The 144,179-nt window shown below is 42.2% G+C and overlaps 5 protein-coding genes across 9 annotated transcripts in view; 3 read left to right on the forward strand and 2 right to left on the reverse strand.

The window, feature by feature from the left end:
* Positions 1–10,857: 10,857 nt before the first annotated feature.
* cwc27 (CWC27 spliceosome associated cyclophilin) lies at positions 10,858–35,635 on the reverse strand. 2 transcript variants are annotated; one of them, XM_030085276.1, is made up of 14 exons: positions 35,429–35,635; positions 35,087–35,183; positions 34,574–34,686; positions 34,268–34,411; positions 34,024–34,122; positions 33,820–33,923; positions 33,431–33,500; positions 33,222–33,301; positions 33,114–33,150; positions 32,852–33,021; positions 22,834–22,937; positions 14,852–14,958; positions 14,596–14,702; positions 10,858–11,363 (listed from the first exon to the last, which is right to left on the reverse strand). In XM_030085276.1, exons 1-14 carry the CDS (start codon positions 35,468–35,470, stop codon positions 11,201–11,203), a joined length of 1,437 nt encoding a protein of 478 aa, XP_029941136.1. In that variant the 5' UTR covers positions 35,471–35,635; the 3' UTR covers positions 10,858–11,200. The 2 variants fall into 2 exon arrangements, with proteins under 2 accessions (XP_029941136.1, XP_029941135.1); XM_030085275.1 differs by having other exon boundaries at positions 14,852–14,961.
* Positions 35,636–36,054: 419 nt separating this feature from the next.
* Positions 36,055–42,078, forward strand: ppwd1 (peptidylprolyl isomerase domain and WD repeat containing 1). The gene is made up of 11 exons (XM_030084539.1): positions 36,055–36,227; positions 36,345–36,447; positions 37,824–37,927; positions 38,044–38,164; positions 38,241–38,688; positions 38,774–38,964; positions 39,135–39,324; positions 39,407–39,588; positions 39,662–39,743; positions 39,831–40,013; positions 40,790–42,078. The coding sequence occupies exons 1-11, from the start codon at positions 36,095–36,097 to the stop codon at positions 40,931–40,933; spliced, it is 1,881 nt and encodes a 626-aa protein (XP_029940399.1). The 5' UTR covers positions 36,055–36,094; the 3' UTR covers positions 40,934–42,078.
* On the reverse strand, positions 41,527–48,803 carry trim23 (tripartite motif containing 23). Of its 2 annotated transcripts, XM_030084540.1 has the most exons (11): positions 48,686–48,803; positions 46,722–46,884; positions 45,991–46,112; positions 45,624–45,902; positions 45,313–45,495; positions 45,002–45,217; positions 44,616–44,750; positions 44,379–44,508; positions 44,168–44,278; positions 43,688–43,812; positions 41,527–43,594 (listed from the first exon to the last, which is right to left on the reverse strand). In XM_030084540.1, exons 1-11 carry the CDS (start codon positions 48,782–48,784, stop codon positions 43,415–43,417), a joined length of 1,743 nt encoding a protein of 580 aa, XP_029940400.1. In that variant the 5' UTR covers positions 48,785–48,803; the 3' UTR covers positions 41,527–43,414. The 2 variants fall into 2 exon arrangements, with proteins under 2 accessions (XP_029940400.1, XP_029940401.1); XM_030084541.1 differs by lacking the exons at positions 45,991–46,112; positions 46,722–46,884; positions 48,686–48,803 and having other exon boundaries at positions 45,624–45,707; positions 45,779–45,886.
* A 365-nt stretch (positions 48,804–49,168) lies between these two features.
* On the forward strand, positions 49,169–54,724 carry mzt2b (mitotic spindle organizing protein 2B). 2 transcript variants are annotated; one of them, XM_030085525.1, is made up of 5 exons: positions 49,169–49,251; positions 49,385–49,573; positions 50,257–50,414; positions 52,757–52,894; positions 54,122–54,724. In XM_030085525.1, the coding sequence occupies exons 2-5, from the start codon at positions 49,389–49,391 to the stop codon at positions 54,268–54,270; spliced, it is 630 nt and encodes a 209-aa protein (XP_029941385.1). In that variant the 5' UTR covers positions 49,169–49,251; positions 49,385–49,388; the 3' UTR covers positions 54,271–54,724. The 2 variants fall into 2 exon arrangements, with proteins under 2 accessions (XP_029941385.1, XP_029941386.1); XM_030085526.1 differs by lacking the exon at positions 52,757–52,894.
* An 80,272-nt stretch (positions 54,725–134,996) lies between these two features.
* Positions 134,997–144,179, forward strand: part of lhx5 (LIM homeobox 5) — a 17,892-nt gene continuing 8,709 nt past the window's right edge. Inside the window, exons 1-6 of one of the 2 annotated variants that reach the window (XM_030085397.1) lie at positions 134,997–135,068; positions 135,208–135,274; positions 135,411–135,872; positions 137,942–138,165; positions 139,041–139,318; positions 142,192–142,357. In XM_030085397.1, coding sequence (XP_029941257.1) covers positions 135,700–135,872; positions 137,942–138,165; positions 139,041–139,318; positions 142,192–142,357 — 841 coding nt within the window. In that variant the 5' untranslated portion in view covers positions 134,997–135,068; positions 135,208–135,274; positions 135,411–135,699. Of the gene's footprint in view, positions 135,069–135,207; positions 135,275–135,387; positions 135,873–137,941; positions 138,166–139,040; positions 139,319–142,191; positions 142,358–144,179 lie in introns of those variants that run through there. The other variant, XM_030085398.1, reaches the window with a different exon arrangement.

A 144,179-nucleotide genomic window follows, 5' to 3' on the forward strand; every position in this document is an offset into this window, starting at 1 on the left:
CTTTCCCTTCCCAAAGCCGAAGACACAGCTGGAGCGGTTTCTAACATGGATCAAATGTTGTGGAAGGCCCCACTCCCAGCTAAATGTCACCAAAATAAACAAGCATTCATATGTCTGCTCTAAGGTAAGTCAAGGCTAGGCTAAGCTAATGCTAGGCTAGTGATCGCTAGGTTAGTTGCTAGTTAGCTAGCTAGCTCATATATTCAATCAAAACCGGAAGTCAAAGTTATGGTTCGGATTAGCAAATGTTGGATATTACTAGTAAATCATTGCCAGAACTTTAGCTGACCGTAGTGTTGTGTTAGCTCGCTTGCTAGCGAGTTCACGTTAGCTCTCTTAACTTTATATTTCGTCGGTTTACATCGACGTTGAACGTAGTGTCCAAATGGACAATTGCAACTTTTTTTAAAATCTTTCATGTAGCATTTTGTACACGGACAGCCTACTGCCGAGCATCCCCACCCTGTGCTTGCTGTACAAGGGCCAAACCAGAGGAGGGAGCTGCACGGAGGCTGTCGAAGGCCATATAAGAAACGGTAAGTCCCATGCCAGTGTTTGATTGGAAGTCCTGTTAGTACATGTAGCCTAATGTTACTGTAAATAACAACATGATCAAGTCGCTTATTAAATAAAGGTTGATGATGATTAACAATTATAACACAATAGAGAAGAAATACTGTAAATTCATGTTCAAAAAAAATGTACACAAGCGCAGATAAAGTGTGAAGGATGCTTCCAGTTATACCTCCAGCACCGATGAAGCAGAAGAGACAGCATCTTGCTGACAGTGGTGAGTGACAAGCCTTTTCACAAATCAAGACTGGCATAACAAGAGTGGAACAGCCTGCCCAATCTCATCACCTCTGTGTTGTGTTGGTAGGAAGATGTTTCAGACAGTGGATGAGTTCATTTATTGGCGTGTTAATTCTCTCGGTTCAGAGGTCAAAACAAACATACAGCAATGTCAGATGCAAGATTAGGCGGATTATGTATGAGGGTGTGGTGCATGAGGATTAACAACAAAACCACCTGTGAGCTTGGTGTACAGTGTTGCTGCCATTGACTCTTGTTCAATACCTTTTTTCATCCTGATGCTGCACTCTTTAAGGTTGTAAGTTTTTCGCGGTCAGCTCTTATAGAACAGATTCTTTTAAAAGAGGTTCATGTGATTCGTCCAGATCTTGCATGGAACCACAAAAGTTGTGTGTGCTCTTCTCTGGTTTCCCGTTCCAGAGCTATAGAATCAGGCAAAGAAATATTCACTTCACTGTAATGACGCATGGCGCTTTCATTCAGAACTGTGCAGAAGATGGTGTGTTGGGAGGCAGAGGAAAGTTGTACAGGTCATCTGTTTGGCCGACAGGAGCTGCTCTGGGGTCAACAGAGGGCTCTCCAATTTGTGCAACAAGATGCAACTGTAAAAATATTTATGATTATAACTAACATGCAACCATTATTTCTTTTCAGAGAGTCCTGAGCAACCCCCACTACCCGGGTACCAGCTGAAAAGGGAGCCTGAGGAGGAGCCGATTACTGAAAAGGAGAAGACATTACAGGAAGAAAATGACAACATGAAATTGACATTACTTTTAGAAAGAACTAAAATAGAAAGTCTGAAAGCGCAAATTAGCAGGCTTAGTATGAAAACTCTATCGCCAGAACACCTCGAAAGCAGCAAAATCCCTAAAATGATGGAATACAGTACTGGGTTTACATATGAACGGTTCAACCAGCTGTGCACACTGTTTGGCATCCCAAATAGTTCACACTCCACTCAGATAAACGTGCCCCTGAACTACAAGAGGCATGATTGGCAAATTGCTGAGATGCCCCTCCACAGCCAGTTGCTGTTTGTTTTAATGAAACTGCGCAACAACGAAGACCTAAAGAGCCTTGCCTTTAGATTTAATATAAACATGCAAACAGCGAGTAACATTTTTAGATCCTGGATTTATTATATGTTTGATGTATTAGGTCAATTACCAAGTTGGCCTCACAGAGATGCCATTGCACAAAAGATGCCCCAAACCTACAAAACAGACTACCCGTCCACATTTGCAATATTCGGTTGCACTGAGCTGAAAATACAAAGGCCAGCGCCACAAAGCCAGAGCTTTTCAAACTGCAAAAGCACAAAAATCCTGAAATCGCTTGTGGCCTTTGACCCCCGTGGTGCTGTGATTTTTTTCATCTGCCCTCTTCACAGGATCCATCTCTGACAAGGAGATTTTCAGACAGTGTGGTATCATTCCACTACTACAGAAACTTATTCACCATGGCTATTTGCACAAAGGGGATGGCATAATGGTTGATGAGGGCGTTTTGATCGAGGAAGAGATGCAAGCAGTCGGGCTTCAGTTAAACCTGCCACCGCTTTCAAGGCCCAAGAGGCAAATGCCAGCTGAAGATGTGCTGGTGACAAAGCGCAGGGCCATCGCTAAAATAAAAATGTTCAAGATAGTGTCAGGCAAAGTTCCCAATAAATGGATAGGCATAATAAATCGCATCTGGTATGTGGTGAGCATGCTTGTGAACTTGCAGCCACACATACTTCAGTAAGGGCCAGTGTGGGACAGCTGCAGCATCACATGACGGCAAATTTCAAGTATTACTAAATCACATCACTACTGCTTTGTCTTGTATTTTTATTCATCACTGTGGAGCATTTTATACTCCAAAGCTGTGGAAAGTGCTTTAGAAATACAGATTTCCAGATACTATGTGACTCAGTCCTTGTTTTATGTTTTTATGTGTAGGCCTATATGATATGTCAGCCCATGAGCCCAATTATGATTTTTTTTTTCTTTTTTCACATTGGAAACACCATTTTTACAGTTTGTAATTGATCAGTTTCATTGAAACTTTATTACACCTGTAAGGAAAAATCTTATCTAAAATGGCAAATAGTGCTACTTCATTCTGATTGACTTGCTTGAGTCTTCTTTCACCTGGTGGCTTTGACCACGCCCCATAACTTCTGCTTCTGGTATATTTTCATCAGTAATGCAGCTTATGGGTGCATCTGACCTCTCCCTCAATAGACCATACACTCCAGTCCCTCACTCTTCTTATGACATATACATTCAGAGGTGTGTATTATTGTCTATCATGTTACGAGTGATTCCAATATTAACCTACAAACCCATCAGTCTTTGTTCATATAAAAAGGATCTGGTCTCTCAAACAGAAAGAAAATGATCATATTTAAATGAAAAAAGAAAAGGGTCCATGTAATCACAGATATTGACCCTATAATACCCCAGAAGCATCTTTGGTTTAAAACTAACTTTTGAAAGGTGCTCAACATAATGAGTTGGACTGATTTTCTTCAGTTTAAAAGGAATGACTTAGTTTATGACCATTTATTTATGAAAACTAAAGAAAACTGAAAGGTCTGGATGTACATGAGCATTCCAGAGCATGTTAAATCAAACGCTGTGAACTGAAATGAACTTGAAATACCTCAGGAGGAAACTTGAAAAAAAGTGAGCACTGAGTCTATATCCAGGTATGGCACATCTGCCTACATCCATCTCTCGTCTAATACGTTGCAGAAACGCCTCATCCTTTCCAGCTCCAGCGCGGTGAAGGTGTGCGCTCCCAGTGTTCTTCGGTATTTGCATGCATTGTGACTCTGCAGGTAGGTCACCTTTAAGAGATCCTGCCTGGATGCCATACTGTCCTCTGTCAGCTGGAAAGACTGCAGGTAAGTGGATTAATGTGTATAAGGAATCAATAGCCAATCACTTAGGCCAATGGAGTAAAGCCAAGAGCTTCTGCTTGCTTGTGGATGAGGGCTGAATAATTTTGTGAGAGAGTGTGTGCGTGTGCGTGCGTTTGAGTATGCATTTGAACAGCGTACTCATTGTGCAGCCTACTTAAGGACATTTTCTCCCAAGAACATTATGAAATCCATCAGGAATGAATTACGCTGTGTTTTAAGCTTCCTCTGCTCTTACTGCCCACAACTAATAAATGACAGCCGGCTAATGAGGACAAATGATAATGGGACTGTAGTCACAGTACGGAAAGCTACCGGCTCACGGTTATTGCTCTGTTAAGTTACATTGTAATGCCGCTTCTGTCTCTGTTTCATAGCTCACATGTCCTTCACTAGTGACAATGAAAAGGTGAATCTTTGTGTAATACACGGACATCCAGAGGACATCGGGTTCGTCGGCTTGACAGCTGCTGTAATGCGAACCCTCAAGATGTATTCTTTTAGTGGCTTGTAACTGCAGTTATGTTCCGAGGTAACAAAGTGTCTTATGGAGGAATAAGTCATCCTACTTTATAGTGTCTGGTATTTTTCCCAAGTGTAATCTGGCTGCTCACTCATTAAGTGGCTGCGAAAATGAAAAGATCTGCTTGCAGGCAATTGGACTAATTGAAAAGTGATGGATCAATCAGCACTGCAGAAAGAACAAAAGTCCATAAAAGTCCCCAAAGTCGTAAAGTGGAAGTCAGTATAAGAACTTTACGAACCCACTGACTGAATCTAATAAAGCTACCAAGAAACTATAAGCAAGGATTCTGTCTTTATTGTTGATGATATTCATGATATTCTTCTTTTAGGGAAGACACAGTGGTGCAGTGGTTACAGAAGCAAAAAGACATTCAGCCTGACCTGGAATCGTAGGCTGAAATAGACTGCAGTACCCCATAAACCCTTAACCTGAATAAAAATGGGTGCTAAAGATGAATGGTTTATTTCTGCATCGAAATGTGAGACAGAAATACAGAAGAAATCACCAATATACATTTTCTTTAAAGCTCTTATCAGATTCTCTGTGTTACATCTCACATCGGCTGTTTTGCTTGATGCAGAAGCTTTTTTAAATTTATCATCATGCTTTGACAGCCAAGATGTTCGAACTCATTTGAAGGCATGTCTCCGGCCACTTAGCGTGTATCACATGTTATGACGGCCCCCATGCTTTAGCAGGGCTCTGTCTCAGGCATCGCTTTGCTGTCTAGCTTTCTGTTTTTCCATGTATCTTGTATTCAGTGATAATCAGCAATTCATGGTGTAACCTCAGTGTGTCTCTGGTGCGTGTGTGTGTGTGAGAGAGAGGGGTCGTCGCAGATGAGCGCCCTCATTTCACCAGATGCCGATAACATTGCATTTATATGATCGTCATTTATCACCAGCATTCAACATTTCACATTATATAATGACACAACAAGACGACCCCTGGTTTGAGTCTGGTTGGTTATTATCTTTGTGGAGTTTGTTCGTTTTCTCTGTGCATGGATTTCCCACAGGTGCGCTGGTTAACCCTAAAATTTCCAAAACTGATTGTGAGTCTGTGACTATATCTCTGCATTTTCGCTATGGCCGACAGGAACTTTGAATTAGATAAAATAGTATGAAAGTGAATGAATACAAATTCACAATCTTGCTGACCTCCCACTGTTTTCCCTAAACATCAAGTCAATTTCTAACAGTTGCTCAGAATGTGCCTCAGAAACACACACACACTTGTAATTATTGGACTTGACTTAAAGTTAACTATGGATAGGATGTCTTGAAGTGCAAAGACGTCATTTCCACAAGGGGATCTGTTACGGCCGTCGCCGTATTGTCTCTCCATTCCTCCCCTCCCAAGTGTGTGAGTGTGTGTCTGAGTGTGTTGTTTCCCAGGTTTGCTGCTGCTGCAGGAGCTAATCATCGCCTCATCGCCTGCACCTGGGGAGTCTGACCAGAGAGCAGCTCGTCAGCCAATCCTGCACGAGCACCTGAGGAGTTAAAAGCGGCTGGCAGGACTCAGACTGGAGTGGGCTGCAATCCGCCATGCTCATGAGCCTCCTGGAGTTGTTGCTTTTTTGTTTATGGACTAGCGACTCTGGTTTAGAGTCACTTTATGTTCCCGTTTGTTCTTACTTTTGGTTAATAAATAACTTTAATTTCCACTTCCCATCTGTGGACTTTATGTTACCGCCTTTACCCACCTCCTAAATGAGCGGGTCGTCACAGGGTCAATATGCTTCAACTGCTCTTTCTTCATTCAAGTACAATATTCTGCTGTATCTAAAATGGAAAAGCCCACGAACCCAGATCAAACAGGCTACAGGGTGCTGTCTCTATGTAATTATGGCAAGACATAAAATGCCACATCAGCAAACATGAATATGAGACATTTTTTTAAACAAATGTTTTAGGCGTTCGACGATGGGTCTTTAACTGTTTGTTTAGAGGTTGCCTCTCTTTTATGTTTTTTTTTTTTTTAACCCAAGTCTTTGATGGGTGCATGCCCTGAATATCACTGTAGACTTAACAGCAGTAGAAAAATATGACTTCACACACACGCCCTTTGCTCTCACTGGAGTCTACAGTGCATTAGAGCCACATTTGTATTTTGGAAGCACTCCCTGATTCACAAACACCTTGGCAGGTCAGAGAGTGTGCTGCGGGTTTTCCCAGGGTTTACAGTCTGGATGCACAGACAGAAATGAGCACATCTGTAATAGTCTGTATTAATTTTTCTAGAGAACTTTAAAGGAAAGTATTACAGGCGTAAAAGTAGGTCCAACATAAAGATAAACTATTAAATGACAAGAGCTGACGGCAGCAGTGTGACCCGGTGATCCACATCTCCTAAAACACACCAGAAACTCAGCACACACAGCAGAAGATGGACTTGTCCCCTTGGGGTGAAGGTTTCTCTGGGAACTACTGTCTTGAGTTGGATCTTGTCTGAACAAGTACCTTTTTTTTTTTTTCGCCAAAGAGGCTTTGAGTTGTGTTCATCTCTTTAAAATTAGTCTGTGGACTCTTGTTCAACAAGTCAAATTAAGAGGTAACAACCCCAGCAGTAGTTTACCGTAACACCTCCACCTTAGGCAGTAACAAGAACAAAGAGTGGAATTAGTTAAACACTAAAGTCGCTGAAGTTTTCTTGTAGATGGAAACTGTTGGTGGGTTGAGATTAGTCCAAGACATGTTGCTATCCAGAACATAGAGCATCTTCCTCTGAATCAAAGGATGTAACTTTAGCTGAATTCAATTGGTAAAACATGTACATCAATAATTCACAAAGTATTGGAATGTTTGGACAATCTTGGCAACACAAGCGTCAACACAGCCTTAACAAATATTTGTACAGCGTCACGAAACTCATCCGGATACTCTGGACCATGACCACGGACCAAAAGTCAATGCAATTTATGACAGAGCTCCCGATTCTCTTCAGTTTGGGAGATAGTAATGGACTGGCTGACACACTGACCTTCATGGTTAACGTAGCTGCAAACGTCAGACCACAACGATCATGTTCCGACCTACTGAAAGGTACAAACTGAAAGCCTGTTATTAGGATGCCCACATGTATGCACTGAGTGTTTGGCAGTAAACCCAGAAGACACTGCAGCAAATACCGTCTAAATAACTACATGTACTCCTTTACCAAAGGTCAGTGTCACGAGTTCTTCATTAATTTGTCACTTTCGATATCAAAATTAATAAAATGTAATAGAAATCACTCATAAATTCCAGTATAGAGGTTGGATTACAACTACCCGTTATGCAACGCAAGGCCAAACCTCCCAGTTTGTGGCCAAAAGTGTCTGAGGTTGGTTTGTTTCTTTCAAATTTAACCTTGTCTTTTGTTGTAGTCTGGTACTTAATTTACTGTTTGTGCTGGTCTCCTCTGGTTGCGCTCAGTTTTCTAGAGAAATAGCTTTCATTCCTGAGCGGTCCTGCGCAATCGCTTGTGGTATTGAACATTTTGAGTGAAAGTTCTCCCTATTAAACCTCATGTTTGGCAGGAATTAGAGGAATGAATATGTTATTGCTGATCTCCTGACACTCAGGCCGTTGTGTTGTGTCTGAACTGTGACCCATGAAACCCACCAGCACGATAAAAGCACCATTTGCCCACTTTCACTATCTTGTTTATTCTGTGTAGAATTTTCTCTAGGTACTCAGATTTTCCCCAAAAACATACATTTGTGTTTAATTGGTGCATTTTACAGAATGTATTAATTATTAACACTTTACTACTAAATACAGTGCTTCAGTGATGTTATTCGGAGTAGTGATGATAGCCAAATGGCTTTGAATCACATTTCTTCCCGGCTGATACAAACCATAAGAACAACGCTGAGCTGCTGCACTGTTTTCTTGACTCGTGGTCACGGTTTGAACGCAATCTTGGAAAATTCCGAACGCGTCCTTCAGCTCTGAAGTGCCAACGAAAGGTTTGACAACTGAGACAAATGGCCTCCCCGTCTGTCCTTGGGACTTCTGTGAACGGCCCAACGTATACCGGGAAGCTCTCGCTGCGCCTGTCGAAAAAACATCTCCTCTTTGATCTTGCGGACTCATCAATATCCTCCGTATGGACGCACAACTGACTCACTGCGCAATCAGTTCATCACTCCCCAGGGAGTTAAGCGAGGGGTGGGAGGGTGTGTGGAGAAAGGATCAACCCTGTGTTTTTTTACACACGCTCGAGCAGACTTGACCAAGTTGAACCACGTTTCCTTGGATTTTATTACAATGTCTTTGCTTCTCTTCATGTATCCCTGTGATGATATTGAGGTGGAGGCGACCGACACAAACAGGGAGAACATGCAAACTCCACATTTGATGAATACGTACAGCAGCATTTCCTTTTGCGTGTCATTCTGTCCTCAAAGCGATACTTCAACATTTTGGCAAATTGGCCCATTTAGCGCAATTCCGTAGTCATTTCGAACAGCATACTTACTTTTTTTGTGAGGGCGAGCTGTTGTTAATTCAGAGGTGAGTCGGGGAAGGTTTTCGGGACGGACACAATGGAAGTGAATGGTATTTTTGTTTCCCCTCGTCAAACTCATCAAATACACAATCCAACAATGCCAAAACACTTTGGTGGACACGTTATAATCCGCACATTCACTACGCTGTGGAACACCAACAAATAATATTGTAGCGTTACGGCACTGAAGCAAATACTGGGAACTACTTTTTCTTTTGAAATCACTACGCCCAGACGCCATATTTAGTAAGTAGTTCCGTCTTAGCAATCTTCGCATAAACAACTCAATCTGGTAATTTAGCATTAATATTTCACAGCGTAGTGAATGTAAGGATTATAACGTGTCCACCAGAGTGTTTTGGGGTTGTTGGATTGTGTATTTCATGAGTTTGATGAGGGGAAACAAAAATACCATTCACTTCCATTGTGTCCATCCCGAAAACCTTCCCCGACTCACCTCTGAATAAACAACAGCTCGCCCTCACAAAAAAAGTAAGTATGCTGTTCGAAATGACTAAGGAATTGCGCTAAATGGGCCAATTTGCCAAAATGTTGAAGCATCCCTTTAAGACCTAATACATATAAAGACAAATTAAAACTCCCAAAGTAAATCTGTTTGTTCTCCCTCATGTCTGAGAGGCGTCCTGCTCTTCAGTTAACCCCCGGTTTTAATCTAACAAATAGAAGATAAATGAAAAGAAGGAGGTGAAAAATATCGAACTGCTGCTACAAAACAAGTGTTTCTTGAATTTGTAAGAGAGGAGAAGGATTAGCTGTCTAAATTTAGTGCTCGCCCACAAGGGCAGAGGGAGACAGCAGCTGTAGAGCAGCCTGATAATGCTATTACCATCCCATCTCATCCCCTGCGCTCACGTGACCGGGAGTCAGGAGTCGGTATTTCCTGCTCCGAGCTTGGCATGGAGACTCACAGGGGAGCAGTAAATATTCTCTAGGTGCTGCCCTTGATGAACTGCACCCCCTTCTCTCCTTTTCTCCATGGCTTTCCTCTTTAAACATAAATTATCGATTTATTTGGCAAGCAGCATCCTTGTAAAAAAAAATCAAATTTATCTCAGCAGTTAAATCTTTTTTTCAGTGCATCTTAAATTGGAAGAATATCTGAAGATTAAACTTGGGCTCCTTGAAGTTTACAGACAATAGTGGCACGGCCATATGGATGTTAAAGGATTCCCACATGTTCGCGTCGGTCACGTGGAGATTTCTCCTTAAAGTGAAGGGAGCTGAAGCGATGGGGAACTAAATCCTCCTGAATGTTACTGAAAATGATCAGTTTGTGCAAAATTCATCCATTTACGGACTTTCCCTCATGCTGAGTGCAGCCTGAGAACAAATACGAGACAGAAATTATGAAAGGGAGATGCTGAGATCAAGGTTTGTGGGTCTGAAATTATCTAAAATGAGGAAAGGAAGTTGAAAAATGACCAAAAAAGTTCATTTTCAAAGCAAAAATTTTTTTTTTTATTAACAAGAACAGGCCTGGAAAAAAGATAACTTCCTCCATTAACTTCAGAACGCGTCTCAGGTCATCACTGGCACGTTTCATCCAAAGTGGGTACCAGGGAACTCCCACACACACACACACACACACACACACACGCACACACACACTCAATTGGTTAGATCACTGCTTCACCTGTTTTAGATTTGCAGCAGCAGCTCGGGCAGGGCCATGCTCATAATGTAACATTAACTCTCCTTCCTGTTCCATACAAAAAAAAATTTAAGCATAATCCCAGAAGTGAAGTAAAAATACAGCGTGCTGCCGGCCAAGTGCAGCTCCTGGTCACACACACACACACACACACACACACACACACACATACACACACACACACACGGCAGTGGCGGATCGTTTACCCTGAAAAACCACGGTGAGGTAACGACTCCAGTTAGCTTTTACAAGCTCCGACTGCTCCAGCAGTGACCGGAGCACCGGTGACAGTGAGGTGGATGTCACTTAGGAAAAAGTCTGGAGCAGAGCCGCAGAGCCGCTTCTGATTTTCAACTCGGCATTAAAAGGAAAAAAAAATCTATTTATTTACCGATAATGTAAATGTGAATTATCACAATATATGAAAGGATCCAGCAGAAGACGTCACTGAACGGAGACTTTATTTCAAATTGAAGAACAATTCCAGACAGTCTGAAGATGTTAATTTTATTTTCTTGACATCTTTACAGTCACGTTTAGATTCTAATTAACATAACGTCATAAAAATGAAGAAACAGCAACATGATATGAACTAATAACCTTCACTACGATCACAGTCTGACTCCTGTGTTTGTATGTGTACAGCTGCAGGTCCGTCGCAGACTACAGGCGCTCAGGTTCGTAGCTTCAATCCAGATGTTTGAGTCGGTCCAGTTCGTAGGATGACGAGCGACCACGTTTTCAGTCGCATGGTTCAGGCGGGAATTGGTCTGGGTCTCCCGGGTCCTCACCTCTTGGCCTTCTTCTCCCTCATGATCTTCTTGCTCTCCTCTCTCCGCCGCTTGTTGACGGGGTTCCGCGGGTCGTAGATCTCAAAAGTGTCTTCGTCCTGCATGTTGGCGTCCTTGACTTTCCTGGTCTGCTCGTCGAACTGCAGAACGTGACCCAGCCTGAACAGGAGGGAGTTGGGAAAACACAGTGAATCTCTGGAGATCTGACACCAACAGACCAGTTCCTTCTGTTGCTATTAAGCTGTTATTATGCAAAAAAGGATAAAAAACACTGTGCTGAAATCAACTGTATAACTGAATAAGTGATCGGGAGGCTTCAGTTTAAGGCTGATGTTTTCGCTTTGTCTTCTGTAATATTTGCAGCAAGTATAATCAGATCAATTAGTGAATCATCAGAAAAATTAACCTTCTGCCATTTTTCCACTGTCAATTCTTTAAACAACTTGTAGGACTTAGTAAATGTAACGTGATACATTTAGTTATAATCTGTTTAATGTTAGTTTCTGGGCACTAATTTGCTATTCTTTTTACACACACCTAAAAATATGCTAATTGCAGTGTTTGTCGCTGCTGACACTCCAATCTGTGATGGGTTGAATCATATAGGAATGACTCGACCAAGACAAGCCTTCTGCTCATACAAAAAACAGGTTTTATGGTCTTTAACCAAGCCGTAAACATCGGGACACTTTCTGAAAGATTAAATCCGCACAGTCATCAATTTGAAAGGCCTGAGCATTAAAATGAATCGCTTATTGTAAAAATTAATTGAGTCAGAATAAAGTTATATGACATTGTAAGTTAGTATATGCTTTATGTGAGAACACTTTGAGGCGCCGGGCTGGGGGACGGAAGTCCCTCAGAATGTCTGCATTAAACATCGCTGCTCTAACTGTTAATATAGAAGCTGTAAAAAAAAAAAATGTCGCTGATGTCTTTGACATCAGGCCCCCGAATTTCTCCGTAGTTTAAAGATTTCTGTGAAAACGCTTGAATCCCCAGAGACGAGACGCCCATGTGTCTTTCATTTCCCCGGTCGGTTTCTGCCCCCCTCCCCAAAAGACAGATTAAAGAATCAGGACATTCCTCACAGGAGATATCAGCGTCAGACACTTCCCAGGATAAACCTCCACTAAGGCTTCTTCAGCCGCTGCTGGAGGGGTGTGTGTGTGCGTGCGTGTGTGTGTGTTATCAGCAAATCTTGTCAACAAAGCAGGAGCAGGCGACGCATCACAAACTATCTCTCCGCCACGCTGCTGTCTCAGAGCTGCAGCCGCAGTCATGCAGGTCTCAGAAACAGATACCAGAGTGCAGCAGGGAGGAAGCATTCCAATAACTGTAAAGTTTGCATCGTTTAATAATAATACTGTGCATTCATAAGATTCACACATGTTTACGTAGAAATTTCAGAACCTGTGCAGCAATTCTCGTATAATTCATCTCCATAACCAAAAGTTTGTATGAAGTTCATGTACTTAATACATCAAGACAGGTTTTTTTTTTATATATATGGTTGCTGTTTAAAAGTAATACCAAACATTTCTTACAATTTCTTACAACACATGATCAAAAACCTTTTTCCACGCACACACATTATTCTCACCACGGAGAAAACCAGAGCCTTAAAATTGCTTTCGAATATGTTTCCCTGGGGTCAGTGTTTATTTTCTTCAACCCAAATTCCTTTAATTGTGATCCATTCATTTGGGATGAAGTCAGTCTCAATGTTGGGAAGACACATGCGCTGTAAAAGTGCAATACATTTTCATCTTAATCTGGGGAGAAACAGAATGAGAAAAAAAAAAAAACAGGTAAAGCTGAAATGTCTGGGAAAAAAAAAAAAAAAAAACTTCAGCCCTCTGGATGCACTGTAGACGAAGGACATAATCATTAATAAAACTACATTTTTAAACTGTACCTGGATAAAAGGGGGTTTAAAGATGCTCCTTTCTGGAGTCACCACAGCTGATGGCGGGATCTCCAAGTTTGATTCAACACAAGTTTTACGCTGGACAGTTGGTTGAAGGCCTTGCTCAGTGGTGACTGCTTAGCATTGGGATTTGAACCAGTTCTGGCTCTGGTTCGACACATGCCTCCCTAACCTTAATGTCCGCGAACGTCTGCTTCGGCAACAATAATCCCTCTCATCAGTTCCCGTCGTGCCGGTGTATCTGCCGCTGCCTGCAGACTCTCTGCTGCGCTCTGAGTCGTATTCTGTGTGCGATCGTCTGCCTGCTGTGAGCGGCCTGTGGTGTGTCTGCTCCTGTCTGTGGCCGAGTGTACAGCGCGGGGGTATGTTGACGTGAGTGTGTGTGTGTGTGTGTACGCTTGGCTCTCTCCCCCGTGTTCATTTGAAATCGGCAGGAGTTGTGACAGCTCATCTAGAATGTCATGGCTAGACTCTGGCAGACCCGGAGGACCCCTGCTGTGCGAGCACGCCGCCTCTGGTAATTTGTCTAGCAGCCTCGGCGATGACAGCCCCGCCGGTTGTTTCGGCCGAGCGTCTCCGGAACGTGATGCGGAGACCCGGCTTATCAAAACCGCTCCTGCGCCGCCGTGACGCGGGTCCACAGGAGCCTCTGCTACGTTTATTTTTTTTCCTGCGCTCAAATACGGGGCTGGGGGGGATAAGGAGTACAGGAGGGACGACGGGCTTTTAGCAATGACTCAGAGTTTATGTGTGTGAGGAGGAGGAGGAGGAGGGGGAGGAGGAGGAGTCGAAATCCGTAGACACAGACACAGATGGAATAGTTTACCTCCTCTGGCCCAGACTTGACTTCCAGTGTCTGACCTGTTGTAACCCACATTCTGTTCGTGGCGCTCTGAGAGTGGCACAGACTTCCCACTGCTGTTTTTTTAGGACCGCCACGCTTCTGCCGCCGCCCCTCCCTCCCTCCATACCTGGCGGGGGCACCACAGCGAGGTGTCGAGGCTCCGAACGCCAGCCAAGGCCTCTCTCAAATTCATTAGGGCCCCCACACACAGACACACACACACACATCGCAGACAGACTACACTTCAAGGGGGCTTCTCGAGACTAATAGCAACTACAGATTTTGTTATTCTAAATCTCATACATACACATACGGACACTTTGCTGAAATTCGGACACATGGTATTCATTTCAGAGCCTCGCTCCACGTCGTTAGGCTTTGAGATCTTTGGTGAAAAACAGAATAAGAGAGGAAAACACAGCGTCAGGCCTGATTTCCTGATGGCCAATCTGGTTGCGGTGGGTTCAAAATCCCAACTTGACTCACACACATGAATATGACTTGAACTTTCGCACACATTTATCAGAACCCTGAAGGAATCTTTGGACCTAAAAGAGATCAGGTTCATAGATTTCGACCAATATTGTTAGAATGACTGTTTTTAAAATCTCACTGACCATCCTTTGTCATCATCCTCTGCGAGCTCCTCCACATCCTCCTCCTCCGGACCCTCGGTGATGGCCGACGACAGCTTGGACTTGAAGCGGTCGAGCAGAGCCATCGTCTGATATTGGAGAGAAACACACAGGTTAATGTAGAGAATCACTCGCAGAAAGGTTTTGTTTTCAATATCAATGAATCTCCCCAATGTCAAAAAACGGAGCCAAAAAATACATTTTTCATTTATTTTATATACTGCAGAAAACAAGATACCTGCTGCTCTCTGTTTGAACCTTTCTTCAGTTTCTGCTTCCTGAGCTCTTCGTACTTCTTCCGGCCCTCCAGATATTCAGCCACGGCTTCGCTGGACGGCTTCTTATCTTCTGGTGGGAGAAAACAAAAATCAGATGTTACAACAAACTGCTTTTAAAGAGTTCACAATATTCAGTAAACGTTTCACTAAATATGCTCAACGGAAAAGAAAGATAACACAACCAGTAAAGTAAATTCGAGCCATCCCTCCACATTTAAACAGCAATCAGAAACTTCCTCGCCACCGGATTCTATAGAGTTTATCCAAATCACAGAAATATAATGAAATACAATTCAAACTGTATGAATATTACTTAACAGCATTCAAAAATGTTTTGATTTTAAAAAGAAACTCAACTGAGCCAAAAAAAAAAGGTAAATATATTCTATGTTGTAGATCTTTTAAAGATACATTTACAGCTACGAAGGTAAGATTTCATACAGGTGACACGTCTGCAGCTCCTCAGACAGATTTCTCATGGAAAAAAAACCACACTCACACTTTTTCTTGGAAAAACACGGCACACCATCGTAAACACATTTTTTCTCCCCCCCTGCCCGGTGCTCAGGTTTTCTGTTACCGGCCCCTGACGGATGAGCGGTCAGAAAATGAGCAGAGCATGATCAGAGGGAAAACGTAAAAGGAAGCGACGCCTGTCAAGCTGTGACAGTTGCTGCTGTGCATGATCTGAGAACACTGCGATAAGAAGAGGTGAAAACACGAGGCCGGCTCCTCGTCTCGGACGGAGCTGCCCTGCCTGAATGCCTCGCCGCCGCGAACCTTCACTAAGATGTAGCGCGGCGGTGGCCCGACCCAGTAGCCTCTCATTTGATCTTGCTCACAGGTGACCTACATTATGTAAATGATTGCTGCGAGACAGGAGTGACCTATTTCATTCTTAGAAGGTAAACAAGCGTGTGTGTGAAGAACCAAGAAAGTAACCTCGCCTCCACTGTGCGGAGTTTGCATGTTCTCTGAGCCCATGTGGGTTTTTTTTTTTCTGTTCCCGTCAATGATCATCACTGGCTCACTCAGATGACGTATTGACGAGTTCAGAATATGACAGGAATATGAAAACTGAAGCAGACTTCTGCAACAAGTGACTGAGTCTGTGTGAGTAAAGTCACGGCTTCACGGCAACGCGGGCTACATTTTTCCATGAAACTGTCTTTTCCCCGCAGGGCGTGTGAGACGTTCCCTGGCGGTGAAGTGGTGAATGCGGGGGACAATCGGCGCGCTGACATCGCCGCGTCTCACGCGGTTAATGCGCTTCTGTAAACCTCCGGGCGCAGACGCCGCGGGCTGTGAAGTCACCGGGAGGCAGACAGTGAGCGCAGTCTGTCGGGCCGCTGGAGCGCTTTCTTTCCACAACAAAATGTGATGTCACACTCTCACACACTCACTCTCGCGCACTCACACACACACGGCATCACCTCGCTGGCCAAGCGTTGCCACCTCTGACTGGACGCTCTGACACATTCGGCTGCACCAAATACATGATGTAACAGTGAAAACACTGCTCGTCCACCGGCCGTCCTTCAGGTCAGAGCTGGATTAAAACCTACTGGTAATGCTTGTTTGTTTATAGAGCCATTTATCAGGGGCAGTGAAGTCTCTGGGACGTCACTGTAGACCGATAACAGGTCCGCAGATGCGAAAACATGAAACAGAGGGGGGTGGAATTAAAGCTACGGACACAGAAAAGCCTGCTGAAAAGATACTTACGCAGAGAAGGGAGATTCCGCCAAGAAAAATAAAACTCACGGATTTCAGACAGAACTCTTGGACAGTCCTTTTTTGTTCACCCCGTAGTCCATCTGTCATTCTGTTCACAGCGAATCGATCACAAATCTACACCAAGCCAATCCCTGTGTCTTTCAGTTTTAAAAGTCATCCAGCATTTTCACAGGAAATTGAAGGACTTGAGTGGGTGAGCAGATTCAAAATGGCATCAAGGTTCGAGAAAGGTGAATTAGTTGAATTCATCAACAGAACTGGATGGAAGTAATTAAGTTTTTGTCTAAATCAACACAAACAAACACAACAGTGTTTATGCAAGTTACTATTCTCTGAATCTATTAAAATGAAAATGTTTGTTCTTACTATTCAAATAATTGCATTTCCAATTAAACACACTGGAAGGGAGCAAACAACTCCACAAAGCAGAGTCTCCACAGTTCATCCTGTTTGCAGTTTTACTGCTCTGCATCTATCTATCATTACTGCTTACATTGAGACTGTACGTCATAACAGATGAAAATGCTCAGATCCGATGGAAAAGTAAGTAGAATTTGCATGTTCTTCGTGTGTGTGGTGAGTGTTTTGAGGGGTTAATTGGCAAGTCTGAATTTTCTTCACCCATACTGTGCCAGGATTAGATACAGCAAACTATAACCCTAAGTTGAATAAAAACTGTGTGAAAACTGGACGAATTAAAGGAATACTCCAAAGATTTTGGACCCACGTCCTTTCCCTATCATTGACAAAGTGAGACAAGCTCATAAATACCTCTTTTGTGTCTGTGTGTCCAGTGGCTGGATCCCAGCTGTTAGCATTGTAGTTAGCTTAGCTCAATTGCTGGAGGTGAATAGGAGACAGAGCCGGACTGACGAAAGTGGACAAAATACTCCTTACAGTGGTCCAGGGGACGGCGTTTTAGCATGTGAAGTAAATCCGAATGGTTAAAAAACATTTTTAAAGACGCGTTTTCTTTTCAACCTGTTAAAGTGACGTTCTGATACACAGATCTGCACAAACACAGTGCTCCGCAGAAGGACATACTGGCGCTTCTACTGCTGTGCTCTGGTATATATCCTTCCGCGGAGCACTGCGCATGCGCAGGTCTGTGTGTATCAAGACATTATTTTAACGGATTGAAAATAAAACACGTCTTTTAAAATGTTTAATAACCATTTGGATTTACTTCACGTGCTAATACGCCGCCCCCTGGACCACTGGAAGGAGGATATGTCCACTTTCGTCAGTCCGGCTCTGACTCCTATTGACTTCCAGCAATTGAGCTAAGCTAACCACGATGTTAACAGCTGGGATTAAGCCACTGGACGCACAGACACAAAAGTATTTATGAGCTTATCTCACTTTGTCAATGATAGGGAAAGGACGTGGGTCCAAAATCTTCGGAGTATTCCTTTAAGTGTTTTGTATTGCTTATAGTGTTTTTTTTTTCTGTTTCACATCTCTATCACCACTGCAAATTAGGCAATAACAGATTGATCTTGTTTATCCAACCTATGATTAATATTTAAATCTACAGTTCCTCTTGCATGAAATATGTTTTGTTTTTGTCATTGAATTTGCTGCCTGTGAGGAAAAAAAAGCAAAAAAAAAAAAACAGGTTCACTTCAGGAGAAAATGTAAGTCAGCGACTAAACGATTCAGTCCCACGGGGCGTTCGGGCGGGCAGTTACTTAAGAAAACCATGCAATTACACCCGTTTCTCCGGGCTTTTAACCTGCGAAAACTCCAAATACTCGGCAATCGCTGGAATTTCCAATCACGGCCCTGGAAATCCAAGTGCCCCACTTTCGCTGACTTCCCTTGGTGTCAGTAAGGAAGAGAGCTAGAGGGGCAACCTCTCTCCCATTGATTTATGAGACCGGCAAGTGATCTCCCTCCACCCCCTCCCCACCCCAGTCACCTCTGCTGCTCTGCCTCCCCCCCCCTGCAGCCAGTGACATGCTGGATGCTGACTGATGATGCCCCGGAGGTCCTGAGCCAGCAGCGCACATCACCTTTCTCCAGCTGTTGTCACTAACTACTATCCTCAAGTTTTGATGGTCTTTTGTAAAACTACATTCCTCCCATCTCCTGTCACCTGAGCTCTCCGGGGCTACAAATCAAGCCGCCGATGTTGTAGCAACCGCGGGATGTTGTGGATGACAAAACGCCCCCCCCCCCCCCCCCCCCCCCCCCCCTGCCCCCTTTTCCACGGGATAAAAGCTTCCCCTTCTTTCGGTTAAACAATCAACAGCCCTTGAGGAGAAGTCGGAGCAGCACGGCGCCAAGCTGTGAGGCAACGTTACGGCTGGACATCAATCAAAAAGCAACATCAGAAATGGTTTTGTCAGCTCCGGCTTATGAAAACACCCCAGCAGCGTCCCGCAGAAAACAGCTGAACGGGACAGATGATATACCGAGCAGACCAAATAACATGTTAATCTCAATCACAATAATTGGCATTTCGAATATCCCTCCGCCGAAACACGTCCTTTAAATCCACGACGTGACTGACAAGTGTAATAAAACACGACGAGCACGCACGCCCGCACACACAATCATGGGATGAGGACTGGTTGCCACATCATTTGGGGCGCGTATTGAATGGACAGCGGTTTTCAGAATGGCTCTCTTATTTTTGGCTCGCCCGAGCCGCGGCCATGCCAAGGAAGAGAAGCTACGAGAACGCGCCATAATTCATGTGTGATGAAAACTGACGCGGCGACTCTGATGAACTGTAGGATGTGTGTTCGCAGAAAAGAGACAGTTTGCTCTCCCTCCCCCAATCAGATGTAATGCCGTGCAGCTGGCGGGTTAACAAGGGAACGATAGAGAATCACAAATCAGTGAGATTGGCGTCTAAATTATCAGCATATTTTAGACAATAGAGGGGTAGAGTGTAAGCTAAATTATTTTCTGAAGCTACAATTTACTCTTAAGCGTCTCACATGCAGACTTCAGGCTATAATTTTCTGGCTTTGCCCATCCGCACTGCATGGTTCATAAAAACACTGGCATGATTTGTGTAAATAGCAATATCCTGGACTTGTTCACATGCTGTAACAGGCTTTACGTTGCTAGCATACAGCAGCTATAAACAACAACGCCATAAACAGCGACTAACCAATTTAATCATCAGTCTTTTTTCAGGTTTGGTGTTATTTTAAATGAAGTGCAGGTTTAGCACTATTTGCCAGGCGCTCTGGGACATTTTTGAGCAATGAATCATCTATGTTTTGAAAAAGACTATGGTATGCACAGTTTAAAACATTATTTTTTACCATTTGATAGAAATAAAAATTGCCTAAAAACTGCTGCTTAAAAAGTCACTTTGAGCCAGGAGAACAACTTTTTTTTTCTTTTAATGTTGACATTTAGACCAGATTTGTTGCATTTTGATTTGTGCAACACAAGACTGAACATTCTCAAAGATGACAAAATATGCTAGAATATGCTGAATTAAAAACAAAAAATGTATGTATAGAGAAAAAAAGCCCAATCCAACTTGCAGGCAGACAAAAAAAAAAAAAATACAAAGAGCCACAATTCATGTACTCCATTACGTGTTTATGCTCTCCTATAAATAAAGCACATAGAAATATAGAGTGGAGGCTTTCCGATATTATCGAGGCCCAACACCCTTGAAACCACCTGATTCAACATTATCACAATACTTAAGCACGTCAGGATAAAACTTTTTTGCAATCCTAAACGTTTTGCTAAATGCTGAGTGTTGCTGGAATATAAAGGCTGATTTACTATGTTTTTTTCCAGCAGAGAAAGAAAAACTTTCAGACTACTCCTCTTTAATTAAGCCATTTCTAATGCAGTAAAGCGGGACTGTCTGGCCAACACTGTGGTAAAAAGCTGTCATAAATTCTATTTGAAAGGGAAAATTTAAAGCATATTATTAAGCATCAATACTCGGTGTCTGTGTATCAATATAATATTGAGACATTAAAAAAAAAACACTTAGAGGCTAAGTTGTATTGATTTCTCCCACCACTCAAATATCTGCATTCAATCTTTCAAAGCCGGGACAATTAGCTGATGGATCAATTTTCAGAATGGAATGAAATCAATCAACCAATTTGTTTGGTAGCAGCATTTTAAATAATAATATTTACAGCTCTTTGTCAGGCATTTTGAGACTAAAGTGAATATATAGATGACTTTGCACTGTTGGAGACAAATACCTGAAGAATTTGCTTTTAAACAGGATCTAAATAAGTTGTGAAATAATTAAAATAACCAACTTATTAAAGAAGATAAATGGATGATTGCTTCAGAATGGAGAGAACAGAAGCTGTCAGATCTACTGTGTTTGACTTGAAGATTGCAAGCTAATGCGACATCTTCATCAGGCTGGGAAAACTAAGTGTGTATGTCTTTAACAAGTTACACTCCTGGGGCCAGAATACTGGCTTTAATGGCAGTTGCAGTCTACGGTTTCAACCACCTCAGATGGACAGGAAGATGAACGGTCGTGTTGATATCGGTTGTTGTGGCTTTAAAATCTGTGCTGTTCTGGAAGTGTCCGGAATTCCACATTACGCCAAACGTCTACCACGGACAGCGACTCGATGGAAACACACAGAAACAAACAAACTGATATCAGTGGGGGTGAAAAGCAAATAAACAAGTTTGTGGGATTCCTAAAAATAGGCTATATATGGTTATATACGGCGTACAGGATGAAGGTACCACAAATATAACTGCATAAGAGCAATCCACATTTCATGTTGAAACAGAAATGTTTGGAACCGTCGCCATACACACAGAAACACTGTGGTTTTTTTTTGCATGCCAGGTCATTAGTTTCACTGGTTTTTGAAAAGTGGTTTCCAGAGACTCGTATTATCGCTGTCGCGTAAACAAACAGCCACACAGTGCAATGACAGTTTACCATTTTCACTTCACTTTCAAATCAGTCGGTTTTTTGGGGTCTGAAAGCTGTGAACCTGTTTACCTTGAGGGGTCAAAATGAAGGGCACAATTTCGCATACGTTCAAGGATTATTGTTAGTTACCTTGCTGCGATGGTTGTATTTAGGAGCAATGCATTATGTCAGTAAGTGGGCACCCATTCGTGCGTGTGTGAGTGTGTGTGTCTTATTGCTGCGCAGGTGTTCCAAGATTCGAGCAGATCTCCGCCTCCCCTGCAGTGGCCGCTCGCCCATGACATCTACCAATTCCATCTAATGGAATGAACTTTCGCTTCCAACAAAGAGGTGTGATGAGGAGCTCTGAAAAGAAAGTCCCTGCCTCTGGCTAAGCTGCCAGTGAAGCATAAAGCCGAGGTCCCTGGCAGGATTCGAATACCTTCGTAAGATAAAGGAGGACCTCGGGCCAGCTGCCACTCGGCACAACAATGCAGAGCTGTTACTGACTCCAACCCGGAGAATATAACTCGATCTTTTCAAGACCTTTTACTTGAATGTTGATGGAAACGGCTTAACTCTGTGCAGACATCAGAGGAGTGGAGAGAGTCTGTGCTAAAAAAAAAAAAAAAAAACACAAAAACCATCGAGTGCTTGTGGAGACAAAAGCAGTGTTTGAGCAACAGAAGCTCATTATGGTTCTCTGTAAATTTGGGATGTTGGTGAACCCCACAGTGAGGCTGGAGCCCCCCCCTGCAAACTATATAGCTTTGTTGCACAACACACACGTATGCACGCACAACCTCGGGCTGACCTCAGTGGCTTTTAAAATATTCAAAAATGCATTTCAACATCAGCAAAAATCTGCAGATTTGAGGGCATTATGACAGACTGCAGTGTGGTGAGGACCCGGGGGGATTTTAACAGAGGCGCTTGAAGCCAAACGCTCCAAACTAACAAACACACAAAAGGCTTGATGCACAACTCTGGCGGCCGCCGAACAATTTTTACCCGTGCAATTTTCAGAACGCTTTAACGCAAAAATGCAGACCCTTGAGGGTAAAAACAAATAGAAGTCTGCAACTAATTGACAAAATCAGAGGGTTGCCTCTCTTACTGTCCATTAGCAGAGAATGCAGCTCGGACCACCCTCCTAGCTCCTCGGTTCACACTTAGAGCTCGAGCAGTGAAGGAACACTTTTTAAAACATCATTAAAAAGGCACCTAGTTGTGGTGAGGTACAGTATATCATCAACCGGCAGTAAATTTACAGTATAATGAGCACCACACGTTCACGAGGAGGGGGAACAAAAACTGTACAAATACCTTCCTTGACTTCTTCTGCTGCAGGTTTAGAAACTTCTTCTTTCCTTTGCTTTATGGCCTGCAGCTCCTTCTTTAGCTGCCGTGCTTCTTTCCGTAGCTCCTCACTGCGAACAGAAAATACTGAGGGTGAAGAAAACGAACTCAACGTACGTCTACGAAAATGCTGATTATGATTACCATCAATTACCAAATCACAGAATATCAAGAGATGACCAAAGGAGGTCCCAAATAATCGCCAGCAAGTCCAACATCAAAGGTCACACCTGCGGCATTATGATGGCCAACAGGTTCGAAGTGCTCGTGACCAGCCGCCTTGAGAAAACCTCTCAGCGGATGACGGAGGCAGGCCAAGGCACATCCGGGCCTCCTTGGCTCACAGCGGCGTCCCTGCTGGCAGGTGGCCCGCCGCCCGGCTCATACAAGGCCGGCAGCGCCGATTATCGTTCCCTTTCATATGACTGAGGCTGCTGCCAGTTGCACAGCAGATATGTTACGTTAGGAAATGATAATATTTTCGCACGGCCTGACAGCTCTGTTTTCCTCCCGTTCACTCGCGGAGCCACAAAGCACAGGTAAGCTGCAGTCTGGGCCCCCGGCCTAGAAGCACGAGCGCTATCTCCAGACCAAACAATGGCTGCTTTCGTTTCTTACATCTGCTTCTCTAGACTGACATTCGTTTATATCCTTTTCTTTCTCTTTATCTGCAACTTGGGCTTTTCTGTTTAAAGCTGATGTTGGTTTGTTTAATTCCCTGACATTATCAGTCGCGAAGCGCCGGGGCATCAGACCGAGCGGTCTTTCAGCCGTAAGTGCCTTTTGCAAATGTTAACAGCTGTGTCTGAGTGGAAGTAACGGTTCTTCCCTGGTTCTTCTGAGGATACACATCAGGAATCAGTCAGACATGCAGTTGCAAAGTCGTCTATGTTCCCGAGGAAAAAATTGTTGCAGCTGAATCCAGACTGAACTGCGGAGAGGTGATGGCAGAGCCAGACTCAGTGTGTGTGTGTGTGTGTGTGAGGAAGTCGCCTGCTCGGTTCTGTCTAGAAGCAATGACAACAGCTTTTTTTTGTTTTTTTTGTTTTTGTTTTTTTTTAAACACACATTTCCATGCAGAGCTTTGTAATGCGACGCAGATGTGAACAACCATAGGTGGGCAGAATAACACAATAATTTGAAGGCTGCAGCTACCAGTCGAGGCCCCACAAGATGAAGCGGCGAGACCTGAAAGATCTGGCGAAGCTGCACACAAGAAAAAGCCGAAAAACGAAAATGGATATGCATGTAAACTAAACATAACCACTTTTATGTTCGGTTTCAAAAATATGTAATTACTGCGGTAGGTGGTCAAAATAACAGGAACGCCGAGTCCGTGCTCAAAGCTGTCTTTGTAATTTTCTGCGTGCCAGTCAAGAAAGAGATGGGAGATGAGCAGAACGGCTAAAGATCTGTCCACATCGATACCCGCGCAAGCTTTAGGCCATGACTTAATGAATGAAAATTACAGGTGAAAATAAATAGACTTCATTAGGTTGGAAGATGTACAGAAAAAGTCAAAATCAAAACCTTTTTTTTTTCAAGGAATGCCCGGTCCTTCATCTCTGTGACAGGGCTGTCTCCTCCACTGATGGACCTACTAACATATTCTGACTGGTTATTTGATCTTTATGTGTAATAATCTGCGGAGTTCCCCTTTATTAGCGCTCCTAGGGTAACAGAAAGCAATTTAATGTGAGGGCTGACACGCTAAAAAGAAAAACAGAGATAACAGCTAGATACCAGGAAAGAAGAAGAAAAAAGTCTCTGTGATTGTAGTATTTATTGTGGGAACGTGTGTTTTAACACAATTAAAAAGTCAAGTACCAATCATGACTTAAGGCTCTAACATCATCCAGGTCACCAAGAGGTTTTTTTTCCTCACACTTCAATTCTCCCAGCACTTTGGACTGACTGATCATTTTCTGCCTGCCTTGACACGCTGCCATCCAGAAAACAAGAGCCGTATTCAAGGCAACAAGCCGAACAATCAGCCCCACAGCTGGGGGGGGGGGCAATAAAGAGAAAAGGGCCGGAGAGGATAGGAAAACCCCCCAATAACGTCTGCCGAGACACGCCTTGGGGGCTTGGCGAACTCCTCCTGAGACCCTCACGACGCCAGCGCCACAAATTATATCGGTTCTACACACTCCTGACTGGATTTATTAAAGCAAACATGCTTCACGTTTCATTTGCTTTCACCTGGTGATTTCCACAGCGTCACAAAGCGCTCGGTCTCATTTTCAGAAACATTTGTGATTCGATTTCTGCTACGCATTACGTAACACTATGATATTTCAAGTCTCAGTGGCGAAAATGTGCATTAATACTAGTATTTTAACCATTTGACCAAAAGATAAAAGTGCAAACGTCTGTAATGCCTTTAAGACACAATATGTGACAAAACTTTCATAAACTCTACAATAATCCAGTGTATTGATTGTGTTCTTATAGATGTAAATAAAAAAAAACAGAAACGGAAAGTTACTTGTGCTTATCAACAAAGACGTGCTGCAAGAAATAAATAATTCCAACTCCAGTTGCATTCCTCGCCTGATTCTTTAAAGGTCTCTGGTGTTTTTGCTGCACTGAGACCTTAATCGAACCTCAGCAGAAGCCGTTCGGCGGTTCGTTCGTTTCTTGCCTCCCAAAGATCGGGTGGCCACAAATGAACCGCACTCGCAGAGCAGTCGTGCAGACCTTCTTCTAATCTACCGAACCTGCCAAGTATGAACACATCGCCGGGTCATAACCTGCCGTCGTAATTACACACAAAATGTTCTATTTTCTCTGCGACCCTGCTCAGGATAAAGAGGGAGTCGAAGATGAGTGGATGGATAATGTTCTGTTATCAAAATATGCGCTCTGCCTAATTGTCGGGACCCTTCACGCCGCCGCGTCTGCTCAGTTTCCGCTGCAGAAATTACAGCAGCGTCTCTGCTGTGTCTCAACTGTCGCCTCGTCTCGGCTGAGTTTCAACTCCGGGAATGGCTCGAACGCAGAAACGTTTCTGATGAGCTTCAGCTACAAAAAAAGGGGGGGGGGGAGTCCAATCAACAAAAGGCCTCAGCAGAGCTTCAGCTACAAAGGTTTCTCTTCAGAAAGATTTCTGCTGATTTTTAGATGCAGAAACAAAAGACCAAGTTCCAGCTGAAGCAAATGTCTTCTCAGACGTGTCTTTTTAGTGTTTCAGCTACAGAAATCAAATAGCAGTAACTTTATCAGTTTCACCTGCAGCGACGACTCAGATGGGGCAAGAGGTGTGTTTTCTTCTTGTAACTATCTGTTCCACTTTTTTTTTTCTTTTTTTTTTGGCAAGAACTGGAAAGAAGAACTTCTCTCTCTGCCCCCTGCTCCTTATATTCAATGGGGGTTTTCATTGTGCCAAGAGTAGAGAGGACACAGAGTCCAATCAGAGATCTGAGAGCCACTCATCTGTTGTCTGCTGTTGCCAGACAAACAGAACCAAACTGGCAACGCTAAATGCATTTCGATTCCGCCTATAGTGCTACTTTGCAGGCCGAGTCTCTTCGCAGGCTGCCAGCTACTGTCGCCCGTTCAGAAAATTCAAAAAATGTGAAAACCAGAGAGCTGCGGATGATTAACTTTTCATAAAGAAAGCATATGAAGTGATTGGCAGAAAACCAAGAACTCCCTCATGATTCAAAACCTTGCGTTTAATACTTCAGAGTCTGGCAGGAGTCTGAGGCTGACACAGGAATTCGACAACCTTAAAAATAGTACGGTGATGACTGTATGGTTCATCAAAAATTCGAGAGTTTTCCAAAATGTACAAGCAGGCATACTTGCCTTTTTTGGATCTCTTTGTACTTTCGTCCAGCCTTCAAAATAGTTTAAAAAGGGGAATTACGGCCACAGCATGATTGCAACAAGTCGAATGAATGTTTAAAAGGAGAATTTAACACCCAAGTCTTAGTGTAAGTACACCGCGGGGATGGCAGCGGCGGCGTTTCGCTGCGATAGTGGATTCAATCCAGGCTAACGACTGAACAAGTGATGTGGATGAATGTGCAAGAATAACAAGATGGCTGGGTGAGCGCCCCTCGGGGGGGCACTCCACGGCTTGGGCCGGAGCCAAGAACTGTGAGCCGGAGTGGAGGAGTCCAACCTCAACACAGGAATTTGCATGACTTTGCAGAGTGATCTAGGCTAACACATTACCCCCCCGGAGCCGGCCAAGGTCCCTCTTTTGGACCGCTTCATCTGCCCTCATGACCACTGACTGGATCAGAAATCTCCAACCCAACAAAATGTAACATTTCAAAAGAAGACAGCACGGATTTATCAACAAATACTTATTGTCGAGCTTCGTTTTTAAAAGAATTTCAACATAAAATATTATTTTTCATCAATTCCATTAGCTGTGAATGACAAAAAAAGAAAACACACTTTTAAATATATAAACTACTTTAAAATCAGCTACATAGCTGAACAAATTATAGAGGTAGATGTTGACTAGGCGAGCTAAAAAATGTCCAAATTGAAAGGGGGCTATGGAGGAAAGCTCAATAGATTGCTAAATAAATGAATAGGCAGTTAAATAGCTATATATCCATCCATCCATCTAGATAATAAAAGTGCTATCAACTGGCGATGTTGTAAAAGGAGCTATGAATATAAGACTGATGAATTTAATTGACTCGTGTCATTTTGAGGAGTTAAAAGCGGCTGAAGCTCACTACATTGCTGAACTGGACTTTTAAGCCATGACAAAAAAAAAAAGACATTTTTGAGTGCATGAGGTACATTTATTCACCAAGTTTCCATTCCTCTTAAATATTGTGGTCTTTAGAGAGTAGAAGACACAGTCAACGTGCACGACTGTTGACATTGATGGCAATCCAAGTGGTGCATGGCCGTTTTTTTTGTTTTTTTTTTTCTTTTCCCCGGCTTACTTTAAATTCACTTTCAAGTTTCCCCTCCTCGTCCCAGATATGTATTGCTGTCTGGAACTGTTTCCAACGAGCGAGTGCCCCATACGGAGCAGACATGCTACAGTGGGCCAGAGATGTGTAAACGGGGCAGTTCCAAAACATACACCATCCCGCTGCCAAGAACTGGATTATCTCAAGCACTTTTTTTTTTCCCTTCTTTTTCTTTTTTTTCCCCTGCACAAACGCAGCGCCGAGCGCTTTCTTGATCCCTGCAACCTTTCCCCGAGAAGGCGCCGGGCTATGACCGATGACAAGAGACAGGTGCAGCCAATTAATACGCAGTGACACACCGTCTGGGGTACGGCCGCTTGGTCGGGATAATTAGTGTCTGATGTCCCGTTCAAGTTGCGCCGCACAAAATGAAAAGATGTTTGAAAGGTGGAAAGAGAAACACAGGCAAAGCGTGGCAGAGCACCAAAACCCCCCCGAGACGGTGAGATCGAGAATCATCGCAGGGACAAGGGGTCGATTAAACAATTCGCTGAGTGGCAAAAAAAAAAAATAAAAAAAAAATGAAACAGCAGCAGCTTTTATAATAATTGTTTATCATCAGAAATAAATAAAGTTTGATTTATTGGTGGATTTACAGCCATAGATCAGCGAAAAACCCTAACAGCTTCTCTAATGTGGAGAGTGTGTGAAACATTTAATGAAAATACTTCAGGCTGAGGAATTTGTGGTGAGATTCTATAGACTAAACAACGAAAATAAGTGAAATATGCAAAACATTAGCTTTTAAAGAAAACAAAAAAAAAAAAAAACTGGCATCTTGGCTTTGGGAGGAAGCAGTGACTGTTTCTTCACTTTAAAAGACACGAAAACCAAAGTTTGACACTACAGCAACGGAAACCGAGAGCAGCTTATTACAGTAATTCAACTAAAAGTTACAAGGTCAGAATTTTAAAGGTCTAAAATAATCAGCTGTTTTTGTTTGACATGATATAAAGGTCAAATATCTTTCTGTCCTGTTCCCTGTGCTGATTATCAGCATTAGAAGGTTAATATTACACTGAACTCTTGTTTGAACTCTAAATCATTCTTCCTGACGGCAGCGTGAAACATGTCCCTCTGTAACATTAACATTAGCCTGCATAAGTGTGACAAACAATGAAATTACAACCTTAAATAAACATCAGGTAAGAGGCTTCTGCTCCTGTCTGCATGTTGGTAATCATCTCTTTTTACTGTCTTTAGTATATAATCTGGGCATAAGTGTTCAAAGAAAAGGATTCCTAAAGCATCTCCCTCCTACATTCCGGGCCTTTGATCAACACTGAGCTCAAACACATATAATTATTCGGCAAATAAAGAAATTGCAATAAGAAGCCGTTGTAAATATGCACACACGAGCCTATTAAAGTCATTTACCTGCATTAATAAATAAAGTTTCTAAACACTAAAAGTGATACAGATAGCAGGAAGTGCAGTTCTATCTCCATCTCCAGACTACAGTGGTTAGCAGGAGCAGCAGCGGGAGCCAGGATCTGCGAGCAGAGCGGCTCACACTGCGTCCCAGCAGCCATATGGAAGCGTTTTGCTTCTCCAGTCATGCCCCGTCGGGTTTAACAAAAGTGGCGACTACCACATACACTGCTTTTTGGGATTTCATTCACTAGTGTCTTTTATAAAGCGCAAACCCCCCCCCTCTCTCCCCTCCTCCTCCTCCTCCTCTTCCTCTCCTCCTTTTAAAAGAGGCCTACTTCAAACGGAGCAAAATCATACTTGATCAATCGCGGCGTGAATAAAAGGGAGCGTCAAACCGCGCAGAAAAGATTCGCCGCAATTGCAGAACACGTCAAATCTCACAGCAAGTTCAGACAGACGCAGCGAAAATTGGATCTCTTTTTGATCGATTGTGACTCATCCTCAGATTTAAACACGGGCTCGTTCCAGGTACAGTGCACAATCGCTTGGCAAACTTTCTCACTCCCGAGAACGAGAACAAGCCCCAGCGTTTCGCAGTTACGGGATGTTGCAGCAGAAGATCATCGGCTGCTGGACAGCATCAAAAGACTGATGCGAAAACTCTTCCGTGGTGGCATAGTCTGGCACAATTTTAAAAAGGAAATACGGCTTTTCAAGATTTACTGCCAAGCAGCACAGGCACTACAAACAATAATATACCAAACATACATTTCCGTTCTGTGCTGCTGTGTTTACCGCCGATCCTAAATGAATTAAAAGACACGAGGATGAGGAAAAGTCCCGCATTAGTCTGAGAAAAAAGTACTGTTTTTGACATCCTGGCTGCTTCTTTCCCAGGTGATGAGATAGCAGCTGGGGCTCCTCCTTTCGCCGAGTGTAGCTGGAAGCCCACAGCAGAGCTCGCCATGCAACAATGCCCCCTTTGTCCCGGGCGAACACTGTACCTACCGGCAGGCCCTCTGATTCCCTGCCAAGACAAACCACTGTGTTGGGTTACAGTTCTTGTAGCAAAACAAGCTGCGCTTGTGTTTAATACACTACTGTCTGCCTGCTGTCAGTCAGAGTACACACACACATGCACGCACACGCGCTCACACACACACACACACACACACACACAGCGCCTTGTCCCATAAGCACTAATGAGAGAAGGGTATGTTGATTATGTGTGTTGAGGGCTACCTGTTAAGAGGACGTGGAGCGGAGATAACCGGCGGAGCCGCAGGCTTCAAAGGGAGATGAAAGATAAATCACCCTCTTGTTCCCCTCAGCTCATTTTCACGCTAATGTTGTCTCACACACACCTCCACCTTCCACTCTCACCTTCGCTCACACACACACGTTGGCTCGGGCCGACGCACTGTTTGCATCAACCCCGGCTCAGCAGGTAAGTAATTTGCTTTGCGTGCCAAGATCGGGCCCACGGACGCTGGTCCGGCGAGCCGCGGCTCAGATTCACGGGTGCGAGCGTGAAAGTGAGGGGACGCGTTTGGAAACCGAGCCCGAAGAAACGCGGGTGACATTTTGGAGACGACAGGCGAAAGCCAAGAGAGCCACTGAAACGACACTGTATTTATTCATTCAGCCATTCCCTCCAGACACCTCACCCAAGTTAAAGTCGCAGGGTGCTGGGTACAACAAACAAGTCTGTCTTCATTGTAATCCCACCCCCCACAATCGTCGTATTATTTTCAATTATGAGCCTAAATTCAGTTTTCTTTGTGGAGCGGGGTCACAGAGTGGTGTAGTGGTTAGCACTGTCGCCTCACAGTCAAAACAGTCCTGGTTAGAGTCCAGGCGAGGGGGATTTTCCTGTGCAGTTTGCACGTTCTTCCCGTGTGTGGGTTTCTTTGCAAAGAGTTTAATTTCACTTCATCATTTGGCAATTAGATCGAGCCAAAATATGTTGTCATGATTCGTGTTTTATATCTGCGATCTTCTAATATATGCCTAATAATTTGTTTTGCTGCTAATGAGGGCCGACTTTTAACCCGTGCGTTTCTCGTCAAACATTTTCCGAGATGACTGCTCAAAAGAGTGACACACTGAGTCTTGTGTCTTGAATCCGACTGAACTCCGGCCGTGGAATCCTTCACAGTGCATCACTTTGTACATCAAAGCACTTCATTGATCACAATCTCTTCAGAAAAGCCCCCAGATGAAAGACTGTTTATGGGGGATTTGCTGCAGCGGAGAGTCAGTAATTAATACAAGGTAATGATTGTTTTCAGTGTGCGTGGACCTCCGGGACGTCTCAATATTTTACCAGCTCACTCTGCCTCTCCTGGAGCGACTAAAATCAGTCAAGGGAACATTTTAGAGACATTGAGCTTGTTAGAGCCAGTTTATGTATTTTATTTTCTTGAAATGTGGTGAGATTTTGTTGTTTTGGTCAGCATGTCTGTGCCTTCAGCTCCTCCATGGCTGCTCTGATTCATCAGATTGTGAATAAATCCTGATGATACACAGATTTTTGGTTTTCATTTCTTGTTCCTCTGTCCAACTTGTAAGAACAAAGCCTCCGAGCATCATTTTTCCTCACATTCTGTTCTTTTCTTCACAATTTAAACTGAATGGGAGTATAGGTGGGTGACAGTCCAGAAGTAATCTACTTTTATCACATTTGACAATGAGTGAAATATTTTTGGGTTACTTTTACATATTTTTTTTCTCTTTTTTTTTTTTTTTTTTTTAGCAATTTGTTTAAATCTTTAAGGTTACAGAATAAAACATCAATCAAACAAACAACTGCGTGGATTGTTTAAAAGCACCTTTCCATGCAGGTCTAATTACAAGGGTTTGGTCCTCTTTAATTTGAATTTATGAGACAATAAGCTTTAAATTAGTACTGTTATAAATAGAAGAGACACAAAAGATGACTTGTGAGGCAGGCTTTGAGAAAACATGGTGAGAAGGCTCCCCCTTTGGATCAAGATGGTGCATTACAACAGAGAGTCTTCAGTTGGTGTCAGAGCAGAGAGACGGTCCAGATTTGTTTCTGGGCAGAGAATTTCTAGCTTTTATTTCCATTATGTGCCGATGTGTTCCCTCCCTGGATCCTCCATTAACTTTGCGACGAATGGCTGAAATTTTCCGTCGCTGTTTGTTTGTGGTTAATGTTATTCTGGGGTTGAAAATAAAGCTTTCAGTTTATCTTTCATCAAACACATGGTTAACATAATGCTGATGCCTGTTAGATTATTTACTGACTGTATATTGATGAAAATGTGTGCGCGTGTGTGCACGTGGACTTTTATGTTGTAGTTGTAGAAGATTAACAGACGATTTCACTTTAACAGGGAAAGACATAAAACATTTTGTGGACTCCAGTTCTCTTTCTATCAACTGAGGAAGTCACGATCTGACACGTTTTCAAAATCCTGAATGTAAAAATTCATCATGGGAGGGTGTGCAGCTTTTTAAACTTTACTGTAATGAAACAGGAACATGTGCAAAGTGTACAACAGTGTCCCTCCAGGACTACAAACTCAAAATAAGATATGTGAACTGAAAAAATATATATTGTCAAACTATCAGAGCAGTTGTAGAAGAAAGATAAAATTTTCTTCTCAAGCTGAAGACATGCAGAAAGGAAGAGTTCCTACCTGCGGCTGCTCTTCTTCCCTCGCTCCTCCTCACCGGGCTCCGCCGCTCTCTCTGCTCCTTTCTCCTTTTTTAGCTTTTTACCGATGAGCTCCCTCATCTTCTCTCTCTTATCGGAGTCGTAGTCTTCATCGGCGTCGCCCTCACCATCGCTGTCGGCTTCGTCATCCGACTGGAAAAACACATTCAAAGCCTTCAATCAGAGAAATGTGACAAGAGGAACGATTCACAGCTTTAATCCCCGCAATCTGTCTGACTACTGACCTCGTCTGCGCCTCCAGACGCTCCTTTCTTCTTTTTCCTTTGAAGGTAAAATAAATGCGTTCACTCTTGAGAAGAAGCATAAAGGTCACTTTAAGATGTTGCTCATACTTATCAACCGCTGGAACCGAGCTCAGTCTGGGGTCGTCTTTCAGCAGATCGTGGCTGCTTTTGCTCTTTCCTTTAAATGTCTGGAAACAGACGTTATCACACATTATTTTACATATGCTCTTTGTAGCTGGGATGAGTGACTGAAATTACAAACGCTGAGAGGAAAAGTCATGAGGGTCTCTTGTATGAGATGTTTTAGAGTTCAGTACCTGACTGACTTGAGTCGCCACCTCCTCTTCCTCTTCTGCCTCTTCCCCGAATGATAACAGGCTGAAATTCCTAAGAAAACGAATAATAGAAAACAAAAACAACTATAACTCACAACTATAGACACATTTAAAGAATATTACCCTCTATAAAGACATTAACTGAACTATGGTTCATTTGATGTCTGCATGACTGTCAAAAATGTGTAATAGGTGGGTGCTTCACTTTATTGTAAGCCACATACCGATTAAAAACATAATGATGAGACCAAAGTGACACAAACTAAAAATACTGAACAGAGTAAGAAAGGAACTGAAAAACAAATGGCAAAGCGAAACTCAAAAAACTAAGGAGTTACATACAAAGATCCTCTTCAAAATTGAAATCTTACTTTGTGGCTTTGGATTGTGATTTCTTCGCCTCCTCTTTGTCTTTTTCCTTTTTGGATTTTTTTGTTTCACGAGGTTCAATGTCGTCAAAAGGACAATGAAGCACCTGGACGGCACACAAAGTGGATCAGCCATAAAAACATTAATGATAAAATATCAAGACAATCAATTGTGGTTTTATATTAATTTATCAATAGAGCAAATACCTCAGCAGTTCTTATCTTGTGGGGTTTCAAGGGTCTTTCATCATGATCACATTCCACTTCTGCTAATCGGAGCATGTTATACACAGTGTCTCCTGTGACCTGCAATGAACATGGTTGTCACAAGCACAAACATTCATTTTGAAGCTGCAGAACATTGTACACTGATGGTTTATTCAAGCACTTCACTCAACTGCCCCTTGAAAAACTTGTCTGTCTTGTAAATAATACATATGTTTAGTCCAACCTTGCCAAATATTGTGTGTTTGTTGTTGAGCTCATCTGCACGGCCCAAGGTGAAGAAAAATTGACTTCCGTTATCGTGAGGCCCGGCATTCGCCATGGCGACCAGACCTCTCCGAATGAAGCGCAATCTGGAGTGAAACTCATCCTGAAAGTTTGAGAAAGGCACAAGTTGAAGTGGGAGAGGTTTTCCTGTAGGTAGACTAGACACTGCTGTTTCTATCTCCTCAAAGTTCGGAATTCTTTAAATCCTGAGAGCGTCCACATTTCACATAAAGAATAATGAATAAAATGAGTTGACTGGATAGACCTTGAATGGCCGGCCGTAGATGGACTCTCCACCCTCCCCTGTTCCAGTGGGATCTCCACCCTGAATGATGAACTCTGGCACCACTCTGTGGAAAATTGTGCCATCATAGTAACCTAAAACAGAAAGAAAAATTAATAAAATAAATATTTAAGATTTTTATTTACAGGAAAATTCATGACAATTGATTTGACATTTCAAAATTCCAAAAGGTATGGTGGTAAAGAAAATGTGATTTTGACTATTCCTCCATTTATACCTCTCTCTGACTCAACAGAGGTGACACATTTATGTATTTCCTATACAGTTTTTATTCCTTATTAATGCACTGTTTTTTCCAGCGCACCAACCAGAATAGCTTCTTCTATACACCAGTTCATGTTCAAGTGGTGCTACCACAGCAATGGCATTTGTTGAATTGCTGTTACTCTATAAATAGCTGGGTTTTTTTTTTATTCTACTTAATTCCACTACATTTTATATTATAATGCAGCCGTTATTCCATTGCAATCCTACCTTCCATGCAGAGCTGAACGAAGTTCCTGCATGCTTTAGGAGCTTCCTTGGACCAAAGCTCAATGTCAATCTCACCTGCTGAGGTTTTTAGCAGGACCTTAGGAAAAGATCAGAAGTTGAATCACAAAATATGAGGTTCCAAAAGAAGTGTTATATCCTGCATTTGCAAAAAGCCAAATACGCTGATCAGGTAACACAGAGGCTTCATACGACTCGATTAACGTTTGAACAATCAAAATTATTTCAAAGCCCAACTTAGTTGAAGGAATTTAGAGTGCATGCATAAGAAACCCACAGCTAATCTTCAAGTAAAATGTTTAAAAAGGGAAAAGTGGGGCTCACCTTTCCATTAGTTGGAGGCTCTTGAATATAAATATTACTCATTGTGCTTCAACGCCTGTAGTTTAGTTGAGGCAAATAAAGCAAATCCTAATCTTTCCGATCCCCCTAAAAAATACAGCACGCAGATCGGATGTGCTTGTTATTGTAGCCTGTTTCAAAAATGATACTTCTTTTCAATCTCTCCTCTCTCCAGCCATGTCGCTACGCATGTGAGTCTGTTGTTTACTTCGGAGAACACGGGGGGTCCAGAATGTTCGCAGTAAACATTTTTATTTATTTTTTTCAATTTTAAACACATTTTTTGATAAATGCTTGTAAATAATGTTAATAATTTAACTTTCGATATATATGTGACCCTGATAGATGCTTAGTGACATACAAATTCTACACATTAATTTAAACTTCCCTAAAAAACAGTTTTGGTTTACTCCACGTGTTCTGTGAAAACGGTCCCCCGGAAACAGATGAGACGAGACAAAAGAAAAAACACTGCCTTTAAAGTCAGTAAATAATATACAACGTGGAGATATAAAACTATTTTAAAAATAATGTGCAGATTTTAAACACCCATTGCGCGTTCTTAAAACAAACTATTGGGATGGAAGTCCAGGAACCAAGCGGAAGTGCCGTACCAAGGAAGGGACCGCGCACTGTAGCGTTGCAGCAATGGCGGAGTCTGAAAACACAGCGGAGCTGAAACGTAAAGCTGAGGATTCTCAGGATGGAGACGGGGAGGAAGAGGATGCCGAGTGGGTCGGACCCATGCCAAGCGAAGCCACAAAGGCTAAGAAAAGAAAAGGTGTGCGTTATAATAGCGAACACGCTGCTTTTATTGACAATGTATGACTCGTGCTGATTGGCGCGAGCAGGGCTAATTGTAGCCGCGCTAACTTTGTGTTGTTTTTGTCTTCTTCAGTGCTCGAGTTCGAGCGGGTCTATCTGGACAACCTGCCCTCTGCCGCGATGTATGAGCGAAGTTATATGCACAGAGATGTCATCACACACTTAGCCTGCTCTAAGTAAGTGACAAGCTACATGTATGTAAACTACATGCTGTCCCTTTGGAGTTACTTTTCATTGAAAGGCGATCATTCCTAATTTTAGAATGTTTTTTTTCCAAAAGTTGATATTGGATATTTTAAATGTTAGGCAATGTATGATCTACCGATTGTTACGGATAGTAGATCCTAAAGAGCCGTCGATCACGCTGCACATTTTGCAAATTAGTGTTCGCAAGCTATCAATCGCACAGTTTCATAATTGCGCAATCTATCGATTTTACATAGGTAGAATTTCAGTGCAAGTTAGAATGTTGAAACATTAAAAAATTGGAAAACTGTTTCAAAACGTCACTCACCAATGGCATGTTGTATGGACATTGAAGTAGGTCCATTAAAATTAAGGATACATTATTTGCGCCGTTCATTCGGTAGATGGCGTCCATCACCCAAAAGCACCTGACATCTTTGATGCATTAATAAACGAGTGGACAGTGTGTGTGATTAAAACCGCTTGCCTGTATATACTGAAGTTATACAGAACACTGCAGCCAGAGGCCTCACCAAGACATAGAGAGTGAAGCACATTAAAACTGAGCTCCTCTCTGCACTGGCAGCCTCTGTGTCAAAGGATTGACTTCAAAAACTTACTTCTTGACCATAAAGCTTTGAATGGTCTCTGGCGTAATTGCATTTCAGATTTACCTATAGAATGTGAGTCATCCAGACCCCCGAGGTTCTCAGGAAGAGATTTACTGAGAGTTCCTACAATCATAAGGAAAAAGGTGAAGCAGCTTTTCGTTGCTACACTCCTCTCCTGTGGAACAAACTTCCTGAACACCCGAGGACTCCTGACATACTCGCTCCTCTCAAATTGGGGCTTATCATTATTATGATATCAGCTTTCCCAAAAGGCCTGTTGCAAAACCCTGAACTGTATTAAATTATGTTTCTATGCACAGTGCATTTAGAATTTTTAATAAAGTGCATTTTAGTAAATATTGGAATAGTCTACAAAACTAATTAAATTTTAAAGAGTTTACAGCACCAGTTAGTTCATTCCCACTACAGGGCAGAATTTAGAAGCAAAATAATAAAGGAAAATATACCAGAGACAACATATAGACAAACAGAACAGTTTCTGAAACACTGCTGATGGATGGATGAATGCTGATGCACATGGGATCAATAAATGGGAAAAAATGGTGTTTGTATTTATTGCAAATTTTACCATTATGACAATACTTGACAATATTGTGACTTACAGCAAATAAGCTAACATCACGCAGCTCTTCTTTGCATTTGCTGTTGAATACTTTGTGAATCAATAACTCTTGGAGGGAAACAACGTTACCTACTTTTTTTGTAATCGAACAGAAACTATTCTTCCATTTCAGGACTGATTTCATCATCACAGCCAGTCAGGACGGTCACGTCAAGTTTTGGAAGAAGAAGGAGGAAGAGGGAATAGAGTTTGTGAAACACTTCAGAAGTCATCTCGGTAGGATTTTAAATTTACTCGGGTTTTTTGTAAATGCAAAATGCATCACACTTCTAAAGAATATTCATTGAGTGAGTGGCATGAACAATGAAATGGTTCACTTTTTTTGTGCACAGGTGTGATAGAAAGCATTGCAGTCAGTGCGGAAGGAGCCCTGCTTTGTACAGTTGGGGATGATCAGTCCATGAAAGTATTCGATGTGGTTAACTTCGACATGATCAATATGTTGAAACTAGGGTAAGTTCACCATCTGAAATTTGACATTCATGTTTATTTACAGTCCGTTTTCTAATTTTCTTTCTTTTATTTTTAGCTTCCAGCCAGGCCAGTCTGAGTGGATCTACAATCCTGGAGATGCCATTTCCACGGTGGCTTGTTCAGAAAAATCTACAGGGAAGATTTTCGTCTATGATGGAAGAGGCAGCAACAATCCGCTCCATGTCTTTGACAAAATGCATTCCTCGCCATTGTCCCAAATTCGCCTGAATCCCAAATTCAGAGTTATTGTGTCTGCTGATAAAGCAGGGATGCTTGAGTACTGGACTGGCCTTCCCAATGAATTTAGGTTCCCTAAAAATGTGGATTGGCAGTATAAAACAGACACAGACTTGTATGAATTTGCAAAACATAAAACGTACCCCACCAGCCTCGCCTTTTCCCCCGACGGAAAGAAAATGGCCACCATTGCCTCTGACAGAAAGGTCCGGATCTTCCGTTTCCTCACTGGGAAACTGATGAGGGTGTTCGACGAGTCATTGACGGTACATCCTCTTCCATTCCTCAGCTTGGATACGAATTCGTTCTGTGACTTCGTGTGTTGCTTACCGCACTTGTTTCGCACCTCAGATGTTCACAGAGTTGCAGCAGATGAGGCAGCAGCTGCCCGACATGGAGTTTGGGAGGCGGATGGCTGTGGAGAGAGAACTGGAGAAGGTGGACGGCATCCGGCTGACAAACATCATCTTCGATGAGACGGGCCACTTCGTGCTGTACGGAACCATGCTGGGCATCAAGGTCATCAACGTGGAAACCAACAGGTGTGATCATCGGTTATTACCCCAGCAAACTCATTGAAGGCCTCATGAACTGAAGATGGCATTTTCTTCAGGTTTTGTCTGATTTTTATCAGCCAGTGGAACCAGACTGAGGTGGAAAACATCTTGTCTATTTATTTTTTAGTGACATGTGTCTTTATTTTGCACCCTAGATGTGTGCGGATCCTCGGGAAGCTGGAGAACATCCGTGTGGTTCAGCTGAGTCTGTTCCAGGGAGTGGCAAAGACCATGAACGTGGCTCCCACCATAGAAATGAAAGCCTCCGACAATCCAGCCCTGGAGAGCGTTGAGCCCGACCCCACCATCTTCTGCACTGCGTTTAAGAAGAACCGCTTCTACATGGTGAGAATCCTCGACTGTCGCTCTCAGGTGACACCTTCACTCTTTTGTCTATATTTAAGCGTTTCTTTGTCTCTCTCGTCAGTTCACTAAAAGAGAACCGGAGGACACGAAGAGCGCAGATTCAGACAGAGACATCTTTAACGAGAAGCCCTCAAAGGAAGAGGTGATGGCCGCCACGCAGGCTGAGGGTCCCAAGAGAGTCTCCGACAGCGCCATCATCCACACCACGATGGGAGACATCCACATCAAGCTGTTCCCTGTGGAGTAAGTTAACGGCATGAACGCAGTCGCTTCGTTCAGACGTCTGGGAACACGGGTTTACTTGTTTTGGTTTTAGGTGCCCGAAAACAGTGGAGAACTTCTGCGTGCACAGCAGGAACGGCTACTACAACGGCCACATTTTCCACAGAGTCATCAAGGTGAGTCCTTCTCGCGAGAAGAAGACGGAATAAGTGCTCAGCGTAGGAACTCTGTCGCCATCGTCTCCGTCTCGGCGTGTGTTGCAGGGTTTCATGATTCAGACCGGAGACCCCACGGGCACGGGCATGGGCGGGGAGAGCATCTGGGGAGGGGAGTTTGAGGACGAGTTCCACGCCACGCTGAGGCACGACCGCCCGTACACACTCAGTATGGCCAACGCCGGGGCCGGCACCAACGGCTCCCAGTTCTTCATCACTGTGGTTCCCACGGTAAGGAACCTTGTTTTTTAGGAAAAATTATTCACAATATTGATCAGCTTGCAATTTGTATCCAACAGTGGAAAGTCCAATAGTGGTACATGTTTGTTTTTTGTTTTTTTGTTTTGCAATTATTCTAATGTTAAAAGTTGTATTAACCATTTCTCATGTTGTTAATTACTGATAAATACTGATTTTGGACTTTTTTTATAAAAATAAGATTTTAACTGTCACAAAAACTTGAGAATCAAATCATGCATTAACATTAACGTGCCCAAGTTAATGACCATAAAATATCGACTGTGCAACAGAACATCCACAAGTTTAAGTGAATAAAAAATTAGGCGAACTACCACAGCCTGTAGGACACCAGTCTGTCACATATAAAAGCCATCCAGATATATACACGCATGTGTGCATTTGCACGTGTCTGCCAATTAAAGCTCTTATTACCAAATTAAAGCATCTCCTTATACACTGTATGAAGATTTGGGTAATAAATTTCGCACCTAATTATCATGCCCCGACTTAGTTTAGGTGTTAACTGATGTAAATTTTAACCCGTGAAATAGATTCATCAAATGGTTCATTAGTGGCTCCCAAACTTCTTTTTTTTTCCCCGTCATTATACTCCCTTTTAAAATATTAAAATCCTGTAAGGTGAGACAGTGGGTGTTGGCTCACTGGATTTAAAAAAAAAAAAAAAAACGGAAATGTCTCTGATATGAAGCCGGTGTGCAGTTTTTTTTTTGACCACCGCCTCGTGTGTTGTGTTCTGTTTTTCGCAGCCGTGGCTCGATAACAAGCACACCGTGTTTGGACGGTGCACGAAAGGCATGGAGGCCGTGCAGAGGATCTCCAACATGAAGGTGAACCCAAAGACCGACAAACCGTACGAAGACATCAGCATCATCAACATCACCGTCAAATAGTCACCCGTCTCCGTAATGTCCCGTTCAGTGCTTTTTAACAACCAGAACCGTTAAACAAAACTCTAAACCGGGTTCTCGCATTTTTCTCACTGGCCATTTTGAATTTGCATATTTTTACATAAATAATATCAATACACCCAACGAATGGATTCAGATTGTTTTTGTGTCATGTCTTTTTTCTTTTTGTGTATTAGAACATTTCTCTGTAATCCATACCAGCATCTGGTGTGAGGTTTGAATTTTCGGACATGCCGTGCGGTGGAATTTGTTCCACAAGACAAAAGTTTTGCACAAATGAAGACATTTAACATGCAAACAAAATTTACAAATGAGGTAAAAGTGGTCAAATTTGGGGCAAATCTAAATTTCGACAGAACAAAACGCCAACTTCCAGGCAAATGAGGTCAATTAGTTTATTTTACAGCATCACATTATGTATAATTTACAAAAAGCCATTATCAAGTCCACCGGTAACAAAGGTGTTGATGCGCATTGTGCTTCTACATTAAAAAAAAACCCCAAAACAAATGAAAATGTTCTCACTGTGGAAAGGCTTTTTTTTTTCAGTTTTAATACGTGCATGTTTTTTTTAAATATCTGTATTGTTTTTATACATAGATACAAATGTTAAACATTACATAGCAATGAATAAAACTCAAATAATGGTTCCTTGATAACAAGACGAGTAGTGTCAGCGTTGGGTTTAATGTTTCACTAAGATTCACATTACATTATCACTGAAAGGCTGATTAAAGGTGTACCATTTTGTAAGCACTCCAAACAGCTAAACAGGACCTGTGTGAGATATTTATATAGGAATATTTTCACAAGACAGTTTATGTATAGGTTGTTTTTTTTTTTTGTTTGTTTGTTTTTTTTCTGCAGTGAAGTTAATACTCAGTCTACTAAGAAAACAGCAGATCGTTCATTTGCGTCCGAATGAAAACCGGTAGTGAGGCAGCAGACTAAGTGCATTCGACGATTTCTGCGTGCAAGACACTCCACAAAACGGAGGCAGAATCGGTGCGTTCAATTAAAAAAAACAACAAAAAAACAAAAACTATTTTCCCAGCTTATAGCCTTGGTGTCGAAGTAACGTTCCCACTCATAAATAAGTTCAGTAAACAGTTCATTCTGTAACAAAACAAACAAACACTACATTCAAACCTAAAATTGACCGGTGCCACGTTTCAAGACCAGCTGCAACATTAAATAGGTTCACACACTTAAAAAAAAAAAAAAAGATAAGTTAAAGAACCAATGAAACGTCGGCTGATATTGCTTACATTAGTTGACAAGGCAAAGTCTGAACATTTGGCCATCAGTTCAGTTTCACTCATTTAAACCCACAGCTATAATATTTCTCTCATCTCTACAAATGTTCAACTCAGGCGTTAATTCTTTCTCAGGGAAAACTGAAAACCTAACGAATCAACAAAAAAGGTACAAAGATGGTTCTACCGTTGAAACATGAACCACTCAGCATCTACGGTCACATTTAAAGCTGGTTAGGATGAGTCCAAATGTGGAGAGAGCACAGACACAGACCACTCTGCCAGGGCACGAGGAGCATTTCTAACACTTAACTGGACCAAAGTCAAAAAGCTTAGAAACTCTAGATTAAACAGCCCGACTCTCGGAAACGACTTACAAAGCAGAAAAAAGAGCAACCTGGAGGAAGTGCGAACTCGTAAGCTGCCTTCGAAGTGCGGCTGGAGTGGAGTCGGTCACGTCCCTCACTCAGATTTAGCTCGGCTTGTGTGGCCAGTACGACGGCTTCAGAAGGTACAATATGCAAGCTTTTCCTCGAAAAACTGACCTGCAGACATTTAACAGCACTTAGTATTAGATGGTGAGGTGGGCTTCAAATGGACAGTTTTAAAAGGTTGCAGAGTGCAGTGGGGCATAGGGAGCCAGCTGTGAACCTGACAGCATGCAGAGTTTAGTGTTACTGCTTTTTTTTAAACTCCATTTCTATAATCGGACAAGTGTAGCTACATTGAAACCAAGTTTGCATCTTGTGCAATATAAAGTTGTGTGTAACTGAAAGTTCACACCATTTTAAATGACCCTAATGAGCAGCATCTTGCAGAAAGACGCATTCTAACAACGGTTCAACACTGATAGAAGAAATGGAAATATAACCAGAAATTGCTAAAACTCAGCTATAGAGAGGATGAGATGCCGACTCTCCAGCCACACAGAAGAGGCTTCACTCAAACCTTACATATTGTACCTTTAAAAACTCTGATTCAGTGAAAGTTTTCCGGGTCCGTGCAGCGATCCGACTGAAACCCGGGGTTTTACATCTCGGTTTTCTTTGCTCACTTTGGTGCACAAACAAGCCAAGATGGTGAGCCGTGGCTCTCAGTCAGCCAGTCCATGTTCAGAGGGTTTCAGGCTCAGAGGCTGGGGTTCGGGTTCGGGTTCGGCTGGACGACGGCGGGGGAGAGAGTCTGCATGTGGCGTGACGCGTTTAGCTTAGGCCACATCCAGGACGCCGGCGGCCACCAGCTGCCTGGAGAGCCAGTCCAGCCCCTCGTGGAGGCCCATCCCGCTGCGGGCGTCGCAGCCCTGAATGTGCCAGCTCCGCCCACAGCACAGCTTGTGAAGGCTCAGCAGCTCCGTCATCTCCTCCACGGACACGGCGCCCGGGACGTCCTGCAAGAACAGAACACCACACATCATGTGTGACTGGACAACTGCCTGGCTCATGTGAATAATGAGAAACGGGGGACGTGCAAAAAGGTTTACCTGCTTGTTTGCGAATATGAGCAGCAAGGCGTCGCGCAGTTCCTTTTCTGTCAGTAGTTTGGCGAGCTCGCTGTGGGCCTCCATGAGTCTGTCCCTGTGGCAGCTGTCGATCACAAACACCACCGCTGCACACACACACACACACACACAAAAAAAATCAAGGGGTGTGTGGATAATGCGGGTTAATATCCACGGAAACATCTCGATTGAAAAAAAGCCATTTCTCAAACATCATTCAGCAACCTCATTTCCTCTTTCTCTCCTACTGTTGAGAAATCTTGCTTGAAAAACTATCAAACAAATTCTAAGCTTCCATTTTATAATCTACTCAATTGAATATTCTTAAAATGCAACATAGTGTGTTAAACTCACTCCAGTAACGTGAACACAGTAAAGTATGCCAATAATAATATATTTTATTCATCGGTCACTGGACATAATGAGCATCTTGTAACACACTGAACCGAGTCCAGAACAAACCTTGAGTATTGAGATAATAGTGTTTCCAGAGAGGTCTGAGCTTATGTTTTCCACCCACGTCCCAAATGGTGAATTTTAAATTCTTATATTCGACCGTCTCCACATTGAAACCTGAAAAAAAAAAAAGGAACAATAGAAGTGAGTTTTAAGAGGGACTTAGCTTAAATAAGAATTAGCATTAGATATACCGTACACATAGAAATGTAATTACCAATGGTTGGGATGGGCTGCATGAACTCGTCTTGTTTCAACTTGAAGAGGATCGTGGTCTTCCCGGCTCCATCGAGCCCAAGAGTCACGACGCGGATCTCCATCTTCGGACCGATGTGGACTCGGTTGTCCTGGAAAACAAACAAAAAAAGAAGAGATGGGAGAGAGCGATCGTTGCATATTGGAGCGCAGCGGAGCAGTTTTTTCCATCAGCGCTGGAGTCGTGCAGGGTCAGTACCTTAGTGAAGGTGACGGGGATGCCAGCATCCAGCTGAATGTGATCTGCCAGCTCGGTGAACTGATGCTGCTGCTTCTGAAGCGTCTCCAGCAGACAGTTGATCTCCTGCTTGGCCAGCACCACTCTGCAGTCGTCCTGCAGCACAGAGGATTTTTTTGCAGATATTCAGAAATGACGGCCGAAATGAAGCTGCATGACGGTTTAAGATGAGGATTAACAAAATACTGTCAATTGGGGAAAAATCCCTCTGCTTTGAAGTGTTTGAGACGAAATTATGCTTTACATTTCCATGTCATAATGCATTTTGAATAGTCTCTGAATAATTCTAATGCCAAAGATCTTTTTTTATGCCAGAGACTTGTGTCACAGAACTGTCCACGTCTCACCTGCTGAAGCGTTTTCTCACAGTGCAGGCAGGCGGTGGAGACCTGAGACAGCAGGATGGTCATGTCCTCCTGCTGCTGCCTCAGCCAGATCAGCCTCTCTCGGACGTGAGCGTCCACCACGCTCAGCGCCATCTCCTCCTGCCGGCACAGAGTCTCGTGGAGGTCGGCGAAATAAGCCCGGACACAGGAGCGCGCGCTCTCTGCCGTGCCGGGAACCTGGTGAGCCCATTTGAACAACAACAACAGCGTCACGATTAAAAAAACAAAAAAACAAAATTTGTTTGTTGAAGTTTTGCGGCGTGCTGTCTCACATGTTCGGTGTGCGCCATGCCGACTCCGTCCTCTACAATCTGCTCGCCGCCTTCTATTTGCTGCACGATGCCCACCAGCTTCCTGGAGTACTCGGACACCTCGTCCGTGAAGGTGCGGATGCAGTGGGCCATGTCCAGGATGGACGCGCGGATCTGATTGGCTTCAGTCTCAAGAACAGCATGCTGGAGAGGAAAGCGGGGGGGACATTTGACCTTGGGCGCATTCTAGATAGTGCCGAATGCCCTCCTGACGGCGGTTTTCCACAGTAAAATTAGCAAGTCTATGTTAACTTATTGATTGGTGGACGTACCTTATGTCCCTGGTGCTTGCCGTACTCCTTGCACACGCAGCACATGAGCGGGCCCGACTGACAGGCCTCCTCCAGACACACGAACTCGATGGCGTGGACCTGGTGCTGCGGGCAGAGGGTCTTCTCGTGAGGCTTGTCGGCCAGCGGCACCCGGCGGTGCTTGGCCAGGGTGCGGGTGGAGTGGGTGAGCTGGGAGCACTCGGCACACAGGTGGGTGGCACACACGGTGCAGTACATGGAGGCGGTGTGGCTCTCGTCCTCATCACACCGGATTATACACTGGGAGAACAGAACGTGGGATTTCAGTCTTTTTTATTGTATCGCTCCAATGAGTAAAACAACAACAAACAAATCAGAGGAGACTCACTTCTCCCATGCCTTTCAGGGCGTCCTCTGCCATCCCCGACTGGTTGGTTGCTCCATTTTGAAGACGTTCCAATAGTTCAAGCAGAGCAAAGTTCTTCTTTAAGCCCCAAACTCCAGAGTCTCCTGAGCAGATGAGAGGAAACGCATTACCTCAAATCACCCAATGCTATTCTCACCAAAAACAAAACAAGCTCTTTATTGAGTGACGCAGTGAAGCATCAAAATAAAATCTTTGAACACTCAGCAAGAGTTTCTGCAAAAAAATAATTTTAAAAACTGCTGTGTGGGCTTTGGATGTGTCATTCAAAAACTCTTGAAAGTGGCTTTTCAGACTATTTTAACAATGTTTTCGTGTGATATTGACCGATATCCCATTTTAGGCCATCATTATGATGCAACCGCAGATGTCAGCAAAATATGTTCTAGACTGTCAGCTTTCGTTCTGGTTCTAATACAATCAGGCTTAAATGTTTCTATTTTATGAGGCTGATCATTGATGCTACATACATTTACCTTTACCATTTTCTTAATACTGCTGCTGTAGATCTGCTAAGAGACCTTAATCAATGCATTTAGCCTCCTTCTACTTTTCTCTCTGTACAGTTTACAGGTGCAATGAATATACTTGAAAAAAACCAAGATTTTTTTTTAAGCCATAGCATAAATAAATAAATAAATAAATAAATAAATAAAAATCCCATGTATTCATGATGCAGAAAGCTGTTGGCTCACCCAGTTCAGTGACCTGTCTGTCGAAGGGGCAGCGCACCGCCCTGCCGTGGAGGGGCAACCGGGTGAGACAGTCGTGACACACCGTGTGGCCGCAGAGCAAAAGACGAGGGACTTTGTCTCCTTGGAGGGAGAAGACGTCCTCGCACACGCCACACTCGAGCACCTGTGAATGGAACCGGTTACCCCCATCAGCTGTTTGTGTCCATCGCTGCTGCAGAGTCAGGTCTGGTTTATTTTGCTGCACGAGTTAATCAAACTAACTCAATGTTGAAGATTTTGTGACAGATTTAGAGCTGATATTTATGTAACGTTCGGAATTATTGTTTTGTCTATTTCTTTTTTAAATTACAAACATTACATATCTGCTACTTGAAGTTATTTTTCTGCTTTTCAAGGTATATATTCAGTGTTTTATTCAGTCATGCATGAGAATAAACCTAATATATTTGGGATGTGAACAGTGGCCGGGGATTAAATAAGACATGACAGGTGCATTTCCAGCTGTGGGAACAAACATTAACATATTCAAATTGAACATTTTGACTAACCTGAGCAGAAGTGCGAACAGAACCAAATGATTCACACTATCAGATGCATCTACTGTATCAGGTGATGGGACAGTGCACTTCGACTTTCCGGATTCGATCACTTCCAGCAAATTGAATCACATAACCAGCATGTTTGATTTCGCACACGTTTACATGGGATGCAGCTCAGTGGCCCACAGTTGTCTCCGATTAGAACTTGTATTTAAATGACTTATTTTCAGGTTATAAGTTTAATGTATTGGGCACTAATGCCAACCTCCATCAGTAGATATCAACTTTAAAACTGAAGACTGACTTCTTCAACCTTGATGAAACCATATTGACTGTGTGTAGCCTGTGTAACACTAAGTGCAAACATAACAAAATATCAATACCAACAGAAGAATTCCTCAACATTTAAGTCACAAGGTCAAAAAATATATGCCAACAACTGTTATCTTAACGTTCCATCAATGTGCATCTGTGCCCTAACTGATGTGACATTTATTTAGCTTTCTGTCATCACTCAAGGATTTAATAAAGTTGGCTTAAAAAAAATGAATAAACCTGCAGGCTTAGAAATTACATTATTATTCACACCTAAGCACTTCCGATCTTGAGAATATTATCATATTATATACTACTGACCAATAAAAGTATTTCATATTAATATAACTAATGAGCCATCACTTATAAAAACGCAAAAAACGTATAGATGTTTCAATGGTTCATAAACACAGCATTAGACGTTTATTATGAAGTAGCAGTAACAAGTGTTGCCAAATTGATGACCCACTTCAATGTCTACACAACATGTCAGAGGTGGGTGACGCTTCGAAACCTTTCTAATGTTTCAACATAGCAACTTACAAGGATCTATATAACAATAAAATGCACAGGACCGATAGATTGCTTTCATTGCATGATAATCTGAATTGGTAAAATGCGCAGTGCAATAGTAGTTTTTAGTACTGCACCCTCCTGATTTCGGTGCAAACGTGCTGTAAACATATCCAGGTTCAGATCTGCACACTTATAAATTGAATTACAGCCCTGTTTTTGCTTGCACCTGGCCGCGCACACGCACGCTGCAGTGAGCCAAAAGCTGCGCAGACGCCGACTAGCATGAAGGAACTCCAGCTCTGTTAGCACTGTGCAGACAGACACGGGGGGGCGAGCACACTCGCGCACATACACACAGCTGCGACGATCGTGTTATTACTAGCAAACAAACGCTCTGTCGCGATGCAGAGATGACAAGCTGCTGTGATCACATCTAGGTTCATGCTTGGCATCAATTTGCACAAACGCCAACGCAGCAACGTTCCACCAAACATGAGCCACGAAGTCCAGCCTGCAGCCGATCCTTCATGTCACCCAATAACACGAGCATCGCCACCATAGCTCAGCTGAGGGCGTTAATGACAGGATTACAACCTTAACGGTGTTCCCACTGGCTCCCCTCCCATGTCGGATACACGGCTCCATCGTCGCTCCGGCGCCCTGCTTGTTTATTCCTGCTGCAGCGGCGGCCATTGTGGGGCAACAGCGCAGAGACCCGCGCATGCGCAGTAGGATGAGCCAGTCCGAGCACTTCCGCTTTCCTTAGCATAAAGATAAATAAATAAATTCAGGATTTTTTAAAAATATTTGAAGATAATGTTTTTATATGTAAATAACATGTATTTTTTATTTTAACTTTTCAAAAACAGTCGTCAAAACAGGATTAGCTGTATAAACACACATGATAATGAGGTTATGTGACCACAGTCAGTTTTATAACCATGTCTCATGTCGATTTTAATTCTTTAGTGAGGCTTAAAGAGCACAGGAAGCGTAAAGAAATCAGCATTTAGCTTTAGAAATTCAAAACATGTTTTGACTACTAATCCCATGATGCACCGCAAAAAGTCTTCGAGTGATGACGTAAGATTGGCGCGTCTGAGCAGGTCTGAACTGGGACTTGCTGTAGATAATAAACCTTCATCGCTGCTCTGTTGACGGTAATTACCCGTTTATTTGTCATGTTAAACGTTTATAAAACTCAATTCCGGTGATATTATTGTTCGCTGATGTATAATGATGAGGTTGAGGGGATGTTTTGCTCATTTATCCTTGCGTGTTGTCCCCGTGTAGCTGCATGTCAGTGATGTCTCAGCCTCCACACCCCGCGGTGCCCTCGGCTCCAGACTCTCCAGCTCTGGTGGTCTCCGCTAATGTGCAGAAATACGCCATGAAGAAGAAGAAAGTGCTCAATGCGGAAGAAATGGAGCTGTTCGAGCTGACCCAAGCTGCTGGCATCACCGTGGACCAGGAGGTCTTTAAGTAAGTCGAGTTGTAACAAATACAGCAAACAGATTATACTCCAGTCTTCAATCTATATAACTATTGCATCCTTTAATACACATTATTCTTTGGAACAGCAAATTAAATGATTAATTCTCCTTATGTTGTTGTAAGAAGTCGAAGAATCAAGGCAAATGCATGCTCAGGGAAACCATGCAAACTCCACACAGAAAAGCCCTGTCAACCAGAACACACGTGCAAAAGAAAAACTTTTGCAGTATGAATCTAATTACCACAATACCAGGTGACCCACAATGCACCAGTTGAAAACAGGTATTTGAACCTGGACCTTCTTGTGCTTGGTGAGAGCACAAACCACTGCTCCACCATCCAGCCGGAAAGCATCTTGTGTTACAGAGATTTACTGTAATAAAGCATATACAAGATAAATGCATGATTCTACGCTTTAACTTTTGTGTTTGATTATAAGTTTGATATTTTGAATGGACACCAACTCTGAAAACAGGACTTTTTATTTTTCACACTGGTGTTAGAAAGTTTAAGGATGAGATGTAACATCTAAGCTTCTTCCAGTCGTTTTGAGTTAAATAAGTTAAAAAAGCTTTTAAGCAGTTTATTGAATATATATATATATATATATATATATATATTTTTTTTTAAGGATTAATAGGAAACTCCTGCCTCCTTTCTTTTCCTCCCAGGATCATAGTGGATCTGTTGAAGATGAACGTGGCTCCTCAAGCCGTTTTCCAGACTCTGAAGGCGATGTGTGCAGGCCAGAGGGTAGCTGAAAGCTGCGGCTCGGATTCTTCGACAGCCTCTCAGACGACAAGCACCACAGCACCCACAGAGGCAAAAGGTTAGTGTCTGAAAAGTGGGCCGGGGGGCAAACAGGAAGAGCTCCAGCATGTCTTATCTGCTAATGTTAAGATTGCGGAGCTTCTCCTTTCTTTTTTCCGGCTGTGATTCAGAGCTGAAATGCTTGAATATCTCTGCACGTTTCCCAAGATCAGGAAACTTTCTAGTCATGATGTTAGGAGGAGGAAAAAAAACCCCACATTTGTTTATAGAACTTTCAACAAAGCACAGTGAGGTTTCAGCAGATTGAAACAATAAAACATGATCAGCAGAACAATGGAGTGAACAAAAAACACATGAGACAGTTCAACCTTTTCAAACTTAAAAAGCAGATCTAAAATCATAGACTTTGTGATTGTGGTATGTCGAGATGCTGAGAATATTATAGTGATGAAGTGATTTGAGGAGACAGTTGTGGACTATGGGGGCAGCTGAGAAGAATCAAGTCTGGCATTTGGTCCTAAGAGAGGTGGAGAAGAGGTCGTCATCAGATAAACAGGTTACGGGTCATGAATGTATAAGGAGGTCATTGAGATAGGCTGCATGAGGTTATACAGGAAGGAAAGGAATGGAAAGACTGTGGTTGTTCTGGAGGGTCGATTCATGAGCTGATATGAGCCAGACAGCAGAGCACTGAAGTACCTTCATGAGTTCTGAGGTTTAACTCCAGTGCTTGAGTCGAGATCGAGAAATGGCAAAGGTTTGGCTCAGTGTTTCAGCTGCTGTGAAAGGAGTACAACGAGTGGGGATGGGAAATGTTACAGTGGTAAAAGAAGCTGTTTTGGTGACTGGCTTAATACAGGGCTCAAAGGTGTATTGGTTTCAAAGATTACTCCCAAGGTTGCAGATGGTTTTGTGAATTACACGCAGAGTTTTTGTTGGTGATGGTGAAGTGGGAACGGCGGACTGAGGAAACTGGGTTCAGTACAATTTGATTTTTTTTTTTGTAGTTTCGTTTCGAAGGAGTCAGTTGTCATCCTTTGTGCGATTTCTACTATGCTTTTATTCAGTGTTGTGTGAATGTGGTATTGGTAGAGATGCAGATTGGTTCACTTTTAACAGACAGAAAAAGGTTTAAAATAAAAATCCTAAGTTGTTGGTTGTTATGCACAGTTTGCATTTGGATCATTTAAAATGTTGCTTACTTGAACTGCAAGAAGTTAATGAAGCTTGATACACCTTTACAAGATGTGCATATGTCGCTCACAGATCTGCTTTTTTAAATACGAAACTGAAAACATACTGAACTGTGAAAACTTCTCTGAGAAGCCAAACTTTACTAATGTGCACCGCAGCATAAATCACTGTTCATGCTCAATATGGCAGCCATTGCACAATGCAAAGTAAAGAGCTGTGCATGTTCTTTCATTGCAGGAATACATGACAGTTAGGTTTTTTGCATGTTAAAATGCTATTTTAGTTCAGGAAAATATAGAAGTAATCCAGTTTTAAAGTGTAAAACTGACCAAAATCCAATGCATAGTTAAAAAAAAAAAACACAAAACAAGAAAATCAGGCGATGCAATTTTTGCTTTATTTTTTGTGTTATTTAATACCAACAATTTATGTCTTGTTTGGTAAAAAATAACTCTATTATGGCTCATTACACAAATTAATTTCATTTAGTATCACAGTGCAACTGAGCAAATAATGCGTAAGGGACAAACAAGGCAGGGGTGGCAAAACAGAACACTGATGGATGGATTATAAGAATAATAATTGATTTTGAGAGATTTAAAAGTGTAAATCATTGTATTTTGCATGTAAAGTGCAATGATATAAAAGAATGATTGATTTATTGAGAGCGATTGAGTGAAGAGTGTGCGGGTGCTTCTCGATGTGCAGTGGAAGTAATAATCACTTTGACCAATGCTTGTGGAGTGTGCATGTATTACCAAAGTATGTGAAACCTTCACTGTCATATTATTTCTTTAAATCTCTTCGTATTGTTTCTTTGCTTCTCACTTTCATTTTCAAGCACTGAAAACAAATCCACTGAAGTTCTACTGCGGCATTATAAATTGTAATTGTAAAAACTGACAAAAATGATGTTTTCACATTTTTGGAAGCTGTTAGTGAGACTGACTGCAGTGTAGTGGTTCTACACACACACACACACACACACACACACACACACACACACACACACACACACACACTGGTGAAGTTTCTTCTTCTGTGCTGCTTTCCCCTTCACTGACTCTAAATCCCTCTATAGTGGGGTTTTCCACCTAACTGGAGGTGAACCAAAGGCGATCGTCACTGTGTGCACGTCACAGCGCTTTCTCTTTTCTTTCCTCCCGGCGCACACTCCCTCTTCTTCCCCGCTCTTGCTTTCTGAAGAGGAGGACTCTTTGGTTTCTGGGAAGAGCTCTAAACCTCCCGCGGCTCCCCCGTCGGCGTCGGGGCCCCGGGCCACGAGGGTCAACACTAAGATTGTCGTCTACGGCCCCCAAGACACTAACTCCCCTCACTCTCAAGGTCCCCTCTGCACGGATGTTTCCTCACTCGCCCGCCTGCCTGCCTGCCTGCCTGCCGCTCTGTCTGCCTTTCTCACAAACAAAAGTGTTGTGCATGTCGACCATACCGAGCAAGGCCATGCTGAAGCTACCTGCTTTGTTTTCCTGATTTCACGAGTGGAAGCTGTGAGTGTGCATGTGTGTGTGTGTGTATGTGTGTGCGCGCCTGTGCATGCATGTTTGAAGGCTGGAAGGATGAAGTTTGCCCTTGGGTGTTTCATTCAAGTGGACATATTCACTGCACCGTTGGGTTTTTTTCAGCTGATTTCAAAAGTGGCTTGAAAGTTAAAAAAAAAAAAAAAAATTAAAACTGTGATGTTTTCAGTGAATTTCCAGCAGAAAACATGTTTTTCTTTTTAAGGATTGCAGCTAGAGGTGATAAAAAAAAACTAGCATTCTTCTTGGGGATCTTTCTGAAAATTGCCCTTCTTCCTTGAATCCACATGGTCTTTTGAAACCTGTCGTGTCGCCATGTCGACTGACCAAGTCAGAGAAAATTCTGCCAGAATGTTTAGTTGAAATAATAATACTCACCAAACTCGCCAAAGCACGAGGCTACCTCAACAGAAACCCACCAAATCATAGCTTTGTATCACATTTATTTGTGAAAAATGGTAAAGATAATACTGTTATTTCCAAAAGAAATTTGGTAGAGAAGCAGCAAAAAGAAAATAAAATGAGGCAAACTAAGCCGTTGATGCATCTTCTGGCCACTTTGTCCAGTTTGGGGTCGTGGATTGAGCTCAGCTGCATATTATTAAGGGTGAAGCACACCGTCGTGTAATTTAGAGAAGAAGAAGAAAGAACATAAACACTGTTATTTGGAATAAGAAATACATTAACAGGATTTAACTTTTATACTTACTCACAAAATATGACATGTTCAACTAACACAATGCAGCCTGACTCTGAAATACTGATAACTCAATCTGAAATCTGCTCTGAGAAAGCTGGATACACTGATGGACCGAACAATAAACCTTTTAACATCACAGCACATTAGTGTAAAAAAACCACTTCCTCGCCACTTCCTGGTTCTCACTCAGCTGTGCAGTGTCCACATCAGATGCATCTTCTCCTGCTCATTTCCTCGTCCTCCACCACCGCCACCTTCATGCTTACAGACATGAAACAGCAGTCACGTCGTCGTCTCTTAAATCTTCTCCTTGTTGCGTCTTGTGTCTTGTAGCGGTGCGCAGTAAATCCGGAGCGACACACGGCGAGAAGAGCCGAGACGCGTCCGGCCAGCGCGTGCAGCGGCCGCCCAGCGCCACTCGAGGGCAGAAGACCAAAAGCTCAGGCAGCAGTAGTTCCTCCTCACAGATAAACTCCACATAAGACTCCCTTCCACGTGAGGGCATTTGTAAATAAGTGGGTTTTGTTTACATTTATTTCATGTGTTCAGTGGAAAATATAGACAAGAAACTTTCGTTTTAATTCCCGCTTGAGATTGATCCTGATTGATGTCAATGGAGATAAGTTACATTGCTTGAAATATTTGTTTCCCGAAAACTTTTGATTTCAATCGAACTGTCAACAGTTGGAAATCAACCTAGAATTATACCGCTGATGTTTGTCGCGCAGTTAAATAAATCTGTATTTTGTAGTGCGCAGTTTCCTCACCGGAAAAGTGTTTGTCAGAGCAAATGAAATTGAAAACGTATTACCTGGTTTCAATGACAAAATTTCAACAAATGAAACTAGAAACAAAAATATTTTTTACTGAGAGTTGAAATGTTCTTTTTGAGTGTGTACATTTAAAAAAAAAAAAATCTTTAATAAATGCAATAATGATAAACGTGCTAAATTTTCTGCTTCTTTTTAAGCATAATTTCAGGGGCTCCTCCTACTTTTCAGGTTTTGACAACAAATGTGCATATTTTACTCCAAAATGTTCTAAAAATCTGTATTATTATTACATTTTATGATGTAGTATCTGCATAAAAAATCTAGTTTAATTAAAAATGAAAGGATAAGAAAAAATACACTTGATTAGAAATAAATATGAATCAATAAAAAGTTAAAATAACATGAAAAGTACATATAAATGTTTGAAGGAACAACATGAGATGATATCCTTTTTTTAAAAGTAAAAAAGAAAAATGCTGGAAAAATATTGTACTTTGAGGAAATCAGCAGTAACATTTGGTAACTCTAAACTGTGTTTCACAGAGTATGTATAAAGCGATCTACTGTTACTTTGTGCTGTACGCTGCGCTGCTCTGGAGCTCGTAATATCCAGTCAGGCTGTTGCGGACGGTCAGTGTGGTCAGTTTAATGTGCTCCAACCGTCCATCGTCTGTACAGCTCCACCCGACTCCGGCAGCAGGGCCCTAAAGCCGATCCCGGCTGACAGTGGGTGAAGGCAGGGCACACTGGGCTCTACGTGCTAAAAGTATAACTCAGACTTGAAAAACAAACAGTGTGGCTTCAGTACAGACATGAGAGTGAATGATCAACCAGTATGAAGCTTCTTCATCAGATTAGAGACGACAGTGATTTAGTGCATCCTTCTGTCATTTAAGATCAAACAAAAATTTATTGGCTGTGCTCTAGTTGTTCACTTTCAGTGGGAATTTTTTTATTGATATCTTTGATGTGATGCAATCACTCATGTTTCATCATGTGATAATGACTCCTTTCGAATCATTCAGCAGTTGTGTAAAGCTTTGCTAAATCTATGCTGGGAGGTTTCTCACACCTCTTGAATAAAGCCTAAATAAATAAGATAATCAGTTAGAATATAGAAAGAAGTCTCCAATCAGCAGTTGATTCATATTCGCCAAGTCAAAGTCGGCAACACGCCGCTACCGAAAATGACAAATGGGACCGTTGTGACCCGCTGGCCTCTATTGGACAGGCCGAGTCTCGGGCTACGATGAGTTCAGACTGTCCTCCGCGCAGATCGAAGACAGCGCATGCAACTCAGCAGTCATTGTTGGAAAATTATGAGCCGATGTCAGCAGGACGGGAGGTGACGAGATTTTAAACGGAGACATGCATGTTTCACTCCGCAGTAACGGGAGATAAACCCTAAATCCTCTCCGACTTCCTCCCACAAGCCAAAGACACGCTTGTTAGGACAGACCAAGTTACAGCGATAACGCCGGAATTAAACGGTCTCAGTGTGAACAGGCTGCTGGGGATGAAGTCGAAGGTAATGTTAATTACAATAACATTGCAGCTATATGGCTCTCTAACGGTTTTCATGAATTAACAAGTACCTTTAAAGGCATCATTAATTTAAAATGAACAAGAAGTCAGTATGTTACAGTAACTTTATAATTTGTTGTTCAAACTCTGGCTGAAGGAAAAGTTCTGAACCCACCGCTGTTATTTAATGCCAGGTTTCCTGCAGCTTTGACTTTTGCTGGCAGTGTGACTCTCTCTAAAAGTCTCATTCAAGCTGTTACACTGAAGACTGTCGGCAAGGACACGGGGGCTTGGTTTGGTCTCTGCTGGTTCGCAGCGACTTCCTGCAGATCTCTGTGTAATGGTTCTTCTTTGTGCGCCGCTGAACGAGCTGCAGTCCTGTCCTGTCCTCCTCCTGAAAGGCTGATAATACCGCCAGCAGCTTGACAAAACCCAGGCTATTCTGCGATGGGGGCAAGACACATATTTGTGAGTGTCACTGTCAAGAATGCTCACTGTTATTGATCTTTCTCTAACTGGCATGGTCTTATTGATTCTTCTTTTTTTTTCTTCTTCTTTTTCTGTCCAGTGATGGCTGGAAGGAGTGAAAATAAGGCTGGAGATTTCAAATTTGATTGTTGTGCTTCTATTGTGAGAGGAGTGTATTTTCTTTTCTATCACATGGGGGCAGTAGAAGCACACTGCAATTAAAGCTGTCACGCAGAGCGCGTGGGGTTTTCAGAAATGGACTATTTGGTGTCATGAATGAAACTGAATGTGAAATGCATGCATTTTGTTTTGGTTTTGTTTTGGTTTTTTTTTTTTTTTTTGTCAAAGTCTGTATTTGAAACAAACCTTCACTGAGAAAATTCAGGTGTGTGTGTGTGTGTGTGTGTGTTTGTGTGTGTGGCTGCAGGGCTCTGTGTAGCCGCAGGTCTTTTTATGTGGCCGTTTGTCCTGTTTATGTGTTCCTGCCTCTCCTCTCCTCTCCTCTGCGCTCTGCATTGATGGCAGCGTGCCTGTAATTGATGGCACCATATTGCTGTGGTGTAGCAGGTTTAATGGGGCTTGACAGAGCAAGGGAAAGCAGCATGCAGCCAGGGGAGGGAGCTTAACCCTTTCGCGCTGCGCGCGCTCGCGCTCCACCCCTCCGTACGCCGCCCACGCCGCGGCTTCCCCCGGTCCCTGCCGCCCTCCCCGCCTCCCGTGCACATCGGTGCATGCAAACACAAATGAGAATACAAATAGGCCCTCGGTGATTAGCTTGTTTACGGTTCCTACTGTTATCAGTGGTCATGGTAATGGCATTTTTGGTTCATGATCAAGGAAGCCCAGACACCCCTCTGACTCCACTTCCGAAAATAAACACTCGCCAGCTGTTGGTGCTCTTCCACTGTTTTGCTTGGAGGAACCTAAACGTGTTTGACAAAGGTAAACGGCTGGGAATTTATTTCTTCAAAAACTTGCTGCCAGACTTGCAGTTCCCCCCTGCGGCCTACAGGGGCCAGTGTGGGTCCGAGCTGCCTGAACTCCTGCCACCCCAGGCCCCCTTCCTTGGATTTCCATAGGCATCCATGCACTCCAGCATTTTGGATGTGTTTATTTTCTTACGAGGGAATTTCATCGCCGATGCAGAGTCTTCCGTTTAATACAAAGCGCTATCCTTCACTCGGGCACACGTGCTCACGTGTGAATTTGTGCACGCGCTTGTACACACTATATGCACCATTAATCAATGGAGAGGATGAAATGATGCTATTGTGCAGCGGGCAAGGCGACCGGCATGTTGAAGAATGAGCTAGTCAAAGCTGTTGGCAAATCATTAATGTAAGGTGTTGGTCTAAACCAAGTTCTCACACTCTCTCTGTGCAAGCTGTTCCCAGGTGACAAAAAACTGGGGAGAGACACTATTTTAAGAGCCAATATCACACCTCTCTTTCTACTCTTTCTCTCTTGCTCTCTTTCTCTCTCTCTCTCTCCTGTTTTTTTTTTTTTTTACCCCATCACTTCTATTCCCTTCTGAATCTCTCGCTCTGGAAGCATTCGGGTGCGATTCGGAGGAATATCATCCTGTTTTTCCCCCCCTCTTCCATTCCCTTCTCCCCATCCTTGCTCTTACTCTCGGGTATTATCCTTCCCTGTGAACTCTTGGTCCACATTTCTCTCAAAATTTATAGGCCACTTTCCCTCACTTGTTGTCTCTCTACATTGCCTCCCTCCTCTAACCCCTTTGCTCTCCATCATCCCCACCCTCTCTCCTCTCCCCCGCCGCCGCCGCCGCCACCGCCGCTGCCATCACCCTGTTTGCCAGGCCCCGGCTGCAGATTGGCTATTTCCTGCACGCAGCCCAGTAGAGCCCTTATCAGAGGTAGAGTGCTGATTGTTGGTCTGTCTCTCAGGCTGACTGACAGTTCGGGCTGCGCTGCTGAAATGCCTGATTTGGTCAATGTTTGTCTGTGGGGCCTTATCTCCACACCTTATATTAACTGCCTTGACAGTATGTGCAGGCAGTCTCTCTCCATCTTGTTGCACCCTCCTCCCTCCACCTCCTCTTCCTCCTCCTCCTCCCTCTATCCTCTGTCTCTATCTCCATTCACTCTCTGCCGACGCGATAGTCTTTCAACCACCAGCTAAACATTTTCCTGCTGATCCGCCTCTTCCATCATTGTTCCCATTGTGGCTGGATCAGCACTTGAAGACCATAAACGTCACTTTATTTCTTGTTTGTTATTTCTTCCCAAAGTGGTAATGGTGTTAACACTGAACGGACAGTTTTTCCACTTACCTTAGTGGAATCAAGCCATGGCAGGCATCTACAGTTCTGCCTCCTGGGCACTTGAATCATTCTTGGAGATTTTTTTTCAGCAAATCGAGAGAAATTATTTATTTTTGTCGGTTAAAGCATTGATAACTGATGTGCCCTTAAACATGTGAAAAAGGTTCCAAAAAGGTTTGTATTGCGGGATCTTCCTCATGAAATATTAATAGTAAGACTGTTTGGATTGATTCAGTCTATGTGATAAGTCTGCATATTAATATGTTGATTTCTTAAATCAGAACAAAAAACTCAAATTCAATAAATGTGTCATTTTCAGTTTATAAAACACACACACAACTTCTGGGTAACTTCTTTCATTATCGGACAGCATGTCTGTCAATTCCACAGTCAATATTAACATTCAGTTTGGACAACATGGCTTCTTCACACATGCTCAGATGGACGCTGCATCGCTTTGATATTCGCCCAAGACTCAAATGTCACATCTGAAGAGTGTATACACATTTTTAGGAGCTTATTTGATAATGAAATGTGAAAGCATTTAGTGAAATATATAAAATGATGCATTTGCAACTTTTCAAAGCTTGTGTCCTGCGCCAGTCTGCTGCACAATAATTTGGCCCATTTTATCACTTGTAGATCTGTGAAGGTGTGTTAGAATGCAGCTGATTCATCCACAAAAATTGGTCTGAGAAAACAACACACACACACAACCTCTTGTTAACGTACTTTCTTAATTTATTTTGTTTATTTTGAGTACTGATATGTGATATTTCTGGACGTGACAGGGGGACAGAAAGACAGGTAAAGAGACAGAAAGTGAAAGAAACAAACTTGTGAACAACCAACCAAACCACAACAACAACCAAAAAGAGTGAAGAGAAGGAAGAGAGTGCAAAGATATTACGGTCTTTTAATTAATATCGACACGCCAGATGACCGGCTACTGCAGATCACCATTAGTCCAACTCACCACAATAAATCAAGGTAACTGAGTCCACATGCAGAATATGAAGACTGATTTAAGATCAGCGTGATCATGCAAATGTGACAGTGATCATGCATATATGACCTCTGACCCCTGAGAAGACCAGAAGCTGGCCAGACAACCGGCGGCCATCCTCGAGCCCAGATCCAAGCCACTCGTGCCGTTTGGCAGACGTTGGTTTTCTCTTTTCACTCTGGTTGATATTTGGGTATAAAAGACTGATGCACCTCTCTTTTGGGAATGTTTTAATTATTTGTTGTGCTTTTTTAAATTAATCTTCACATTTTCTTGCAAAGCATGATATATTTCATCAAAATGTGATGCTATTTTTTCAAATGAGATCAGGAAACATTTTTTGTCACATAATTCGGGTGGTAAAAGAAGCAACAGAAAGATTTTAATGAGTCTAGAAAGACATCAAGCTGCAGCGATAGAAAAAAAAAATCTTTTTTCCAAACAAAGGAACACTACAATTTTGAATATGTAGCTTTTTGTGACAATAGGAAAACGTGACTCCATCAAATTTAGAACGCTGTGTACAGTTAACATTAATTGCACTAATGCATCATGTTGCCTCCGTCTATTTTGTATTGTTTGAATGAAAAAGATCCTTTTTGTCATTTTTTTCATTTCATTTGAATTGCTGTGCTCCATGTCAGTAATCAGCCTTTGGAGGTCTTGTTTGTAGGCATATCCATAAACTGCGGGAGGTTTTAATTATTCAAACATCAGTTTTTCTCTTTCCCCATGATTAGCATAAGACACTATTCTTCTCTGCCGGAAAGTTCCTAGAAAACTATTAGAAAGTCAGATACCTGTATGAAGCGCGAGGCGCTGAGAAAAGATTAAATAGACGGTGTACCCTGCTGCTGAAGCCTCCAAAAAGCTAGCAAGTGGACCTTGAGCTGAGATTATTTTGTCGCACATAAAGCACGACAGTGTCTGTGCTTTAAAAAGAAATAAATTCTAACTTCCATATATGAAAAAATATAAACTTTGGGGGTCACGAAAACCCCCATCCCAATCTCCCAGAAGAAAGTCCAAGGATTTGATCTCATGCGGCGATTGCCACAGCAGCCCTGAATGTGAACACCATATACAAGTTCAGTGCCATTGTTTTGAGGTGAAGGCAGGAATCTCTGTGAAGGATGACTCAAATACAAAAGCATCTGCATGGCCAGATACCACCAAGTAAGAGTGGGGGGGAAAAAAATGTTTTAATTTGATGGAAATGTGTGTTTAAGGACTCTCAAACATGACTGCCTTCATGGCACTGGCCGAAAAAAAAAAAAATCACAAGCTACAGTGCCTGTAAAGCGTCATTGTTATTGTTATTATGCTTATTATTATACTGAGGCTTAAAAAAATTTGTCGAGGTTAAGAGGTTGAAAAAAAAGTTTTAAGAAATAAAAGATATGTTATAAAACTGAATTTTAACAATTTTCAAGTTTTTCTGCTGCGTTAAAATGTAAATTAATAGAACTTATCATGAATGCTAAGTTTCGGACATTGTGTGAAATATGAATTGAAAGAGAATGTAGGGATTCACAAATCATTTCAATGCTATACAAAATGTGCCATGCTGTGGAGGCAACACTAGCAACTTTCCTGGTATGTTTAGAAGATTAAAAGAGAAATTTGAAGACTCCAAAAGTTTCCTTTTAGTTATTAGTTAATAGTTATTATTAACGAATGCATAAAACTAGTGATATATATTGTCGGCATTAGTTTTATGAAGGTAATGATAACCGAGTACAGATGTGCAGATGCAAAAATTTCAATCCCGATACCTTGATTTTTTTTTAATTGAGTCACGTGTTAAAATACAGTTATTGATATTGTAGTTGTTAATATTAGACAATTTGTTTGCTGCCAGTTTGTATCTCCAGGGCACATCAGTGTGTCTGTCTTCAAACATTGTAGATTAAGGCTGAAACTTCAGTTTTATTAACGCTGATCATGTAGACATACCAGAGAAATTGTAAATGGAATTAATCTATATCACACTTTTCTACCTCTTGAGCAGTCGTCAGAGCACTTTAACCGCATTTACCCATTCACACACACATTCATACAGGCACTGACACACTGATGGAGGCAGCTGCCACGCACGGCGCTCAGTCCATCCATCGGGAGAGATCGACATGTGGACAAGAGGAGATGGGGAATAGAACCTGCAACCTTCCAATTGAGAGGCAGCCACTCTAGCAACTGAGAAAACAAAGAATATATTATAAAAATATCAATAGTCCTGAATATAAACTATTATACTGTGTATTTGTTATGGATATGATTAAAGTTGAATCAGTACTATTTCACATAAGCTCTGACTCCATCAGTTTATTATTAATGTTCACTTTAGAGATAGCAGACCTGCATTAAGGTCTGTGACCATCCGCGATATTCGCTTAATTATTTAGTTGAGTCGTTGGAGAAATATTAACTGTTGTGAGTCATCTCCCATTGAGTAAACCAAGAAGTTGGGTTTCGGAGAAAAATGCACATTTGTGGCGTGAGAGTGCGCGGCTTAAAGACAAATGCAACTCTCACTCGATGTGTGAGAGTTGGCAGCTCTGGTATGAAGTTACACTTGTCAGAATTTGTAGCACTTGATATTAGCATATGATATGGTGTGTTTGTACTCTTCCTGTTTTCATATAGGATCACTGTATTCTGTTTTATTTATATTATACATAATCTCCCACATTTTTCTCAAATTGTGGTTTTTAAGTTTTATTGAATTTTGAGCATTTTTTCAATAAATTGAGCATAAAAGATGAATCTACAGTCATTTAGTCACTCAAACAAACGTGGCCTCTGCTTTCCATTTGAGTTTGAAGACTAAGTTTTGGGGCTTTTTTTAATGTGACAATTTGAATTTGCAGCTGCAGCTCGAACCACTCTGAACCAGTGTCAACCATGCAAGGCTGCTCCCACTAACCTTGTTAAACTGTGAGAGTGTGAGGACAGGGACTTGTTAATAACCTTCATCGTGGTTTGCATTGTTTTGATATGAAAAGAAACAGCCATGATTTATCTCATCAGAGATGAACGGATGTTTTCCAACATTTATGGTTTTGATTTTTTTTTTTTTTTTTTTTTTGCTATAACTTTGGTCTTTGTTGGCTTTTTGTAACTGTTTTCACTTTCAGACGTTATCAGTGAGAATTTGTCATTCATCAAATTTAATGCAACTTAATGGCAATTTCTATAGTCGTGTTTGAAAAAAACCCCTATTTTTTATAAATTCCAGGTATGAAAATCCTAAACTGCTTTCCTTGAGTTGAGTGAAATTATTAGTCAATGCTGCTACATTGCACTATGGATGGAGAAGTTTCAAATATAAACATATACAAATACACACTAGGAATTATGCTGGGTTTTTTTTTTTTTTATTTGTTTATAAATTGTAGAAGTTACTCCAAGTTGGATCGCATGATGTTCCCTTGATTTTCTGCACAAATCAAAATTTCCTCAAAGAAAAAGTCCAAAATTATCAAGGGGTGCCTGCAGTGCGCGTTGCAATGAATTGCTGCGATGATTCCTGTAGAAATGTGTGATGGACATTGTTTTGAACCGTACTGATGTGAGAGTGTGGTGTGGGAGCAAAACCTCACTGCACTCCTGAGGTCTTGATACATTTGTCCTGTTTCATCTTCCATTCTTAAGTGAAAGGCAATGCTGGAATTTATTTTCCTTCAAATTATGGTTCTAAACCAAATATAGTAATTTCATTTTAATATATGTCAAAAGTCGACACTAATGTTATCAAATGTATCAAAGCTTTTATGTAAATAAATCTGAAGTTGACAAAAAAAAGATCAATCTCAGAGATGGTCAGTGACAAAGTCAAAATGTGTTGAAACAAATAGAAAAAAAATCTAATAAAAAAAGTCCACAAATATAATTGATGGCGAGCCAGCTGAGGAAATGCCTCAGCTGCATCACTGCTAAAGGATGAGCTGATTTGGCACCACTCTTTAAAAATATTAAAATCAGACCTTTCATAAACTGCACAAACCTTTGCAGATGTTGTAAAATGTATTTTGTGCTGTATATTAAAGGTGCTGTAGGCAGGATTTTGCTAGTCAGTGCTAATTTTTCTGTGTTTTCTTTGGATTAAATGTTAGAGTATCCATTGATAATCCTTTAGGAGTGTAGCATAATTGCACTACCGCGAGGGCGCAGCGTTTCCATCTGTCTCTGTTCTGAGCTGAAAAGGAATCTCTACCGCTCCCGGTATCTTTGACCAATCAGAAGAGCCCCTGAGGCTCTAACCGTGATTGGTCGAGCGGCGTTCGTCACACGTTCTTGTGGGAGGAGCTTAACTTGCGTAAGGGCGTGATGTCAGAGAAAACAGGACAGGATTGGCTGTGCTGGGTTTCAAATCACCATCTTAGGGTTAGGTAAACCTAAGCAAGATGGCGGAGATGCTGAATCCTGCCTACAGCACCTTTAATCTACTACCTCCTTCTAGTTTCTGGAGATCATTCCGGATATTCCATCTTCTTGCAGACAAACGTGCAAAATAGACTGTGTGTGTTATTTTGTGTGTCAGTCAAATGCACACACACCTCAGTGTGTCCTGTCTGTAGATCAGCCTTCATGTGTCGGCGTGCCACCCTTTCTTAGATCAAACCTCAGGTGTCTTGGGGAATTAGTGCCTGAAAAACTTTCTTCCTCCTACCTTCTTTAACACAAAACAGACGAGAAATAATCACAGGAGGGATGGCCTGAGTGGGAGGAGGTGAGACAGAAAACAATGATCCACACAAAATATAAGAAACTCAAATAACTAATAATAAATCATTACTCATGATTTGATTTATAATATCAATCAGCTCCAACACTTGCTTTGTTACTTGAGGTGTTGAAGCTTTTTTTTTTTTTTTTCCCACAGCTGGAGCAAAAATTGCAGTTTTACGACCAGTGTACATGTCTTGCAGTGCAGTTTAGTCGGCGTTAATCACTGCCTCCTCTCTATATTACTGCAGCCACTAACCAGCTCATTCCTTCCAGCTTCCATTTAATCAGACTTAATCAGCGCAGGAGCCCTGCTACTGACTTATTGTTCTACTCCTCTTATCTGTGGAACAGCTGCGATTCAGTATGATGGTATAGGTTCACTTTAGTAAGCAGAAGTTGGAGTATTCTTTAGGAAGTTTTGACAGTTACAAATAATCATCAGCAAAGCGTTATTGTGTTATGTTTACAGAGGACGTAGTGCTATAATGTCTCGTTTGAGAGTTGCAATATTCACTGAGGATTATTGACAAGTTCGAAGATAATTTGATAAAAGTAAAGGAAGAACTGAAACATTTGCAGCGATTTATGTAGCATGCTGCATGCTCTATATATCATGTTTGATGACTGTATTTTGAAGCTCTAGTTTCTTGAAGAGTTGCAACACACAAAACAATGCAGTGAGATCATGAGATCTTAAAACAGTCCACCAACCATCATACCTGCCAAAATGACTGTAATCAATCAGGTTAATGAGGAAACCTTGTTTATTTGAAAATGGCTAATCCACAATTCAATTCTGCCTTTTTTTTTTATATAAGTAGCACTAATCAAAAGAGACCAAGGAGGTAAACAAGACCTCTTAAGCTTTATTTATTTATTCACTTTATTAGCAAGAGGCTGTTCATTCCGTCTGTTGATGGCAGCTGTAGGAACGAATAGAGTTCACACTCGCTTGGACCCCTATTGTGTGGCAGGCTGTCAGGTTACACACACACACACACACACTGCGCAGCTGTTGCATCTTGGATTGATTGTTTAATGAAATATCTGCATTGGCTGTCACTCGGCATTGCTGTAACAAAGGTGAATTTGTTGTGATGTTGTGACTTCCATACAGTTTGGCAGGTTTGTTTATCTGTGTGAGTCTTCCTGCACCAGCAGGCATTGATTCGCGAGTTAATAAAGTCACATTCCTCTACTTCCATTGATTGCAAGATGAAGCTTTTGTTTTTCATCCCCAAAAAGTAGTCATGCCCTCCCAGGGCGAGCAACTCCACGCACTTTAAAAAAACCGCTTGTCTTTTTTTATTCATGCGGAACATTTGTCTTTGTGTCAGTGTGAAAGTGGTTCGCATTTTGTCAAATTGTGGATTCGTCAGGGAATTGAGTTTAGGTTAAGTTCCCATTAAGTCAGATCAATGCATATTGTCTGACTACATCCTTTAAAGTCCATCCAGCCAGTAAGGCGTGCACCTTTGACTTTCCTTGAGGTTAAAAAGCTATTTGAACGTGATAGCTGTGTTAGGGTTTGCTCTGAGGAGGATGCAGGCTGCCACACACAGCTGCTGGCGGAGAACAAGCTCATTTTATAGAACAAACCAAAAAGCAAACTCCAAAAATGAAAACGACCACCCCGGAGATCAGAGGAGACTATTCCCAAGGCGCTGGCAAGGAAAGACAGACCAACTGACAACCAGAACACACAGACGACGCCCAACATTCACCCCGGCCACCAGGTGAAGACAATCACACGCTGAGGCACAGATGAACGACATCAGGACAGGAAGCAGCGATCAGACGTGAGGAGGGGAAGTCAAGGAGCCTGAAGCACAGAACAGAGTTAGAATCTTAACGTAACAATAGAAACAACATATGCACCATGAGGAATTACCTCCATCTCAGTGAATGTTCCAACATCTTATTATTAAATGGTTGTTGAAAACTGAACGGATTATGACAAACTAAAAACATTCTCAAACACATATGTCCTTGCTGGAGATGACCTTAGAGATAAAAACATTTTTAAAGAAAAGCTATCTTTAATCCTTTTATAAAAATGGAGAAATTTTACTTTTTTTTTTTTTTGCATTTGTAGTACCAGCAAAATAAAAGGCATGATATTTTGACTTTACACCGTGTTATGAAGCACTAAGCATTGTTACAAATGTCATCATGTTGAAATGAGACTTTTTCCTCAGTAAAATTTCAGTTTTGTAAAAAGATATTGTATAAATTTTAATATACTTCCATACTTCTTTGCAACTTTTATTTGCTTGTGGATTATTTAGAGATTATACTGTCATCAACTTGGAGGTTGTCTGGCCTCTTTATTGAAATTACTTTGACACTTTTGGTTTAGAATGATCAAGTTAAGGATGTGAATGCTCAGTTGAAATTCTTTATTTGCAGTTTGATCCCCACATCTTGCTTTGCAGTTGTCGACATTTCTGTTTGAGTCTGCGTAAGTGAATGTGACTGATCATGAAAGGCACGTTGAAACCAATTACCGCTTTAACTGATAAATGCACCATCACTTCATAAAGAGCCATTGCTACCATTACCAACAGTTTCTGCTCTGCAAACGCCAGATTATTCCTAAAATCCCCGAGCGTCGTCATGCTGTTTCATCGTTCTCAAAATAGCTGATGTCCATTGAATTTCTCCTGGAAGAATAATGTGCAGGAGGTGTGATGGGTAGGAGAGGTAACAATTTCTGTGCCGCTGATTATGAGCCGCTAATTGTCGACTGAAGAATAAACAGGGAAGAAAAGACGAGTTTAATCATTTCCCAATTAAGACACTTTCGAAGGTGTTTTGTCGGCCTGCGTGCGCCGCAATGCTCAAAATTTTCTTTTAATTAATGCAGAGATAGAGGTTACTAGTCTATCTTTATCTTTGTTGGATTTTAATGAATTTCTAATTCTCCGTATTTCAACTGTGAAGATTTTTAATTGCTTTTATTTATGCGCATTTAATTAATATCCCCTCAGTTTACTGTTCATGAACTTTTAAACCTGTTGAGTTGGAATGTTTTATTTTTTTTTATGGGTAACATTTATTTGCTTATGATGAAAATTGATGGGAACAAAAGGACAAACTGCAATTAAGAGCTACATATGTGACGCATTTGATACATCTATTGGTGATTCCTGCTCATTTTTTTTTTTTTGTTGTTTTTGTTTTTTTGGCGACTGAACGTCTCTGTGAAAATTGCTCCTGCTTTGTGGTTTACATTTTGTGCATTTGTGTGATGAGGGTTTGCACTCATGCATGCTGCATTTATATGCTCGCCCAGGTGTGTGCATGGCTGCAGATAAAGAGTGGTGCAGGACAGCTTCCCCCTGAGGAATCCATTATATGTCAGTGCTGTTATGTCATGTCATGTCACTGCCCTTACCTACCGGCACAATGCAGTACTGGCATGGGTGTTTTGCATTTGTAAAGAAAGATTATGTACATTTTTTTTTTTCTTCCGCAACATACTTTTACCCCATTTTGTGTATGCATGCATGCAGTTATATCTGCGGTTGTGCTGTGCATGTGTTGGCCTTGCACCCTCCCAGACTTCTGTGCTGCCTGCTCATTGTGCGGGCTGCTCACACTTTGGCTCGTTGGAAATATGCCAGCAGCTGCCCCCCCCCCATTGTACCCACTCTGAAAAGAATGAAAGACCTCTCTTACACACACACACACACACGCACATACAGACGCACATTCACCCGTCTATCAAGCCACATGGCAAAAGCCATACGATTAGCCTATAACATGATGAATATTTACATACATTGCTGATCCTGTTAAGGTTAATCTCATTTCCATTCAGCTCCCTTTGTGCCTCGGTGATCTGAACGTGTCCGTACTGTCGCACCTGAATTTAAAAGTTTGCGATTCATTTTAGTCTTGACAGCTTATTAATGAGGGTTGTGGCATCCTGGTGTGTCTGTGAGTTATAAAGCTCAGGTGTCTTGATTCAAGTCATTGTCTGATTCCTCCCCGATTTCCCTTCTGCTCCAAAAAAGAAAAAAAGAAAAAAGAAAGTGCTTCTCTGAAATAGCAAAGAACATTGGGAGTGCTGTGTCATCATGCACTCAATGTGTGCAGAAAACTAACTCCGAGAGAATTAGGAAGCCACGCCGAAACAAGGAAAGTCAGTTTACTGCAATGAAGTAGTTCATATGTCCAGAACAATTTAGTTAAAGAACAATTATGTTGTTCTGTTGAGAACCATAATGTCTAATAAGTGACATCTTGGATAAAGAGGAGCATCAACAGAGGGTTTTACATCTACATTATTGCTTGTGTTTACAAGAGTGATGGGATGGAGCGCAGAGCCCCCAGAAGTGTAAAATCAGCATGACATTGGACATAGTTATTAAAGTTTTACAGCCAAAAAAACAATATCTGAATAGTTAAAGCTGTGGCAAAAAACAAGAGCAATAGAAAAGATTCAGAAAAAACTGCAAGGTGTAGGAGGTCATACAACACAGGAAATATCTCATAATAAAGCCAGCAAATAAAAGTCATGGGGAGCCGGTTGAGGAAATGCCTCTTATCACAATAACGGCAGGAAATCTGCTGAGAAATTAGTCAACTTCCACCCTCATTTTAAATCGTGTTCAATTTGTTAAATCTGTTATTTGAGCCTCTCAGTATTTTCCGCCAGTGCACCAAATACTTTATAGTGTTATTCATGAAGGAAAACATGTTAATGGATGGCGTGTGTTATTTTGTGAGTCCATCAGACACAGTCTTCATTGCACCATGTGAGTAAATTAGTTTCCCACAAGTTTGTGCCCATTTTTATTTTTACACAGCCCAACCTTTAATAGATCAGGCCATTCTTGTTATCTAAGTACTGAATTGTGTGTCTCTTCGTGGATGTATTGTATTTGTTGCCGCTAGCACCAACAATGACAATTTCTCTCCCAATGCTCCAACATCAAGACCAGAAACTTGAACATTGATTAAAATAAATGCTCTCTCTGCAGGCACATAAATCCACTAAAATAATGTTCACCCATGGTTATTTTGGTTTGGCTGTCTTTGTGAAAACAGAACAAATAGGTAAAATTTGCAAGCTGCAAAAAATTACCCATGAATTTCAACCTGTAGCTGAAGTAGTTCGAATACTTTAAAAAAAGCAGTGGTGCTGTGATGCTGAGAGTCATCTGGATGAGGATGTGTTGAATGGATGGGTCGTACACAGGCAGTATTATAACTGATGGGGTTTGAATATCATGAAAATAAACGTTGAACAACTGAACAACAACTGAATTGAAATGAATCTTGTGTTGTGCCTCCGGTGACACCTCTGACTTGCTCTATGTGAGCTCTATGCTCTCTATACAGGACTCACAGGAACCAGTTTAATGTAAACCTCGGACTCCTGATCAGTGATTCAGTTCAAAGATTGGAATCATAATGGCCACTTCTACCTGCCTTGATCTGATTGCATTACCAGATCCTCTCCGTTAAAGGAGCTGAATATGACTCACGTGAATCACTGACATGCTGTTGCCAATCTGACATTTGTACATTGATTAAACAGTTGTTTTTGAAATGTTCCTCTTTTTAATCTCTGAGTGAAAGCAAAAAAAGTCCAGAGTATTAATTCCAACGTAATATCTACCAACAGATTCTTTGAAGGCGGATCCGCCTGGTTTGATTGTATTTGTGTGTGTGTGAGATGCCAGAAGAGTGCTCATCTCATGGAGGCATGGTAATTACAGTCAGTGCGTTAGAAAAAAAAGTAAAGTATAAAGTGATTTGACTGGCAACGCATTACAAAAAAACAAGTGCACAACGAAATCTAAGTAATGCTACGCTAATGATGTAAAGTACAAGGACACAGATGATAGGAAAAACAGTAAATAAACAAGATTAAAAGCTAATTTAATGCTCATAATTGTAACAATAATTAAAAGATAAAAAGGGACAATAAAGGAAGGAAACTTCGCTGATCCAATCAGATCCTTTCCTTATGGCTCCAATGTTGTTGTAATAAATGTGCAGATTACTCTTTAGAGAAATGTAGAGAATAGGGTTTATCAGGTATCAGTTTCTGTTCCCTCCTGTTCGTGCTAAGGCTTGATCTGGAACGTACCGGATCCAGGTAAGACTTCCAGCTGCGGCAGAATGAGCATCCTGTGGAAAAATCTAGTCAAGTTGTAATGATTTGCTTTGGTGACTCCAGTAAGAAAAAAAAAAGGGGGGGGGAAAGCAGCCGACCGTCATCGCCATCAATTATGGACTCGTTTTTTTCTCACTGAACCTGCGCACATAAGATGTGACACATTCATGCAGATAGGAACCTGAAACCAGCTGGGAAATTCCTGCCTTCAAGCTCGGAGCGTTCCAGATGACCACAACAAACAATATCAGCATCCGAAAATTCACAAACAAATGATGCCGTGCCTCTAAAGTCATTGTTAGTTAGAAATCAATTCTACATAAGGAGCTATAAATGTATGCTGTACCTAGCACACACTGGAGTTCGGCTAGTTTCTTCTTCATTGTGTGAAGATTGGTTCATGAAATGTTTTTTTCGATGTAAATGCACAGATACTATTTTCTCGTGTGATGCTTTCTTGCAGTTCTACACTCTTTCAAGGAGGGAAGTTCCCAGTATGGCTGCTTTCTGTGTGTGTGTCCTTCTTATAAATTGGAAATTTACAATTTTCCATTCTATTCAAAAACTTAAAAAAAGTGAAGTGTAACTGAACAGATTTTAAAATACCTCCCAAAGCTGAAAATGTTTAAAGATAAAGCAATGAAACAGACAGGAAGGGGAAGAGTGATGAACAGAAGACATGTTTTAACACAGTAGTCTTAAAAAAATGTAGATTTGATGGTCTGTTTTTTCATCAAATCTTATAAACCGAGTGTTACTTTCCCCGTCTGTCTCTTCTTGCCTCTTCTCCTCTCACTCTTTATTTTTAAATTTTCACTTTATTTCGCTTCTCCTCTGACTTTCCATTTTTTGTAACCCCCCCCACCACCACCACCACCACCTCCTCCTCCTCCTCCTCCTCCTCCTCCTCCTCCTCCTCCACTCCTTCAAGCCCCGCTAGCACCTTCATATTCAGCCTCACTCCCTCTATCTCTGCCTGCACCCCTCCTTCGCCGCTCCCCCCCCCCCCTTCCGTACACTAACCCCCACCACCACCACCACCACCACCCTCCACCTCCTCTCCCGCTCCTCGCCCTCCCACTCCCTCTCGCTTTTTCCCCTGGCAGGCTAGTGATTGACACTTACAAATTACCCGGCGGCAGTGGCATTGTGTGTGACCCCTCTCTCTCATCTCCAGCCCGCCGCCGTTTTGTCATCTAATTACTGTGAATCCCCGGCCTGCTCCCCACTGCTGCATTTTTAATATGCCTGCCCACCCCCCCTTACCCCCCCCCTTACCCCCCTTTCCTGCTCCTTGTCCTCCCCTCTCTCTCTCTCTCTCTCTCTCTCTCTCTCTCTCTCTCTCGCTCTCTCACAATCCCCTCCGTCCGTTCACCTGCAGCCTGCTTTACCTGCTCCTCCATCCTTGCACGGCCATCGTCTCCATATCCTCCTCTTCGAGTGTTTTTCCCTCCGCCGCCTCCCATTATCGTGCCATCACCTCTCCCTCGCTCACCTCCTCCTCCTCTCGGCGGAGTGTCACTCCATCCCACACGCCGGCCGACCCCGCGTCAATTTCTCTGTTTGCGTTTCACTTTTCATTCCTGTCATTAAAGTGTTTGGTAAACACGTTGTTGAGTTCACGTGATCGATACGTGCTAATGAATGCACAGCGGCTTCTCCGCCGTTGAGCGACGGAACGCTCGGTGATTGTACTTTCCTGTCTTGACACATATTCACCTCGTAATTCCTATCGTTTATTTTAATTATATAAAGTTGCGTTCGTAAACTGAACTGTAATTAATGACACGTAGTTTGCAAAACATCCACTTTGTTGTTGTTGGGTTTTTTTTTTTTAAATACTTTCTTGTTGGTATCAGAAACATAATGATAATTAATTCAAGAACAATGCAAGTTTCTTGCTGGCTTTCATTAGTTGTTCCAATGCTGACTATTTAATTAGTGATTTCCTATAAATTATACAATAAATATTGTTCTGTTATGGAAAAAACCACAGTTTTCTCTCAAGGCGATGAAAAATAATGACAGCAAAATCCTTATAGGTTCGTTTTCGTATACAAAAGAGCTCTTGGATTAAAAGTTGTTGGAAAAAAAACACAAAAGATATGTATGAATGTGTGTACTCTGCCATGCAGTGTACACTGAAGCTAAAGATTCATTCTGCCATGCAGGAACAAGGATAACCGGTGCTTGAAGTTGTAAAGATTTCAGCCTGACAAGGTGCAAATGTTCAGACACATTACACCCGCAGTCCCCGTCTCTTACGCCGAGGCCTCGCCTCGCCTCTCTACCTGCTCCGACTCGATGTGTGTGTGCTCTTGTGTGTGTGTGTGTTGTCCACGGCTCAGCTGCCCACAGCCACACCGAGCTCCCCCGCCGATCCCCATCTTCCAGCTAGAAATCAGCAGAGCATGGCGGACTGCTGCTCCGGCGCCGGCTGCAGATGAAGGGAGGGGAGGGAAGGGAAGGGAAGCGAGCGGGAGAAAGAGCGGGAGGAGATGAAGACAAACAGAAAGGAGAGGTGCGGGGAGGCTCTGGAAGGTTGCGCTCATTTTAGTGTGTGTTTTTTTGTGTTCGGCCGCACGGCTCGGCAGATCAGAAAGTTTTATTTAGAGTACCTGACAGATGCCTGGCGGTGCGGCCGGAGCGGGCGTGGAGAGAGGGGGGTGGGGGGTGCGGCCGGGGCCGGCGCAGGGGCCGACCTGCCCCCCGCCACCTTCTGATGTCGCTCCGGGGCGTGTCAGGATTTAGCATGGCCTCATTACCTTGTCATGAGTTTGGAGAAATATGGGCCTCCTGAGAGAGGGGCTCAGGGACGTGGACTGATGAAAACAGAGCGGGAGAGGGGAGTCGACGGCAGACGCGTGGAAAACCCAGAGAGGGACGGGAGGGAGGGAGGGAGGGATGAGGGGCAGAAAAAAGAGAGGAGGAATAACGAGAGAGGTAAGAAAAGTAAGGTAATTGAGAGAGAAGGGGAGGAGAGATGTTGGCAGATGTGGAAAAATAGAGGGACAGCAGGGAGGGATGGAGTATGGCGGGGAGTGGCGAAACTAATGGTCCTGCCTGGAGAGATAGTAGTCAATCAATCATCTTTAAACAAAAGCAGCAGGCCCAGGAGAATATTTAAGAAGTGCTTATTTAATTAAAAGTCCCTTTGCTCATATTTATGAGCCATCCTTCTTTCAAATATTAACCTTCCAGGTCCTGAGAGGCTTCTGACAGCAGCCTGAGCCGGCCGGCCTGGACGGGACAACAGAGCCGGACACCGAGGAAAGACAGAACGCACACTTTCACATTTACAGTTTATTCACCACTGTGTGCTTTTATCCATTAACACAAAAAAACACAGATCAATTTCACATCAGAGGTGAAAAAAAAAAGATCATTCACACCAGAAAAGTAACAGGAATTAATACAAGTCTAGTTCTTTATCACTCAAGTCAGAGCAAATGCTAATGGCCTAATCCAGTGTTTATTCAACTACTTGATTATCAAGCCTAATGCAATAACTCATCATAAATCTGTCATAGTTACATATTATCCAGGCAGAGCTTCGTGTACGTCATCCTCTGGCGAAATATTACACTGCGATACTCAGGGCGTTTTGTATTCAGTCTTAATTTATGAATCACTGTTCTTTGTCTTCTTTTTCAATCGTCAATTTGTTTTTTTGCACTTGTAATGTCAGCAAAGTGTAACAAAACTCTACGAGCCCCCCTGATATTTAAAGTATGTCAACTGTCTGAACAAAGCGATGAAAATATAGAGAAGTGATGAGAAAATCACATCTAACTTTAAAAGCAAACATCTAAGAATAAAGATTCAGAGTATCTGGAGTCTGACTGGAAACCCACCTCTCCAATGTTTCAGCACCACATTTGCAAATAGATTACAAAAAGTTACAGTCTCAGTGTGTGTGTGTGTGCGCGCGTGTGTGTGTTTGTGTGTTGTTAATTCCTCCCAAAATCAACAATAGGCTTGTGGCTTGTTTTGTTTCATATCTGTCTACACGCATTAACACTAAAGCAGTGCGTTTGTATTTTTGCTGCATTAATTATAGCTGCTTTGTTCACAGCTGTATAACTTTGCTCTACAGATATTATGCAGCGATCTTACACTTTATATTCAGTCTAAGTCTGTACATCTACTTGCTTGCTAGTGAATTAATTCTGTTGCTTTTTTAATTTACTTATATTGTTTTTTTTTTTGTATGTAAATGTAAGCATACTGTGAAAAAGGCTTTTTAAGATCTACAAAGCCTCCAAGTCTTGAGCATTTGTGTTGGCTGACCAACACTCCCAAACCCAGAGGAGAAAACAGAACTTTCACATAATGGAGGACTTCTCACATTAAATTAGACTTCATAATAGTACAAACACTCGATACAGCAAAGGCCAAAAATGACACTTTCACAAAAGAAATCCCGATTCATAAAACACTGATGTTACAGTCTGGTCACTTTACACAAATTTAAATGATATAGGGCAGAATGTTTGCGTATTGATATTGACATGTTGTGGAAGGCAATGCTGCCAAACCTTTTTTTAATGTCATTTTTTTATCCCTTCTTTTGGTGTTTTCCCATCATAGCTCATATTTCTCATATGACTAAACCAACTCATCCTCGTCTCGCTCACCGTCTCACCAAACTGTCCACCCTGAGCTGTCCCTCTGTTGTATTTATTCCGGGTCCTGTCCTTTCCACTCACTCGCAGCGACTCGACATCCTCAGTTCTGCCAATTCAGCTTTCAGTCAGCGCCAGTTTCCAGAGCTGCTCTCACTCCTGTCCTGGAGACTTTTCTCTTCAGCTAACTTTTGACAATTATGCTCACTTTTGACATCCTGCACAGAAAATCTTTTTTTTTTCTTTCTTTCTTAAAAAAGATTTTTTTTAGAAATGCAGGAAAACATCTTTCAGTGAGGCTGCTGTGCTCACAGAGGAAGCAGCAATGCTTCAGATATCCTCACAAAATGACAAAGAAAGAAAGAGTTACTTCAGATTTAGGCATTAATAGATTTATCTAAGCTAAAATTATTGCCTTTAATCCCAGTTATATCCTCAAACAAGTCTAACAGTGCATGTAAATGTCAAAGGGAGCGGTGAGGAGATATAACCAAAGAGCTAAATGAAGGGTTAATCTGACCTTTTGTCATTCATCCTGTTGAAAATCAAATACACAAAGTTTCCCCGTGCCTATATGAGCACGTCAGACGCCGCTCTGCGGTATTCTCCGAACCTCTCCTCTGCGTTCTCACTTGTGGCTGCGCAGTTCGCACATCCATTATAACCTCGGCGTCGCCTCCAGCTCCATCTCCTGTCTGCCTCCGAGCAGCCGGCATTCAGAAAACTGACATCAAGCGGGAGGAGCGGATTTCTTCTTGGCGTTCTCACACATTCGCACACATCTTCAGACTGCAGGGACTATCAACACTTCACAATGTTCTCAGTTTCTAATGAGAATGAGATCACAGGTAATGTTCACTTAGGACCTTCAAAAACACTTCACTTCACATAACTGTTTCATGAACCCATTGCTCAGTGTGCGGAATCACCTCTCTGCGTTCAAGCACCCATCGGAAAGGCGTCTCCATTACATTTGGATTTCCTCTCTGGGAAACCGATGTGCGTAGATGTGACTAACAGCCGAAAGCTGTCAAAAAAAAAACAAACAAACTAAACAACAACAATTAGACAGAAGTGGAGCGAGGATGACGAGGCAGCAGGCAAGCAGGAAGTCACAGAGGCCGTCAGGCGCCTGGCAGAAAGCAAAATAGAGACAAACGGCTATCAGTTGGCTTGAAAAAGAACTCCAAGTGACTGATAATGTGGTCAGCCGAGCAGCGAGATTCAAACGCACGGCACCGATTTCAAAGAAGCAGCACACAAACAAAAACACAAAGGATCAGGTTTGAAGAGATTACGGTTCCATTCTTTTTTCTTTTTTTCTTGAGAAGTTATAGAAAAAAAATAATTAGAGGGTAAAGATAATAATTATTTTGTCAAAATACACATTTCATGACTGTATTTATTCAGTGTGTAACTGAGATTAATTGAAATATCTAAATATTCTTAAGAGAAAACCTTCATTTAGCCTATCTAAATAAAGACTCTGGCATGTAAGCTGTTCAACTTTTCATAGCCAAAAGATCCCATTAACCATTAATGATTCTCTCTTGCGATATGAAGTAAATTAGGAAATCCAGCACTGAAGGCAGGGAACATTCTGGATAGATGTCCTGTCTTCATATTAAGGTCAACACAGGGAGACAGAACATTGTACACATGTACTCAACCTCACAAATAGATATTTGGCAATTCAGGGAGACCACTCAGGCTAAAAACATGTTTGTGGACTGTGGAAGGAAATCAGAGTACCAGCACTAAAACCACAAATTCACAGAGAGAAGGAAAAAAAAAACTCTCCCTATATAGAAATGTTGGACTTGAACTGAGGATAATCCTGGTGTGAGGAGAGAGCGCAAACCTCTGCACCACCATACACACTCAACTTGAGCTCAGATAGAGTGAAAATAGCCATATTTTCTTGACATACGCAAACAGAATGGACATAATAGCCCGTGTGTTGATGGGATTGTTTTTTTTTTTCTGTTGTGATTGAAGTAAAGAAGAAAACGTCAGATTTATCCTCTGTTGTGGGTTTGTGAAGCAGCTTCTTATACCGGAGGTGAGTTTAACCTCTGGCACACACCTTCAGTTCTGAAAAATGCATAGTTTTGTTTCTTCGGTGTGCTTTCAATGCAGGTTTTGCATTTTCAATTGACACAAGTCCTTTCAGTGCATATATTATATTTCTTTCTGTGGTGCAGAAGCGAACCAGAGTGTCACAGTTCACAGCACTGCAACGTCTTAGTGAACATGCGGCTGAAAAAACTAAAACTAATATAAATGTATATGTTGTAACACATATCAAAAGTCTAAAAAAAAAAAAAAAAAAATCTAAATTGAGATGAAAGGAATTTAACAGACGGAGAAGGTTAAGAATAGACTCATACTGACTGCTGCTACAGTTAAAGTTGGGGTGGGGGGTGAAATCTAATTAACGGCATTTAGATATCAGAGGACAACTTTAAAACAGAAAAGAAAAAAAAAATGAAAGTGAACATTGCGGCTAATTTAATATTGTACCGCAATAAACGTACACCAAATAATTTCAAACGTGATTTGTGCAGATTTATGATAGAGATCTCCATTATAAGAGCGATGAAATTACAATTCATTAAAAAGTTAATGAGAGGTCTTTATGAGACGGAGAGTTTGGGAAACAACTCCAACTCCACAGTAACTGATCTGATGGAAACTTGCGTCGAACCAACACCACACTATGAATCTCAAACTTTTAATGATTTCACATTTCCCTGTATAACTTAGTTTGATGGAGAAGTTGCGTTATCACATGCAGAGTTATTCACTATTAGTGTTGCTCCAGAAACACTGTGAGGTGGAGCTCCTCTCTGAAATGGAAAATCAGTTGTTTTCTGACTTGATCAAGGTCTTCTTTGCTGCTTTGTGCTTTTATCATCGGAGTAGGTGGTAAAATAAATAAGCGCATTTTGCATTTTTGACTGACAAAACCTCCCAGGATGTTACAAATGTGTCAAATACAAATGATTCTTTCCATTAATTTGAAATAATCTGTTGATATTAGTGAAAAAAAACTGCTTTAGATGGAGTTTGTGAACAAACAAATTAAATGTTGCAATTCTGATATCATTTTAAACACGTGTCAACTCAGTTAATGTTTGCAGCATCTTTCAGACCTTTTATCTAAAAAATAAATAAATAGATAAATAAATAAATGTGTCTTTTTATGCTATTTCCCTTTAGAGCATATTTTAGAGGAAGTACACACAAACATACCAGAGCTGATAAATATATGGAAATGTCCTTGTTTCTGGGCACAGATTGTAAAATTGGTTTAAACATGTTTTTGTCACAAGTTCTCCACACTGATGATACAATGCTCATGCAAAAGTGGCTACATTTACTAAGAACTGCACATATGACACGCATCACAGTATGGATGTAGAATCCGATTTTATTTTTTGAAATATTTTTGTGAAAATTAAAATGAAAATATTCACTATTTGCATATTTTTGTGCGATCACAGCAGCAATGTATTTCACAGTATCTCTCGTACATCCGACATTAACATCAGACAGTTGAACAGAGCCGTGTAAACATCACGGGCTCACCTGACTAGCAAATAACAGCTGATGGCCCAAACACACAGCTGTGCAGGATAAATCCAGCTGTCATTATTATTGTAATATCGCAATATTCTAATCTTTCAGTTTGCATATTCACTCTGTAAAGCAGATTTTAGCACCTGATTACTCCAACTTTATACTTTCCTGATTTGAATCAATGAGATTTTTATGATTGTTTGTCTCTGTAAAAAAGGTTGATGGTCATTTTTAAATACATCGAAACAGGTAAGAATTTAGATCACTCCACTAGATCTATTCCAGTTTCTGGAAAAAAAAAAGAAAAAGAAAAAGAAGATGCATGTTATTTGATTTAAATTACAATTATTTTGTATTAGATATCTTACAAATCCTCAGGGTTAATGTGCTCCATCATAATTTCGCCCTCCGGTTGTGGGGATGAAATGTTGGATGAGTCCGTCCCCGGTGTGGAGAAATGAAAAAAGGAGTTCCACTGCCTCATTTACAAGAGTAAGAGCCGCATCACTTATTGAAGAAACACCTCCAGACAATTTTCGACCTCTGTGGATATACCAGCAGACGCAGACACAAACCATCATTTACTTTTATATCCTAATTGCTTTATGAGTCACCTCGGTGTGCAAAATCTCTTCTTTCTGCAAAAAATGTTTCTTTTAGCTGCTGTACCAGTTCAGACATTACCATCACTGATTTTAATGTTGCTGTTTGTTTATTTAAACATAATAATGTGCATGTGAAGATGTTTTTACGTGGTAAAACAGTTTCCGTTTTCACACATCCCTCACTTTGCCTGACTTCTGGTTAGATACGAGTTTTCCACTTAAAAATAAATTTTCACGTTGAGTGTTTTTCTGACAGCAGGTGCAATAATGTATTTCACACACGGACAGCACACACTCTATACACTGTGCTCTATTTGTGTTTCTGTTGCATTATGTATGTGAAATGAGACGGGAACTCAGGAGGAGAAAAAATCTGATGGATCAAGTACAAGGTGACAGAGAGAAAACATTATAGGCACAGATAGAGGCTTGTGGAGATGAATGTGTAACAATATATATTTTTTTAAAGGCGGAAAACAGAAAAATATTAATAAAATGCTAAAAACAATATAGTAGAGAAAATTATCTAAAACTGTTGAAACATGGGAAGAAATTTTCTGAAAATAAACATCACACGTTTCCAAAAGCTTTCTGGAAAAAGCTGTTTTGAGCTTAAAGACCCAGCGTGTCTTTTTTCAGGAGGCTCGGAGTCCCAGAATCAAATATATGAAGTGTATACTTGAGTATTTCTGTGCGGTGCAGAAGGAGACTGACAAGCAGGTCCGAGCGAGGCAAAGAAAGAGAGGGAAGAGGAGAGAGAGAGAGAGAGAGAGAAAGAGAGGGAGAGGTTATTGCTGGAAAGCGTGAAGACAATAATGCAAACTGACACTTCAGAAATGAGATACCAGTTGCCTTGGCAACAGGCCCTGGGCTAGGGGGCTACCAGGAAGGGGTGAGGACGGGTGAGGGTGAGGGAGCGCGGGTGAGAGGGGCTGCGGAGAGGGCCCGAGATAGCGAGTAAATTACGTTTGATTAGAAGCGCAATCATTTGAAAAGAGCAGAGAAAAAGCCTGTGGTGACGCATTCCAGCGATCAATGAAGGACAGGAATGTGGTGGATGCTGCGCGCACAAAGCTGCTGCCAGCAGACAGATGTGGCTCTCAAGGGTCCCTCTCGAGTGTTTACCTTAAGAAGCACTAGAGTTTGTTTCAGGCCGTGGAAAACAAATAGCGTGTGGGTAATTGTGCTTCATGGAGTAAAGAGTTTGCTCTGAGGAATCGCCGCGACGCTCGATGCTCTGAGGTTTGCAGGAGGTGGAACGACAGACCCGGTGAAAGAAGACCCCACATTGATGATCTAAGGAAAATAAAAATACACAAAAAAAATAAAAAATGAAACACCAGGCCATGGAAAAAGTCTAAAGGAAAATTAAATTAGGTTAAATTACTTTAAATTGAAATTGATCAAATACATCATTTAAAAAAAAAAACTTTTCAGCGGTCATCATAATCATACTGAAAGCTGGACATTTATCACATGATTTCAAAATGTCACAGTTGCTTCTTGCAGGTTCACAGCAACTTAAAAATGTCAGGGATGAGCTGTAATAGAGGAAAACAATCCTGTCTTGTCACCACAGTCAGCAGTAGTCCATCACCATCATGAACCCCTCGCCTCCATCATTTACTGAAGGTTTATGTAAAATTAGTTGTAGAGCTGCAGAGCTGCTGTCTCGTTATCATGCTCACAAATCTGACTTGCTAATATATCGGAAGATGTTTGTCTCATGTTGGTATTTAATCAGATTCCTCTTCACTGAATGCATTATCCTGAGCCAACCCACTCTAAAGATATTCAACTGTGACTGAAGTCAACACTGAATAAAGTTTAGTTGACCTTTTTAAGAGCTTTCTGCTTCTGTCTGCATGTGTAGAGTTTCTCTCAACTGTTTGTTGCTGCTTCTTCTTCTTCTTATATATCCATTTTGTCCAAGAAGTGCAAAACATCCAGATTATGGAGCATCTTCCTAACTTGTTTATTTACTAGAACACTGATGCATCACACAACTCAGAGGTGTGTGACAGGCCGCAGCATCCCTCTCACTCATGGCTTTTCCCTTATCGCCCCTTTATGCATCACATTTTTAACCCCAGTTGTGCATTGTGTTATACAGTTTATATTCTCTACAGCATGTTAAATGTTTTTAACTTTACATCAGTGTTCAAGTACACATCGTTACTTATTACCTGTAACTTAGCATTCCCGCACATATCAATCTGCAGTTTACTAAGTCAAGTTTTTTCATGTTAATGTTTTTGTGTTAATTAATTGATTTTGTTATCTTATAAATTCACCAATGGGGCGGGCATGTAAAATCCTGCAGGATCCCATGGGCTCTGGACCTATTTGCCTGCAGGTGAATGTGAGTCAGAGAATTTAGACTTCAATTGCTTCACGGTTTGACGTTGAAGACAGAATGCAAAGAGTTCGGTTTCGTCATGACATGCTTCAATGTGTTGAAGCAGTCGTCATCTTTTTTTCTTGTCAACGAATTAGCAACTTAAAGGAATGAATGGGTTGCTCAAAAAAAAGAGAATTAGGATGACCTATTTCAAAAAAAAAATTAAAGAGAAGACAATACTTTATTTCTTTTTGCTGTTACTAAGTGTCTATATTTAAAAAAACAACACTTTCTTACAAATAACTTTTTTTCGGTTGCTGTTTGTTTTTCTGAAAGGTCCCAGTGTTTTCCTGAAATAGCAGGCCGCTGTAGTTTTTTTTTAAATGCCGCCGATGCTGGAGTAAACAGAACGTTTGCTGAGGACTGTTGTCGGCAGCAGATAGATACACATTCGAAGCCCTCCTGAGTATTCCTGGCAGCAGGATGACGCATGTGCGAATGATTCAATGTAAACGACACTGCTCTTGTTTGTCATAATTGAAGAACAAACCCCCAGCGTGCCGCTGGTGTGTCTCAGTGTTTTATTTTTGAAGGAGCTCTGTGGCACAGAGGTGCAGGATATATCAGGCTCCGGATGCACACATACGACGCTTATATCTTTTTTTTTTATATATATATTTGCTGACAATAACACGGGTTGACAGTCAGCAGAGTTTTCCTCTAAACTGAGTGTTTTTTACGGAAATTCATGTTGTGCAGTTGCTGCACAATCAAACATGGATTAAAGTTGAATAAATATTAAACTTTTTACGTCCGTCCGACTTTGAAACTGCTATCCAACCTTGAGAGCTGGAGTCCATCCCAGCTGACTGCAGGTGAAGGCAGGTCACGCCGCTCAGGTTACCAGTCCATCGCAGGACAAACACAGTGACAAACATCGTCAAACCCTCTCATTTAGCGCAGCAGATGAAACACTGTGTAAACGTAATATTGATTTTTAACATTAAAATGTTGTACGTGAACAATATCGTGTTTTTTTTTTGACATAACTACTAATGTTTTTCATGACTATGTTGATACTTCTTGTATTTGTGCTACATGATAAGTGTTGAAGAGTTCTTGAGCTGCTGTCTCTTGATCTAAAGAGCTCATAAAACAACTGCTGTCTTATCAGTTACTATTTTGTTAAACACCAATTTACTGGAAAATGCTTTCACCTTGAAATCTTTATATCATCAATGTGATACAGTTCAACACCTTTTTTTTTACATCAAAGTATCTGAATTGACATTTATGTCAAAAATTGGCTACATGCATTTAATCGCCATTGTCCCACCGTACTGTATTGCATTATTCACAATAAACTACTCCAAATATTTCTCTCTAACAGAATTAGGTGGATGTTTGGAAACTGACTGATGCTTTTTTTGTGTGCGATGCTTTGCTCAAACACAGTATTTTATGCATCAGTGAGGTGAAATGGCCGGACATTAAAGATGCTGTTCGCAGCAGCACTTATCTCTGTTTGTTATATTAATATCTTTAATATGTGTTTTTTAGAAAACGGAAGACACATAGAAGTTCTAAAATGTGATCACTTGCCCCATAAAGGGTTTTAATAAGTGAATCCATCTTCGGAACGATCCTCACAGTGCTGAGGTGTCACAGAAACACAATCAGCACATAATTAAAACAACCTAATTGAGAGAAACAATGAGTAACAAATCACTTTTTAATTTCCAGTTACTCATCTACCTTTTTAGAATACAAGCAGCTCCTTAATTGCTAATTTTCAGCAATTTTACCCTGTGTGCAGCACAGATCAGCTCAAATAAACAATCTGTAATCTTTTAAAAGCACAAATACATACAAGGCAGTCCGTGTTGAGCTATATCTGTGTAGTATTTCTACTCTGAATACTCTGGTAAAGACCCAGTTCACTGACAATGTCGTATATCAGCACCTCGTGTCATTTTTCTCTGCTTATATTGGAATCACAAATCTGTCTGAGGGAGCTTCACTTTACAGTTCGAGCAGTTTACAGGAGTCACGATCCTCTTTAACAAGGAGGGGAAAAGTAAATAGGAGCTGCAACTGAGGGATTGCTCCTTCTGGATGAACAGATATATGTGAGGGGCGCTTTATGTCCAGGACAAATTGAGGCGGTAAAATCATAGCATGAGCAATCAGTCGGTTGTAAATAAAAGGAGAATGAGGAGTGGTGGCGATGCTGAGTAACTGCTGCCAATCAGAGGTCCTCCTCGACTTTCTTAGCCGACAGGCTGGCAAAAATCTGCCAGAGTTTTCTTGTCTCCTGTCATTTTAATTCCTCAAAAGGTGATACGATCGTTGAAAGAAAGCATAAATGCTAACGCAGCTGAAACCTCCCAAAAAAAAAAAAGGAAAAAAAAAAAATCGGCCATCCATGCTGACTTTCTTGCAGTGAGATGATGGTGCTAACCACTCCACCACCGTGGCCGTTGGCTGTATTTGCATTAAAGAGCAGTTGAACAGGTGTAACTAATGTTGTGGTTACTGATTTTTAGCACTGTGGACAGATGTGTATTGTTTTAAAGGTGTGCATGCTTCCTGATAATGGGCCCCAGGAGGCTGCTGAAGTGTTGATTATACCTCAGGGGATAAAAGTAGACTCCCATATTTCCAACAAACGAACGAACAGCAAATTTCCCGCCTAATAAAACTAGCCAGAGTACTTTTTGTACTCTAAAAGAAATTATTGTAATAGTATGAAACATAATGACGGAGTGCAGAACTGTGGGATTTGACTCAGCACAGATGTGAGCAAATTCACAACTTTCAGAGCCTGTCTTTAATTGGCAATAGATATTTGATAACAAGCACAGAGAAGGAACAGGGAGGCTGTTTTAGATCAGAAAAACTCTCAATAAGGTTTTATGAGGATCCAAAGCACGAAGAGTTACAGCTTCATTTGCGCTTTGCAGAAACTGAAATATCTAAAAAGTAAAAAACATAGCTGTGGATTTTAAAAACCTCAGACACTGAAAATAAGTCCTGATCTTTTTGATGCTTCATATAATTTTCACATCACCCCTTCATAAACCAATGAACTAAATCATTTTAGGTCCCACTGTTGACATGGGTGAGTTTACTGCGGGGGTGAAGCAACGTGATCAAAGACAGCTCATTTTCAGCACACCAGAGGTGGAAAACATCATCAGGCACAGAGTGAGGCAAAAAAAAAACAAAACAAAAAAAACATTTTGGTTAAAAAAAAAAAAGGAAAAAATTGCAGGACATTAATTTAAGAATGTGCCGATAAAGTCTTTGTAAACCAGCAAATTTGATTTTTGCCATGCTGATTACTTCATATCATGCAAGTTACAGCAAAACACAGTCTCTGTTGACAGAAACACTGTGATGCTGCACACAGATGCTTATTTCTGTTTATGTCCATTTAGCTTTATATATATATATATATGTGTGTATGTATGTATGTATGTGTGTATGATTATATATATATATATATATATATATATATATATATATATATATATATATATATATATATATATATATATATATACATATATATATATATATATATATATATATATATATATACATATATGTTTGCAAAACATCAGCACCTCTTCACGCTTAATGATTTTGAGTAGATATAGTTACTTCACAGCAAAGGTTGATGCCATACATTCATATCAGCAATTTTGAGCAGCAAAGATCACACAACAGAAGCCCCCGAGCTAGGTTTGCGTATATGACAATGGGAGCAAACTTGTTTTCACAGTCATACACGTTTGGAAGCAGATCTATCAGCAGGGTGCACTAACTAACTGAAATAATGTAAAATAACATACTTTGTTGATTGATCGAGTGTAGCTACATGGATGTGGAACAAAGGTCCTCAGTTCCAGACTGAGCAAAAATACTGTTTATGCGAATAGAACAACGTGTGAAATACAGGATCTGAAATAGTTTGTGTGGTTGATTGATTCTGTACTTCGATGTGTTTGAAAAGAAGTAACTAATGCTGCTCTTATTTTGGTGAAAAACATTACGCACAAAAAATCCTCATTTGTTTGCACGTAAAGTCATTCATCGTTTTATTCTTATATGGTCACCTCCAAAACACGTGAAAATCGCCAGCAAAACAACAAAATGTGTGCAGGATCTCAGTGAACCAGGCCCAAACACTTTAAAAATGGCATCTGTTTACATATGTCATGACTACCAAGCAAACTTTTGTGTGCCCCTACATATATTAGGCGTCGAATGCAGAACTAAAGAATAAACTTTATTTTATTTCTTTTATGTCACTCAAATCAAAACTGGTCATGGAGATATTTTCCCTTAGCAGATCCTACATGGTCAGAATTCGCATATATATCAGTAGGATATTATGTTCGCTCACATTACTACTTCATTATGACATTTCATGCCGACACACACATCTTCAAACAGGGAAACAATCAATGTTGGGTCAAGCTGTCATGTCCACACTGTGCAGTCAAACCTATGATAACTCACACATTATAATACAACATTTTGAAGCACATATAGCTTTTAATTCTCAAGAAAATGTCACGAATAGGTTTACAGGATGGTGAAGAATCAATTAAAGTGATGTTATAACGATGCAGCTGTCTAAATAACATTCCAGAACAATTCCTGAACCATGTGCTGCAAATGTGTAACACACAATGTAAAACAGTTTTCTAGCATTATATATATTAAAGGATGAAAGGAAATATTTACATTTTATTTAATGATTGCAATGGCATAATCTTTATATTTTGTCACTTCATATTTTATCAACAAAACAAAACCTTTATTGTACCAACTTGTTGGAATAATGATAGTTTACCGATCATGCTAAAAAAAGTTGAAAGTTAATTTGACAACCTCTCTAAGATATAAGCTGCCGTTTACCTTTGAGAGAAACTCTTTCAGCTCCTTCACTTTGTAGAAAGGAAACAAAACAAGTTGTTGCCTAATTTGTTTTCCAGTAATTGCTGCTGAAATTGTACATTTTTAACCACTTTCCATCTCTTGCAGAACCTTTCGGTCTGCACACAGGAGCAAAACAGTTTAATGTAACATTGTAACCACCTAAAATGTTTCTGCATTATTAATTAGAAAACAAATCAACAAAGTGACAAGTCATGTTTCCTCTGAAAGTTTAGCTTTGACGGTAATCTCACAATAACTGTGTAGAAATGTATACATTTGAAAGAAACAAATGTTTTCATTTGTTTCTAGCAATGTATTTTGTATTTTGGGAAAACAGTTCTAACTTATCACGACACTTCATTATATCCAGAGTATACTTAATAATTTCTCATCAATAAATGAATTTAAGATCTGTGACTTGCAGGTACAGTGCAGTGCAGGTACGAGCACCTTGCAGGGCAGCTGTCGTCACCGGTGTGTTTGTGTGTGTGAACCCGAAGGATAATGTCATTGTGTTGAGAAACAAGCAATAAAATGCCATTTTAAAATCAAGTAACGTCCATTTAGCGGTGTCTTTATGCCTGCTATATGGACATGCACCCTTTGCTGCTAAAACAAGCATTATAACCATTTGCTGTGTCTTTGAGTTGGAGAGCGAATTAGAGTTAAAAGACGAGCGGGATGCTGGACTGACATTCATTAGGTGTCCAGAAGCATGAGTCAGAATAAATGCGAACAGGTTATTGTAACAGCCTGGTGTGTAATAAACCTCTATTAGTCACATCCACTGTATCGGGTGATAACACATGAGTTGATATAGAAAAGACGACCTTTGATGGCTCCTTCTTTTGTTCAGGTGAGGATTTTATTGAATTTTATACCAAAACCTACAAAGGTAACCTCAACAGTCACTCTTCACTTTCCCTCCCGAACCTTCGCCGTCTTGAAATCCGATCTCCGGCGGCTGAGGTCAACCCTGCTCTTCCAACCCATTGAAAGACAAGTGATCGGCCTGCGATTCACGTTCTGCTGCTATCGGCACTTTTAAAATACAGATCTACGCGTACGGCGGTGTGAAGTACCGCTCAACATGTTACGGGCGCGCGGCATTGTCAGATTGGGAAGCGATGTGTGAACGTTTTGCCGGCTTCGCACCGCAAGACAAGTAATTATGCAGCAGTCCAGGAGGCACACATCATTACGCACCTGGTCTGTGTCGAACACCGATAGCGTGCTAGCCCCGCGTTGTTTACCTCAAAATGAACAATCGAACTGCAGAGGAAGAATCAGGGCAAAACAAAGGGTTTTGGTGAACATAATGTGAGTTGCACAGCAGTTTGGGTCTGTGCAGAGTGTCCGTGAATGATCGCAGGTCTGTTTGTAGTCGCAGGGAACTTTGAGGGCGGTAGAAGTGAACAAACATCATGCCGTTAGATCTACCGACCTCTGATTGAAAACCCTTTTAAAAGTACATTTTGAGGGTCTTGCTGTCATTTCAAATACGCACATATGCTTTCAAGTCAATAAAATCTGAAGCAAACTTGTGAAATGCCAAAATTTTAAGGACTGGTGTTTCAATCTGCATAAATTTGAAAGTAAATATTATCCTAATCATGTGTACAAAGTTTAGAAAGCATTGTGTGTTGCCTCCAGCAGCACAGATGCACACACATGCTTGCTGCATTGTAGTGTGTATACACACACACACACACACACACACACACACACACACACACACACACACACACACACACGCATGCACGCTAACACACATGGACACACATGCACAGAGGCAGCAGAATCGAATGCGATAGGGAAGTGAAAAATGATTAACCCAGGGTCAGCTCTCAGCCTCAATCTCAGCAGCGCTCAAAGAACATCCTCGCCTGATTTACACTCGTCATGTTCCACAGCACACATTTGCATATATTTATTAAATTCACCACGCGTTGGAGAATAAAATATAACAGGGTGGAGGGGATGGGAGCACGAGGAAAGGAGTGGAGGAGGGGAAACGAGGGAGGGGGTTATTTAAAGGAGGCGTGTTTCTGATAGATTTGCCTTTCATTCATATTCATTTGTTCTCTCTTTGGCTCTATCTCCCTCTCTCCCTGTGTTTTGTTCATTAGCATGGAGGTCAGCGCAGGCATCAGATGTGACTGCTCGACGCTTTAGGGAAAACATTGCTGTTGGTCAGCCTATTGAATTGACCTTGTTATCATTGTGACAGACTGTGTTATTTATCAGTTAGTTAGATAAGCCAGCATGGAGGATGGTGATAGTCTACCCCACATTAAATGAGTCTCCATACCGGATCTGCACTGGCGAACACAGCCTCGGGGTGTTTTCACATGTGCTCACTAAACTCAGTTATCTTCAAGTGCGCCAAAAAAGTGAAGCAAGAGAAAATGAGCTGTCTCTTAAAGATGACTTACAATATTTTTTTTCTCGTTGCCTCTGCGATACGGCTCTATGTTTAAGGGCACGCTCGTGTGAAAAACGAACAGATGGATGACAAGCTGCAAAAGTTACCCATGTTTTTTGACCTCTGGTGGCCTCAGTGATTAGAACAGGAGAAACGCAAAAAGCAACGCAAAGGACACTGACTCAAAGACGACGTAGAGAAGTGCTGCGCTTGGACGGTGGGGCGGACGAACCCATGAACGTATACAGAGTTCGAGTGAAGATCTGAGAGAGTGTTCCACTTAAATTCTGGAACCTGGAATTCCAAGTTGTTTTGGAAAATTGGAATTCCAAGTTTGACATCGGACAACTTCAAGGACGGCAAATTGTCTCCTTTGAAACCTTGTGATTATCATCGAATCACCTGGATGGATCCTAAACGGGACTCCCATTAAGAACTGAGAGTGTGTTCCAGTCACCCCTCCAGCCTTCCCGCATTGTAACATGTGGCTGTAAGCAGTGCTTAATCATTTCTTCCTATGGCACTCATAAGTGTTCTATTTGACGAGTTTAAGCAGTTATTCGACTCTTTCGAATTTCAAAACCCGCTTTAGTCTGTGACGCGCCGGCATGTGCTGAATCTTCGCACGGCTTCAAGACGCAGGAGGCGGTCTGCGTTTCCTCCCCGCCTCTCTCTGTGACGCCGTCATGTTGGTGACGCCGACGCCCAGACACCAGAACACAGCGGGCTAAACAAAGGTCACGACCTGGCCTCTGTAGCCTGCTGACAAATCCCCTCCTCCCCGCAGATCAGCAGAAGATCCCTCGCCTGCGCCTCCAGCAGGTTCAGCTCTGTTTCAGCTGCATTTCCGACATGATCTATGCACTTGTGTACACATTGTAATAACATTTTGATGACATGATGCAACCAAAGTGGTATTTAATGATTCCGCTTGATCAGACTTTTACTGGTACGCCAAGCTTTTAAGAAAATAAGGAGCACTGATCTGATTTAGCTGAAAACTCACATAGTTGTAGTGGAACTTATTTCACCTCCTTCATTGTTCAGGTGTAAATTAATGTTTGACCCAACAGGAAACACACCTTTACATGAAAACACCAAGTTGAACTGCTCGTATTTGAACTTCATGTTTCTGATCTACGACCAGAGATGTGCAGCACAGCATCCTCGTTTAACTAAATGGGGGAATGATGATCATCGGCGGTCATACACGATGCTCGATGTTTGCATGTACTCTGCTAAACTCTCAGCGCAGTTTCTTTTAGCTTCTTTAGCTTTTTTATGGGTTTGCATTTCATTAACATTAAAACGAGGAGATAATCATCTTGATAAGTAGACTCATTAAGAGTAAATTTAGCCCTCATAGACTTGCGTAAAACACTAACAAACAAGATGTTTTTCATTTAGCCCAGAAACACATTTACTCATTTAATTAGCAAAATGTTTCCACCCACTCCCTCAAAACCTTACAGTTAGCACAAAGGGTTTTTTTTTAAGTGAGTTAGCTGTTGATTGTTCAGTTTGTAAAGTTAATACCAAAAAGAATTGAAGATTCATCGCTCTCTGATAATCCAAAAAAATGAGCTCCTCCCACTGTCTTGTGCTCTGCGCCCCATCGCACTTGTGCTCCCCCACCCATCCTCCCGCCTCCCGCCTCCCGCCTCTCTCCGGCTGATGTGAGCAGCAGTGGCAGGTGAGATCAATAGGGCTGAAACCTGTCCAGAGCTTTAATCCATCAGAGGCGAGCGGGGAGAAGACACTGGGCAAGAAAGCCATCACTCACATTCAAACCCGCTTCGGCCTCCTAAATGCTCATCTGAGGAAAAATGTCAATCTGCACATCGTTGTGATGACTCTCTGCGGGTTTATATCGATCTCTGATCATATCTATCTATCTATCTATCTATCTATCTATCTATCTATCTATCTATCTATCTATCTATCATATTCAGTCAGAGTTTGATTTTTTTTGTCAGTTTTTTTCTATTTTTATTGTTGCTTTTTATCTCTTTTTTAGTTAGTCTTCTTAAATATGATTAAATGAAAGTTTTATCACCCGTTGTTTTGGGTAAAATTGTGAGAAAATTTAGTCAGGTCTTCTCAAATTATAGCCACATCTTAATTCACACTGCTGTGTAATTTCCATCATTTCATAATTGTTACTTGTGCTTGGTTTTGTCAAGCCTGTTTAAATCGAGTTTTTTTTTTGTCAATGAGATATCATTTCTGCGTCTCGTATTGCTTCTTGTCTACATTATATTGCATCGTTGTCATTTCATCATTGTTTTGATTGTTTTTTTCAGTTTTTATTATCACCTTGTCAGTTCGGTTTGCAGCGACTTGAACCGCTCGAACCTCAACAAATTGTTGTAAACAAAAAATGTTTGCCTGGATTTATTTGTCGAAAATATGAAAATGGGTTTTACAGGAGACACGAACGGTGCACATATGATGTTATCTATCTAGCAACAATCGTCATTTGAATTCTTAAATCCAGTGTTTCACTTTTTACTTAATTTTCGTCATTGCGGTTTAATCTCGCATCACACCATTTCATCTTTTCCTTATTTTTTGCCTTTAGATACTTATTCATATGTGTGTGTATTTTGTGTTTGCATGCATGTTGAGAGTCCATTTTGTGTATATTCAATCATATTGTTTGCGCATGTACAGGCACATATGCGTGTGTGTTTGGCTAAGCAGTATTATATGTGTAAATATACATATATAAATAGTGTATACACCCCCTGTTGCATTAACATATAAATAGGCCGCAAATACACGGAGCAAATAAAATGCGACGAAAGAAAGAAAGAAACAAATAAAAAACAAAACACTGAGCAATCTCCTCTGTCTGTGATGGGCTGCAAGCCAGTCAGCCTGCCTCCCTGGAAGGCCCCCTGTCTGATATGTAGTAAAACAATTGGCAAGAGGGATATGAATCTCTCTCTGTCTCTCTCTCTCTCTCTCTCTTGCTTCCTCTGACTTTCTCTCTTTCACACACAGACACACACACACACACACACACACACATATACACAGAGGCAGCGATGGCAGAAGACCAGCCGTCTGTGCCAGTGGGTGTATAGCGGGGACCGCCGGGCATGCTGGGACCAGCCTCAGGAGTTAAGACTCGCTGATCTACAGCTGCAACCAACCCGGCCATCACGGCGGCGAGAGACGGCCTGAGAGTAGCCATGGGACACATGCTCCGACACACCGCTTCAGACGGAGAGAAACACACACACGCACACACACACACGCTCGCGCACGCACACAAAGACGTTTGTCTGGTCCTGTGCCATGTGTGTCTCAGCTGTGCCAGCGTCGCCCCCCCCCCCCCCCCCCCCCCCCCCCACCTCCTCAGGCCTGGACCTCCCGCGTATGCCACCCCTCCACACCCCCGCCTCCCTCCTCCTCCCTCTTTGCTCCTCCCTGCCGGTAGCCTTTGTGGGCTAATTAGCGGTGAAATTGGTGAATTGCAGGCTCGGGCACACACACCCAAGCATTCAAACATGCACACACACACACACACACACACACACACACACACACACACACACACACACACACTCACACTCCTCCCCACCACCACCACATACACATGCACACATACAGTCGGTGAATTGCAGGCTCAGGCACAGCAGTGCAGACACTTCAGGATAGCCAAGCGCCACTTCAGCCCCTGAAAAGCCTCTGAAATGGGGCATGCAGCACAAAGACAGGAGTGGAGAGGAGAAGAAAGGACATTGTAGAAGAAGAAGGAGAGAAAGAGTGCAAGCAGAGGCAGAGGAATATATTTGCTCCGGTTTTTCTCATGTCGCTTCTGCATGCACATGTTGACATTCAAATCGATGTCTTTTTTTTCTCTCCCCCCCTCTCTCTCTCTCTCTCTCTCTCTTATACATTCAGAGCAGAAACATACGAGATGGAGGGATACCTGACACTCACCTGTGTGTCATCAGCTCATGCTGAGGAGTCACTGAGTGTCTATTTCTTTGATGGAGCGAGAGTGAAAGAGAGCTCCCGGTCTGTAATGATTTCTGTGATGGACGACGCTCATTCCGTCATCCCTCCATCCCACCCACACCCCATAAATTACCTCTCATATTAACAGGCTGTATTAAAACCATGCAACGTGTTAGGGCTCTCATTTAAAATTAATAAGTGGTAATTATGGAGGGAGGGAATCTGATGAAGAGAAAAAAAGGTAGGCTGAAAAAGGAGCTTGAGATTAAAAAAAAAAAAAAAGAGAGAAAAGAAAAAAAGATCAAAGTGAAAAGGATAAAGGTGTGAAAGGATTGAAAGAGTTATCTTTGAGGAATCTCATTGCCAGTTCTCATGTGTCCTAAAATAATCAACAAAAACACGGAGAAAGTAGGAACTGTTTCAGCCCTTCGCACTCGTTCCGATTGGATGCCGCGAATCGCAGCCGCGGAGGCAACATGGCTCCTCAGCTGAGCATGAAATAAGAAAAGTGAACGGATGATGGGAGGACAGTCACACGCTTGTATCCGCCTAATGCAGCCAGGGGCGGACACTGAATATGAGCGAGGACAACAAACAAATTAACTGTAAATGGCTACACATTTGTCATCCTGCACAATCAGCTCAACAAGACTATTGAACGTCTCTCTATAAACCACCTTTCTCCTCTCTCCCCGTCTTCCATTAAAGTACAACCAGTGAGCTGCTAAAGGATTATTTAGTTTTATAAAGAACAAAATCAATTCATGTCTTTGAATGTCTGATTTCCTTGGGCTGGAGATGAAGGATCTTTTCAGCGGGTTTTCGGTTATAAGCCTGAAAGACTCAAAATATCTTGATTCTCTCCGTTTAAAAATGGTATTTTATCTCACTCCTGATTTTTGTAACTTTTAATGTCGTAATAAAATGCTGTCCACTCTGTTCATGTGAGTAGGTGGAGAAAGCAGGCTCTTGTAGTGCTTTGGTAAAAACAGAACACTATTTGCTGTTGGGGCTTAGTGCTCTGGCCTCACCAGGAGAAACACTTGAGTCCAATGTTGGGCTCCTCTGATGTGTAGATTTTGTATTTTTTCTCTGTACATCTTCAGACATGTTTACACCTGGCATTAACATGCGTTTCGGGGGATGGGGTCACGTGTGGCGAGCCCTAAAGCGCTTTTAGTCTCATAACGTCCCGAGGTGGTCTGGGTCACATCTGACCACTTTGACTCTGTAGTGTAAACGACACGCGTTGGGAACGCTGGGACGGTGCTGGAGCAGGAAAATACATCATATGTAAAACGCAAACGTCATCAGTGCGTTCGTGTTTTCATTGAAGAGAATGCACTGGTCTGAGCTTTAGTCTTTCCAACTTTCCAAGAGCAAAGTCCACTGTTTAAAGCGACTTAAACTTAAAACCAAACAGAACATTTGTCTAAGGACAGACTTAAGTAATACCTGTGCCCTTTGACCTTCTTGCAGAAGTGACATGGAGATCGTAATGCATTCTGAACTGAAATGGTTAGCCCGTAAGTATGAATGTGTGGTTGTTTTTCTCTCTGACTTTACCCTGTGATGGACTGCTGGTCTTCCCATGATGAACCTCTCCTTCCCTGATAGTCAGCATCGGTCCATCCGTAGCTTCCATGAGAGAAGGACTCAGTTAGTTCACGATTAATGAACCCTCCTCCGGTAAACAGGATTTAAATGAACCAGTGACCAATAAGGCAACAGCTGTGGCTGAACTTTACAGCTCCTTTGTGTCTCTGCAAACAACGGTTGTTTAAGCAGAAGAGAAAACAGATAATTGTGCTAGTAACTGATTACTTACTGACTGATTACTGTTTGCTTATTCCCAAAGCCAGGTATTTGTGAACGAGTTTTATGTTTTATGTCTTCGACGCCAGTTACTATCGTTCAGTAACTCACTCAGAGTTGTTGACGAGCAGCTAACTGAGGCTGCAGAAGAACGAGGCGCTGCTAACTTTCAAATCAAAAATGCACCGTTCCTAACACTTATCTCAATGTTAATAACTGTGATTGCAAGAAATCTAACATATATTGAAGTTGCAGAAAGAAATGTGAAACTTTTAAAAAAGTAGGGTCACGTGTTTGACGAGGCCCTCGGCCTGCGTCACTCCCAACAGTTTGTGCGTTTGATTAAAAGAAGCAGAGCTGAGACGTCTCCTGAACTGTTCCACTCATCCTTCTTTGGCCCTGCAGCCCCCCGGGGACACATTAGCCTCCTAATGCTTTGTCATCACCATAGGTTAATGGACCTCACAGCAGTCTGTTAAAAACAGTCCTGATCAATACACAGTGTGTGCAGGAACGGGATAAGGTCCAAAAATAGAGCTACTGGACTTTTTTTTTTTTTCTTTCTCCTTTTATACTGTGCAGTTGTCGATAGTAGTGACTGAAGGGTGGAAAATAATCACCCATTCAAACAGCGAAGCCTGAGACTACCCACCAAAGGAACATCGACCACCGACTGGCATCTGCTTCTGCACAGCAAAATAATTTCATTACTTTAAAGGTGGTAAATTATGCAACGCGAGAGTACAGGAGGCTTTCTGGGATGCAGGTTGATATGAAAGTCTAAATATTAAGAATAACGTGGTTAAACCCCAAAAATGTAGTTAGAATATCATTTTAACAAAAAAAAAAAAAATCAATCATGATTCTGCAGGTTAAGATGGGTTTTTTTTTTTACAATTTCTATAATTTTACAGTTTTTCTTAACATTTAAACTCTGTTCCGAAATTCTGACTTTATTTTAAAATGTCCTTTTGGCTTTCTTTTTATTCTTTAGCATTGTTAGAATCTGTATTCCTACAGTATCCTCAGTTCAGTTCATTCTCACCATGATAACCCTACTCTTCTAATGCAAAATTAAAAAAAAAAAAAACTGGGAAAAAAAAAACACTTCTGAAAGTGGCTCTAATGTGCCGCGGCACCACAAAGACCCAAAGGATATTCTCATAATTTAATTTATTCGGCCATATACTCAAGTAGAGCCGCACTGTAAAGCTGTGAACACCTGGTGTTGTAGTCAGCTACAAGACTTTTCTCAAGCTTTGAGAAAAGATATGAAAGGAATTATTTCTTTATTTTTTAAGGAAGACGACACATGCCTGGGCTGAAAAGAAGCAAATATTACAGATAAATTTAAATCAAATTTAAATCTCAGTAGAGTGCAATTAGACCAGAGACAAAGTTTAAATTATTCGATCATTCATATTTGAATTTTATGAGTGTGACCTGATTGTTTATGTTTGTTTGGTTTGGTTGATCACTGGCTAAAAGCTGAAAGCGGGAATAATGCCATCCATCCCCAAACGGGTTGGTTGCATTTAACACGTCTGCAAAGCCAAACTCATCAAGCACGGCGAGGTTAGAGGGGGACAATCAACACAGTCCAAACAGTAAGTAAACAAGCTAACACTTGTTCGAACAACACACCAGGACCAGTCCTGCACACACACACACACACACGCACACACACGCACACACACTCTTCCAACCCTCCTTACATCATTATTTCTTTCTTCCTCTCCATCTCCATCTCCAGCAGAGTGAGTCCCTGGTCTGGCTTGGAGTGTCTGGCACCTTCTGCCCAAATCATGTTCCAAGTAGGGGGGCTGAGCTGAGGGGGTGGCACGGAGGAAATAAAGGAAGGGAGGAAGGAGCGAGGATGCAGCGAGACAAGGTGTTAACACCCTTTTCAACACCAGAGCGCCCCTCACACAAACCAAGCAGAGGGAACAAGCTAATTGCAAGGTGTGTGTGTGTGTGTGTGAGTGTGTGTGTTTCATGTACATAATAGTGATCAAGGCTTTCTTTCCTAGCTGTGAATATTTTTTCACTGCAAAAAAAAAGAAAAAGCTATTTTTTTAAGCAAATGTTTCTTCAGATCTTACCTCTTTTATAATTTACAACCTTTGTGGCACTTTTCGACTTTAATTCTTCCCAATGAATGCTCCAGTTTGTTTGGCTTTTCTTTTTTTTTCTCCTAATAACTTTCCACTGACATTTTCCTTCTTTGTCCGCCCTCCACCTCCGTTTCTTTGTCTCTGTTTCATTCCTTTCTTTTGTGTCTCCAGCATGTTACTCCCTTCACCTCTATCCAATACACTCAGACAATCGCTTTATTTCTCATTAGTGCGTTTTGACAGTTAATGAGTGGACTAGTGAGTGTGTGTGTGTGTGTGTGTGTTTGTGTGTGTTCACGTGAGCTCTGCCAGAGAGTCCACACATGAGAAAGTAAAGGAGGAAGAGAGAGAGCGAGGGAGAGAGAGGTGGGGGAGACAGAGATAGCGGATGGGGTGAAATTCATGTTGATAAATCATGTGGTCAGTCGCACAGGCCTATGTTTATCTCCTGCTGTCAGTGGAGTATGGAGCCTGAGATACTGCTCACACATACAGACGTGCACACACACACATCAACAAGGACGACAGAGGATTGTTGTTACCTGCGATTTCTTGCCTCTCCCCCCTCCATCGTGCCACTTTCTCCACCACGCGGGGGGATGCAGAGGCCAGATATGGAGCAAACCTCCTGTTTACATTTTTTTTTTTTTTTTTTTTTTCGGTTGCTCCCCCCTCCTTCCCCTCCCACATCTCCATCCCCACCACTGCTGAATCCCCCATCAGTCAGCTGTTTGTGCTGATTACAGTTTGACTAATAGACTTTAAATCAGTCTCCCTGCTTTTTCTTAGGGACATTTCTCATTAGATGCAATTCCTTTTCTTCCCCCCCCCCACCAAATTTGCATATTTTTTTTGTATCAGCATTGAAAGTTTGCCCTGCGCTCTGTATTTTGTGCATGCTTTCAGAGCAGCTTTTCTTTGTACATTTTAAAATAGAGCGCTTTTGTGTGTTTTTTTTTTTCTGAAAATGTATGAGCTGGTAATTTAAAACTGGTTGAAGACATGATAGCAGCTGCTGGCCATCGCAGGTGTTGAGGATTTAGCTCCTACAATTCTATTACAACAGATGAAAGTTGTTTTTTCTGCAACTACAAACTGTTTTTTATATTTATATATGTAAACTTTAGATGGAAATTTATGTAGACTTCTGTTTCTCAGATTCGATATCCTGGAAAATAATAAAATGAATACAACGCCAGGGTTTTTGCTTGACCTCAAGTGTGATGTTGGTAAAAAAAAAAGAAAAAAAAAGCACATTTTGACCATTAAGGCTTATATCAAATTTATATAGACCCTCAAACAGTCATCAAGCACCAGAAGTGTACGTGTTTACATGTGGAAGCAACATACAACCTGTTGCTGGTTGGGGGAGCCTTTCTCTGTGAAGTTTGCATGTTCTCCTCAGCCGTGTGGATTTTGCTTGTGGGTTCTGTTCGTCTTCTTCTGGACCTTGTCCAACTGGCTGGGATTGGATCCAGCCTCATGTGGCCCCATGCCTTGTTGTCCAAAAGGCCTCGAAGTGAGATTTTCTGAGAATAACTGTTCCTTTTCAGTGTTCTCCCGGGTGGTTCTCTATCAAAAACACATGAATCATTATCTAAAAAAGTTACCAGCAGTCAGGCTGTAAACTCTATTGTTTTGTGACGTAACATCTTACAGTGAACCTTGATACTCAGCAAATCAGATGAATTTGCCCTCCAAAAAAAATCCTGTTTTCACATGAGTGTTTGAGTACGTCGTGTGATTATAGTAGCTGCTACCTTGGCCGGGTCTGCCTCACAAAAAAAAAAAAAAAAAAAAGCTTTATGTCAAGGAGACTTGCTGGTAAAATGAAACCAAGCTCTCAGAGTTAGACTGTAGTTGCAGTACAAGGTGGAATAGCTGGAATAATAATGGCACAAGCTGTTTAGATAAGCGATTGGCTTCTCTCTATCTTTTCAGGGACACATTTACTGCTGTGTACTGAGGCAGTCATTTATTTTATGCATCATGTACAATATGGGCCTGATCTGCTAAAGGTTTGCTGGTGTGAAGATGGGCACAAACATGATACTGTATCAGGACATGTGAGAACTAATCTACTGACTCTACTGAGGGTCACACCTGACAGACACACTATTTAGTATTCGCTGTCATAAATGTTTAGTATTTAATATGTCCTCCAGATCAGATCAGTTATATGAATTTGTTGTTCGTCTTGTGTTGTTTTATTAGTTTGTTTACACCATATAAAAAGGTGGTGCAAACCAGCTCAACCTACAGATAAGATGCTGCTATTGTGGTGAAAAGCATTTCGTCACCTGGCTCACCGTGACTTTTGTTTGCAGCCTTTACTATAAAATATCTTCAGTGGTTTACCTCTCGTGTCCGACTCCACATTATGGAAGGGGCCGAAGCTTAAACTCGATCATTATTGTGTGAACAGAATCGAAAGCTCTCAAAACACTTCTTTAAATGCACCTGTTTGGAACAACAACCTGGCTTGAGTCAGTCATGATGTTACACAGGAATTCAGAGTGCAATCTGTTTGCAGGAAGGTACAATCACAAGCACACTTCATGAATGATCTTAATAAATCAAACCCATGGTGTTTTGCATACTTGCTTGATTGTCTTTTGTGTTGTCTAAAAATAAGATAACATAACCAAAGAAGATTATCAAATACCAGGAATTCAAAGGTTTAAAGTATGGAATGTAATAATGTTTGTACAGCAAAGCCAAAACCAACCAAGCGCCATGGAGTGTGGAGCCTGGGAGGAAAGATCCAGATAGTGACAGCCGGCTGACTTATATAGGTGAGTCAAACCCCCACAGCTGCCCCCCCCCCCCCCCCCCCCCCCCCCCCCCACCCCCTCCCACCCCTCCCCCCATTAACTTCAACGACCCTCCCTGTCTGCAGCCTGCGGGATGGAAAGCACACACTGCAGAAAGGGGAGGAGTCATAATAATGAGCCACAACGATGAGATTCATGTGAAACTTCAGTTTGGTACACAGAAATTCACTTAGTGTGTTTATTGACGGAGTTCTTCAGTGACTGCAAATTACAAATGTTCCCTGTCTTATATTTCTTTTCAAAGTTCACAGTTAACAGAAGCAAAGTGGTTGGGAATAGATAACAATGTGATGTACACAAATACATTGAAAGTACTTTATCAGTGACGTCCAGTAACAATTCCCAGTCTAACCTCTGTGCCTGACCGTCCAAACAACATTCCCTTCCTCCTGTGGGAATTTTGCCTGTTTTATATGACTCAGTATATTTTCATATGAATTTATCTCAATTAGTACACTTACTTATTCTTGGCTCCGTGACTTTTGTTTTCACAGATCGGAAATTTGCATTCTCTAATTATACTGGTTTCACAGGGTCTCCGTGGAAAGGACAATTATTGTCACCCTCTTCGAGAATCATTTAGTGTTGGGGTCTTCAGGTGAGGTCACACTCACACGTCCACTCAATCACCGCACCTCCATTTGCTCTCAACAATCCATCCATCTTTTAAATCCTGCTCATACAAAGCAGGGTTGCAGAAGCTGGACCTCACGCCACAGCTGGCATTTAAAAGGCTCTGACAGGTAACGCCGCCCATCACAGAGCTCACGCAGAGACACACAGCCACTCAGGAACATACCAGCAGCCTGGATTTGAGGAGCAAGCTGGAGTTTAAAATTCACACGTGCAGAGACAGAAGATACAAACCCGGCACAGAGAGACTGTCTAGATGAGCTGACTGTATACCAAGCATGCAAGATTTACTGTAAAGATGCAGTGAGGATAAAAATATGAGCCTTACTGGACAGATCCTGAATATAGTGGAGTTTTTACCTGACGAATATTTATTGTTTGTAACAGAGTATTGGACGACAGTCATCAAATGCTTTCAATACTCCAAATGAATACAAATTTTTTAATGTACCTGATCAATATGGGAAAAATAATAGTGTTTGTGAATATATTAAGGGAGATTGTATATTTATGTTGTGTTCACATCATTATGCAGCCCTAAAGTGGCAGAAAACATAAATTCCCGTCATCTTCCCGTGCCCTTTCTAGACTGAAGGCAACATTGTCGCAAGAAAAGCAAGTCTGTGTTCAAAACATAAAAGCAGGATGCAATGCTAAAAGCAAATTAATCAATTACAGCAAAAACCGCATCTGCTTGGTGCAAAATGTGTGATTGTTTATGCAGGGAAGGTTATATTCTCTCTTTCAAATGCTGTCAGCAAATGATACACAGTGAAACTGAGCATCCATGATGCTGGACTCATGATACACAAGTGTTTAACGTAGATGTGTTTGGCCGTGCGCTCATTGTTCATGTGTGCCACCAACGGCGCATTATACAACGCATGTGCATTTACATATGTGTGTGCAGTGGCACATGCTGTTAAGTGTGTGCTCTCACACTCGTGTTTGACAGTTGGGAGTGTCGCCGTGACATTGTGGCCTCCGTGAAAAGATGTGAGTCGCGGTCTGCTTGGACGCATGTGTGCGCATGATGTGTGTGTGCGTGTGTGTGTGTGTGTGTGTGTGTGTGTGCATGTCTGCAACAGGCCGGTGGGAAGGGAGACAGATTGCGTTTTAACAGCCATCGCTGTCATCTCCAACAGCTGTCCTCTTCCCATTCTCTATTCAGAGGGCCTGTGTTTGCATTGTCTCCCTCATGACCTCCCTTCAAAGACCTACAGAAAAGAGGGAGAGCAGGCGCAAGAGAGAGAGAGAGAGAGGGAGAGAGAGAGGGAGAGAGAGAGAATAAGGGGATGGAAAAAAAAGCGAGACAGACCATTGGACGGTGGAGAGGAAAATAGAGGAAAATGCAAATTGAAAGCGGTGTAAGAAGGCAGAGTGAATGGAGGCAGGCCGATGCCATGACGGAGGCGACATTAGATGCCCCGGTGCAGTCGCTCATCTCTCCTGCCGTCCCTCTCAGTTTCTTCTCTCCCTCCTCTCTGCTCTGAATGTACCCCAGCCTCCCCGTCCTCTCTCTCCTTCCCTCCTTATTACAACTCCACAGCCGCCACCTCTACACCTCTCCACCTCCCGCCACCCTTTACCCCCCCCCCCCCGTCCTCCCATCTTGTATCTCTCCTCCAGCTCTGCTTCTTTCTCTCCACCTCCCTACAACCTCCTCCTCCTCCTCCTCCTCCTCCACCCCTCTGCTGCTGCCGCCCTGTCTCTCTCCCATGTTGTCTCTTATCAGGTAGAGGAGAGATAAGGCCACTATCTTGCCGTGCCAGGGCTTTGACATGACGCTTTAATGCATAATAAGTTCACTCATCTTTTAATCAATGTGGCCAAATGATGAATTTCTGAAGGGTTAACAGTCAGTCATTGGCAGGTTCGAGCTGGGAAGAAAAAAAAAAAAAAAAAAAACACGCCGAGATAAGGTCTGCCACCGAATCAGACGGGAGGCTGTTGGATTTTTGCTCAGGAACGTACGTATGCAAATCAGATGTACAACTGCTGTCAAATCCTGAGCAGACCTTGGAAGGAACGTCTGTTTCGCAACATCTTCTGGAAAATATCTGCAGAAATTTCACTGGCTTCAGCCGAATTCTCTCATGAAGTAGCTGTTGTGGTGAATATGAGAGATTTGACTGTCATTTCTGTTTTATCTCCATTTAATACAACAAATTCACTCTCAACTGTATGATAAAAACACTGATTAATGTTAAGATTAAAAAGAAAATCCACATATTCAGCTATGGTGCTATACTAATATGTCATTTGTCTATTAAAGTAGCTAGCAGCCTAACAACTGTACCTAATTTTAAAAAATCTTTTTAGGTTGGCAATATTTTGCTGAAATTCTACATTTTAATCTTTTCACAGGTTATATTTGACAGTCCTGTGGAGCCTCATCAGCTCGTGATGAAACAGCCTCCAGTTTTCTCCAATAGTCATAACATTCCTTAATCAAAACCATTCTATAAAGCTGATCATCAAATTGCAAACTTTTAAAAAACTCAAAATGCCATAACGTATTCATTCCAACCGTATCCTTTAACAGAATAATTAGAAAATGCAGCAGTTTTCCCCCCCGTCTGTGTTCACCTCCATGCACTTTTACCATTAAACTAAGAAATGGATAAAAGACAGATGCACCAGCGGTTTATAAGTTATCATCATAAAAGTTAACATCACTGGCTTTTCAAACTTAAATACGATATAGCATCTTTCTTAACTGGCTTTGTATTTACTAAAATGCCGCCACATCAGGATGAGCTTAACTTAAGGATTGAAGAGACAATGAGACATCTGATAAAGACCTTGTCTATGAATGTGAGCTTAAGAAAAACAAAGAAGTATCTATTTAGTATCAAGTTCACTGGTTTTAGGTCATTGAAGAAAGTTGCAAAAAAATGAGCTGCCTGTAGGTTTTCTGAAACCTCGATGAGGAATGATGGAACAGTGGGGGGCTTGATCTTGATGGATTATAGCCACCAGTTTTACCCAAGAGACAGAGATTCAACTGTTATGAGCAACAACAAGGAGAATACAGTTTTTAAGACAGATCCTGGTTCCTCCCCCAGTTTTATTAATGACATTATGATTGTGTTTCTTTGACAATTTTCTGTTGTAAAATTTCAGTGTACAAATTTTGATTGAAACAACAACCGCTACAGAAATTTGAGGACAGATTAATAAATATTTGTGAATTTAAGATGATGTATGCAAGAAAATAAGTGTCATTAAATCTAATAAATTTAATGAAATTCATAAAAGTAGTATCATCAACTGAACTTTTTTCTGTTTTGCGCGGCGAGTTAAACTTTTGAGGTTACTGAACGCTAAACCTCGTCCTCGCTCGTTCTGGAATGTTATACCACTTCTTACCACATGGTGGTGTGTTGAGACACTTTAGGATCTATTTTGTATTTGTCCGATCAAACAAGCGGATTCTTAGAGACTAAAAACTGCCAAAAAAGTAAAATACAGAAAACCCTAAACTACAGTGACTGAGCAGTGCCACCCAGTGTATGAAAGGAGCATTCAGCGCAGCAGTTCAAGTTCAACTTTATTTTTACTGCACATTTTATTGACAGCGTTCACAATTAACGCATACATCTTTCTTGAACATTCTCACTTCTCTCTGAAGGATCAGAGTTATATGTAGATAATCATGTAGTTATAAAAAGATTAGCAAACTGAAAGGATGGATTGTAAAAGTGAAACGTGAAGCCCACTGATAGTGCGCCATGGGGTCAAGTTTAGGTTCTTTTTATCATCCTCCAGAGACAAATAGAAGCAGAAACTCCATAATTGGAGGAGAGCAGAGTGAATGGACTATTTGATGCACTCGTGTCTTAAGCCCAAGAAAAAAATTCAAAGAGTCCACTGAAATGTTCAAGTCATGTCAATTTCAACATTTTTCTTTGCCAAATGAGGATGATTTTCAAACCATTTGGTATTGAAGCCATTCAGATGAATATCATTCAAAAGCAATATGACTACATTCCCAGATTTTGGGAGTACGCGGAGTGTAGTTTTGAGTGTGTGTCAGGACGTATTTGAAGGTAGGAAAGTGTTTTGTATTGCAGGATGCAGAGTGACGTATTGCAAGCTTGAATCTTGCAGTCTGGTTCCACAGATACAGCAAAAAGATCTTTAAAGATGAGAATGTGCACATTTCCAGACCGATGTTAGGTTTTTGATATCCCATCAAGCTTCTCTTTAGTTCTGAGGCTACATTTTGGTAATTAAGTTATTCTTTAACTGATATCTAAGCGAACAGCCCTCTTCGCTCCAAACCATCCCACTCTGCTTTTTAGCATCACCATTCGCTCTTGAGGCGACCATTCAAACTCCCCGAACCCCTCCCTACTCTTCATCCTCGTCCTCCCCTCTTGATGGTTAGTTCATGGGTCAGCTGGGTGACAGGGCCTGAGTCGGGAGATAAGAAGTGGCCAGAATGGCATTACTACACCCGACACTCCGAGGGGTGACGCTGGGGCAGCGGCTGGACGGCGAGAGGGGATGAGACGGGGGAAGGATTGGGGCGGCAGAGGTGGGGGCTAATCTGCCGTCGTTTGAAGTAATAATACATTAGTGATAATCATCGCTACACGCGGAGAGGGAAGAAGGACGTACACAGACACGTATGGGAGCCGCGCACAAAGGCGAGAGACAAACAGACGGGAACAGCAAACAGAACTACAGAAAGAGCCTGATTCTTATTCTCTGTCTGTCTCTCACTGTAAATCACAGCTCTCTGTACTTCCACCCAGCCGCCGCCCCTCCCTCCAATCCTGCCTGGATATCAGGCTGGTGCAGAAGGGCTCAGCCCAGCTGATAGCAGGTCCTCTGGGGGTTGGGGGTGGAGTACTGAGGGGTGAGACATGGGTGGGTGGAGGTGGAGGTGGCGGCGGCGGCGGCGGCGAAGAGTGTGTATGTGCGCGGAGCAGCAGCTCGGGGACTAGCAAGCTTACCCTGCTCCCTCAGATATAGAGGTCAAGGGTTAGGTGGGGCAGGACGGCAACAGGAACAGGATTGGTTGGTGCAGGTGTGTGTGTGTGTGTGTGTGCATGTATGTGTGTTGGCCTTGCTCTTTGTTTAAATGTATCCTGTGCACAAAGATAATCATAACTTCACAAAATCTTAATAAGAACGCTCCGACCGACGCCCTGCAGGTCTGGTGTGGCGGCGGCGCGCAGCGGTCGGCCCCGCAGACGAGTGTGTGTGCAGGTGTAGCAACTCATAAAAGAGAAATTGTCTTCTTTCTCCCTCTTTTTCTTTTTTTTTTTTTTTTTTTTTTTTTTCGAGGGTGATTGTGGAAGTATAATCAATTTAGGAGACACTTCATCTTGTAGCAAAATGGCAATTTGACCCCTGTGGAGAGCAGGTCTGATGTGACAGTGAGCGGCGTATTGTCACAGGTGCACCAACGCTACCGAGCCACATGCTAGCATTAAAAAGAGAGAAAGCAATTTCCTTTGTTTGGTGTCCACTCTGCTTTTTTCCGCTCTGGGATTTGACGACACCGAGCTCAAGTTTGACAAAAATTAATGAAGATATTTGTGTTCAGCTGTGTATGAGATTGTCTAAGACAATGATTACCTTCTAATACCCCATTTATTCTTTCCTCTGTAGCCTATTTTGAGCGTTCACGTATTTGAAGTAGTCTCTGCAAATTAAGAGTAAAAAAATAATAATAATATGGAACCAAAGTGTTTGCTGATCTCTCATCCAGTGGGACAACTTTTTTTTTGAACAGACGATCTTAAAACTTATAATAGGTTAACTTCACACTCGTCTTGAACTTCAGACTCATCTTTAATACCTAATTTAGGCAAGTCATGACCACCAGAGCCTGAGAGTATCCCAACTAGAATAGCCATGGAGACGCACAAACTAATTATTGAAGTCGTACTGAGTATAAACTAGATGTTGCAATGAATCCCTGCCGCCAAAATGGACATAACGGCACATTTCAGCAACCGAGAAAAGAAATACCATTTAGATGGATTTAAAACTGGGATTGAAAACAAACATTTAAGGGTAATTTTTTTTTTTTTTTGATTAAAGTGCAGTAAAATGCATGTAGTGAGCTTTGCTTTCCAGGTAAACTGACATCTCTTTGATGGTTTATCCTTCTACGTGTGGAGTGTACACAGGTTAATGATAATGTTACGTACAGTCAGACATCTTTGATGGTGTCAGGAGGACTGAGCTGGTTTGGGAACAATGCAAAACAGGATTTTAATGCTCCACTCTTCGTTGAAGACAACAGGTGCGCGTTCATCACTCACCAATGCCAAAAGTTGCAGCATTGCCAGAACATTTCTTTCTTTATTTTTCTTTTTTAAAAATGGCATTTTTCTCTGGTAATGACAGATTGAGTGTGGCCTAAAAACTAAGATGAACACCCAGCTCATAGTAAATAGGAAGCTTTTTCTGAAAATAGCCCATCAAATTGTCCTTCTATTCCAGTGAAGACTGATGAAGCCCGGAGTCTACAGCAGTTTCTGCTAACAATAACTGAGCTTTGTTTTCTTCCATACAATAACTTCTCTTTCAGCGGGATCCTTTGAACATAGCATGAACCCCGAGAGGGACTGACAGCACAGCAAAAAAAAAAAAAAAAAAAAATCCTCATGCATCCTTGATTTTTAGTCTTTTTATTGGATTTTGTCCGACTCCAAGAAAAATATAGAACAACACGGGCTTCATTTTTTAATCATTTCCATTTTCTCGGCTGCTCTTTCCACGATTTCTTCAGTATTGCTACTCTTTCTGCCTCTCTTCATTGTCATCTGACTTCTACCTTCCATCCTTATTCTCTCACGCCTCACAGCCTCTCTAATATACCTTTACAACGCTCCTTCTTGCCTCTGTAGTTTTTCTAACCTGTCCCCCTTCTCTCTCCCTCTCTCTCTCCCTCTCTCCCTCTCTCTCTCTCTCTCTCTCTCTCTCTCTCTCACCATTTCAGCTCTTGCATTCTTATCTCTATGTTGCCGTCCTCAGTAATTATTATTATGTGCTGCAGAGATAATTCGAAAGCTGTGAGGAGAGGAAAAAAAAAGGATGAAAGAAACAGTGGCTGTGGCTTCCTGGGCTGTGCTTCTCTTATCTGACCTTGGGCAGAGCCACTTATTGTTAGGCAAATCTCATGTGCAGAAAAATGGAGTGAACGGCTGTGAGAGCGAGCGAGGTGGCGGCGGCGGCGGCGGCGGCGGTTTTGCGGCGGCGGGGTAGCTGGGAGGGGATAGAGAGAGGGAACGGGGAGGGAGGAGAGTTAGGAGGAGATGGATGGAGGTGGAAGGAGAGACGTCAGAAAGCAGCGGGGAGAAGGGAGTGTTTTATGGAGCGATAGGGAAAGAAGTGAACAGAGGAAGAGGAGGGATGGAGGTGTAAAAATGCTCAGAGGGGTAAAAACAGGCAGGCTCAGACAGGGCAGCTCGGACTGAGAAGGAGGGGGGGGGGGTGGAGAAAAGACGTCTATGTCATGAAGATGAGCATGAAAAGAAAAGGGGAAATGAGGAAAATAATAGGTGAAATAGATTTTTTTTTTAATGGAAAAAGAGGAAAGAGAGAGAGCGTGAGAGGAGGGTAGTTTAATATCCAGTCGGCAGTTTTCATTGCCCAGTGAAGTACGGTAGACACTTTGGGCTTGTTCAAATATAAATCCCCTTCCCTTTGCTGAAGAGGAGTCAAAAAATCAATTCGGTTTTTGTTTGGGAAGAGAGCATGCTCACATTTGTCTATACTAAATTGCGCTCCTTGTGCATGTGAGCCTTGATTTATGCCTTTTCTCCTCTGCGTCCCATTGACTGGGACTGCATATTTTTTTTTCTCCTGGCGTTAGCTCAGAAGAGTGACCTCTCCTGAGCTAACACATATTATATTTGCATGATGTGCGGCGAATGTTTTTTTTTTTTCTATACATAAGAGCGTTTCCCAGCTTTTCACAGAGAGTCCTCAGTGAACTCTCACGTTTCTTTGCGCCCGTGCAGTTAAACAGCGTTCTCCGGCGGCGAGGGCTCCGGCAGGTGATTTTATTTTGAAGAAGTTAACGTGTCTGGCGTTAAACTGCGCAATGAGCACGTACACTGGCAAGGCCGGGAGGTGGAGATGGAAGTGGTGAGGGGGGAGTTGAGGGTGGGGGGGGCCCATAAATTCCCATCAGTGGCATCTTAGGCCCACGAGGGGCTGATGTGTGGCCTTTTCCGCCGCCGCAGCTCGGCTTCCTTTAATTACAACCCATTCTGCAGGAACAACAGGCTGTCCTTCCACCAGATTTAAAATGACCTGCTCCTAGTAATTAATCGGCCTGCGTGTCCTTCACAAGGTGCAAAGTGTGTGTCTGTGCAGGTGAGCGCGAATGTGCCATTCTCCATTCAAATCTGCAAGAATAAGAAGAAAAACCACCAACTCGTCCCGTGCGCGTTCAAAGCCCGGGAGATATTAGCAGATTGAACGGCACGAAGGGAATCCGAGATGCTTTTCTGTGTTTCATGTAACATAAATGACATTACAGTAATTGTTTCTCAGAGTAAACGCCTTTAAAGTGTCGATTTCTATACATATCTGAGTTCAATTCTAAGTTTAAACCTGCTAACGTCAGCCGGTCACAAAGTTTTATATATAGACACACAAATGACCCACACGTGAATGAAGCTGATGTCAAATTACGTGCAGTCAGTGCACTCGTATGCTTATCTAAAAGGAAGAGGGCTTATAGAGTTAGGAACGGAAAGGAGTTTCTGTGATGTGATGTGAGCCTGCTGGCTGCATGTATTGCTGATATAATGTAAATAAGAATTTCTTTGAAAGTCGCCTCATGAAAGGCAACTCTAATGGAGTCGGTATATATGCTTATAGCTCTTTTATTTATTTTTTTCTTAAGCTTTAAAACACTTCACAATGATCCATAATATTTCCGGGTGACGGGTCCTTTACCAAAGAGCACTAATGTAGGGCTTTTCAGCACAAAACCCTGCTTTTAAAAGCAAAATGTAGCTGCAATAATCATTTTATCAAAACAAATTATTATTGATGGATCCTTTTTTTTTTTTTTTTTTTGCCTTTTTAAAAATGTTCACTTAAGGACATTTTATAGAAGTTTACTGTTTCCATCAACCATCAAAAGTCCTGCTCGAACATCTCAGATGAGAGAGGCGTTATTTGTTGAGTCAAACTTCACTTACCCTGCGTGACCTCTTGTTCGTGTGTTCAAGTTGGACGCAATTTGCCAGCAGTAAAAATACATTCCAGTTGTTGTTTCCTTACATTTGTGGTCATTGCTATGATTGCTCCCTAAATCTGAAACAGTAAATTAGCATCTTCCTCCTTGTACTTAGAGAGGAATAACTGGAGAGCTTTGCATCAATACACACTGAAAGTTCAATATGTAGTGTTTTTCTTGAATTAATGAATGTATTTTTTTGTTTGTTTATTCAAATGAAAACACTACATGTGTGCCAAATTTAACATGTGGCATACCCACTCTGCTTCCACCTCTCTCTTCAGTCTTAATCACTGATGGAAGTAATCTTCCGTGGACCTCGGTCTGCTGGTCAATCCTCTTTAGAACCATGGAGACTGCAGTGTCCTCTGCCCCCTGTCCTTCCCACCCCGCTAAAACCACATCTTCAGTCCCCCCCCTCGCAGTCCCTTTCTGCCCCTCTCCTCCCTCCGGTGCACCCCTGCCGGCTGCTCAATTCAGCTTCTTTGACCAAGGAACAAACAAACAAAACACCCCGGGGTAATGAGGCCACCTCTGGGAATAGACACTGTGAAAGGAGGCTTGCGTATTGATGTGGGATTGACCATTATTGAGAAGACGGGAGAGAAAAGGAGGAAAAGAAAAAAAAAAGGGGGAGATACGACGAGAGGAGCTCTGATCTGATGGAGTGGATTGAGCTGTCTGCTGCTGTTTGAGTGAAAAAAAAAAGGTGACAAGACAAAACCCTGATCAGTGACTCAGGCAATGAGATAACCACCTTTGGGCCTTTGTGCACCGGGTGGTGGTCTGGATTTAGCTGGGGCTTTCCCACACTATGAACGGGACCGCACGGTGTGTGTGGATGGAAAGCTGATGTGACCGCGGTGACCCATGGGTGCGGAGCCGAGGTGCCCTCTCATCAGCTCACATGAACGCGGCAGGGCGGGATTCCATTGAGGACGCAGCCGCTCCTCCGGGACGTCATCCGACGATAAAATCCCTGCTGAATGTGATTAAAAGTCCATAAAAATCGAGGAGTTGGTAACTTGTTTAAAGGGTTTTTCTCACATCTTAGGCAATTACTCTCGAGTACATGAAGCAATTCTCTCCCTGATTTGCTATACTGTCAGTCCTAATGAGGAAGACATGTCTTTTATGAGCTGCGGGCTTCCGAGAGGTCAAATACGGAGCGGCCGGCATCTACACCAACTTCATTCGAAGATGAGCCGGAAAGTCTGTTTTTACAGCTGTAATGAGCTGCTGAACGGTCGCAAGGGAGAAAAAGCAGAACAAAACAATGACAATCATCCCTCCTTAATCAAACAGAATTGATCAAGTAACTGTTTATTTAAAAAGATAGAAGCTTAAGTATTAGTGTCCCATGCTGCACAGCTAATTAACCTCCTCCTTCACCAGCTTTTTGTTTGTTTTTTCACTTTAATTCCTTATTAGAGTACTTTAGATTTTACCCTCTCAGATTAGAGGAGTCATGGTGCTTTTGTTTTGTTTTGATTTGGTTTTTTTTGTTTTTTTTCCAACATGTAGCCTTCCTCTCTCTCTCTTTCTGTTCTTCTTTTCTTTTATACTGAATGTAAAAGTTAAATAGAGCCACTGGCTGAATGGACTTGTTGACTTTCACCTTTGCTTTTGTACTACTTTACTTTTGTAATAAAGACATGGAACATATCCAGTGCTTTTATCAGTTGCATACATATGTTTACGCAGCTTGTTGAAACTGAATTCACTGTGAGATTGCAACTAGATATTAGTTACTACCTGTTATTCACTTGTGGATAAACCTCCAAGAGGCCCCAGTAAGTTGCTTTTTACTGTCATTTTCTGTCAGAAGATGACAAAACTTGACTTCACAGCTTTTCTACAGGTATCAGGAGCAGAAACTGATGTGAAGCTGGAGGATTGTGGCTCCTGAGATGCATGCATTTGCTTAACTGAGCATCGCTGCCGCAGTATAGAGAAGAGCCAAGTAAAGTGATTTTAAATTCACAGCTTTAGCTGCTGTAAATGTAAATAAATGCCGTATAACTCATATCACAGAACATGTTGTGTGCTTTGCTGAATCGGCGAGGTAAAAGTCTCAGCCCTGACGTTAGCTCTGGCCCCAGATCTGTGGAGAAAGATACAAATCTCTGACAGTTTTTCAAGATTTGAGGTTATTTTCTGAAAAGATAGGAATGACTTTTTTCTTCCATCCTGTGAAACATTCTGTTTTGCTCCTGATATCGCCATAAAAGCAGCAATCGCCCTTTTCATTGACACAATTGTCTGAATACTCCAGCCAAAAGCTGCTCAGTGTCATCCAGTGCATTTACATTTTGAAAGAAAGAAAGACTGACACACAGACAAGACGGATAGAAAGAAAGAACGAAAGAAAGAAGCACGGCAATGTAAGATGCAGCCTGGATGGATAGGTTATATGTGCGCTTTTCATTTGCGATGAATAATTGAGGTCAGTAAGAAGATAAAAATCAACCTTTATTAGAAAGAAAGCAATGGTTTCATGATTGATATGGAGCTACACCAGTATTCTTTCCATGCCTAACCATTTACTGTTGCGACTGAATGTAATGGGTTAGTGATTTTGTAAGGACGGAAAAGTTATAAACATTTTTATTCTTGCAGCTGTGTGCTGTTTAATTGCTTCTGTCATTTATCCTTTAAATCAGTTAGTGTTATTTCAGAGTCAGAGCCAGTAGAAACCGATCTTTTCTGTCATTTCTGTGTGGCAGAGACGATCTTACCTGCAGTTCGGCAAAAACAGAGTCCAAACCCAGCTCCGGAAAAGAATATATGCTCCGGTGAATTACAGTGTACAGCAGGTGTTTGGTTTTTCATCAGACTGATAAAAAGATGTACTCAGAGCAGCCACAATGGATGTTTTAGCAAAAAAGGGGGATTTTGCAAATATCTACACCTATGTATCAATCAGATGTGTGAATCTCTGTTACATAATTTTTTAAAAACATTTTATCAATGCACCAAGATTATTTCAGACCTCGTAATCTCTCTGGCAGCGGATAAAACGAGTGTAGTATCTGTGTGGCGCCGCAGTATCGTCACTCATGATGATATAAGCTGCCATTCAGTGTTCTGGTGTCAGATAAGTCTTTGAATTTATGGATGTTTTGCTCAGACTTGCCAGACTGGATCGTACTCTATCTTCACGCCAGAATATTTAGGGACAAAAAAAAAAGCCGTCAGCTCGGTCGCATTGCTGCCTGTTGACACTGGTTTAGCTGTGATCCAAGACAGGACTAACAGTTAGTATGTTACTGTCACCAAATGGCACGTGTATTGAGAGATTTATCAGATTTATATTGATTCACTGCATTCTATTGGATGGGAAAACACAACGAATTGTCATCATTCTATGAAATTAAACAGCAGAACATTTGTCTTATAGTTTCTCAAAGAGCAGAAGAGAGTTACGTTGGTTTTGTTCAGAAGCTGACTCTCAACTCAAGCCAGTTCCAGACATAGTTTTGTGACATTTTGAGACTCTTCTGGTATTTCTAGATGAGGCAGACAGACAAACTTTCACAAGGCCAACTCTGGAGTTGAAGCGTACAATCATTTCTCGCCCAACCTCAGCAGTTGGAAAACAGAAATGCATTGCTTTATTGTTGCAGAATATCGAAGCTCTGTGTGAGAGCAGAGGAAGAAGTGACTTCAGAAAAGTCAAGTTTGCTGGTAAATATAGTTGCTGTTCTGAAGCCTCCAGTATATAGATGTGATTTCTAAGGGACACAGTCGCAGGTGAAGATATGTGCGGCGGACTGCAGTGTTTTATTCGGAGGCATCGCTGTAATAAATCTTCTGACCACTGATGGCAGCACCGGATGAACCGAAGAGGAAGACGGATGCCCTCAACCAGCTTTCACAAACTTTGAATTCAATTAAAAAAATCAACCCTGCTTTTCTAACCATGATTTCCCTACATCACAAGACAAACTGTCCACCAAGCAAACCCTAACCAGGCCCTGTTCGTCACATAAAGTTTAATCTGCACAGAAATCCTATAAAGTAGCTCAGTACAGATAAGCAGGACAAGCTGTGGACAAGCAGCCAGCGGTGGCTTTTTTTTTTTTTTCTTTGAAAATACCAATCAGATATTATCAGTGTCACTTTAGTTGAATGCGGATTATTTCTATTTATTCCATTTTCAAATCAGGGGATCCACATGTGGTTCCACCTGCTATGTTATGAAATGGAATTTACCTAGAACGAGATTTAAACGGCTTTTATTAACTCTGTGGCCAATGATGCTGATAATTGTCATTGACATCGTTTGCGGAAGGAAATGTCATCATGGTATCTTTTGTATTTTTTCTCATTATATTTGCTCATCAGTAATCCCCGAGGTACCGGGGAGCGCACAGTAGATTCCAATGTTGCCTGCAGACAAATAATTGTTAATTTATTAAAGAGAAACATTTTTTTTTTTTTTGCCAAATAAAATGAAAGAAAAAGCAGAGGCATAATCAGTCGACGGCATTATACCTGTTTGGAGCTGAGCATGCCCACAGGGCGGCTTTACTCATAATGTAATTGTAAAATTCATCTTATCATCGGCTGTCGGAGGCTTGGTTGTTAGAGTGGATTGTTGTTATATTAGTGACAACAACCCAGTGTTAGAGTCTGCAGGTATATGGGTGTGTGTTATGTGTTTGTAGAGGATGTGTTTGAGTTTTTTGTGGTTGTTTTTTTTTTTACCTGGTAAAACCAAAGCAGTTTCCTGGAATGGATCAAAAAAGTTCTATTTAGTTTTCCCATCTATTTATGGTATGCTTTTTTGCCTTGTCCATATTTTGAAATCTTCTTGAGCAAGAAACTCTATCCCACAATCCTCACAATGGTGTGTATCAAAGACAGCAGTGCTGCATTAATGTGAAACAGCTGAGAGAAACCACAAACAAGTAAACAACTGCAGCGACCTCTCATTCCTAACTCTGTTCATCTCTGCTGATACGTGTAAATTTACGTTTTCTGAAGTGAGCAAAGACACATCATTATTGTTAAGTGAGTGAATAATACAAAGAAGGACATATTTACTTTTTTCTAGTCACAGCTAATAATTAAACCCTCAGCGGAGGCTTCTCCCTGTGTGTGTGTGTGTGTGTGTTCTCGGAGCTATGAGCCTCCCGACGGCGGCGGTGTTTGTCGTGCGGCGCGGAGTGTGTTTGCGACCACGAAGGCCGGTACCAGAGTGAAGGGCAGCTGCCAATGCTGGAACCCGGTGTGACAGTTGTAAATGACTGGCCCAATCGGCTCCTTGTAGTAATTATCTAAATGGGCTCATTCAAAACCTCTTCATTGTGGAATCAGTTAATTAATTAGCTGTTTCACTGACAGGATAATGGTGAGAGCATGCTAAATAGATTAGTCTGGAACTTGATTTATCGTTGCAAGGCACCCCCCACCCAACTCTGTTTATCACCACCTCGCTCCCCCCTCTTCCTCTCGCTCTGTGTGTTTTTCTCTTGTCTTTGTAGCATCTATAACAGCCACCCACCTTCCTGCTGAAAATCCCCCCCCCCCCAACAAGGTACAAAGCTGCCGAGCTGATAAGGCGCACAAATTCAGATCCGACGCCGCGGAGTTGAGCAGAAAAAGAGATATCTCGCCGAACAGGTACTCAGAGTTTACACGCCAAAAAAAAAAAAAAAGAGACACAGAGGCACAAGATGCTGTGCTGTGTGAAAACAATGAAGCCCGTTCTGTGCGTTAACAAGCCGGCTGAAATACTGCGAGCGGATGACAGCGGCATTTTGTGGGATTTACAGATCACTATTGGAAGTGTTAAGCTAATGTTTAACACAGCAGTTGGCTCTCCTGTCTGGTTTGTTTGTGCAAAAACACTTAAAAATATCTTTGCATGGGCAGGATAAATTTATTCCGAGGAAGACTTCTGGTCACAGCGCTGCACAAACTGTGTTACTACATGAATTAAAATCACTGCAACCAGAAAATGACTTACTATACAGTGCATATTACAAACACTATATTGTGATTGTTGAATAAAGTCTGGCACCACATAATCATTGGCGAATGATAAAGACTAAATAATATATTTGGCTGATTGATTTTTACAAGAATGTCACAACAAGTAAATACAAGCTTTCTTAGTTTTATCTTCAAGATTGGGTTTTGAATCAAAGTTCCTCTCGCTCAAGGTCAAAACTCAACCTGAGGCACCACTGCAAGTGTTTTACGTAATTATGCAGTATTCAGGAAAGAGAAATTATTTGCAGAATGTTTCAGCGTTTGATCTCTCACGGTCAACATTTTGATGTGTAAATTTGCTTTCTTTTGCAGCTTTTTGAGACCCAAAGTTCTCTGTTTATTCAGAGCGCTGGAATCCTTCATGGTTTTACTGACTTTAGACAAAGTTTCGCTGCATGTCAGACCTGTTCAACACTGACGGACTGTTTCAATGAGGGTTCTTTAAAGATGGGGAGATGATGATTTGCAACTTTTAAATACTAACTGGTGATGATTGATACTTCTATACTTCAAGATACAAAAGTTAAAGATACTTAAAAGCCCCTTTGCTTCAGTTGGAAACATTTCTTCACCCTGTCCTGCAGCAGATGTCTTAATTTGCAACGTAAGGCTTTTGATTGTGGTGAACAAATTATTTAACGTTTACTTTCAAAGGTTCCAGTTCCTCGGTAACATGGCGGCGGTGGCTCTTGAATAAGTATGGAAGAAAGTTCAATCGGCTGATACAATTTCACGTCCTTTAAGCAAGGCACTGAAATCCAAGCAGTTTGACCGCAGCAGCGCTGTCACTCACAGAGCAGATATGAAATAATTTCATTGAAATTGTGTTGCTAAGAGACGGCTTGTTTCCAAGTTTATTACCTTCAGGTCTTGATAGGAGCGCATGCTGCACGAGGAAATAATAAACACGCCTCAACTGTTCGGCGCATCGGTTCATGTTCTCCAAAGACTCCTGAAGCTTCATCCCTGTTCGAAAAACCTGACAATAGTAATTTGTCAGCACATGATCGCAGTGCAACACACATTACAGCTAACGTATTCGCCCTATAATGTCCTTGTTTATAGTCTTGTGTTGCGAGCGAGGCGGCTGAAGTGGACTGAGCACAATGACCAGTCAGTCACTTAATATTAATAAAAATAATTTGCAACTCCAAGTGCTCATTTCTCCCTCTTTTATTCTGCACATGGTTCACACCAGCAAAAAAAAAAAAAAAAAGAAGTAAAAGAAAAAGAAAAAAGCTGGCCATGTGAGTTAGCCTTTGAATTTGATTGAAATAAGCTGAAATGAATTTAATTGAAGTGAACTGGATATGCTCAACCGTCTGATACGGCATTGCAAATAATAAAAAGTGTAATCTTTGGAGTGGGACTGCATTTCAGCCCGTGTGAAACGCGACAGGAGAGGAATAATGTATGAGCTCGAGAGATCTGTGTTCAAAACACTCAAATGACAATCTCGTCCAATGGACCCGTGTTACAGCGAGAGAAAAAAAAACAAAAATGTTGTCTAAAATCCGCTGGAGCCACTTGTGCTATGAATGAGACACCGGGTCAACTCCTGGTCAACTCGGGTGAAATTTGTTAATTTAGATCTGCTCATGTTTTCATGTCACTGGTGATAAGCACATAGGGCTGATAATGATATTCAAAAACACTCCCACACACACATTAGATTAACATAAAGTCACATGAAAAAAAGAAAAGAAAATCTCATGACAAAATGTTCTTCGGCCAGGAAGGGGGGGGGGGGGGGTAAAAACAGACAGACGTGGGCTGCTGGGGCGGGATGTTTGAGGGGGACGAGGACGGCATTATTGAGACACAGAAAGAGTGTGTTAAAAAAAAAAAAAAAAAAAGAAGAAGAAGGTGTTATTGAGAGCACTGGAATCACTTGATTAATCAAGAAAGGAGAGGCAGAGCTCTCTCCTGCCGATGTCCAATCAAAGCCGGCGCGGCTCTGGGCGCTACGCGGCGGGCCAAATCCTCTTGTTGCTCCACCAGGAGCATGAAAGCCAGGAGGGGAGTCTCCTTTTGTCCGCACAAAGGCAACCCTAACGTGCTTTCACTACGACAAGGAATGGGAGGGCTGTTTTTGGGGCGGGGGTGGGCGAGGTTCGGTGGGAGGGTGGAGAGAGGGAGCTGAAAAACAGCCAACAAGAGGTGCGAATAAGATGCCCATTCATCTCCTGAGCTTTACACTAATTCCCCGACGGTCTCCTTTTCTTCGCTCCGTCTGCTCCGCCACAAAACAACAAACAGCGAGAAGGAGTGAAAACACAAGGATCTGGGGGGACTTAGAGCAGACGTGTAATCCCCGCCACTTCTGACCCTCCATCGGTGTGTAAGTCCCTGACCTCCCCATTGAGGGGCCGGGATGTGTGACTAAAGGACGGGTGACCCTCCTGCGCACACATTTGCACTCACACACACCACCCCATTGCCCTCAAAGCAGCCCCTCACTCACACACCCCACACTCCAAGCCTTTTAAAGAGCTGAGCTAAGGAATTCAGGCTTTGGAAACACCTCTGCGGCGCTGAAAAGAGTGAGCCTGTGAGGAGTCCATAAGTAGGGCCAGGCCTGATCGTGTTTCTTTTCTCCCACCATTTAATTCGTCTTTAGAGGCCATCTCGTTAACACGATCTTCCCTTGCTTTTTTCTTACCTCCGTCCCCTCACAGAAGGACCACCCCCCCCTCCCTTCTCCTCATCTTGCCCAACTTCAAAGGTCCCTGCCAGCCGAGGAAAGAAAGTCACCTCTTTCTTCCCATTCAGCCTCCCTCCGTCTCTTCTCGCTCTTCTTTTCTTGCCGTGGCTTTCTTTCTCTTCTCTCTCCGCGCTTTTTTCCCTAAAGCGGCCGCCGAGAAATCATCTCACTTTCTGCCACTGCTTTGCATTTGAAAAAAGGAGTAATTAGCCAGAGGCTGCGAGGAGCAGGAGGAGGGTGAGGCGGCGGCGGCGGCGGCGGTGGTGAAGGGGGGGGGGGGGGGGGGGGGGGGGGGGGGGGGGGGGGCGGCGGCGGCGAGACGAGGCTGAGCGAAGGAGGCGTTGAAGGGAAAAGAGAAGACGATGGCCCCTCCTTGCTCTCTCTCCCCGCGCCTCCTCCTCCTCGACTGTCCGCCATCGAACTCAGAGGACTCTCCGACTCTGCTCTGCCTACATGTTTTCCTACCTACACTTCCTCTGCAGGAGGCTCGAGTGGGCGAGTTTGTCACAGATGAAAGATTCGCACCTGATGTAAACTCGAGTTTTGGTGCCCGAAAGGCCCAGGGGGGCCCCGGGGCTGGACGAGAGGCCCCGGAACATGCCAGAGATTTCAGATATTGGCAGTCTTGGGGGCCCCAGTGAGCTGCATTCAAGGCAGCCCATCATTTTTTTTTTTTTTTTTTTTTTTTTTTTTTTTTGGCAGTTAGGCCCTGGCTGTGACCACCAAATCCCTTTTTATATCAGCAATGCTGAGTTGACTTCTCATTTCACAAGCAAAGAAAACAGTAGGGGAAATATTTGTGGCCAAAGAAAAAAAAAAAAAAAAAAAAGATTACAAAGCACTATTCTGTCCGAACAATGTCAAAAAGGAAAATCCTATCAGAGTTATCGCACTCCAGCGTTTTTCATTTCAGGAGCCGGCGCCGTCCCCGTGGTGTTGCTTCAGTTTATTCACGATGTGACAGTCTATTTCAATAATCTACATGCATATAGCCATAAGGCAGAGATAGGCTCAGCCCAAGCATATCTAAAGGTGCAGTGTAATCCTGTAATATGCAGAGTAGTGAGGAAAATTCATTCTCCCCTCACGCCCATTGGGGTCTTAAGCCCCCCGATGCAGCTGATACAGATCCAGTGTTATCTCCACAACACAGAGCAATTTAACACACTCGCCCTGCTGCTCCCACTCACCCACACACACACACACACACTCACAAGCATGCACGCCCACACACGTGAACTTAGGAATCAACCCCACGACCACCTTCAGCACACGCACGCATTTGCACACAGCTGCTGCGCGTCAGAAAGAATATTCAAATGCATTCAACATTGACTTGTTCTCTCGGTGTTTCTATCTCTCCAGACCATTGCAGGCGGGTAGCGCACACACATTCACACACACACACACACACACACACACACACACACACACACACACACACACACACACACACACACACACACAAGCTGGCCCGCTCCTCCTCTTTTACCCTCTTACCTTTGATTCACAAATTTAAAATACTGCAACGGCAATCAAACAGACGCACGATTGTCCTGCAGGCACAAAAGGGACGGAAGTTAAATTCTGACGGCAATATGTCTGAAGGTGGTTTCACGCTTCGTATTATTAGGAAAATAAAAATCCTGGAAATGTGAGTTTTGTTAAATAACGGTGACATGTCTCGGTGAATTTTATCTGGGAAAAATTGAGAGGAGAGAAATTAAATCAAGTTGAAGAGGAGCAGAAGAAAAGAGAGAGGGGAAAGCAAATAAGAGAAAAGTACAGACGAAAAACTCCGACGAGATTTAAAAAAAAGTGATTTGGGAGAGAAAAAAGACTAACAAAGGTGAGAGATGACAGACAAATGACAGAAGAAGAGAGGGAATGTAACAAGGGGAGAGGGTGAGGGAGGGGATGAATGCAGAAAATACAAGCTATGAAATGAAAAAAGTAAAACGAGAGGATCCAAGCTGAGATGGCATGATACAATCATAAAAGAAAAGAATAGTGGGAAAAGAGATGAAAATGGTCAAGGGACCATAAAGAGGAAGAATAGAATAAAGGGAAGCAGGTGAAATGAGCGAGAGGAACAGAGAGGAGGGAAAAACATGAGCAGAAGAGAGGAAGGAAGGGTGCAAGGATCAAACAGGAGGGCTGGAGAGAGAGAGGAGAGGAAAAGAAGTAAGAAGACAATCCGAAGAGATGCACGGAGGAGGGGAAAACATGATACAAGAGACGGAGAAAGGGAGGGAGGAGGGAGACAAGTACGAATAAGAAGACACAAGCTGAGAGAACGCAAGGAGAAAAATCAAGTGGAAAGTGAAGAAAAAAGACATGACAGGGAAAATGAGGAGAGGAATCAATATGAGGAGAGAGGAAGGGTGATAGGAGGAGGTGAGGAAAAAACAAGAAAATGCACATGTATATGGAGGGAAGACGTAAATGAAATCAAAGGATGAAAGAAGAGGAAAAGAGGGCATGAAAAAAGGTAGAGAGGAAACATCACTTTAGGAGAACAGAGCAAAACAAACAGATACAAGAAGGGGAGAGAGGAAATGAAAGGATGGTAAATATAAAAGCTGAGAAGATAAAGAGAAGAAGAGAGGAGAGGAAACATCAAGTAGAGAAGATGATTAAAAAAAAAAAAGAGGAGAATCAAAAGAGAGACGGAGGAAGGCAGCTGAGGGGAGAGGAGAGGAAGCGTGAGGAGGTCCCAGAGAGCCCGGGGGCTTATCCAGAGGAGGAGATCAGGAGACCTGGATGTTGGTTTAGTCTGCCTCTCTCTGTTTGTATTGTCTGGTTCTGTTGCTGTTGTTTGCCGGAGCTTATATGACTGTTTTATCTGCAGGAAAGTTGTCTGCTCCTCTGAATCTGACAGAAGAAATCTATTTTTTTTTTTTTTTTTCCGTTTTGTCTCTTGTAAGCCGTTGAGAGACGCCACGCTGCAGCTCCTCTCGCCGGCTTTCCAGGTTTATGTTCATTCCTGCAGCTTTAAATTTCTGCGATAATTCTCCCGCCTTGTGCCTGAATCAATATTCCTTCTGCCGTTTGTTTTCTGGCAGCTGATGTGACTTGGCAAGCGTGCGCACAGGACGAGTGTTGATCCTTGGTATGGCACATATGGGCTGTGGTGTTAATTCTTAGCACTGTAGATCCTGCGGTGTTGATTGTGTCCAGTGTTGACTCTGGAGAAGCGTCGCTTGTTGATTCGCTTGTGTACATCTGCTGTCAGGGCCCCCGTTGGTGGCCCTGCTAAACGGGGAAGAGCCTGCCTGGCAGAGCAGGGTTGTTTGTCTGCTTCCAAACATATTGATCTCCTGCGGAGGGGAAAACATTAGCGATAGCGTCTGCACAGGCCAGGCTGGAGGTGGGTAAATAGCTTTGTCAGGTCTGGCGAGCCTTCTCTGCCTTGTAGGAAATGAATAGCAGGTGTATTTGCTGAGCGTTTGCAGGAGGGAATCTCCTGCCAGGCTGACGAGGCGGGCAGGATGATGAGACGCCGCAGCAGAACCCCACCACCACCCGTCCCCTTCTCCGGTCATTAATGTGTGAGGGGGGTAAAGGGGGTGGGGCATCGTCTGTGTAAATCAGAACCCAACAAATTGGCGTTCTGCTTTATTTCTCTTCACTCCACAGCCACTTTTCCCAAAAAATATTAAAACATGAGTCTGAATGACTATTCTCCTTGAAATAAAACCATTCTTCCAGTTTTCCCGTGGCCTTCGCCTAATGACAATTATGTTGGAAAAAGAGACGATTTTCTTAATAACTGTGATTGACAACACGATAACTGCATAACAGTTTCATTTCTTTTTGTGAGAAATCGTAGGCGTTCAAAAACTGCCGAGTCGCTTCTTTCCCTTTTCAAAATGCTCTGAAATATTATGTAACCTCCTGCTTTGACATGCATGTCACATGTGGAAAAACAGCTGCAAATATTTATGATTTCTATTTCGGTTTCAACGGTGTTGCTTGAAAACATGAAACTTTAGGCTATATTTGCTCCACTAACGTCAACATTTCCAAGATACATGTTGCAAAACGGTAAATGCACATTTACGCTCTGCATGTTTACACGTTTGGCCAATTTGGATCTTAATTTTGCTTAAATATTTCAACATTACATCATATCTGGTTCTCACAGGCCAAAGAAGAAAACGAGGGTTGTTATTGGTTTTGTGCAAATCTCCTGAACATAAATCTTAATGTTATTTATGTATTAATGGGAGAAAGTGGAGAGTAGAAGACCGAGGTGATCTGTGGATCCAGGCATTCTGGGAAAAATGTGTTTGCAGGCTGAAGTCACATCAGGGCCAGAAAAGCTCTGGCTGTTGGTTCATGAACTCATGAACTTTGCTTATTCAGCACATTTCAGGGCTTTGCAGGATCAGTCATATCAACTCATTCACACCATCACAAACCACATGCTGTATGTTGCAGAGAGTGGGCTTGTCTCGCAGTGTTTGTTCTCCGTGACGTATTGGCAAATCTGATATTTGAAAGGGTTCCAGCGGCGCAGTGTAATCATCATCATTTCAGTTAATATGGGCAGGATATTGGCCCCCAATTCCCCCAAAATAACAAATGCATTGTTCCACAGTAGCATGTTGGACCGTGTCAACAAAAACTGAAATATTATGAGCATTGAACTTTGTGAAAGAAGAATTCAGACTCATGGCGTTGGACCACAGCAGGCTGCATCCAATAAAATGGTCGAAATATGGAAGTGAAAACCTTTGAAAATAGCAGCTTCGGCCATTTTTAGTGTCACTTTTCAAGAAATATCTCTGCATATGTTTTACAAAGTGTTTAAACAAGGTTAAGTTTTTTGTTTTTTTTTTAACTATGTTTTACTATTTGTGATATTATGAAATTTTAACATTTTAGTTTGTTGTACTAAACAAAGATATTAGAATCTCAACTGTCTAATCTTTTTCTTTCTCCCTATATTTATGAAGTTAAAGGGCGTAGTTGTCAATTTTTCATCCGTGTTATTTTCTATGAATTTCAAGTTTGGATGTATTTGGATTATAAAGTGAAACTAAAGTTTTTATTGGAGGTTTCATGAAATTTCATTAAATATTCATTCCAAGCGAAGATTCAACAGTATCATAGAAATTCACTTTAGTCTTCACAATAAGCGCTGGCAGAGGTCCTCTAAATGAAGTTTTAGTGTGCAGCAACAAAGTGGACGTCTGATGATTAATTCAATAGATTGAATGAGATTTTCTTGTTTTGCCAATCTGCTATGAGAGAATATTCAATTTGAAGGCTTGACTGCTCGTAATGACTGACAAAAATCCCACTTATTGTCTTTGCACGTTTACTTCTATTTACACACACACACACACACACGCGCGCACACACACACACGCAGACAGACCGGGAACGAGAAGGAATCCAGGATATGAATATTTAACAGTAGCCTCTTGCAGCGCGGAGCCTGCCAGTCATTGTCAAATAGGACTTAATCTTTTCAATTTCTGGGTGCAAATATTCACACTGGCCACTGTTTGTTGTCCAGATTAATGAGCCTCTCTGCCCATAATCCTCTGCTGCTAATTCAAGTGGCCGCCGGTGCGGTTAGCCAGGGGAGGACGGGATGCTGAGAACACATACACAGCCGAGATTATTTCCCCCCCCCCCATCCCCGCCCTCCTCTGCGTCTCCTTCTGCTTCCTCCTCACTTTTTTCTGCTCGGTCTTTCCATTTTCGCGGTGCTGAGTCCAGTTCAATTCACAAATCTTCTTCTTCTGTGAGCAGCTGACCAATAGAGAAACTTGTTTTTATAAGTAGATTAAAGTATGACTTGCTTTAATAGATTTTTTTTTCTTCTTTGAATTAAGCCAGATTACAATGGAAAAGGGGTGAAATATGAATGAATCGTACAATTTCATGAAGCTAATAAGATCAGTTTGAGCGTATTTGTTTACGTTTGTTGTAGCAGTTATGTAATCATAATGTATGATAATCCATGTTTGTCAGAGCGTGTTGAGACATAAGACAGGACATTATAACCCTCTTTCAGAATAAGTCTACTGTAATGTTGAAAAGTAATGGAGGAGCAACATCAAAAATAACAAATTAAAGAACATTTACGGTCTCAGATCCTTGTTAGTTGGAGGAAACATTGATTTTTACGTTCATGTATTGGATAGAAATGACCTTTACTGTGATTATTATTTGGCTTTTCCAACAAATAAACATTATTAGTAGCTTTTTCTCCTCTGTGCCGCAACATTTATCCAAATATAATGAATCAGTCTCCTGTTTATCATATAGAAGTACTTCATCTGAAAGTAGTTTATTTTATCAAAATGTCATTTGCACTCAAGTCGGAAGCATGATCTGGATGATCTGGAAATGATTTACATTTTGCATGTCGAGATTGTTTTCATAATTATTGCATTTTTTTCCAAACGATCTCCTGCAATATTATAGGTCAGACTTTTGTTTTGCTAAATACAAAAAGGAGAGTTAAACCATTTTACATTTTTTAATCTGTATTGCATTTCCTGCTTTAAAAGATGTGCCATGAATGTTATTGGAGCACAACAAGCCACTTACATCAGCAGACGATAAACAAACAGTGACATTTCTCCCTCATGTTGAATGTTTTTGATAAATACTTTCACAATTTTAAGATTCACTTATTTTACAAATTCATTTTTTTTTTTTAACTTTTAGGAAACTCATGTTATTGAAAAGTCAAGTGAAGACTTTAGGGCAAGAAGACCTCAGGACGTGACATGATGTGGTTCACCTGTTGCCCGAGTGTGTGATCGCCGTCACCTGGCGCTCTGGGTTCATAAGGAGCTGTCTGTCTGTGTTCTCTTTGTCATACTGCCGTGGTTCAAATCCCAGCTGGGGCCTGTCTGTGTGGAGTTTGCATGTTCTCCCTGTGTATGTGTGGGTCAGGGTTTACAGTGCAGGGCAAGACAATGTGAATCTCGATGAACCGGGCTCGTTTGGGACGAACGTCCCACAGACGCATTGAGATCTGGATGATTTGAGTTCCTCAAACAAGTCCTGTGGCATGGTGTATTATTTTGATAGCAGAAGCTACCGACATCACAGAATGTCATTTTGATGAAAAGGTTTGATATTTTAATATTCTATTCTGTCAATTTTATTCAGCGCTGTTAAGAATTCCCCTCAGGGATTAAAGTATTTTCTATTCTGTCCTCATCTGTGTTGGTTGATTCTGTAGTGGCCAGGGGTCAGGGGTCAGGACGGGGACCCCGGAGACTCTGCGGGCCCATCTGCAACAAGTTAGGTTGCACTGTGTGTTCTGGCACCGTTCTGTCAAAACCAGCATTCGACTCTGTAGCACTTTGAACTCGAGGAGCTCTTCAGTGGCATCGGACCACATGAGTCAGGCTTCGCTCCGGCCGTGCGTCTCCGGACCATGTTGACAGTTCACTGCTGCTTCCTTCCCAGCACCCTTTTCCCAAATACGCTCACCGCTGTATGTCAGGAACGCCACACAAGCTGCAGGTTTCCATCTTTCCATCACAGCACGGCTTCGGTCAAACTCTCTCAAATAACACACCTGATCATATTTTTTACTTTTATCATGTAAACTTTAAAAATCAATCACTGAACGAAACAGATAATCTGTTATCACTTGGCCTGTCAGTGGTCATAATGTTATGGTTGATGTAAATGACTTTTGCAACAGAACAGAATGTTTGTACATCAATGCTCAGACAGCTGATGTGTAAGATCATGCTCTGACACATAAATCCAAATCTGTCCCTCCCTCCGCATGTCTCTGAGCAAATGCAGATTTCTAATGAGGCAATTATTGGAAACAGTTGTCGCAACATCTGCAGAACAACTCGGATCCGTTCAGACTCCACATATGCCTTCACTGCTTTATTACTGGAGCGCCGTAGATGTGGATTCATACCTCAAGTCACAACCCTTCACTGAATTCATGTGTCCCGTTGATTCAGCTCTCTCTTTTCATTCCTTTCTTTTCCAATCCAGTTAATGTGTAAACACAAACGATTCAATTTTCACATTTAGAAGCTTCATATTTCAATTTGAGGCACATTTACTTCTCGGTGAATAAGAGCTTGTTTATTTCTCCAGCTTTAAACAGATTTATAGACTTATATTGAGGTGGTTGTTGAGGAGCATTCGGCCCTTACAGCAGCAGCCCTTCAAGGGAACAGGCAGCCTTAAATAGTCTGACACTGGAAATAACCTCAGCTACTAGAGTAACCAACACCTTCTCATAAAAGCTAGAAAATCAAACAACAAACACGACGTCGTTATTTTATTTGTTGCTTGAAATATACCGTATTTGTGGAAATCACCTCACAGAGGAACAGAGAAACCCAAATGTCTTCCAGAGCGTTATGTTGTGACTATTTGAAACCGCAAACCGCACACTGCACGAGCTACTATTCTTGATATGAATATCAAACGCAATTTATCTTTTCACCTCTGAACAAAAAATAGGGAAAACTTTTGGACTTTTTTTTTCTGTTTTTAGAGAAGACAAGGCAGGAGAGACAAATCATCTAAAGACGATATTTATATATAAATAATATCCCTGGTTTGAATCCAGGCTGTGTGGGGTTTGCATGTTTGAGTTTTGTCCTTTTGTTCCAGTTTCTGCGACACTCAAATCATCATTTTCCAAAAGCAGACCACACACCTGTGCTTTCTTTCACAGGAGAGACTTACAAGCGTGTTCCGTCTAATTTCAAATACAGGCTGATCCCAGTGAGTGGAGCTTCTTCCATCCATTGTTGATTTGTACAAATTGACAATGTGCAAATTTATAAGACTTGCTTCAACTAATAGCAATAGTAATGAAGGTGACCTTTATTTCAAAACCTTATCTTGCAGTGTTGACGTGTTTCAGTAAGAAAAAAAATAGTCAGATCTGAACACAAAGACTCATCGGCTCTCTTTTTACAGATAAAACAATATATATATGTGAAGATCGTATATTGCTGGAGGCAGACATGCAGTCGGAGTGCATTTCCTTTGCATGTAATCTTTAGCTTGAATGATATTTAATGCGGTTGTCACTACAATGACAAAAAGTTGGACTTCACGAGTCGTTCTCTGGCGAAAAATAAACCCAACACAACAATCCCGAGAGATTTTCCGGAGCTATAACACAACACCGCTGTCTTACATTGTGGTTCATACCGTAAATGTCAATTGCCAATCCTGCTACAGGGGGAGTCCAGATAGCTTTCTGACCCTCCTGATCCTTCCTCGAGGTGGCTGAGATGAGGTCGAAGGTCAACGTCGCACACACTACTCACTCCCACTACCTCGGAGGTGTAAAACATTCTCGCAGCCGGCTGCTTCCACCTCTGTATTTCAGCAATTTCCTCTTCGTCTTTTTTTTCTTTACTCCTTTCCAGAAAATGCCATCCCTCTCTCCTCTCCTCTCCTCTCCTTTCCTCTCCTTTCCTCTCCTCTCTTGGTTGCTAACCAGAGCTCTTTAACTAAAAGCACCTTCAATCCATCGCTTGGTCCATTAGTACTGCCAGATGGGGGAGGTTGGGTCCTGGCGGCTATGTGTGACCCTACTCTGATTAATAGAGTAGGTGAGGGCAAAGGTGCAATGCTCACCCCCATTCATTACCTCATTAGGATGGCCCACAGTGAAAGGTGATCTCCCTCATTATATCTCAATGAAGGGGGCTGAACTCAACACAGTGTGAGCCATCCAGTCAGGCTTTTACTCTCCACAAATGCCCACAGCCCAGCCACCTGTCTTTTCTTTTCCTTTTTTTTTTTTTTTTTTTAACACTGTTCCAAATAAAGTCAGTCCACTTTACACAGTGGTTGACTGCAGGGAAGAAACTCAACCCGGTGAACAGTTGTGCACGTCGGCGCGCGACTCCGACCCACCCGGAGCTGCATAATGCCCCAATTATCAAATCACGAGTGCTGCATAGGATACAGCAGCAAGTGTTTGTGTGCACGTGTGTGTAGGTGCATTTTTCATATGCATGTTTGTTTGCGTGCTCGTGGGGTGAAAGGGAACTCCTGTTGTTTAAATTAGTCCTTTGTTCTGGGTAATTGAGAAGGTTATATTTGTGAGTTGAAATTCAAGCCATGTTTGCTTTTCCTCCCTGATCAGGGCACATTTATTCACAGGAGAAGCAAGCGATTCAATGGCCATCCCGCAAAAATAAAACAGGAACAAACTGAATGATTACAAGCTGAATGTTTGAGCGTAAAGCAAAACTGCTGAATAATAAATTAGTTCCTGATATCGAAGCATTTGCTGAACACACTCCAAATGCTCTTGAGTTGTGTCTTTCTTAGATTACCTTTTATTTAGATTCAATAAATTTGTGGTTTGGAGATTATTTATTTGCTTCAACTGTGTTTCTTGGCAGTAAGCCTCACACTACCGGGAGGTGTGTTTGTGATCCTTTTCATTTGTGAGAAATACGCATTTGGATGAAAACTAACTTTTCTGCCGAAGCCAAACTGATCACTTCACCATTGACTCTTATGTGGTAAATGGGATGATTGAAGACTTAAAATAAAAGACGTGCTGGCCATTACCAATCAGCCACAATGTACAGGCCCGTATGGTGGAGTAGTGCTTCGCTCGGTCCCTGTTTCCAGTGTGGGGTGTAAAAAGTTGAAATGTTTCTCCAGGTAAGCTGATTTCCCTCCAGTAACTTGTATTTGGGACTAATCTGTGACTCTGAATTGCTTGTGTGTGTGGTTGTGTGTGAGACTGCCTGTCTCTCAGTGTTTTCCCTGTGACGCACTGGCAGTCTGTCCAGGGTGTACCTGCCTTGGTCCGCAGTCGGCTGGGAGCAGCTCCAGCGCCCCGTGACTTTATGTTGTGTAAAGCAGCATAAAAGGCACAGCCACCGCAGCCTGGCACCTCCTGCTCTGCTCACCGGCTCGCTCACACACACTGCTGCGGGGCGGTTTGAAGAAAGCCGGGCTGCGGTGGTCAGTCTGGCCCGAGCAACACGCATCTATTGACGCCAAGAAAAGCCGTGGAGGTAGAACATGTTTCAATCGAGATTCAGTCAACATTGGTGGACAAGACTTTTCACATTTCTCATGAATGCAGTCATCTCGTCCCACAATGCATGGTCCTGGCTTTGCAACGGTGCAGCATCTATTGCCAAGAAACATTACTAAAACTAAGACAACAAAACCAATCTAAATATCAAACTTGTTGCTTTTGTGCAGCATTTTTAAAACAAGACCTCTCTGCTGTCAGGTGGGAGCAGTTTACTGTCAGTCACATTAAGGGGGGGGGGGGGGGGGGGGGGGGGGGGGATCACAGGAGGGCAGGGAGGCTGCACCTTTTTCCTTGATATAACAAATAACTGGGATTGGATTGGACCTGTAGCACAACTTCTAGACCAGTAACCCTGCCTTCCTCATCCCCTCGCTGCAGATCAATAGATCAACCTTTAAAGAGAAAAACGAGGAATTCCTGACTGTTTCTTGAGGATATTCTATTATTAGACCTATAGGTCTAAAGAAGCTTTGCTTAGGTTCCACAGGCTGGCAGCTGTGGCTCAGGTGCAAATCCCAAGGTTAGCACTTTGATCACCAGCTCCACTTGCTTATGTGCTGAAGTGTCCTTGGGCAACACACTGAACCCCCGGAGTCCAAAGTTGTTCCTTAAAAAGGGCGAGCACGCTGTACTGCAGCTTTGGTGCGTGAATGAGGCAGTGTAAACTTTGCTCAGGTTAAAATGTGTTATATAAGTGCAGTCCATTTACTATTTACAGACGAGGACGGAAAATTGGAAAGCACTGAGCGAGCGGTCCGAACACTCCCATCATGCAATCTGAAAAACGTGTACAATTTGCAAGAGTGGGGAAAAAATGTCTCTCAAACTCTCTCCCCGAGGTGCCCTACCAGAGGGATCAATAAAGTTCTATCTATCCATCTTTTTTTAATGATACAATCACCTAAATGTACTGATTCCAATTTAAACGTGAAGACAGACATAATCTACAATGTTTACATTTTATTTCATTTCCATCCTTGTTTCTTTAATTTAGTTGTTTTTCTTTGCGTTTAACATATTGTCTTTGTTTGAACTGAATGTTTTCTTGTCCTTACTTGTTTTGTCTTATTACCACTGAGAACACCAGTGAATCAGTTCAGATTGTATTGACCTGCGTGATAGTAGTTGTTTAAAAGAAGTTCAATAAGTGACTGAATTTGATTTTTAAGAAAGTCAACACGACGTGTGTTGTCTCAGGGTGCTGAGGTTTTCTACAATCCAAACGTGCGTGTGTGTGCGTACGTGTGAAGATCTTGAGAAGATTTTACATTCTAATGTATATCAAATTTCTAATATACCCTCTGATGTGCTAATAACAATAACTATAATAACCTAACATGTTTGATTTGGAGGAAACTCACCCAGACTCATGGAAACCTGCAAGCCTGCAAACTCCCAACAGAGGGGGATCAACCTGGACTCAAACCCAAGATTCCATCCTGTGAGGCAGCAATGCCGACCATTCATACTCAACACCCAGTTTTAGCCTCTGAAGCGTCACCAATTTCGTTTAACTAGCTTGTTCGTACAACACATTTTGAATAGACACTGGAGAAATCTTCCTGATATATAAATTAGTTCTAGTGAGGTGGGTCACTGAGCTGCAGTGTGAATCAGTATTTATTATTTTCTTAGACGTAATAGACCCTCTCACATCAAGTAAAGCTGCACCGAATCAAATATTTTTCTTATAAACATAAATATAAACATGTTTTTTTCCTCCTCTTCAGCAGCAGTTTTTTTTTTTTTTATAATTCAATGTGAAATGAGAATAATAGGTATGAGATGCAAGGTGTGTGAAATACTGGCTATATGCATATATAGGCGCACGCATGCTTGAATGTAACCGAGGCCTTGAATATTTATATATTTGTGAATGCAGGGTTGGCTGCCTCTAGTGGGATAGAGGTGTCGGTGGTGCTGAGCAGTCGGAGACGGGGAGCGGGGAAGATAGAGGGGAAAGAGAGAGTCCCTCAGGCGTGTCCGGGCTCTGATGGCTCCCCTGACAACCTCCTCTGTAATGGTCTCCCTCTCTCTCTGAGTGCTGTGAAATTGCAGGCCGGCGCTCTACAGCTGAGGACTCAGAGGAGACAAACGGCCTTTTAATTCAGAGCGCAGAGAGGTGACGGAGAGGGAGGCCCTAGGGAGGGCTACCAATCAGACAATCCATCATCCTAACCTCTCCCTTGGGACTGGCCCTGACCAAAGAGGGGCCCTGGAGGTGGTCTTGAGTGTTGCATGTGGTGCAGCACGTATGTTACGTGTGTGTGTGTGTGTGTTGTGGTGTGTGTATGGTGTGTGTGTGTGTGTGTGTTGTGCGGCACAGACCTTTGGGGTGGGTGAAACCGCATGGGCGGCTGCAGGGGAGGGGAGGGGGAGAGGGGAAGAGCCGGTCTGCTCAGGTGCTGGGCTGTCACGTGCAGGATGTGGAGGGGAGAGGGGTGGGTGGGGTGGGGGTGAATTTGGGGTACGGGGGGCAGATTTCTTGTTTCCCTCCATGTCTCATATCTATCTATGCACTTCCCCCCCCCCCCCCCCCCCCCCCCCCCACACCCCCCCCCCCCCCCCCCCACCCCCCCCCCCCCCCCCCCCCCCCCCCCCCCCCCCCCCCCATCCAATGCAGCTTCTTTTCCATTCAAGGCTTTATTTCATCTCACAGCAACCATCAAGCTACATCAACACAAATTAGCATTTGCTTGTTTTTAAAAATATTTTCCAAGATCCAGTCGGTGCACACATTAACCTTCTTTTTGTACCATTTTAAGTGTGTGCATTTTGTAGAAAGTTGCACGAGAGGAAAACCAAAGGTTCAGGGTTTGCAGGCGTTACTTGTGTTGTTTAAATCACTGCCACATTTTCTCCCTGTGCATTTGAAAAAAAAAAATAATAATAATCTTAGAGGAAGAAACAGAGATGCTGCACTGCAGCAGAGACATTTCATACAGATCTCTTAGCAAAGAAAAGGGGCCTGATGTTCAAACCACTTCATATATTGGTCCTTGAAAAAAAAAAGGCTATGTGGTGTGTATGCTCTTGTAAACAGTTGTGGTGCACTAACAAAGTTTCCATTCTGTCATAAAATAACAAGCACGCAAAAAAAAAAAAAAAAGATAAAATAAATAAGAATGTTGTTATAAAATGGCTCGTAAAAAATTCTCAAATAATTTGAGAGCGATTTGGATTCCTTTATGAGTCCTCCTCCGTAACTTTTACTCAGCTTGAAGGCTTTTTGATCTTTATTTCACATGCTGAATGACAATAATCCATCCTTCATCACTTAAGCCTGTGAGAAGCATTCTCTAAAAAATGTTTCATACAGCCAAGAAAAGGCAGAAATTCATGAAGGACCTCTGAATGCACTGAAGCTTCAAATGCATTCCAAGGTGGGTAATTGAGCCACACTTTGCATTTTCTTTTTTTTTTTTAATTCAAGGGATATGTAATGCTTTATGGATACATGTTCATGTTGTGTTGAAGGAATGTCTCCTGTGTTTTAAAAAGACAACAAATTTGTGTTTCCTCTTTATCTAAGTGACATTATGTGTCTGATATCTATACATGTTGAAATATGTAAGAAGCAAGGCTTTGTAAACTTGCGCCTGCATCACTGAAATAAGGTCGCTGCTTCTCCTTTTAATTCCACTGTTCTTCACTGTAAAATGACAATAAGGGAATTCTGATTCTGAGTGGTCACAAATGCCATTTTTCAACTGACCAGCAAGGAATCTATTGAAAATGCACATGGTGTCCACAGGATAAAATATAAGCTAATTGTGGCCAATATAATGTATGTTTCCTGGTGAAAAGAAGAAAGCCTGTTGCTGTCCTTGGTGCTTCCTGCCTTTGGTACCACGGACAGCTCCCTCATTTCTTCCTACAGGTAAGGATGTGGCTCTTTGGGTGGTGCTCTGCGTGAGCAGGAAAGCAGAACAGGACATAAACAACCCCCCCTTTTTTAATTATTATTTTGCATGATGTGGATGCAGAACATAGTTCCATTCAAATAAGAGGGTCCAGATTGCATTTTCCAGTCTTTTTGCCACTGTGGGCTTTTCTTTCTTTTATTTATTTTTTTGGTCTGCCCCTCCTGAAACCCTCTCGATCTCTCTCTCTCCATCTCTCTCTCTTTTCTGGTCTTTCCCTTATTTGCACAGACTAAAGGTCGCTGTGTTTTGGAGCTAAGATAATTGGGGAATCTCATGCAACCTTGTGTCTACAAAAGACCCAAAACTGGCATCTTAACCCACCGCTGCGTGTAGGACAAATCTGCACATTATTTTGATAGGAAAACACTTAATTATAACCCAGTGTCACAGCCGAGAAGCACAGAATCCCTGTAATGGTCACAGTGCACCAACAATGTTAACAGTTTAGCATGTCAGTAAACAGAGGAAAACCCGGAACACTGGAAGAAAGAAAGAAATAAAGTGGTTGCATGCAATTGTAGGTAGCATTGTACCAGTGTTCCTTTATCCCTTGTACCTTGTTTCCTTGGTTATTTATGCACACTTTTCTCAATGAATGATTCTTTGTGTTTTAAAAACATTCAAAAATGGAAAATATATATTTTCACTGAGATTATGTCGTTACTTTTTCAAATACTGCAGCATTATCAGAGCTGGGTTGTGTTTACCAAGAAGAATACATAACTTAAGGAAGAAAACCACAGAGTAAATAAGAATATTGGATATGCTTTGCAAAAGTATGTTTGCTTATCCTTGCATTTTAAGTAGAGCTAGATAGATGGGTAAATAGATAGGTGTCAGAGGGACTGTGTTTGTCTTTTCCTTCCCAAATGGTATCTTGAAATAACCTCCAATTCTCCAAAGTGAGTCAAAATTCACACCTAATGTCATCCATATGAATCACCCTTAAAGAAAGTGAGAAAATGCTCTTAGAACGCCTGGCTCGCGCGAATTATAGCCCTTCTGCCTGTTTGTTTAACTGCAACTAACAAAACTAGGCAGTTGGTAAATATTGAAATTCCCTTCGATTGGTGGCCACTCTGTTAAAGCGCCGGGTGACCAGGCTTTTCCCTATTGATGAGCTCCAGTTAATCCATCGCATTTCCCTGTAAATAGCTTTCTGCATGAGAAAAGGCCCCGCGGCCCCCCCGCGTCCGCCCCGCGCAGCCACACTGTGATGCAGGAGCGTTTTGTCACCGGGCCATTATAATAAGGCTGTGTAGCATTAGCCCTTGTTCGGCTACTCCCACTCCCAATACGTCTATTCTGATTCATTTCGGTGGCAGCGCCGCGCCCGTTGTGCAGGTATTTCCTAACCCTCGATGTTTTTTTTTTTCTTTTCTTCTTTTTTTTTTGTGGATTTCCGGGTGTAAGATCCGACATAAATGTGGCAGAATGGTTCTGAGGTGCACAGTCTAACCTGCAGCTGATGCATTTTCTTCTATATTTCCCCAGCGGTGCCTGCGTGACCTCGCCATGAAGCCTCGCGCGCGCCGGCTGGCCTCTATCAGCGCCACTGGAAGCGCGCCGCGTCCACGGCCCAGGTATTTTTTCTGCGCGCGCGTCGGTGCGCTCGGGGTGCGCTCGGAGGCTACAGCTATGAACGTGTAACCATAACAACTGCTCTCCGATTGGCTCTCCCGGCACGGGAATTAACGAGGGCGTCGTCCAATCTGCGCGCAGGACGCGCGTCGCGCTGGCAAAACCTCGTGATAACCCAGGCACAGCGATGTGAAAGTGGGGACGTGAGGTGAGCCCGAAGGAAAATACTGGACCCAAAACAAAGCATGAACGAGGGATAAATAATTTGAAATAAACACGTCTGAAAAAAAATGCTTTTATATCTGTGTTCCTGAGAAACGATGTCTGGTCTGTCTGTCACGCAGTCCATCAGCTGGTGCGGCTGAACATTCTCTCCTCCTCTGGCTCTGGATTGTGGATTGTGACAAGTAGCAGGAACAGGAACCAAACGGGACCAGGACTATAACGACTTCCCGGGGATTGTCACTTCTCTGCATTTGATCGCAAGGGTTCCCCCCCTTACGACAGTTTTCGCCTGACAGCGCGCCTTCCCCCGGAGCCAAGACGTTGTTCCCCGTAGAGCCGGGGTGCCCCAGTCCGAGCAGCGCAGTCCGTGCGGGGAGGTCGGCACTCGGCGTCCTGCAGGCCGGCGACATGATGGTCCACTGCGCCGGGTGCGAACGGCCCATCCTGGACCGGTTCCTCCTCAACGTGCTGGACAGAGCCTGGCACGCCAAGTGCGTCCAGTGCTGCGACTGCAGCTGCAACCTCACCGAGAAGTGCTTCTCCAGAGACGGAAAGCTCTATTGCAAAATGGACTTTTTCAGGTAACTCAGAGTCCGGATGCAGAGTTCACCGAAACTGTGCTCTTCTTTCCAGCAGTCGCAAGAAAACGCGTCTTAACGGCACCTTTTTTTTTTTTTTTTTTTTTTAACGATGGAGAGCAAAAAAAAAAAAAAAAAAAAAATCCCCGTGGAATAAATAGGTGCTGATATATTCAAACAGAAAACGAGGACAAACAAATATTATTTTCATTTACAAACTCAAGCATGAAGTTAGAATCAGGCTCAGGGTTTCAGGTCTTCAGATTGGACCACTATTATCAATCACAAAGTGGGTAGACTTGTTGGAAATTAGTAAATTATGCGTTAGAGTTTGAATGTTAAAATTGTTTGCTTTAAAAATGAATAATACAATTCGTCAATATAGACTTTTTTGTGAAAGAAATTGGACAGATGGAGCGTTTGGCCCTTTATCAGCCCCTAAACAATAAAACAAAAGACTTCTGTCATTTAACTTAATTGTATACTCACGTGTATTGAGTGATTAGCTTTTTCCCCCCTCCCCTCCTAAATCTATTTCCAGCTCCACACTTCTTTTTCTTCTTTTTATCCACAAATAGCCATTAGACTTTTAACCGGTTCACAATGCCCAAAAAGTGTTGCAGGTAAATTGAGTGATAAGTGAAGTCCCTGTTTGTCTCTTAGCATCATTTTCATGTGTATGTGTGAGTTATTTCCCCCTCCAAATTATCTAATGACATGTAAGACACATCAGCCTTTTGTTGGGACCGGCTATTATTGGCCTCGCTCGGCCTTGGCCATCATATTACCGCAGGTCCCATCAAGCGGTGGATTTAAATGGCCAGCCATTAGCCAGGCGAAACAGTAATCACCCTAATGTGTCCATTTGTTGTGTAAGTAGAGCTGTGCCCTTTTCGCTGGGGGGGGGGGGGGAGGCTTGGCCATGCATGTGAAAGAGGAGGGGTGGTAGTGGTGGTGGTGGGGGGACAGTGAAGCGATCCCATTGCAAATGGAGAGACAAGCCTACATTAGTGTTAAAAACAATGCCCCCCCCCAAAAAAAAAAAAAAAAAAAAACAGGAGTGCTCGAGCTCTGCACCTCCAGCAGGGCCGAGTCAGACCCAGGTCCAGCAGGGCCCAGTGAGAGCATCCAGGATCTGCTTAAACTCTTCATATGCAAAAGAAAAAAAAAGCATCAGTGCAGGTGACACCTCCCCTCCCCCCTAAATAAAAAAAAAAAAACCTGTAAACACCACCTTGACGCGTTTATTGTCACTTATTCCAAGAGCAAAAACAAAACAAAAAAAAAAAAAAAAAAAATAGCAAACACCCCACCTCCTACTTCTCTCCACGCAAACTCACGTTGTCAAAACCATCGAGGGGGAAATTCAGCTGAATTTATTTGTGGGCTATTTGTGTATCAAATTGATGAGTCTTCCCACCCAGTATTTAAGCTGGTGAATATGGATTAAGAGAAGATTTTCACGCTAAGATGCTCCTACTCTGCCTAATCCTATAATATATCCCTGGCAACAATGTGTTGATTGTCACTAATACGTTTTGCGTGGGGTTATTGTCAGAGTACCTCCATCAAAATTACCAGTTTTTTTCATCTCCACTTAAAAAAAGCCACCCCCCCTTTTGAAAAATTATTTCATTTTATCAGTCTCAGCGTCATTCTGAATGCTGCAGTTATAAATGGAAGGTGAAATCTTGTTAACATTTTTTTTTCTTATTGCTTCATAAAATAATAAATATGGCTTATTTTATATAAATTAAATTATTATTTATATGTTGTTATTATTATTACTTTTTAAATGTTGCTATTGAAAGCTCATTGACATTACTTTTTATTATTTTCACTAACCCATTATAACATTTTGATTTTCTTTATTTTATTTTTCGGTTAAAAAAAAACACATCCCAGTGATTTCTGGCCATCTGATCAACTCTGACTTCTAAATTATTTCCAAAGCAGGCCTTGTGTCGACGTGCAGTTATTAATTTGTATCCACGAGTGGACTGGAAAATAAAATGTATTTTTGTTATTATTAAATGCAAAAACTGACGGTGATATTTTCCGTTTCCATGCAGGCGGTTTGGCACAAAATGCGCGGGCTGTCTGCAGGGAATCTCGCCAAACGACCTGGTGCGTAAAGCCCGCAGCAAGGTGTTCCATCTCAACTGCTTCACCTGCATGGTGTGTAACAAGCAGCTGTCCACGGGAGAGGAACTCTATGTCATAGACGAAAACAAGTTTGTGTGCAAAGAAGATTATTTGAGCTCCGGAGCCATCAAAGAAGTCAACTTGAACTCAGGTAAGCGCCCGATAAAGGACTTGTGCGTCTTTTTTATTTTTAAACCTTTTGCATTTCTTTGAACGAACTCCGTGTAATCATGTTTCACTTCTATCAATAACGTATGCATATATACTTATTTTACTCCACATATCTTATTAATAAAATGCCAATAGGCCAAAATAGAAACAGGCGTAAAAGCTCTAAAACGCGCTGTAAGATGGTTTTTGTTGTTCGCCTTCAGTGGGAGCGTTTCACAACAACCAATAGCGATCGAATAGTTTCAATATTTACCTCCACAGAACAATAGCTGTGTGTTATTGTACGCCAGGGTCCAGTGGGATGAGTGTGTTTGTCGTCTCCTTTTTCCACTTCATCCTCACAATATAAAAAAAATAAAAGGATGTGAAGGACAGCAGCGTCTCTTACTGAGGGCTTCACGGTCTCCTGATTTTAGAGAACTCCTACGTTTATATGTAATCAATTATTTGCCAGATTAGATATTTTTTCTAAAGCATAGTGAACATTTTTTTTTTAAATTGTATTTGTTTCACTTTTTTGTGCGTTTATTGCGGCTGTTATGTGTTCAAATTCTAAAATAATTAAAATATTTGTAAAAGTAAAAAAAAAAAAAAAAAAAAAAATTCCAGATGGAGGCAAAAATACAATAAAAATGGATTTCCTGGCCGGTTAATTTTTCGACTTTCTGAATGTTTATTTTGTATTTTGGATGCATAGTCCTCTGTGCGTCCAGGACTCATTAAACCAGGACCCTCCTCCTCCTCCTCCTCCTCCTCCTCTTCCTCCTTCTTGACATTTCGGATCGTGACCTTCCTCATGTTTTGTTTTGTTTTTTTTGTTTTTTTTGCTATGTCCCCCCCGTCGCCCCCCCGCAGTGTCGTCGTGTACAGATAGGAGTTTATCGCCGGATCTGCAGGACCCAATACAGGACGACATAAAGGAGACGGACAATTCCACGTCCTCAGATAAGGAAACGAACAATATTGAGAACGAGGAGCAGAACTCGGGGACCAAGCGGCGGGGGCCCCGGACCACCATCAAGGCCAAGCAGCTGGAAACGTTAAAGGCGGCTTTCGTGGCCACGCCGAAGCCGACCCGGCACATCAGAGAGCAGCTGGCGCAGGAAACGGGTCTGAACATGCGGGTCATCCAGGTAAGACCCGGACCACGTGGGGGTGGGCGGGGATGGGGGGGGGGGGGGGGGGGGGGACGGGGGGGATCCACCCCACCCCAGACAAAGACAAGTGACGGATTATAAATCAGTGAAATTAGCCTTTAATTTTTGACTGGAATGCGCAGACGCTTAATTGAAAGCCTCATTATCTATTAGAGAGATGTCAAAACACGATGTGGACTATTAGCGGGATCCAGATCCAGAATTGGGTCAGTCACGTGTTGTGTTGCTTTTATTACAGGCCCCGTATTTTGTTTGAGTGGTAATTATAAAACGATAATAACTGCCCTTGCACAGGTAACAAAGAGGAGGGTATTTGCATTTTAACGTGTTCAGTTTCATTTTTTTTTTTTTTTATGTAAAAAAAGAACAGTCTCACAGCTAATTAAAGAGATTCAGAAGAGCTTATGTTTGTATTTAATATAAAATTCACATCTTGAATCTGTGCTTTGTTTATTTCTTTTATATAATTACAAAAAATATCCATTTTTTTTCTTCTAAAGTCACATCTCCTTGACATTTATAATGCAATGCTTCAAAAAGTGATCATTTTCAAATTACATTATTTTCTCAAACCAGCAGAATCACATTGTTCTCTGTCTTGAAACTCTAATAATTCAATTTATTGGCGCGCAGATATAACAAATGTTATCGTTTTATCCAGAGGAGTTGTGATTTGTGCAGACAGGTGTTTATTTCAGTAATAAGCCACATGGCACGGCCCTGAAATTAGTGTGAGGTTGGATTTGTGTTATTGCCAAATTGCAATAGGAACCCCGGATACAGACATGTTGTGCTATGAAACACAAGCGTAAACAGCTCTGGACCTCTCCGTCTAGCTCACTCTGACTGTGTGGTGTCTGTCTTTTCATTCTCAAACGTGCACACACACACACACATACACACAAACGCACGCGCACGGACACGCACGCACGCAGGCGGTGTCTGGGTGCAGACTGTGTCAGGATGATTAGCACCATCTCTGCCAACTGTGATGTGGCTTTTTGTGCACTCACTGTAATTATCGCTGATTTCACAGATTTACATACCACCCTCCCCTTTTCCCACCTCTCTGCTCTTACTCACTTGCAGCCTGCTTCTCCACTGCCTATATCACAGACTGCAGGCAATTCTGTGTGTGTGTGTGTGTGTGTGTGTGTGTGTGTGTGTGTGTGTGTGTGTGTGTGTGTGTGTGTGTGTGTGTGTGTGCGCCAATCAATCAGTCAATCAGCCAACTGATCAATAACTCACCCAGTCAGTCAGTTAGTCTGTCCTTGATCTCCCCCTTCACCCTCCCACCCTCCACCCCCCACCCCCACCCCCCACCCCGCCGCCTGCTGACTCCTACCCCCACCCACTCCCTCCTGTGTGTGTGTGTGTGTGTGTGTGTGTGTGTGTGTGTCTGTGTAGCTCGGAGCCAAAATGGAGGCTGCGTTTCGTCACCTTCCTCCTCGTTCAGTGTGTGTTAAATACCATTGCTCTCATCGCGGGGAGCCCTGTGAGCCACGCTGCTTCTCCAGCATGTGTATGTAATCCCTAAGCAACGCTCTCTCAAGGGAAGCAGAAGCATTTCCATAAAAATGTACCCTACAGTTAGATGATTGTTCTCAATAAGCAGGTGTTGCTTTTGCTGCTGGAGCACAGAGAGCAGATCCTAAGTGGTTTTAGCTGGGGTTTTTTTTCTCCTTCTTTGCATGTGTGTGTGTGTATATATATATATATGTGTGTGTGTTTTTGTTAATCTGTAGCACAGTGGGATTCTGCCTCTGGTGTAGCCTAGCTGGTGTGAACATACATCATTATGCAGCAGCGATGCAAAGGCGAAACAAGATGTGTTATGTGCTTATAATGCAAAGGCATTCTTCCATATGGCGTGTCGTTTTGCAGTTTAAAAATCCTCCTTTGTCCCCCCCCCCCCCCCCCCCCCCCCCCCCACACTTGAAGAAAGCTTATTTAATTGTGACGATACCCCGGATCTACAGTTTATTTAAGCTTGCACTGAAGTGTGTTTGTCTGATATTATGTAACGTCAAAGCATCTGCATGACTGCAAAATGCGTTTTCTTCTCTCTTGTGTGTCGTGTCTGCAACAGCACGCTTCTCACAATGTCCAACTTCTCTTTCCTGCACCGAAATGTGGTGTTAAAATGCAGATTTTATTATGCAATCCTTCAAAAAATCTTCATCCTAAATCAAGTTTTTACCCTTTTTTTTTTTTTTTTGTTAAGGGCATGTTTCATAGTTCAACATTTGGAGTCGGTTGAGTCATTAATAGTGCTGAGCGTTGAGAATTCACACCTCAATTAATTCAAAACGGAGAGAGGGCACAACTAATTGTGATACAGTAAATACAGTTCAAAACAGGTGCAGAGGTATCAGAGGAGTGGGATCATAATAGGCCAGCGGCAAGTACTTCTTGTCATTTGTAAGAAATAGTTTTCAGTTTTTGAATGAGAGTCTTTTGAAAGATGAGAAATAAAAATTTGAGTCAATGGCAGCGTTTGAAAAATTTGCAGTGAATTATGGCTGCAACACAAACTCTGTGGTGGTGAGCATGAAGTGAAATAGATCAATGATGTGAGCTTAAAGGATGAGTGCATTCATATTAATTTTATTTTTTCTTATCAGTTCTGGTTCGTGTGTGTTTTTTTTTGTGTGTGTGTGTGCAAAAATCCAGCTCTGGGTGACTCGCGTAGTTCTGGTTTTTGTCGACTTTCATCTTAGCTGAGAGTGAAAGGAGTGACTGGTGGGGGAGGGAAAAAAAAAAAAAAAAGACAAATGCAAACTTTTAAATTAAACCCTTCACGAGCTGCTGGGATCGGCTAATAACTGTGACCCGGCGCTTCGTCACAGGTTTGGTTCCAGAACAGAAGATCCAAAGAGCGACGGATGAAGCAGCTGAGCGCTCTGGGAGCCCGGCGGCACGCTTTCTTCAGGGGCCCGAGGAGGATGAGGCCGCTCGGAGGCAGGCTGGAGGACCCAGACATTCTGGGACCGGGGGCCTACGGCTACTACGGAGGTAAGAGAGCACTGCTGTGACAATATGCATTAAGCTCACGTTGTTGTTGTTGTTGTTGTTGTTAAATACACCACATCACGCCTGTTGGTTCTCTACCTTTGTGCGATATTAATGTGCAACGTGGAGCAAATGGAACGGCTGTGTTCCCGGTTTGCGCTCACCTTCGAAAATATGCAACTGGATTGCAGCGCCGAGCGAGGCTGATAGCTCCATAGGAGGTGCACTATCAGGCTGCTGGAAGATGACATAAACATTATATATCTGCTGTAACCCCAGCGGCAAGGCGAGAGATTGGCTCTGAAATAATATTTCACAATACTCCCACGATAACGATATTCATGACTAAATACTGAAATACAGGAAACTGTTTCACTTCTTTGTGCTCGTTTTGTTGGTATTCTTGGTCAGAGTCTGGGTTTTTAAGATTTAAGCACATGTTTGTCATCAGAAGTTGTCTGTGATCATGTGATTCATGAGGAATATATGAGTTTAGGTTCATTTTCATTGTCAGGTAGCTTCTTCCCCATCTTAGAAGAGCAAGCTCAAACTTTCAAGAATATGTTAAATTCTCTATTTGCTTGGTTTTGGTTGTTTTCTTGATCATTCCAAATCATATTTAATCGACTTCAGGTGTATTTTTTTGGTTTTTGCAAGTATTCCTCCAGTTTTAACGCACTGGCGTCCAGGCATCTAAAGACACGGGCGGTCTGCTCTCGACCCGAACGCCTCGTCCACACAGCTCTGATAAACTCTGCTCACATCAATCAGCGTGGAGACATTCTCACACAGACTGCAATCAAGATGAACACAAACTCTCACAACCCATATTCAGAAAGGTCGGACAAGGTGGACTTTTTTTTTTAAATCAACAAATAGCATTAATATTATGCAACTGATGCGCAGTTTTCATAATTTAAAAAAAGAAAACATGTTTCAGTGGAGGGAAAGCTCGGCAACACTCGTCAGCCTCATTTGTTGTGTAAATTATACATCTCATGAAAATCAGTGCAGCACTCTCACAAATGTATTTGTTCATCTATCTCTTTAGTGACTGATGGGTTGACTGATCCACCTATTGATTGGCTGATGGATGGATTGTAGATATTACACGGAATGTAAATGAAATATAAGAAGCAGGTGATTGTTCCTGACCGGCTCACAGGGCTGTGTTCACCTCTGTCTATCTAAATTCTACACATATCGTATTTTTGTTGCTCTTCTGCAAAATGGATATTTGAAAAGGACAGTAATCGATCAGTTAGAATCACAGGGTGACCTTCAGACACACATATGCATGCAGTCTCTGTCTCGAGGCTCGTGTTTAAGTTGAACCTTCGGCTCGCTCCAGTCAGCGACTCATTAGAGACTGCACGAGAGACTATGAAGCTTCTGCCAACTGATCCAAACACAACTTTGTAAGTCAGAGCTTTCAGTCTAAATAAAGCCCACTGTCACATGCTGCGCTGCGAAGAAGAAGTATAAAAAAACAAAAGCAGATGTTTTTTCAGTCAGACAGTGAATGCAGCATGGGTGACATGCTTAAGGCTTGGCGTGCATTTTAGCTCAAAAGACACGTGCCACATTGATTTTTTTGTTATTTATAGTCTTCTAGAATGGAAACTTCAAAATAGCAACATTTTTCAACTCTGCTTTGGAAGCCTCCCTGCCTCCTGTCGCTGAAGTTTGAATCACAATAAAGCTTCACCCTGTGACCCCTCAACCGATTACGACTTATGATTGTTGTTTACGTTGAGATCGGTTTGCTAATTTCAGCATTTAAAGCACAGCGGAGAAGCTTCCAAAGAGTTATAGTGGCAGAGCA

Source organism: Salarias fasciatus (assembly GCF_902148845.1).
Source record: "Salarias fasciatus chromosome 7 unlocalized genomic scaffold, fSalaFa1.1 super_scaffold_4, whole genome shotgun sequence".
In the NCBI taxonomy this organism is placed as follows: Eukaryota; Metazoa; Chordata; class Actinopteri; order Blenniiformes; family Blenniidae; genus Salarias; species Salarias fasciatus.

What these genes read in the sequence shown, in the direction of transcription:
- cwc27 (XM_030085275.1), bottom strand. Translation starts at nt 35,470, where the DNA reads ATGAGTAATATTTATATTCAAGAGCCTCCAACTAATGGAAAG. An exon ending in AACACACAATATTTGGCAAG is followed by an intron (nt 34,123 to 34,267) that starts GTTGGACTAAAC and finishes TGTTCATTGCAG; the next exon opens with GTCACAGGAGACACTGTGTA. An exon ending in TCACAATCCAAAGCCACAAA is followed by an intron (nt 33,501 to 33,819) that starts GTAAGATTTCAA and finishes TCGTTTTCTTAG; the next exon opens with GAATTTCAGCCTGTTATCAT.
- ppwd1 (XM_030084539.1), top strand. Translation starts at nt 36,095, where the DNA reads ATGGCGGAGTCTGAAAACACAGCGGAGCTGAAACGTAAAGCTGAGGAT. An exon ending in AGAAGAACCGCTTCTACATG is followed by an intron (nt 39,325 to 39,406) that starts GTGAGAATCCTC and finishes CTCTCTCGTCAG; the next exon opens with TTCACTAAAAGAGAACCGGA. An exon ending in TTTTCCACAGAGTCATCAAG is followed by an intron (nt 39,744 to 39,830) that starts GTGAGTCCTTCT and finishes CGTGTGTTGCAG; the next exon opens with GGTTTCATGATTCAGACCGG.
- trim23 (XM_030084540.1), bottom strand. Translation starts at nt 48,784, where the DNA reads ATGGCCGCCGCTGCAGCAGGAATAAACAAGCAGGGCGCCGGAGCGACG. An exon ending in CCAGTGGGAACACCGTTAAG is followed by an intron (nt 46,885 to 48,685) that starts GTTGTAATCCTG and finishes TTCCATTCACAG; the next exon opens with GTGCTCGAGTGTGGCGTGTG. An exon ending in CCCTGAAAGGCATGGGAGAA is followed by an intron (nt 45,903 to 45,990) that starts GTGAGTCTCCTC and finishes CTGTTCTCCCAG; the next exon opens with TGTATAATCCGGTGTGATGA.
- mzt2b (XM_030085525.1), top strand. Translation starts at nt 49,389, where the DNA reads ATGTCAGTGATGTCTCAGCCTCCACACCCCGCGGTGCCCTCGGCTCCA. An exon ending in GTGGACCAGGAGGTCTTTAA is followed by an intron (nt 49,574 to 50,256) that starts GTAAGTCGAGTT and finishes TTTTCCTCCCAG; the next exon opens with GATCATAGTGGATCTGTTGA. An exon ending in TAACTCCCCTCACTCTCAAG is followed by an intron (nt 52,895 to 54,121) that starts GTCCCCTCTGCA and finishes TGTGTCTTGTAG; the next exon opens with CGGTGCGCAGTAAATCCGGA.